The sequence below is a fragment of the Bos indicus x Bos taurus genome, chromosome 24 (genome assembly GCF_003369695.1).
Source record: "Bos indicus x Bos taurus breed Angus x Brahman F1 hybrid chromosome 24, Bos_hybrid_MaternalHap_v2.0, whole genome shotgun sequence".
Classification (NCBI taxonomy): Eukaryota; Metazoa; Chordata; class Mammalia; order Artiodactyla; family Bovidae; genus Bos; species Bos indicus x Bos taurus.
In genome coordinates, this window is record NC_040099.1 from 61,755,316 (window position 1) to 61,899,494 (window position 144,179).

The 144,179-nt window shown below is 45.7% G+C and overlaps 3 protein-coding genes, 1 long non-coding RNA gene and 1 other non-coding gene across 8 annotated transcripts in view; 2 read left to right on the plus strand and 3 right to left on the minus strand.

Moving 5' to 3' along the window:
• Positions 1–832: 832 nt before the first annotated feature.
• KDSR (3-ketodihydrosphingosine reductase) lies at positions 833–42,182 on the minus strand. Its single transcript, XM_027525502.1, has 10 exons — positions 42,022–42,182; positions 36,065–36,154; positions 33,899–33,955; positions 30,480–30,545; positions 30,193–30,288; positions 25,043–25,234; positions 15,549–15,632; positions 12,558–12,641; positions 8,768–8,869; positions 833–4,972 (listed from the first exon to the last, which is right to left on the minus strand). Exons 1-10 carry the CDS (start codon positions 42,127–42,129, stop codon positions 4,853–4,855), a joined length of 999 nt encoding a protein of 332 aa, XP_027381303.1. The 5' UTR covers positions 42,130–42,182; the 3' UTR covers positions 833–4,852.
• Positions 42,183–51,482: 9,300 nt separating this feature from the next.
• LOC113883058 lies at positions 51,483–51,589 on the minus strand. The gene has a single exon (XR_003508544.1). It is a non-coding gene; the product is annotated as a U6 spliceosomal RNA (small nuclear RNA).
• Positions 51,590–58,542: 6,953 nt separating this feature from the next.
• VPS4B (vacuolar protein sorting 4 homolog B) lies at positions 58,543–96,294 on the minus strand. 3 transcript variants are annotated; one of them, XM_027525544.1, is made up of 11 exons: positions 96,259–96,294; positions 78,921–79,032; positions 77,548–77,704; positions 74,978–75,045; positions 70,273–70,392; positions 67,781–67,937; positions 67,203–67,351; positions 66,742–66,823; positions 66,173–66,392; positions 63,509–63,649; positions 58,543–62,023 (listed from the first exon to the last, which is right to left on the minus strand). In XM_027525544.1, exons 1-11 carry the CDS (start codon positions 96,277–96,279, stop codon positions 61,922–61,924), a joined length of 1,329 nt encoding a protein of 442 aa, XP_027381345.1. In that variant the 5' UTR covers positions 96,280–96,294; the 3' UTR covers positions 58,543–61,921. The 3 variants fall into 3 exon arrangements, with proteins under 3 accessions (XP_027381345.1, XP_027381347.1, XP_027381346.1); XM_027525546.1 differs by lacking the exon at positions 96,259–96,294 and adding an exon at positions 89,602–89,885; XM_027525545.1 differs by lacking the exon at positions 96,259–96,294 and adding an exon at positions 79,629–79,745.
• Positions 96,295–96,381: 87 nt separating this feature from the next.
• Positions 96,382–98,863, plus strand: LOC113882613. The gene is made up of 3 exons (XR_003508399.1): positions 96,382–96,775; positions 97,367–97,480; positions 98,434–98,863. It is a non-coding gene; the product is annotated as an uncharacterized LOC113882613 (long non-coding RNA).
• A 34,961-nt stretch (positions 98,864–133,824) lies between these two features.
• SERPINB5 (serpin family B member 5) overlaps positions 133,825–144,179 on the plus strand; it is a 25,628-nt gene continuing 15,273 nt past the window's right edge. For both annotated transcript variants that reach the window (XM_027526059.1, XM_027526060.1), the window contains exons 1-3: positions 133,825–133,921; positions 141,876–142,050; positions 143,932–144,069. In XM_027526059.1, coding sequence (XP_027381860.1) covers positions 141,883–142,050; positions 143,932–144,069 — 306 coding nt within the window. In that variant the 5' untranslated portion in view covers positions 133,825–133,921; positions 141,876–141,882. The remainder of the gene's footprint in view (positions 133,922–141,875; positions 142,051–143,931; positions 144,070–144,179) is intronic.

Consider the following 144,179-nt stretch of genomic DNA (forward strand, 5'->3'; position numbering starts at 1 on the left):
CAGCCTAGAATAGAGCTTGGCATTCAAATGATGGTGGCATAAGGGTCAGAAGCCTGAAGACAGGAATGGGGAGCAGTTCCTCTTTCTCCAGGAAGACTGGTCAGAGCCTTCAGAGGGATGAAGAGGTGAGCGGGGGACACACCAGAAATGGGATCCCCACGGGTGGGGCAGACTGTTTACACCAGTACTGTTTACACTGCCGGTGCCTGGATACCAAGCTCCTCACAGGCATTCGATAAATACAGGCCGAATGAGAATGGGGTGTATAAAATCAAGAGTGGGACAGAAGTCAAGAAATGATTTCCCTTTTAAACATCCAAACATAAAAACTACAGAGGGCATATCCTATGCCATTTATGTATACAAGTGGCTCAAACTGAAAGAAAGGTTCAATTTGCCAATCAAGCCATCCAAGGCATCTCTGGTCAATGTGACCACAATTTTTCTATTTAAGGATCGAGAAATATTAAGGCGTGTTCTTTCCCATCTCTCTCTTCTGTGCCCTTCAGAGTCTAGAAGATATTTCCTTGTTGGAATATGAAGCCTTAAAGCATAGAAAATCAATTTGTATATGAAACATAATTACCTAAGAAATTTTCTTAAATTCCATATTTCTTCCTTTTATTCATATATCCCACACTAGAGTCACACAAATCCAGAACATTATTTGAAACAAGGGCCGAAACATCTACTGTGAAAATAATACTTCCTAAAAAACGATAAAAATTAAGCCTTGTCAAGTGTTTAAGATGTAAGGTTAGGATAATATCACGAAAGAGACTGGTGTTTTGCTTAAATGTGTCTTTAAAAATGCACATTTCTAAGAAATACGTTTTCAAATCTGTAAAGCATGTTCCCCATTTATTTTTTGTCATGATTCAGAAATACAAGATATGAAAATTAGGTTACAATTCTGCCACAAAAGCTTCTAAAGTAGCAAACACAGGTTCTATTATATATCAAAATAGCCATATGCACTCATCAGTTTAAAAATGCCTTTAGAGTTGTCACCTCAAGCAAGTGTAAAATATAATAGCTAGTCTCTCCTCTTCAAAAAAACAAACCTGCCATCACTGCTCTGAACTAAACAAGATTTAGTCCAGAATATGGAAGATTATGGTTAGTAGGTATTTTTCAACGCTGAGTCACTAAGAAGTTAAGGAAATGAGAAAGATACAAAACATTTTAGGTCAAAAAGTATGAATAGCTTAAGTGTCCTCAAGTAAGTTAAGACATATTTAAATTGTAATATGATATAATAAAATTAAATATGTTGATACAATTCATTTTAAAAAAATTATTATGGGACTACCTTCTTCTGAAAAGACAAAGACATACAATTCTTTGAATCAAAGCAACTATTATGAAAAAGGTTTTGTCATTTAATATTAGAAATGGTCTGTCAAATTTTTACTTCTAAGAATCAAAAATAAATGGTTTACTGGATCCAAACAGAGACTTATAATGAAACAAATCCAATTTCATGTAAAGGGGCCATCACTAACAGCATTCTTAATTTCTTCTCCTTTCAGCTGTCAAAGTTAAATTTTAAATACATAGAAAAGAACAACACTCTTGACTTTGTTTTGGCAAAAATAAATGAGAATTTTCATACCTTTTTCAATGACATAGGGTCCTTGAGCATACTTTGCAATTTCAATGGCTGAATAACGTTAAACATTAAAATAAATATACTCACAAATACATTATAATAAAATAGTACAACCCAACCTAGTACAGGCAGGCACATCAGACCTGAAACTCACATAATAAGCTATTGTTGGTCACATACACAGAATCCACCTTTCAACAGAATTATGATTAAACTTCTTCTGTCACAAGTAAGACTTACCCACTTCTGAGCACAATAGAAAGTGTTGAATCAATGTGATCCTTAAAAAAAAAAAAAGCCAATAGTTTCCCTAACAATCTGCAGTCTGATTCAGTCTTTCTCTTCTTTCCGAGCAAAAAAGAAATCAGTGTAATAAAGGGTTTAATAAGAATTGAGCCAAAAAAGATAAAAAGTAGAATTTGCCTTGTAATAGTTTCACGATTTAGATGAAGCCAGGTCACTGTGTGATGCTCATTAAGTGTCTACAATCACCCATCCAAAAAAAATTTTTTTTCTTTAACATTTTGAAAAGGTAATACGGGGTCTACGCTGGATATGATAAAAAAAACATCTCCACAGAGTCTAGGGCAATCCCTGTCATCAAAACCGTTGGTACTTCTTCAGACAAGTGATCAGCCCATGGTGTGACATAAATAAAAACTACAGGAATCTCAAGTCAGGTTTTGCTATCAAGTGCCTTATGGCACCAAATGTAGGAAGAAAAAAAGGAACACCTCAGTTTTCAAACCTTTTTGTTTACAAAACTGTAGACCTCTGCCATCTCTGACAGATGCTCTATTTCCACGAATCTTGTGCTATAATTCCCTGATGCTATAATTTCCACGAATCTGCTCTCATGCTCGCGCTTCATCTCAGTTGGGGCCATCTCCCTGTTGTGGAACAGGGGCTCTTAGATTTGTTCAGGTAGTAGGTGACCTGGAATGACTGAAGTCTCTCTGAGAATACCTTGAGAAATGTATATTGAAATAACTACTGTAAAATAGTTAATTTAAGAATGCACCCTTTTGGACTAGACTTTAATATAGACCATCAGTAGAAGATACCCACATTCAAGAAACACTTATGAGAAAAGAATAAAATCGAGAAACACCCAGCTTTTACTTTGTATCTGTTTTCTGGGAATGAGGAAAATATAGTCATTACTCCCTTTTAGAAGCTGCCCGATATGACTCAACGGAGTTTGCAGACGATGGCTCCTGAAGGCTGAGAGATTCATGAAAACTTTATGGGTTCAACCCACCCCGATAGACTGCAATGAAGTCATCCCAAGCAACTTATATATTAAATAATAGTTTCTTCTATCTCTGTCAGTGTTTGAACATGTGTTATTCTCATGTCTTTTAAAAAGACACTGTGGATTAAAGCCATTAAACATCTTACTTTGTAAAAATTAAGTCATTTGAAAGTCAAGAGTTCAAAAACTCAAGAGTAAAAAAGGTTTGTCAGTGTTCAGATCTTTAATCTCTTGTACAGCTGCTGTTCTCTTCCAAAGCAGTGGTCTTTTCTCACTAAAAGGAACTGGAATGTGGAGATGCATAAGCTCACAGCGTGTGCGAGAGCGCGGGGCTCGGCACAACGAGGGCGCCGCCCTCGGGTCTCAGGTCTGCAGAGCGCATCCGCTGACGGAGCGGCTCACCGGCCTCGCCGCGGATCCGCCAGTGGACAGCGGGCCGCGTCCCAGGAGCAACAGCGCATCCAGGCCTGCGCTGTGCCAGCGACCACGGCTAGGCTTGCTTAACACGCGGTAGGAGATGTTCTCAAGGTCAGTGGAGTCATGGAAAGAATAGGGCGATCATTTCATTTCAGAAACAAGCGTCTTCAACACCGGGCAGCCCTGTCGTGCTAGTTTTTTCTTAATGAGTAAACTGAGGCTGCTGCCAGTGCCCGCCTCGAGGGCGCCTCCGCAGGAGCCCCCACCCCCACCCCCCAACACCGGCAGAAAACGGAAGGGGGTACATTTTCTAACTTATTTTATAAGGAGGTGGGTCCGTAAAAGTATTGCTTCAGCTGCATATTAAAATGATTATACACCTTGGCCAGATGGACTCTACCTCTGCAGTGCAAGGAAGGTTCAACACAAACATTTATCAGTGTAAGGCACCACACGGACACAGCAAAGGGGGAAAACCCACAGGCCCATCTCAGGAAAAACCCCAAGCTGAAATATGCTGTCAGCGTTGTTTTTGCTGTGCCACATGGCATGTGGGATCTTAGTTCCCCGACCAGGGATCGAACCTGTGCCCCTGCATTGAAAGGGCAGTCTTAACCGCTAGACCACTGGCGAAGTCCCCCTTCAGTCTTTTTTAAAAGCTACATACATGCTACGAGGAGAAAAAGGTCATACTTTCTAACTTTTTCATTTGCTTTAATAAATTCATTAATTAATTTTTAAAGTCAAGGGAAAAAACTGGTCTCTCTTTTCTTTTTTTTTTATAAAAATATTATAGCAGTCTAAGCAAAATTGGAAAGGAAGACATGGGAAGAATAAGAAACTACAATGGAATGGGTGAGCTTCAGGTCATTATGGCTACTGAAGAAATTGTAAACTTTTAAGCTTCTAAGGTTTTACTTCTCTTCAGAAAATATTTTAGGAGGCTCCCTTTCTCCATGAATGAAAAATGAGACATGCCCTAAGCATTCAAGTCTAAAGAAGACAAAAAACCATTGTTTTTCCTACTGGAATATATTTATCTCCTTCGTTCCTCGGTATGGTCCTCTCCCATCCCCCACGTAGTTTTATGGGATCAAAGAGAAAGAAATCACAAGTGACCACCAGCATCAGAGTGAGTCATGGACATTATTATGCATTCATACCCCACGGCAATGTGTAAAATGCATCTGGAATAAAACACACTAAGTTAAAAAAGAGAAAAAAAGAAAAGGTCCCAGAAGCCCATTTCTGGACATGATTTCTAACGGGAAAAAAAACAGAAGAAACATTTCAATGATCATTCCGGAATCCTGCTCACATGCTGTGAGTTCCCTGACCATCACCTCTCCACCTCGGAGAATCAAGTGGTCTCCTCCGTATTTGCATAGTATTAATAATAGTCTGGAGTTGAACGGCGATCCCCTTGCTTGCAGCCAGGTTTCTGAAGATCACTGGTCCAATCTCACAGATTAGAAAGCAAGACATAAATGTCTGCAAGCCCAAAACTGTGTCCCACTTAGCAGCAAGCTGGTAAATTATTCAGACAGTCTTTTTCCAAGGGGTAAGAATTAGGCAGTTTTGTCTACAGTTTCCAATTTCGCCTTCTGCATCATGCAGCGACGAACGATACTGTCGAAACTTCCAAGGTAAAACAGTGCGATCGTGCGGAAGAGGCCCATGGTGACCACCTGCGAGACAGAGGCCTGTGAGCTCACAGGGCGGGACGCACACCCTCCCATCCAGGGGCTTTCAGATACGGCTCTGATACACAGTCCCTAAGACGTATCTCCGATCTGCTCCAAGGATCAGGGTATATAGTGAGAGCCCTGTGATCTGCTCCAAGGATCAGGGTATATAGTGAGACTCTGTGATCTGCTCCAAGGATCAGGGTATATAGTGAGACTCTGTGATCTGCTCCAAGGATCAGGGTATATAGTGAGACTCTGTGATCTGCTCCAAGGATCAGGGTATATAGTGAAAGCTCTGCGATCTGCACCAAGGATCAGGGTATACAGTCAGAGCTCTGTGATGTGCTCCAAGATCAGGGTATATAGTCAGAGCTTCGTATGCACCAGCTCCAAGATCAGGATATATAGTGAGAGCTTTGTACGCACCAGCGGAACAGAGACAGCAGCAGCCATCTGCTCTGTGCCGCTGGACAGCACAGGGCCTGCAGACAGGCGACGACAAATCGTCGTCCAGTTACTGAAACATATGCAACTACACGGAGAACAAAATGGAGATTCTTAGTAGCCTTAGGGTTCTCTGAGCTAGGAAAGATTCAGAGAAGCATCTCCAATATCCAGACTACAATCGAGGCTTCTTGGTTTAAGGTTTATGTACTGATTGTAAAAGGCAGTCCCTATGCCAGGCACTGAGAATGACTAGTGCAAGCTGCCACCAGCTCGCTCCAGACCTGGGCAGACAACCAACTGAAAAAGAGCAATTACTGTCTCAGGGTTAAGAAAGCAATTAACCATACCCATTAATTTTTGCCCTTTCCAGTAAGGGACTCTCACTGTATCACCTGTAAATGCAACTTTTAAAAGGCAGGAAACTACAAAGAGAAACATTTTCAAAGATACAAAGCATCAAAAAATTTGCCTCCCAGGAATTCCCTGGTCCTCCAGTGGTTAGGACTCCGTGCTTTCACTGCTGAGGGCCTGGGTTCGATCCCTGGTCAGGGAACCAAGACCCCACAAGCCATGCAGAAACGCCACAAACACTGCCTCCCAAGCATCACCTGTTTTTCAAGAAGCTACTAGAAGAGGGAAACAGCCAAAGAGAAGGGCATCAACAGAGAAAGGCAACGCCCGGTGACACAAGGAAGCAGGGGGCCCGACACTGAGAAGAGGTGGAGGGTCCCTGGGGTGACTGCAAAGGGGGGCCGGGGTCCCCCAAGTGCCAGACTCGGGGGCAGCAGCCAGTCCTGACGGCAGGTCAGGAGGCTCCACAAGGAAGTCCTTCCAGAAGGTGAAGCTGACACAGTACCTGATATTTCTAAGAGGAGATGAACACAATCATTATGAATAATACCTAGTAAAAGGCCAGCTACCCTTTCATTTCAGGGAAGAATAAAAAAGACTGTACGAGAAAGGAGAATGGGTTGTGTGTATTACACAGCTCAGCTGTGAACAGCATTGAAAGAGCCCTAATGATGGCTACTTCAGTGCAGTCTAACCAAAATCACAGTATCACTAAAAAGGGAGAATAAGAGTTGGGGGAGGGGTAGGTGTGAGCAAGGAGAGAAAGATAAGAAAGGGGAGCTCCGTGTGCACCCTTCAGCAGGATATCAACCTGATCCAGAACCAAGAAATCAGCTAAAAGCCTCCATGGAAGTGTCTGCTCCAGAGATAAGGAGGTAAAGGTCAGAGCCCGACTGCTTCTGAGAAGGGTGAACGGGGGATATGGGATGAGGGTGTGCTGTTTTTCATATCAAGTCTCAAAAATGACCTCATTCTCTCAAGTAGGCAGAAGGATAATTTTGAAAAGTATAAAAACCAAAGTGAAGCTGGAAAAGGCAAACTCTGGAGGACAGTGAAACCCTCAGTGGTTGCCAGGGTTTCAGAAATAGGTGGACCCAAGGGAATATTCAGAGCTTCCAGTGGCCCTAGTGGTAAAGAGCCCACCTGCCAATGCAGAAGATGTAAGAGACGTGGGTTCAGTCCCTGGGTCAGGAGGATCCCCTGGAGGAGGGCATGGCAGCCCACTCCAGCATCCTTGCTGGGATAATCCCATGGACAGAGGAGCCTGGCAGGTGACAGTCCACAGGTTCAAAAAGAGTTGATCACGACTGAAGTGACTTAGCATGCACAGTGCACTATTCAGGGCAGTGAATTATCTGTAGGACACTTTAATGCTGGATATGGGTCACTCTATAGTCGTCAGAACTCACAGGATGGATGGATGACACCATGAATAAATCCCAAGGCAAACTGTGGACTTTGGGTAGTAATAATGTATCTATACTAGCTCATTAGTTGTAACAGAGAGCCAGCCACACCAGCCTGCAAGACATCCGGAGGGAGTGGAGAGCAGGTCTGTGGGAATTCACTGGGTTCTACTCACATTCTCTATAAACACCTAAAAGAAATTTAGTGACTGCTCTTTTTGTTGTTGGTGGCCAAACCCCGAGGCACGCGGGGTCTCGGTTCCCTGAGCAGGGGTTGACTCTGCACGCCCCTGGGCGACAGTGGACTCAACCACGGGACGCCCCGGGGCTTCCGAGGGTCTCCCCCTGGGAGAAGCAGAGCGAGAAGGAAGCCTCTCCCTACCCGACTCACCGGGACTTTCCAGGGTGAATGAGGCTACATCGCTCTGCCATAAACCGCACCCGAGGGGCTGCCCAGCCCCCATCTCCCCTCCATCACCCGCCTCGGTCTTTCCAGAGCGATCCCTCTGTGAAAACCCTCATCACGCGGCGCTGCACTCTCTCATCAGTCTCCTCAGTCTCTCCCACCAGACTGCAAGCCTCATGGCGTCCAGAGGCTGCAGCCTTACCTCTGATTCTCCAACAGCGGACACGGCAGCAGGCTCATCAAGGAGCAGCTAATTTTTATGTCTCTTCCGGATGAGCTGTAATTGCCGTGAGTGCAGGGACTGCATCGCACCCTTGACTTACCTCCCTGAGCTTCTGTGGTCTGACTCACTGGACAGTTTCTGGTCTGATATCCTGGGACTTTCAGGCAAGACCACCTCTAACCCCTAGAGACTCCCCAGGATTCCCAGGTGGCCCTAGTGGTAAAGAACCTGCTTCCCAGTGCAGGAGACTTAAGAGACCCATGTTTGAACCCTGGGTGGGGAAGATTCCCTGGAGAAGGAAATGGCAACCCACTCGAGTATTACTGCGTGGAGAATCCCATGGACATCCCATAGACAATCCCAGAGGAGCCTGGCTGGCTACGGCCCATAGGGACAAAGAGTTGGACATGATTGAAGCAACTTATCATGCACGCACCCCCTGAAGACAAAGATTTCCATTTTTCAATTCCAGAAGAGGAAGCATTCTCAGAGGAAAACCAGATTAACACCCTAATAGCAGAGCAGACGCTTTCTCTCTACACCTGCAGCCCCACGTGGAAGACTTCTTCCCAGTCTAAATTCCTCACGTTACATCTTTAACCTGGCTTCCCTGGTGGCTCAGACGGTAAAGAATCCGCCTGCCACCCAGGAGACGTGGGTTCCATCCCTGGGTCAGGAAGATCCCCTAGGGGAGGGCATGGCGACCCACTCTAGTGTTAATGGAGAAGCCCACAGACAAAGGGACCTGGCGGGCTGTGACTTAGTGACTAAACAACTTTAAAATATTTCCTGTTTACTTCTCCCGGGTAGAGGAAGAAAAAAGCTGATACTTCAGGAACAACTCTTCACACCCTCAGGTAAAGCTTCCATGTCTCCCTTCAGCCTTTGCCCACTGAGGTTCAGTGAAAGGCCCGGCTGTCTGTCTGGGTGTCCGTCTGTCCTGAGGCTCGGGCACGGCTCACCTGCTGGAGGCCTTCCATGATGGACGTTACTGGAGCCATTCCACAGGTCAGCGATGAGAGCATGTACCCGTCGGAACCGATGGAACTGTTGAAATTTCCTTGCTGAAACAGAAAGAAAGGAAAGAGGCAGTGGTAGCATCATGGAAAGCAATCAGCTCAGCACACCAGAAAGGATGACCCGTGTCCGTCCACGTCAGGGGGAGGAACGGTCACGGGCACACACGTGAGCTCGGGGATGAACGAGGCCGTGGCAGGCTGGGGTGGCTGGATGGAGGCTTCTCAAAATGTGGGCCACAGACTCTGAGTGTCGGGAGACCCTCCCCAAAGACAAAACCACAGTGATGCCAGCACTGAGACACTAATTGCCTATTTTCACCCGTGGCACGAGCACTGATGGGAAATGCCGCTGTCTGGTTAGCACGGACCACAGTGGGGGCGCCTCCCCACTGTCCCCAACACTTACAATGGTCAGTAAACACAGGAAGAAAACAAATTGTTCAATCTCCAATAAAAATTTTAAAGGTCAGTTTTGCTTAAAACTGCACTTGTTAAGCAGTAAAATGAATCGTTTTGTTCAATCTCGACCCTGGAGGACATCTTTTTTCTGATTTTTTTTTTAATTGGAGTAATGCACTGTGAAGAAGGCTGAGCGCCGAGGAATCGACGCTTCTGAACTGTGGTGTTGGAGGAGACTCTCGAGAGTCCCTTGGACTGCAAGGAGAGCCAACCAGTCCATTCTGAAGGAGATCAGCCCTGGGATTTCTTTGGAAGGAATGATGCTAAAGCTGAAACTCCAGTACTTTGGCCACCTTATGCAAAGAGTTGACTCATTGGAAAAGACTCTGATGCTGGGAGGGATTGGGGGCAGGAGGAGAAGGGGACGACAGAGGATGAGATGGTGGATGGCATCACCGACTCAATGGACCTGAGTCTGTCGGACACGACTGAGCTACTGAACTGAACTGAACTGATTAATAGTTGCTTCACGACGACAACTGCTGTGCAGCCAGCGGCTCAGTCACGCGCATGCACACCCCCTCCGCCACTGGGTCTCCTTCCCATTTAGGTCCCCACAGAAAACTCAGCCAGAAAGAGAAAAACAAGTATCGCATATTAACACATACATGTGGAATCTAGAGACATGGTACAGATGAACGTATTTACAAAGCAGAAATAGAGACAGGGGTAGGGAACAAACTATAGACAACCGCGGGAGAAAGGAGGCGTGGGACCTACCGGGACGTCAGGACTGACGTGCGCACCCTACGGTGAGTCAACAGACCACCAACGGGGGCCCACTGCACAGCACAGGAAGCGGCTCGACACTCGGGACGCGTCTTCCTACTGTTCTGCACGACGAAGAGCCTCACACGGGCGCCCCCTCGCGCTCTGCGCCGGCGGGAGGGCACGGACGCCTCGCGGGCGAGCCCTGCTCCCACTGCACGGGTCAGGCAGGGTCCCGCTGCTTCCGCGGACCGTGTCCACAGCAAGAACCAGGCCTGACCATCTGTGGTCATTCAGACGGGGGGATGGAAGATTCCTAGCAGGAAATGCATGGAACGACTGTCGCTTCAAGAAAAGCGGGCAGCTTTTGTAGTCCGTGTGCAAATCTGAGCCAGAATTGGGAAGAACGTGTGTCTGCCATTTTGAGGCTGTCACCTTCTCAGTTACAGAAAGACTTCTACCGTAAGATCAGCAGTGATATGAATGAATGCGATTTTTGGGGGTAACTCAGGGAATTCATATTTTCCCAAGGATGAATACATCAAGTTACAAAATCATGAATGGGTACAAAACAGTGCAAGGCAGACTGATGGGCTGTCACAGAACAGAGAACAAAGAGTTCACTGCTGCTGCTGCTGCTAAGTCGCTTCAGTCGCGTCCGACTCCGTGCGACCCCACAGACGGCAGCCCACCAGGCTCCCCTGTCCCTGGGATTCTCCAGGCAAGAGGACTGAAGTGGGGTGCCATCGCCTTCTCCGGAGTTCACTGCTAGAATTTCCAATTTCACATTGCGACTAACCTTTAAGAAACCACGATTCATCTAGTTTAGGTTTTTATATTAAAAAAAGAGGAATGTCCACAATGATCTGAAAAGCCCACAGAGTCTCCCTTCCTTTTCCAGTCTTTGCACGGCCAGCCTCGCTTCGCACCCTTCATGCAGAATGACTCGACACGGCATGCGGGAGCAGCTACGGGGCAGCTGCTCTCAGTCAGCAGACACTAAAGAGGCTGGGGGACGAGAAACAATGCCCCCCTTCCCCCTAAGTTTTGTTTTGAAAAATACTTTTTGTTATAAAAATGTTACAGTAAAATACACTGAATTTATCATTGTCATTTTAAATGAATAAATCCTTTTTAAATGATATAGTTTCACTTTCTGATGTAGCAAAGATTGATAAGGATAAGCCATGGAACCAACAGTTCTCTGGGGCTGTGGACAAGCTTAGGGTGGAAAGTGCTCAAGAGATGAAAGAAGCGTGAGAACCTCCAGATTAAAGGAATCCTGCCAAAATACAAAGAGCTGCTTCGAATCATTAAAAACATGGAGTGTGTTTGCTTTGACTTGAGATAAGCAGGAAAAACAAAGTCCACCCAATCCACTGGTGCCATCTTCCTACGCCTTTGAACACAATCAGGGCAAAGTCCTTCCCACGTCCGCAGATGTTTTAATAGCCTTCAAGGCTTCCTGTATTCTGCTGGGTTCGGCCTGAACATGCAACGGGTGTTCCTTCAAGGCCAAGGTCCAGCCAGCCGACACTTCTCATTCGGATCATCCCCAAGTTTCCTAAATCCAATGTGGGCCTAAGGATTACACGTATGTTTATATGTCCCCTGGACATGTGTATTTTTCTGCATGTGGGTTAACAGGAACGCTGCCAAAAAGCTTGTGGCCCACACGTCGTCCTACAGAACAGTACCTGGTTTCGAGAAAGACCGTTCTGGACTCTGAATAAACTCCGGAAAGTGGAGGGCCACTGGGACGATGGCCGAGGGGGCGGGCAGCACTTTCTTGTTAGTAAACATTTGGGGAAATTATACCAGGAAGCAGGAAAGGGAAAGGAAAATCCTTAAACCAGTGCGGCAGTAAGACACCTAAAAAAATATCTAGAACTGAAAATACTGTGGCAGAGGAGGAAGATGACAACACGCCAGACACAGTCTATAACCGCTTACGCATCACAGGCAAATCTCGGTTTCCTTTCAAAGAACTAAGGCTCTCAGCCTGCTCAACCTGCTCCTGAGATTAAGAGACACAACCATGCGACTTCCCTGGTGGTCTGGTAAGAACCCGCCTGCCAGTGCAAGGGCCACAGCTTCGATCTCTGGTCCGGGACGATCCCACATGCTGCAGAGCAACTAAGCCGGTGTGCCAACAACTGCTGAGCCCAGACTCCAGAGCCGGGAGCCACAGCGACAGAAGCCAGGGCGCCTGGAGCATCCACGCTCCTCAGCAGAGAAGCCGCCGCAGTGAGACGCCTCTGCAGCACGAGGAAGAGGAGCCTCCGCTTGCCACTACCAGGGAAAGCCCGCACGCACCAACTGAGACCCAGTGCAACCAAAAGTAAAATTCAAAAACAAAAAGAGATATAACGAGTTCCCAGAACTTATTAACATGGAATTAACCAGGGAAGAAAAGAACAGTCTATGATATTAGATATGATGAATTTAACGTACACACATACACACATGCTAGTAATTTTACATTTTGAAAAAAAACCCTGGGACAAATACCTTTTTGGAAATACAGCACTGTAACCATTCACAAGGGAACAAGGGTTTTACTTACTACAGCGTCTTTAACAATTTGTTTGGCCACTTGTTCTGGTTTGCAGACAGATGTGGTCTCTGAAATAAGACGTGTCTCTAAAGGCTAAAAAGGTGAAAAAAAAAATAGACATTATCAATACCATTACTACCCACTACATTAAAAAGTAAATAATTTTGACAGTCCTCCTCCCCTAATTTATACATAATTCTAGTTTTCTACCTTTGAACGGATTCCTATTTTTAGAACTAAGTCCATCTGGATTCCAGATCAGTTTCTACCTGGTTACTGTGTACAATTCAGCCCCTCAGTGCCCCAGTTACTCTGTGGGACAAGAGTCCTAATTCCAGTGAGAACCATCAGAGCTTCGTTTAAAATATGAAAAAAAAAAAAAAAGACCCTGCTTTGTCTTTTTTATTTTTAAATCTTTGGAGCAACATGCAACCCATGTGCTCAAAAATTCTTCAGAAGGGAGTTTCAGTTAGAAGTTTCAAAACTTAAGCCTTAAATGGTATGAAACGATTAATTTTATTTACCATGTGGGCTTGAAAAAATAAAATAAAAACCAGAACATATTTCCTTAAGATAGAAAAGCGGAGAGCTCATAAAAGCCAAGTGTTTCTTGATGAACCTGAATTAAGAGAAAAGCCCTTTGGAAGGTGCCGCCACTCTCCCGCGTCCCCAGGCCAGCACGACCGCGTGTGGCCAGGCCCCGGCAGAGGTAAAGGCTCTGTGCGCCCTCTACAGGGCTCACGGAGCAAGGCTGCAGCTCATCTGCCCACAGAATCAGCCCAACATCTTAGCCAAGGAAAAAGAAAAAGCAATTGAACATCAAAATCAAACCTTCACGGGGAAAGCACCACCCGTTGTCAGCTCTGGCCTCTACCTAGAAGCCCACTTATCAAATGTTGCAAATCTGCCTAGCAGATGCCCCTTATTTTAAAACAGGGCATTCACGTTAACTTTATTTCTTTGAAATAGTAGTCATTTTAGGAAGCAGAGTCAAAAAGAAATGAATAGGGGGAAAGGCTTCTAAACCATACACATCTTTCTGAAAACATACAGCCATGGGGCGTCAGTGCCAGTTTTGATGAGGTGCAGATTCACACTTAGTGAGAATCACTACAACAGAGAAGAAGACCAGAAACGACAAGTTCCAGAGGGGAAGTTCGGACTGATCCCTTCTTCCCCACTTTGCTTGCTCAGAGAGTGCCTACTACGTGTCAAGGCAGGTTCACACGAGCAAAGCACAGAGCCTGCTTTCGGCTCGGGATGACTGACAGTCACTGTATTACTGTTTAAGTCCAGAGGCGGGAAAACACAGCGGAGAATAAGGCCAGGGCGGAGGATGGTGAGCGTCCCGCGGGAGGGACGCTAAGACACAGCACGTCAGGGGAGTCCTCTCCAGGATGACAGCCACACGGAGATGAAAAGAAGCACAGGAGGAAGATCCACTCGGACACCCAGAGAGAGGGTGGCCAGAGTGCAGCCCACACGTGGGGTCGGCCGGCAGGCGCAGGGGGCGGACGGAGCCCCGGCGCGGGAGGCCTGGAAGAGGAGAAATCGCGGAGGGCGGGTGGCCGAGGCCTAGACGGGGCCCCAAACGGCTCAAGGCCCCTGGCTTCTTCTCCCAGCATGCTGGGAGCCCGGGGAGCCGCACACGCAGAGTGCCATCAACACCAACATACGGCATTTAATTCTAACTTCAAATTAAATAAAGTGAGACCTTCCGTGTCTCGGTCCCACTGGCTGCATGGCAAGTGTTTAACAGCCACGATGTGACTGCATTATAGAGCTGCGGACACAGATCATTTCCACCACTCCAGAACATTTTAGACCATGCTGCACAAGAGTTTTTGATCTTTTGTGGTTTTGGATTGTTTTTTTTTTTAAGTTTTGCTTTTTGGCTTTTTACTCACAAGAGGGGTTTGCACAGGGGAGTGACAAGAGCTGACCTGTCCTTTACAAGGATCACCAGCTATGCCACGAAAAAGACTCCAGCGGGGCAAGAGCCAGGAGCAGGCGGGCCAAGTTGAAGACCTTTACAACAGTTCAGGAGAAAATATCGGTGACTCACACTGCTGGGATGGTAGTGACATCTGCAGTTTAAAAAAAAAGTCAGACTGGGGATAGGTCCTGAGAGCAGAGCCCAGGGTGGTGTGAGAGGAGGCATCGAGGCTGGCTTCAGGGTTTCCAGCCTGAGCAGCTGTGGGAATGGTGGGCACCAGAAATGAGATGGAAAATCCTAAGCAGGAACGAGAGGGAATTAAAGTGCCGTTTTGAAATGTTACATCTGAGGCGCCCATTAGACCTCCAGGCAGAGACAATGGATTAGCAACCACTTCAAGTCCTTAAATGAAATTAAGTCCAGAGGAGAAAATATTATCAGTAAAGAGTATTATGTGTCATGCTAAGTCAGTAAGTCATGTCGGACTCTTGGTGACCCTGTGGACTGTAGCCCGCCAGGCTCCTCTGTCCGTGGAATTCTCCCCCACCCAGGGATCGAACCCGTGTCTCTTAGGTCTCCTGCATCGGCAGGCCAGTTCTTACCACTGGTGTCACCAGGGAAGCCGAAGACTATTAACTTGTTAGTTAAAACTACAAGCTACACTCTCCATCAGAAAGAAAGCGCTGTATTCATTACGTCAAGCCTGAAGACTTAGCAATAACGGCCTTTGAAAACAGGGTCAAACCAGGACTTTCCTCCTGGTCCAGTGGGTAGGACTCAACGCTTCCACGGCGGGGGCCTGGGTTCAATCCCTAGTTTGGGAACTAAGATTCCCACAAACTGTGTGGCATTGCCAAAAAGTAACAAAGAAAATAGGGCTATAGCCCCCAAGATTTCAAATCAAAGTTCCAGAAAGTTCTGAGGCCTCTTGCAAGCACGTAAGTTGAAAGAAGCTCAATTTTCTGACGAAAATGCCTGCAAGCTGAAAGGCGGAAAGACAGAAAACAGGAAAAGGGGTTTCCAACGTTCAAGACTAGAAACGGGGCACAGAGAGGCATACTCACCTTGGTTTGGTTTTCTTTTGCAAACCCAGGGGTGTCTGTGTCTGGTGGGTAGGCAACTGTGACATACACATTGTAAGGCTTCACCTGCGTTTCAGAGACAACATCAGGAACTTTAGTAAAACAAGACACACTTTCGCACCCTCCCTTATCAACCCACACTGGCTGCCAGGCAGACATTCCGCACGCGGCCCTGATTTTCTCAAAAGGTAGTGAGACCAACAGGCTGGTTCTGTAGAGGAGCGGTGTGTATGTGTGCAGTCATGCTGACCCCTTGCGACCCCGTGGACTGCAGTCCTGCCAGGCTCCTCTGTCCATGGGATTCTCCAGGCAAGAGTACGGGAGGGGGTTGCCATTTCCTTCTCCAGGGGATCTTTCTGACCCAGGGATAGAACCTGTATCTCTGGTGTCTCCTGCATTGTAGGCGGGTTCTTTCCCTGCTGAGACACCAGAGAAGCCCCTACCACTGGCTGAATCAGGAAACGCTTGGCCCTGAAGATCATTTAGAAATAAAATTAAAGAGCTCACCCGAGCCTCTATTCCAGAAATCAGCTGGCCCTGAGCTACAGAGGTTCGCTAGCCTCCTTCTAAGGCTCTTTCGCTCCCACTGACCAGGGCCTGGAAGCTGCCGTGAGGACAGCAAACGGTGCTAAAAGGAAGCCTGCTGGTCCCCAAACCCCGACCCCCACCCCGAGCACTCAGCACGGCAGCCACGGCCACGGGCAAGTCTGTCCCTCGGCCATCTGGCTGCAAAGCTGCTCTCCTTCACGGTGCTTCTCAAACTGCTGCTCTGCTCATCTCACCTACGATACAGGCTGAGACCATTCAAACCCCTCCCCTCTGCCCCAGACCCGGGTGGACAGTGACCCCACCCCGAGAGTCTGCTGGCCCAGGAGTCCCCAGCACCAGGGAGGGCTCAGGGCTCTCCTCTTCAGCAAACATGGTGCTCCTCGGGGCTTCCCCCAGGTCAGACCAGGACCACCTCACCCGCATCTAAACGCGGAAACTCCTTCCCAGCTCCTCTTCCGGCACCCCTGCCCGACCTTGAACAGGATCCCAGGCTTGGTTCCCTCTCTAACTCGTCTCCCCCCTGGAATCTCTCCACTCAGAACACACCGATGCCCCTAAGGTCGTCCTGCCGCCCGGCTGGGACACAGCGCCCCATGGACCCCTGCTGCACACCCCTGCGGCTCAGTGATGCTAAGGGGGGTGATTCAAACCTTCGGAACCTTGGCCACGACTCTGCTTGCTCCTGGCTCACTGCTGAGCCCCACGGGAACACCAAGGGGACCCAGACAGGCACTGGACCTGAGGGAGGCCCACAGGTGAGTCATGTGACACCTCGGAGCACTCTGGGGTCCTGTCTGACATCCAGCCTTTTCTCCCCCTGCTTCCCTTCGAGATGCACAGTCCTGGAGGCCGAGGAAGGAGCTGCAGGGGCAGGGGAGCTGAAGCCCTCAGCCTGGGAGGGGCAGTAGCAAGGGACGCGGTCCCCACCGGCTGGGCCCCGACCCCCAGGCGTGAGACACACTGGCGCGGCGTCACGGGGCGGGCAGCCCCAAGGCCCAGCTCATAACGGCTCTGGACTCGGGCCAGGCAGGGAGGCTGATGAGCAAGCAATTTCTCTTCCACTTGTTTTCATGATAGCGACTTTAGAAAGTGCCTCCCACGGCCTTGCCCTTCGCTGGGCACAGACAGGAGAAAACACCACTGCCATTAAAACACAAAAGTCAGTAAGCGGGAATCAGACAGCCCACCCGAAGCCTGAAGCTGGCGGCTCGGACATGGCCGCTGCAGAGACAGTGCTCCTGTCCCCCACGACGGGCCAGGACGGTGGGGCTGTAAGCTCCATGGCAGGATGTCAGAGCGGCGTTTCTCCAACTCAAGGTTATGGTTGAGCTGCCAGAAGAGCTTACTGCTTTTCAGAACAGCTTTTTCCCAGGGGTGGGGTTGGGAGAAACCAGTCCAACCCCTTTCTGAGTACTGGTATCCTCGGTATAATCCTGGAGCCAGATAATCCTCTCAGCCTATGGCTGGATACCTCCAGTGGCTACGAACTTAACCACTGTATTTATTTATTCTAATGTCTGTTTATTTATTTGGCTGTGCCAAATCTCAGGGCTTCCATGGGGACTCAGACAGTAAAGAATCCGCCTGCAATGCAGGAGCGGAGAAGGCAATGGCACCCCACTCCAGTACTCTTGCCTGGAAAATCCATGGATGGAGGAGTCTGGTAGGCTGCAGTCTGTGGGGTCGTTAAGAGTCAGACACGACTGAGTGACTTCACGTTCACTTTTCACTTTCATTCATTGGAGAAGGAAATGGCAACCCACTCCAGTGTTCTTGCCTGGAGAATCCCAGGGATGGGGGGAGCCTGGTGGGCTGCCGTCTATGGGGTCACACGGAGTTGGACACGACTGAAGCGACTTAGCAGCAGCAGCAATGCAGGAGACCTGGGTTTGATCACCTGGTTGGGAAGATCCCCTGGAGAAGGGAATGGCGACTCACTCTAGTGTTCTTGCCTGGAAAATCCCATGGGCAGAGGAGCCTGGCGGGCTAGGGTCCGTGGGGTTGCAAAGAGTCGGACCCGACTGAGAGACAAACACACTTTCCCCTACACTGGGAGCTCTGAGTCTTAGCCACTGGACCACCAGGGAAGTCCCCATTGTATTTATTTATCCAACAAATGAAAGTGAGACAGTTAGATAGCATCACTGACTCAATGGACGTGAGTCGGTGAGCAAACTCCAGGAGACCATGGAGGACAAGAGACCCTGGCGCATCGAGACAGTGGGGTCGCAAGAGCTGGACACAACTGAGCGACTGAACAACAGCAACAACCCAACAGATACTTGCTGCATTATTTCTATGCCCTCATGGAGCTTACAGGCACTGGAAACTCCTGGTTAAATAATCTGTTAAAATCTAAATAAACTAACTCTGGTTGTGGTTTAGTCACTCAGTCGTGTCCAACTCTTTGCGAACCCCTGGACTGTAGCCCACCAGGCTCTGCTGTCCATGGGATTCTCCAGGCAAGAACACTGGAGACGGTAGCCATCTCCTCCTCCAAGGGATCTTCCCGACCCAGGATCAAACCCAGGTCTCCTGTGCTGGAGGTGATGTCCTGCACTGCAGGCAGATTCTTTACCATCTGAGCCACCAGGGATCAGATCAGATCAGTCGCTCAGTCGTGTCCAACTCTTTGCCACCCCATGAATCACAGCACACCAGGCCTCCCTGTCCATCACCAACTCCCGGAATTCACTCAGACTCAACGTCCATCGAGTCAGTGATGCCATCCAGCCATCTCATCCTCTGTCGTCCCCTTCTCCTCCTGCCCCCAATCCCTCCCAGCATCAGAGTCTTTTCCAATGAGTCAACTCTTCGCATGAGGTGGCCAAAGTACTGGAGTTTCAGCTTTAGCATCATTCCTTCCAAAGAAATCCCAGGGCTGATCTCCTTCAGAATGGACTGGTTGGATCCACCAGGGAAGCCCCCCAAAATTAACACTGCACCTTGATTTAATTAACTACAGTAAGTCCCCTACATACGGATGAGCTGCGCTCTAAGCGAGTTCGCTTAAATGCAATTTGTTCCTAAGTCCCACGATGTTAGCCCAGGTACCCAACCAACACAATCGGCTATGCGGTGCTGTACTGTAATAGGTATATAATAGTTTTCAAAAATTATACATAAAAAAATAAAACACTTTAAATCTAACAGTACAGTACCTTGAAAAGTACTGAAGTGCAGTACAACAGCTGGCTTACAGGGGCTGGCACCGCGTGAACCGCAAGGAGTGTCTCTGACTGGATGGGGGAGAAGGGGCAGGAGACGGCAGAGCTGAAGGATCGTCAGCAGGAGGGGACAGAGGGCCAGGGACAGCCTCGCTCACGACGTGCGGACCAGACGCACCAAAGGCACGTTTGCGTCTCTGAAGTTCACGGCTTGAAGGTGCACGTGTAGGGACGCATCAACCCCCTGACCCCGGCAGAAAAGGAAACGAGGGTGCTGTGGCCTCACTGGTTCTTGCTAAGACAGTGCTGACCCCTCAGGACCTCTTCTGCGAAAAATTTAAGCCAGGACCGCACTGACTCTCTGTTGCAGACCGTTAGCCACTGTCTGTGTCTCCCTGGTCCTGCTGACCAACTCCTCTCTCCACCCCAGGTCTGCCTGGTCCCACCCTACCATCATTTCCTCCCTTCCACCTGGCCTCAGTCTCAGAGATGCCCGCTTACTCAGGACCCAATTCATTACCCAAACAATTTCACCTAAAGGCACGCTGTTTCTCATCCCATCAAAGCAAAGACAAGGGCAGAGAGCAGGGAGGAGCCTTCTGGGGTCCGGGGTGCAGACCCTGCCTCCAGTGCAAGGCCTCAGTCCCATCCCTGCTTGGGCAACTTCGATCCCTCAAGTCGCGGGGCAATGAGCCCGAGCTGCAGCCACTGAGCCTGTGGGCTGCAACCAGAGAGCCCTCCACGAAGCCTGAGCTGCAGCCACTGAGCCTGTGGGCTGCAACCAGAGAGCCCTCCACGAAGCCTGAGCTGCAGCCACTGAGCCTGTGGGCTGCAACCAGAGAGCCCTCGTGCCACAACTAAGAACCGACACAGCCAAACAAAGTAACAAACAACCATTAAAAAGAAAAGCGAAGACGGAGACCCGGGAGCTGGAAAAAGCACTAGAGCTGCTGACAGTGAAGCTCAGAACTTAAGCTTCAGCTTCTTTTTGAGCAGGAAAAGATGAGGGAGGGGGTGGGGGTGATCGGGAGCAGGGACGTGGAAAGCAGGGCACCTAGCTTTCTTTTATGTGGTCTTTGCTGCCGTATCTTTGGCTACTCCCACCTCAAAAGTCTGCTTTCCTAAAAGAACAACTTCTAAAATCTTTAAGTGATGTCTTTATACCTAAAAGACTGAGTTTAAAAAAGAAAGCAAAAAAATGCCAACAAAGCATTCTTCCAAATTTAGTCATTGCACATAAACCATTTCTAGATCCAACTCTAGTTTAGGGAGCAAGAGTGTGGTGGAGAAAGACTTAAAAAGTTTATTAAACCAGAAACAATAATCACAGGCACTTAGAGTCTGAAGTACAGAACGTTTCATTCACAAAAAGCACAAAACCACCTTGGCCAAACAGGCCAACAAGAACACGGCAGTGTAAGCTGGCAAGGAAACAACCGTGTTGGCGAAGTTCTGCTATGAACACACTAGATTTTGATGACTGAACTTACTTCCCCTCAACTCTATTTTCCACGGTACATGTTGATTTTAGTTTTTGCTTACATGAGGACATTTTATTTTAATAGAGTCCAAATATGGAGCAAAGTTAAGCCGCCTGGAAAGTCCAGACCGGCCACTTGCAGCCTGTGAATCACACATGTCACTGAGAGGCTTCAGGGACTCGCCCAAAAGGGCAGCTCCTGTCTCTTCCCTCTTATTTATTAGCATCTTCCTTCCACCCAAAAGGGAACCAGGCCACACAGATCAGACATGTGCCCTGAGTGACTCCTGGAGTCCTTCTGCGAGACAGACTTGGGGACAGAAAGCCCTCGTACACGCCTTTCAATCCCAAAACGTGTCTTCTCCTGCTGGGTTTCTGAGACCAAAGGGAAGAGCTGAGGCAACTCTGACCTAAATTACAGACACATCACAGAGCAGGCAGGGAGCGAGAAGGCAGGACCAAAAGGCACAGGCTTTGCTACAATTTCTGTTACAAAGTCATGATGTGGCTTTGAGCAACTGGACAGAGTTTTGGAAAACTCAGTTTTATTATCTAGAAGGCTACACAAGGACATCTGCCTCATGTATTTCAGGAAACTGTTATAAAAGAAGATGGTTATTCATAGAGGGATATATCAAAGTGAAAGCTACAAAAGAAATTACTTGTGTTCTTGTTGGAAGTTTCACAGCCATATGTGCCCCACTGGCTAAGCATATGTTACAGAGACCTCTTAACAGCTAAGCGTATCCAGGCCGTTGATGAAAACAGAATTTGTGGCTGATTCCTGTGGGATGAGATGGGCACAGCGTGCTGGTCCCAAAGAGGCTGGTGGGGACTCTCACTGACCCAGGACCTGTCTGTGTCACACGAGCTCATCCAGCGTCAGGGCAGCATGACACTCTGCTTGGCACCACCCAGGGCTCTCTGGGGGCTTTCTGAATCAGAGGTCGGCCAGCTATGGCCTGAGGACCAAATCTGGCCCTTTACCTGTTTCTATGAATAAAGATTTATTGGCACACATCCGTACCTGTTTATTTAAACCACCCACAAGGCTGCTTTCCTGCTACCATAAGAGATCTGAGTAGTTGCAACAGGCACCATCTAGCCCTCAAAGGCTAAAATATTCACTCTGGTGCTTTGGGCGGTTGGGGGGAGTACCCACTCTTAATCTAAATCATGAAATGAGATCCTCAAACCACACTCTTACTATAAGAGGACTGCTGCTGCTGTTTAGTCGCTGGGTCGTGTTCAACTCTCTGCGACCCCATGGACTGCAGCCCGCCAGGCTCCTCTGTCCATGGGATTTCCCAGGCAAGCATACTGGAGTGGGCTGCCATTTCCTTCTCCATTAAGAGAAACGGCCACAATTAATTTTCTTCTGGGCTTTTCACATCATGAGGTAGTGTTTCATTTCGGTACACAGTTGACCCCTGAACAACGGGGAGGTCAAAGGCACTGACTCCCTGCGTGACCCCATTTTAAAATCCACATTTAGCCTTCCAAGGGGCTCACCACACCCACGGGGCAGCATCTGAGGATTCAACCAACCTCAGATCAGGTAGCTCTAGCATCTTTACTGGAAGAAAGCCATGCACAAGTGGACCTGTGCAGTTCAAATCCATGATGTTCAAGGTCAACTACATACAGAATTAGAAAGAATTTCACCTTAGAGCACGTGGTTTTGGAAAGAGCCATGCAGTGCTCTCTAAGCACCCCCGGTGGCAGCAGCACAGAGGAGGGGGAGCTGCACACGCCTGACAGGCGCCGACTGGACGCTGACCCCAAACACCCTCCTTCCACGACACGCTCACTAACTATGAAGATACAAAGCACGCCCGTTCATCAATATTTCTTTAGGATATTAAAACGTAAGTATCAGGAGAGCCAAGTGCAATTGTTAGTCCAAGTCTTATTCTCAGTTTTACCAACAAGGATGATGAGATCAAGTCAAACGATTTGTCTAAATTTCCCTCACACACACACACTCATTCTATTAGTCAGGCCAGCTGGCTCAGTGGCAGAGAGTCTGCCTGCCAACGCAGGAGATGCAGGAGACGCAAGTTCAATCCCTGGGTCAGGCAGACCCCTGAAGGAGGAAATGGCAACCCACCCCAGTATTCTTGCCTGGGAAATCCCCATGGACAGCAGAGCCTGGCGGGCTATAGTCCACAGGGTCGCAAAGAGTTGGACACAACTGAACACCTGAATACGCATGCATAAAGGAAGGATCGTTTCATTAAAGGAATATCTTTAAAGAATGTTAAAGAACAATGACAAAAAAAGGAACAAAGTATCTGGTTACCCCTTTGCATACTCACACAGTATTAGGTTAATACAGTCACAGCTTACTGGGATTTTTAAAATTATTTATTATTATTATTTTCTAATCAAGGTGCATCTTCCTTGTTTTTATTCACTTTTCGGCCACCTGTGCAGCATGTGGAACTCCCCCAACCGTGCTGAATGGTTGTTGAACACATGTTGCCTGCAGTGGGAGCTTGGAGTCTTAACCACTGGAAAACCAGGGAAGTCTGACATAGTTATTTTACTGTATTTTACTTTATTGCACTTTATAGATACTGCATTTTTTACTAATTGAAGGTTTGAGCTTCCCAAGTGGTGAGAGTGGTAAGTAACCTACCTGCCAATGCAGGAGATATTAGAGACGAGGGTTCAATCCCTGAGTCAAGAAGATCCCCTGGAGGAGAGCAGGGGAACCCCCTCCAGTGTTCTTGCCTGGAGAATCCCATGGACAGAGGAGCCTGGTGAGCTAGTCTATGGAGTCCCACAGAGTCACACATGGCTGAAGTGACTTAGCACTCATGCATAGATACTGCATTTTTTACCAAATGAATGTCTGTGGCAACCTTGCATTGAGCAAGTCTACTGGCATCAGTTTTCCAACAGCAGCTGCTCACTTCATGACTCTGTGACACATTTTGGTAATTCTCCCAATATTTCAAACATTTCATCATGACTATATTTGTTATGGTGATCTGAGATCAGTGATCTTTGATATTACTACTAAGGATTCACTGAAAGCTCAGAAGATGGTTAACATTTTTGAGCAATATAGTATTTTTAAATTAAGAACGTATATGGTTCCTTCCAATGTTATTGCACACTTAATAGCACACTGCAGCGTAAACATAGCCTTTATGTGCACCGGGAAACCAAACATTCATGTGACTCGCTTTATTGTGATACTCACTTTATTGCAGATGTCTGAAGCACAAGAGCTCTGCCATCTGCCCACAATACTGTGAAGATGTTAGTACTGCTAAGTTAGGTTCAGTTGCTCAGTCACGTCTGACTCTTTGTGACCCCATGGACTCTAGCACGCCAGGCTTCCCTGTCCATCACCAACTCCCGTCAAACTCAGGTCCATTGAGTCGGTGATGCCATCCAATCATCTCATCCTCTGTCATCCCCTTCTCTTCCCACCTTCAATCTTGCCCAGCATCAGGGTCTTTTCAAGTGAGTTAGTTCTTCGCATCAGGTGGCCAAAGTATTGGAGTTTCAGCTTCAGCATCAGTCCTTCCAATGAATGTTCAGGACTGATTTCCTTTAGGATGGAAGAGCTGGAGCTCCTTGCAGTCCAAAAGACTTTCAAGAGTCTTCTCCAACACCACAGTTCAGAAGCAAAGTGCATATTAAATTAAGCAAGCCAAATACCTCACAGCCATCTTGGTTCTGTCAACATCTATCATCTTTTATGCAATGAAAACAGGGTAACTGCAAATTCAAGGGGTGGAGTCAATTCTCTTACACTGAAGACAGATTTACGAAGTTCTAGTTTCAAAGTATGGATGTGTGAGAGTTGGACTATAAAGAAAGCTGAGCGCCGAAGAATTGATGCTTTTGAACTGTGGTGTTGAAGACTCTTGAGAGTCCCTTAGACTGCAAGGAGATCCAACCAGTCCATCCTAAAGGAGAGCAGTCCTGGGCGTTCATTGGAGGGACTGATGTTGAGGCTGAAACTCCAATACTTTGGCCACCTGATGCGAAGAGCTGACTCGTTGGAAAAGACCCTGATGCTGGGAAAGATTGAGGGCAGGAGAAGGGGACGACAGAGGATGAGATGGTTGGATGGCATCATCGACTCAATGGACATGGGTCTGGGTGGATTCCAGGAGATGGTGATGGACAGGGAGGCCTGGCGTGCTGCGATTCATGGGGTTGCAAAGAGTCAGACACGACTGAGCGACTGAACTGAACTGAAAGGGGAACATGTCCCCCTGGGCTGAAAGGAATCAATGTAAAAGTGAAGACGCTCTTACCTCCATCTGCAAAGCCTCCGCAAGTCCCCTGAGGGCGAACTTGGATGAAGAGTATGCTGTGTAACCAAACAGGCCCAGCTGCCCGGCCTGGGAAGACACGAAGACGACCCTGCCCATGCGGCGTTCCTTCATGGTGGCGATCACCGCCCGGCTGGGGTACACGCTGCCCAGGTAGTTGATGCTCATCAGCCTCTGCAGGGAACAAAGAGGCCTGGAGCCTGAGCAGGGCGCACGCCACGGGCACCCGCCCCGGGTCACCAGTGCGCCCGCGTCCCTCAGGTACCCTGCCCCAAGTCACCAGCGCGCCCCTTGGGTACCCCACCCCAAGTCACCAGCACGCCCCTCGGGCACCTGCCCCGGGTCACCAGTGCGCCCGCGCCCCTTGGGTCCCAGCCCCAAGTCACCAGCGCGCCCCTCGGGCACCCGCCCCGGGTCACCAGTGCGCCCGCGCCCCTTGGGTACCCTGCCCCAAGTCACCGGCGCGCCCCTGGGGTACCCCACCCCAAGTCACCGGCGCGCCCCTCGTGTACCCCGCCCCGAGTCACCAGAGCACCCTTCGGGCACCTGCCCCGGGTCACCAGTGCGCCCCACAGGACCTGCCCCGGGTCACCGGCACGCCCCTCGGGCACCCGCCCCGAGCCGGAGCCCGGGTTACCGGGCGCTCAGCGGAGCTGCTGAACAAACAGGAACTAAAGGGTCCCGGAAGTGATCGTGACAAACAGGGCTCCCTGCCGGGGGCCTGTTTCTTTGCTTTCTCTCTCCCTCTTCTTTGCTGCCATACAGTTGCTTCACAATGTCGCTGTTTCTACTGTACAAGAGAGGGAATCAGCTCCGTGCAAAGGACATCCCGCCCCTCTGGGTCATCACCGAGCGCCGAGCTCACTCCCTGGCCTCCAGCCTCCCACTCCGCGTTTACACAGGGCGGTGCGCGCACACGTCAGTCTCAACCTCCCAGTTCACGCCCCTCCCTGTGTCCGCCCGTGGGAGCCTATTTCAATCTCCTGTTTCACTCTAACCTCACGTTCTCACGACAGCACTTAGGTCTTTGCTGAAGCCTGGACAAAATGAGTCTTCTCCTTAGAAAAGGACACTGCACGGTGCTGGTAATCCTTTTGAGAGACACTGTGAGCAAAGAGCTTCTAAATATTTCCTGCCCTGTTAGTTCTAAGTGACGGAGAGACCACAGAGGCCAGGACAGCGGTTAAGAGCGCCGACTGCGGGCCGGGCTCTACCAGTCGCGCCTGTTTGCTGATGAACAGCAAAGCTGGACACTCCGCTTAATTCCTCCGCGAAAACTGGGTTCACACGGTGTGATCTCACAGGCCTGCGCCAAGGACTGAAAGAGGAAGCAGAAGGCAGGCCCCCTCCCCGCCCCCCCGCAGTAACTACCCAGGGCCTGTGGGCTCTGGTGACCGGGGAGGACACGCACGGGTACCAAGGTCTCCTTTGCCCTCGTGCCGGGAACTCTGAAAAACTTTTACACTTTCAACCTGAAAGTCTCATGATGCTGTATTACAATGCTTCTACAGTAAAAGTCTTATAAAAAACTAGGTCTATCACCATGTGCAATATAAAGCAGAAAAAATAATAGAGGCTCCCAGGTGAAACCCCTGCCTCCTGCGTGTCCTGCTGAGCTATCAGGGAAGCCCTCCAGGTGGCGCTAGAGGCAAAGCACCCGCCGCAACGCAGGCGACTAGGAGACACGGTTGGATCCCTGGGCCGGGAAGATCCCCCTGGAGGAGGGCATGGGAACCCACTCCAGTATTCCTGCCTGGAGAATCCCGTGGACGGAGGAGCCTGGCGGGCTCTAGTCCGTGGGGTCGTGAAGAGTCAGATGTGACCGAAGCAACTTAGCAGGCACACACTACATCTATTAAAGAAATTAAAGTTAAAACCTTCCACAAAGAAAATCTCAGGCTTCACTGGTGAATTCTACCACGCATTTAAGGAAAAATTCTTCCAGAAAACTGAAAAGGAGGGACTATTCTTCTACTGATACTATGAGGCCAAAAAGTAACACAAAACCAAAAAGAAACATTACAAAACGCTACAGCTAATACCCCTCAAGAATACAGAAAGGATAACACATCCTGACCAAAGGAGGTTTATCCCAGGAACACAAGGCTGGAAACATCTGGAAATTAGTCAGTGTAATTCACCATATTAACACGCTATTTGACGATGAAAAGAACGCTATGGTCACCCAGCAGAGGCAGGAAAAGCACCTGAGAAAATTAAACACCCATTTCATACAAAAACTCTCGGCAAAGTAGGATAAACTGCTAAACTTGGTAAAGGGCATCTACCAAAAATAAACAAACAAAACCAAAGCTAACATCATACTTAGAGTACAAGACTAACTGCTTTCTCCCTAAAGTCAGGAAGAAGACAAAAATGTCCACTTTGGCCACTTCTAGTCAACACTGCACTGGAAGTTCCAGCCCATGGAATAACCGTATCTAGAGAGCAATGCAAGAGGGAAGGCTTGCAGATGACACGATCTTGGATGCAGAAAGTCCAGTGAACACTAGAATTAATAGTTGAGTTCAGCAACACTGCACAATCGATGCACAAAAATCAATTGTAGTTTTTTCTACATGAGCAATGAAAACTCAAGAAATTGAAATAAAAAAACCACTTACACTAACATCAAAAAATATAAAATACTGGAAAACAATATGCAAGCTCCACACACTGAAAATTACAAAACAAGACTGAGATAATTTTGCTAAAAAACTTAAATAAATGGAGATATATATTATATGGGTTAGAAGACCAAATATCGTTAAGATGTCAGTTTCCCTCACATGTATCTATAATGTCAGTGCAATCCCAGTCAAAACTAACTCCTACTGGGGCTTCCCTGGTGTTCCAATGGTTAAGAACCCGCCTTGCAATGCAGGGACGTGGGTTTGATCCCTGCTCAGGGAATTAAGATCCCATATGCTGTGAAGCGCCTGAGCCCACGCGCCTCAACTAGAGGGAAGCCCGAACGACACCACTGCTGGGATAGAGCAACGAGCAGTCCGTGCAGAGGTGCTGGTGTGGAGGTGATGTGGGGCGGGGCGGGGGGGTGCCAAAGAAATGGACTGTAACTGCTTTTTCAAACAAAGTGAGAGAGACAGAGGGAAGGAGACAGCGTGGTGGGAGACAGGCTGAGAATAAACGAGTTTTTTTAAAAGATTAGATTCACGCATTTTTTAAATATTGCAGCATACTTCATATTCTATACGTGTGTTTTATTTCTTCCTTCATCTCACCCATTTCGTGTTTTCTCCTCGTCACTGACACCCACCCGCAGCTGCATGAACTTTTTTTTTAATGCCACACCACAAGGCAGGCAGCATCTTAGTCCCCTGGCGGGCTTGAACCCGTGAGCCCCGCAGCAGAAGCACGGAGTCTTAACCAGGACTGCCAGGGCAGGCCCGCACAGTCACCCAGTCTTATGTGCTTAGCTCCTGCTGCTCTTGCTCAGTTATGACCCCCACAGATCTTTGACTCTGAGCTCCAGACCTCCGTTAGACACAGATGCGGGTACCCTCCCCCTCTGCCCTGGACAGACCCTGCTCCCCGGCGCCCGGCTGCACGGCTGTGTATTTACGTGCTGCAACCACACAGATCCTTGCACACCAGTCCTCTTCACCGTCCATGATCGACCGAGGAGTCCGCCGACCGCCCTTCATATCATCTTCCACACACAGGCACACACACTCACAGTCCTCTCACACCAGCCACCTCTGAACTCTTTCCCCTCATCCCTTCATGCCTAGACTACAGCTACTTCCTCCAAGCTGTTGAGATAATCTTCAAAATCTCCCTGTCAATACCTAGAGATAAAGGCATATAGGTCAAGACATCTATCTTTTGATTCCCCTCCCCTTTGGCTGTGCTGAGTGGCATGTAGAATGTTAAGATCCCAGACCAGGGATCGAACCCACAGCCCCTGCCTCAGAAGGCAGAGTCGTAACCACTGGACCACCAGGAAGTCCTGACCCAACAGCTATCTTTTCTGCTGAGCTGATAAAGAAGCCTTACAATACCAGAGTCCCAGCTAAGGCATCACTGCTTCTGCCTCTGCTGGACTTGCCCAGCTTGACGTGAAATCGCAGAGTTCACAGTGCTTTCCCCCAGCCTGCCAGAGCAGGACGTCTGAACTGCTACTCTGGGAATCTCCTCTTCAACAAAAGCGGGTGCGCTCTAACTTCACTGAGAACATCATCCAAAGCCCATCACCAGCACGAAGGATCTAGAGACCAGCAAGAGAGAGACAGCTGGCACGACATCAAACGAAGAAAACACTCGAACTTCACCAAGAAGATCATTCAAAGCCCATCACCACTGTGAAGGCTCTACAGACCAGCAAGAGACAGCTGGCGCAACATCAAACGAAGAAAAACACGCTATGTATACACTTAAGAAGGATTTCAAGTCTGTTGTGCACTTCTTTGGCTGACATTTTTAAAAAACAAACAAAAATATGATGCATTGTCTTTTTCTCTTGGCTTGAGAATGCCAGAGTCTGCTCTTCAACTTTTTTTGGTTTTCATTGTTAAAAACACTGATACTTGACAAGAAAATCCAGCATCTCTTGGCTTACAAAGAGCTCTGTTGATAAAATGACCTCAGTAAGTCAATACTAATCTGTGTCAGGTTGGGGGCTGCATTCCCATTTTACAGCTGAGGAAGCCAAGGTCCAGCGGCCTGAGTAAACTTCTAAGGCTGGATGATCACTGGGACTAAAACCCTGTCCAGCCTTCCTGTAGTTTGCTGAAGCTTCTGTTGAACTGGAATGCATTTCACCTACTTCATTCATAAAGTTTTAGCCATGAACTAGGTCCCCGTTCACCCCGATCCAGTAGTCTGGCCTGGACGGACGAGCCTGGTGGGCTGCAGCCCATGGGGTCCCGAAGAGTCGGACCCAACTGAGGGACTTCAGTTTCACTTTTCACTTTCATGCACTGGAGAAGGAAATGGCAGCCCACTCCAGTGTTCTTGCCTGGAGAATCCCAGGGACGGGGGAGCCTGGTGGGCTGCCATCTATGGGTCGCACAGAGTCAGACACGACTGAAGCGATTTAGCAGCAGCAGCAGCAGTTCTCCCTTTTAGTGTATGGGCCACCACAGTGAGAAAAGAAACAAATTTTTACTTACTTCAAAAGTACTAACTTCAAGATCTTCAAATTTCCCTGAAAGTGACATTCCTGCACAGTTTACAAGCATGTCCACCGGGCCCAGCTTCTCCTGCGCCTGGAAGTTTATCAAATTGGGCATCGAGGAAGAGAAATAAAGAAGCCGTGAGTAGCCCATCAAGCCAGTAAATAAAATCTATCAAACTATCAGACCTACAGGGAAGATATGCCAACTCCAAGCCACACGTCAAACCGGCAAGGACCAATCAAAAGGCGAGTGGATTAACTTCAACTGACCCAACCTCTTACTTGTTTTATGACGTTCTCTACTTGGCTATAGTCTTGAGATACATCAACTGATATACAAAGCACCACCTGTTAGAAAGAGAAAAAAATGATCAAAGCTATGCAGGGCTTTAAAAGAACTGTCTTTAAAAATTAAAGGCACATTTTTCCAGTAGATAAGGAGCGCAATTTGGATGTTCCAATTGCAGGGCTTGAAACCTGATGACAATGCAATCAGGAGAGGCAAATCAGGGATGGGAGGGCAGGTCTTCCAGTGGTTCAGCAGTAAAAGACTCCACCCACAATGCAGGGGATGCAGGAGACAGGGGTTCGATCCCTGGGTCTGGAAGATTCCCTGGAGGAGGGCACGGCAACCCATTCCCAGTGTTCTTGCTTGGAGAATCCCATGGACAGAGGAGCCTGGGGGGGCTACAGAGCGGGACATGACTGAAGCAACTCAGCCTGCACACATGGGCAATTTTTGGCAGGGGGAAAAAAAACTGTTAACAAACTACCACGGAAAAAATGTCGCCAGGGCCCTGCTTATGCTTCGCAGAGAAACAGACCAGCTCTGGGAAGGGAGGCCGCCCTGGGCCCCTCCTGCACGCCCTAACCCTGAGGACATTGCCCTTCCTGGACGTGCAAGTCAAGGACTTTCCACAGGACCTGAGGCTTCTGCCGGGTGAAGAGCGGGGCTAACGAGAGGGAGAGGGAGCGGACACGGCGTCAGCGAGACTGGCCTTCACCGGACGCTCCAGATCCGTGTTTCAGATGATGCCCCTTCTCTACTAGAGCTCACAGGGACAGGAAAACAAAACAACGAAACTGGGGGGACCCACCGAGCTGGCGGCTTTCCAATGTCTGTGGGCTTCAGAGAAGGGGGTACAGACGGAGGCCCCGGTACTAGAGAAAAAACCCCCCACACACAAAGAGAGGTGGATGAGGACATCTGCTTGCAGCACAGAATGCAAAGGAAGAAAAATGCAAACAGCCAATAAAAGAGAACTGATTCAATAAACTCTGGGGTACCCAGGATTATGCCACAGCTGTTTTAAGAGACAAGGCAGATTTATCTGACTGATGTGCAAAGTTCTCTTTGCTTCACCACCTTAGCATCTTAACATTACTGACTCAATGGACATGAGTTCGAGCAAACTCTGGAAGATGGTGAAGGACAGGGAAGCCTGGCATGCTGCAGTCCAGCAGTCCACGGGGTCACAAAGAGTTGGACGTGACTTAGCGACTTAACAACAAAAACAACCAAGTTCTCTAACGTATTTCTGGAGAGAAAAAATGAGGCAATTCAAACTGCAGTGAGACACCATTTAAAACCCATCAGAAAAGCGAAAATTACAAAGTCTTTTAATACCAAGTATTGGCAAGGAGTCACTAGGGGCAGGAGTGTAACCATTTTGGTGATGCATGCACTCAACTCAACAATTTCATTTCTAGGTGTATTCCATCCTTGTACAAAGTACACAGAGATAAACTTTAGCAACAGCAAGAAAGAAAGCAAACTGAAAAAAAAAATGGAGACAACCTAAATACCCACCCACAGTAGAGCTGATGGAGGACAGTCTACACAGACAAGACACTCTAGACAGAGAGCTGATGGATGGAGGAGAGTCTACACAGACAAGACACTCTAGACAGAGAGCTGATGGATGGAGGAGAGTCTACATATAGAAGAAAACTCTAGACGGCATTAAAAAAAAATGAACGATTACTTCATGCAGCAACTGAGGGATTTTACCAACAATATCAGGTGAAGAGATCAAGTTGCCTAAGAATACACAAAGAATGATGTTGTATAAACTTAGAGAAAATAGGCTAGTGATTGCCGAGGGTCAGGAGGGGCTGGAAGAGAACAAGGACTGACTGCTAAAGAACATGGACCTCCTTTACGGGAGGATGAGAGTGTTCCATGACTGAACGTGGCAATAACTGCAACTCTGTGGATATGCTAAAACCCACTGAACTGCACACCTTAAATCAGTGAGCTAAACGGTATGTGAAATTCTATCTCAACAAAGCTATCAAAATAAGAATGATGCCATAAAGTTCAAAAAGAAGCAGAAGTAAACACTCTTCTTAGGGTGACATGCACTTATGGTCAAATTACTAAAAAAAAAAACAATGGAAGGGAACTCCCTGGTGGTCCTGTGGTTAAGACTTTCAATGCAGGGGGTGAGGGGTTGATCCCTGGTCAGGGAACTAAAGTTCTACATGCTACATGGCACAGCCAAAAAACCAAAAAACAAAAGAAAAAAAACTATGAAAATCAAGGTGGGGGTTACCTCTAGGAATGAGACAGAAGGATAAGGCTGATGTGGGCAAACAGAGGAGATTTCAGGGGCCCCAACCTAGAAAATGCCATTTCTTAAGTTGGGTGATGAGTGTGTGGCTATTAATTTATCATTATGTTTTAGCCTAAAATATATATTGTATACATACACATGCCATTGCATTCATCAAAAAATTGCATAATCAAAAAATATTTTTAATACCTCCTTCCCCTTATGTTAATTTGAATAAATAACTGAAATGAGATCATTTTCTAGGAAAGCATTCTGTTATTGGATCACTTGAATTTGTGTATGTGTGTTAGAGGATATGCATTGCTTTGGTAATAACCTGAAATCCAAAATAATTCAAACAATTTCACCATTTTAAAAACAATGTAATTAGGAACAGTTGACATGTTTTCATGGGAAATAGATGGGGAAACAGTGGAAACAGTGTCAGACTTTATTTTTGGGGGCTCCAAAATCACTGCAGATGGTGACTGCAGCCATGAAATTAAAAGACGCTTACTCCTTGGAAGGAAAGTTATGACCAACCTAGACAGCATATCCAAAAGCAGAGACATTACTTTGCCAACAAAGGTTTATCTAGTCAAGGCTATGGTTTTTCCTGTGGTCATGTATGGATGTGAGAGTTGGACTGTGAAGAAGGCTGAGCGCAGAAGAATTGATGCTTTTGAACTGTGGTGTTGGAGAAGACTCTTGAGAGTCCCTTGGACTGCAAGGAGATCCAACCAGTCTATTCTGAAGGAGACCAGCCCTGGGATTTCTTTGGAAGGAATGATGCTAAAGCTCAAAGTCCAGTACTTTGGCCACCTCATGCAAAGAGTTGACTCATTGGAAAAGACTCTGATGCTGGGAGGGATTGGAGCAGGAGGAGAAGGGGACGACAGAGGCTGAGATGGCTGGATGGCATCACTGACTCGATGGATGTGAGTCTGAGTGAACTCCGGGAGTTGCTGATGGACAGGGAGGCCTGGCGTGCTGCGATTCACGGGGTCGCAAAGAGTCGGACACGACTGAGCGACTGAACTGAACTGAACTCTTTCAACAAACTATTCACAGATGAAGTCATGGTCTTTTCCTTTGCACACCTGTCCTGATTAGACAGAAAATACATCATGAGCACAGTGACTTTACCTGTTTATCATTAATAGAGTGTTTTTCGATTTCTTTCTTTGCCTGCAACAGCTTGTCCTGAAAGCAATAGAGAACAATTAGTTCTGGTGATGGTCTACTTGTCCTTTTGTTTGTTTAAAAGGAGAGAAAAAGCAATTTTTTTTTTAATCAAGGATTTGTTAAATGCCAGAAAGCACACGGGACAGCACCTGTGTGCAGAGCTGCGGACCACACGGCTATAAAGTAGGCTAAGCTGTGACTACGGGATGCGAGGTTTTACATTCACCGCAGAGAAAGATAATAAAAAAAATTAATGAATCTCAAGTCCCAATCATCAGTATTAATTGCTAAGGGTCTCCCATCAATTCTAATAAATGTTTTCATTTGTCATTACGGAGATATGAAACATATTCCCAAACTGAAGGGTATGTGTGATTTCATGGCATAATGATTTCCTGCAAGATCATCTAAAGAGTCCCTCCTCCACCAAAAAAGCAAATAAAGTAAAAATCACTTGTGAGATGGAAGAGGTAAACCTATGCTTGCCTATTTCCAAAAATACTCTGAGGACAAGCAAAACTATCCGGTAATTAAGTAATTCTCCCAAGGTCTCAATGGTGCTTGTTTTAGTCTTTTTCAAGAAGACGGAGATCCATTTACAGTGCCTCAATTTGCTATCATTTACAGTGCCTCAATTTGCTATCAGTGCTAGAATTTAAATACAGCATGACAGCAGAGAAGAACAAAAGGAGAAGGGAGTCCTTTCAAAAGACGTGGAGGTTTTCTATACAAGAATGTGCCTGGAATAAAACCATATTATTCTATTAATAGAGAGGGACAGCATCTGACTTTGCCAGCGTCGGAGTTTAAAATCACACTAGAGTAATGGCCTTGGTGCCAGAAGGCTCATTCACCCCCAGCAATGCCAGGGGCCACGGAAAGCCTGGGAGGCCCTGACATGCGGGCCTGCCCTGCCTCCCGTTTCCTGTGTCTTCTGTACAACCTCAGCACTGGACACATCTCACAGGATGCCGTTTCACCACAGCCGGGTTTTCCGTCGAGGAAGGTGGTTTTGATGCCACAGCAGATGCGCTGTTAGAGGAGTCCAGGGACAACTAAAAGGGAGCTAATTCTGCCTTTCTTCATTTTTAAAGAGATGATGGCTGCCCGAGCCTGATCTGCACGGTCCCCGGGGACCCCTGTGGCCGGCCATCCCCCAGGGGCACTGCCCAGCTGTGTGCCCCCCCTGCTCGGCCCCAGGGCAGCTACCACCCCGCCACCCTCCCTGTTCACCGGTGAATCAAACCCCATCAACGACGCTGCGCTGCACTTGCCCCTCGGTCCATCGTCCTCCCTTCATTTCTAAAGCCAACAGAGATGTCCCGAGCGCCCACTGTGACCGAGCTCAAGCCCAAGCCAGAAGGCCCACCGTGGTCCCCCCACCTGGGGAGCAGGAGGACGCAGGACCATCGGGGAGAACAGAGCGCCCTGCCCTGGGCCCTGGCAAGGAAAACAGACACTGAACAGAAAAGGAAAACAGATCTGGTGCTGACGTGGCACAGAAAAACCCGTGTTTTGTGGAACTGCTGGGGAGGAGGGAGATTTCCCCTGTGCAGTTTGGGTCTCACTACAGATGGAGATTACATCAGAAGCAAATTACAGAGAAACGCCTACAGTCATCCTTCAGGACTCAGATCGGCCCTCCAACGCTGCTGTCTGTGGCTCCAGGCAGGGGGCTGGCTGCCTACAGCCAGGGGTGCACCTAAGTCTCTGCTTCTCCGAGGTCTGCAGTCTCTGCAATGTTGCCTCAGAGTTTCTGGCCCTGAATAAATATCTGTGGAGCTAACCTGACTTCAACCAGGAAGTTTTTGCCTGGAACACAAATAACCAGTCAGATGGTAAAGAATCCACCTGCAATGCGGGAGACCTGGGTTCGATCCCTGGGTCGGGAAGATCCCCTGGAGGAGGGTATGGCAAGCCTCTCCTGTATTCCTACCTGGAGAATCCCATGGACAGAGGAGCCTGGCGGGCCACAGTCCACGGGGTTGCAAAGAGTTGGACACCACTGAGCACAGCACAGGAATCACAGCTCCAAGCAGAGACGAGGTTGAACACTGCGAGGCTCGCACGGCCTCTTGACTCACATCATGCTGACTCAGTACCTAAGAACCTAACTGGAAGACTTACCTCATTCCGTGCAACCAGAGTTATAAAGGCTCCTTGTTTATAGCACTCAATAGCAATGCACTTTCCGATGCCACTGGAGCCTCCTGTAACCTAAAAGCAGAAACGAAGAAATTTTAGCACTTGAAACTTCCCTTCTGTAGTAAATTTAAAAAACCTATGACCGGGGGCGGGCGGGGGAGCTTCCCTGGTGGTCCGAGGTGAAGAACCCGCCATATGTAAAATAAATAGCCTATGGGAATTTGCCGTCTGACGCAGGGAACTCAAACCCGGGCTCTGGAACGACCGAGAGGGGGCGGGGTCAAGAGGGCGGGGACGTGGGTTCCCTACGGCTGATTCACGCTGATGTTTGGCAGAAGCCAACACAATACTGTAAAGCAATTACACTTCCATTAAAAGTAAATAAATACTAACAATAAAGAAAGAATTTATTGTTTGCAAGGCAGGGGAGGCAGTTTGATCCCTGGTTGGGGAACTAAGATCCCAAACGCCCCGGGACAACGAAGCCTGCACCTCGCAACTAAGACCCAACGTAAACAAATAGAACAACTATGACGGGCTCCAAAATCTAACCTGCAGGAACTAAATCTTCAGCTGCTGTAGCATCGTCATCCCAGACAGAATGAATGGAGTTTAAGAACAAACTGTCAGCAGGGCATGTGGTTTTGGCTGTTTCCAGTACTGAACTGTCCACTGCACACCTGTATTTCTGAGACCACTGGGGGGAAAGAGCCCTATACATCTAGCTGATGAATCACATTTCAGTCTGATCATCCGAAAAGATCCGTGCACCCCTATGTTCACGGCAGCACCAGTCACAACAGCCGAGGCGCGCAAACAACCTAAACGCCCACGAACGGATAAGAAGACGTGTGGACGCACTGTATGGGTGCCTGCACGTATGGAATGGAGTGGACAACCACCCGGCTTTAAGAAAGAAAGAATGCTGTTTGCAGCAACACAGATGGGCCCAGAGATTGTCGTACTAAGTGAAGTAAGCGATATAGAGAAAGACAAATATTAGTATCACATGATATGGCTGTATGTAGAATCTGATGTATGACACAAGGGAACCTATGAAACAGACCCACAGAGAACAGGCGTGCGCTTCCAGGGTGGGGCGGGGCGGGGGAGGAATGGACTCGGAGTTCGGGCTTAACAGATGCAAACTGTTGCACACAAAATGAATAAGCAAGAAGGCCCTTTGTACAGCACAGGGAATTGCATTCAATCTGTGGTAAACCATTACAAAAAAGAACGTATATGTATATATTATATATAACTGAATCACTCTGCTATACCACAGAAGTTAACACATTGTAAATCAACCATACTTCAATAAATTAACAAATAAAAATAAACACATTACTTTGGCTTTGCGTCCAAATTCAAATGAACATTGTTTTTCTATATATCTTCTATGAGTGATCAGTTCTACAGGAGATGAAAGGAATAATTGCCAGCATATATCTTATGGTCTTTTAAACGACCGCTTATTATAAAGTAATACATGATCACGTGGAAACACTGAACAGTGACGCTTTTCTCCTGGCTCTATTCTCGTCTTCGCCGTCCACAGCTCAGCCATACTGGCTGGCTCCCAGTCATGCCTTCTCCAGCCACGGGACCTTTGCACATTCTATTTTCCCTGCCAGAAACGCTCTCCTCCCCTCTTTGCATCTAATTGGCATCTATTCACCCAGTAAATCTCAGCTCAAATGATCACGACCTCGGGAAAGCCTCACAGGCTGCTCTCGGCGCCGCTCCCCTCCCCCCGCCCTCGCCCCCGCCCCCGCCGCAGCCGGCTTTTCAGCACCGCAGCCTTTCCCCCTTGCTTTTACATCACTCCGCAGCCTTTTCCCCCTTGCTTTTACATCACTCCATAACCAACAGCCGTGCATTACCTGTGTGACTATCTGATTCACAATCATCTCTCCCATTACCACTCCAAAGACTCCCTAAAAATACCAATTCTATTTGGGCTCCCCACTATATCCTGGACTTCTCTGGTGGCTCAGATGGTAAAGACTCTGCCTACAATGCAGGAGACCTGGGGTCGATCCCTGTGTTGGGAAGATCCCCTGGAGAAGGAAATGGCAAAGCACGCCAGTCTTCCTGCCTGCAGAGGAGCCTGGCGGGCTACAGTCCATGGGGTTGCAAAGAGTTGGACACGATCGAGCAACTAACACACACACTATGTTCCCAGCCCTTAGTATAATGCCTGGCATATAGAAAGGGCTCAAAAATATATTTAACTTAATGACACAAATGTAACATTATCTTTCTATTCATTTTTCCTACGCACATTATATAACACAGGCCAGGGGAGCAGGTGAGGGAGAAGAGAAGAGTCAGACAGGCATCTGCCCTTACACAATTTTGTATCCTACCTTTAAAAAAAAAAAGTATAGTCAAAAAACTAAAAGGACACACAGTATTGCATTAGATAGCTATATCAAAACTTAGCTAAATTCCCCTAGAGTCAGGTATCTAGATTGTTTTGAGTATTTTATTGTTAGATATAAATCTTGCTGTAAAGAATATCTCTGATCCCATCTCATGACTTTAAAGATCATCAAGACTCCTTCCTACACAATGTACCTATCTCCATGGAACTCCCCTGTTTCTCCTGAGCCTCAGCTTCTCACTAATGAAGGGATTTCTTTGGGTTAATTAACCAATTATCTACCAGTTACTGTTAAGACACATCTGCTATCCCACCTAAGAGTCACCTCTGGAGAGCTCTTTGCTGTCAAAATACTTTATAGGGGGACTTCCCTGGTGGTCCAGTAGCTAAGACTCCCAGTGCAGGGAGGGGCCTGGGCTCTATCCCTGGTCAGAGAGCTGGATCCCACATGCTGCAACTAAGCGTTCACCTGCCACAACGAACGAATGTGGTTGCCGCAATTAAGATCCAGACTATCCATATAAATAAATGCAGTTCAGTTGCTCGGTTGTGTCCGACTCTTTGCGATCCCATGAACTGCAGCACGCCAGGCTTCCCTGTCCTTCACCATCTCCCTGAGTTTGCTTTAACTCATGTCCATTGAGTCAATGTAGATAAATATTCAAAATATATATATTTCATAGGTGGTTTTGGCTTATTATTTTTTATCAGACATTCCAATTAGCAAGATCATTTAAAATGTCCCCTGGCTGTTACTGCTGCCTACAGGTCCCTTCACCTAATATCTCCCACACACCTGCATTTCCAAATCCTATGGAACCTGCAGAGGCCGGTCCCAACATCTCCTCCTCCAAGAAGCCTGTCCGGACTCCGTCGCTCTGTCCTGTCTGTCACTTTTGCACCTTCTGCAGCTCCTTCTGTGCCTGCCTGAGCTTCCAGGTCAGGCTCAAGTTCGCTGAGGAGGAATATCAAGTCTGACCTACCATCCTCGTTCCTAGCACAGCACTCTGCATAAACGGTTACTAAATAAGTACCTGCCTACCATTAATTTGCAAAGTGGTGTATGATGCCATTTCCCTGAAAAAAAAAAAAAAAAAGCCAAAACTTGTAAGTAAAAATTCCCTGTTGTTCAATGAATACATGGAAGTTGAAGTGATGAGGTGACTGAGAAAATGTATATGCTCTCAAGTGCTCTGTAGGTGTGATTGTTACTGTCCTATTTCTAGACTGAAACAGGTAAGCAAGCTGTATCAAATTGCTGCACAACGAAGAACAAGGTGTAATTTTTTAAGATTTGTCCATGAAAAGAAGAATAAGACTTCCCACTTCTGAGTCATGGTTCATGGGAAACTGACCTTCCAGTCCAAGCCAGCTAATTCATAGAAGGTATCTAAGCCCATGCGTAAGTCAATCCAGGCTACATTACCCTTGAGTGGTATAAGAAAACATAAGAGATTTTCCTAGTGGCTGAGAAAACCGGAAATACGTACCGAGTTGCCTGACCACTGGTAACTTGAGACATGAGACCCTAAAGATAACAGTTTACTGCCTTTCTTTATCACTCGCTCTGACTATTCTTTGCCACTACTGTTTTAAAGGTTAATATCTCTTCAATTGCACCACACACCTCTTATCAAGGGCAAGAGAGGGCACTTTGCTGTCAGAACAGCTTCTCCATCTATCTCCCCAAAAGGGCCGGCTGATTTTCTAGTTCTCACCAAATCAGTTTAACAGTTTTGTTTAAAAAACAGCTGATTTAAATAAGTATATACTGTGTAAGAGGGGTTCCCTGGTGGCTCAGATGATAAAGAATATGCCTGCAATGCAGGAGATGTGGGTTCGATCTCTGGGTCGGGAAGATCCTCTGGAGATGGAAATGGCAACCCACTCCAGTATTCTTGCCTGGGAAATCCTGTGGACAGAGGAGCCTGGCGGGCTAAGGTCCATGGGGTCACAAAGAGTCGGACACAACTGAGTGACTAAGTGTGTGCACATGTGCGTGTACACACACACTGTGTAAGACTCGCTGTACAGCTTTACCACTGTAATTAGAGAGAGAACACTAGTCAATCAGAATTATTTTAAAAACAAAAGAATAACTAGTTTTGACCTAAGCCTGCTCATGCTGCCCCATCAGCAAGACATTCTAAACACTGGCCCCTTTCCTTACAAGACTGGGTCTAGTCCTAACAAATCTCAAGAAAAACAATTACACTTTTACTCTTTTTATGTCATTAAAAAAAGAAGACAGATGGTGACATCATGTGAATTATTCATGTCGTCCTCACATTATTTACAGTGGCACAGCCAAATGAGATGGTCAAAGTAAGAAATTCTGTGGGATCTACCCCAGCAGACGTGTTCATTATCTTATCCACTGCCTGCAGGAGCATGATGGGGTTGGTAGGACCAGAGTCGCCATTAAGTGAGAGTCCCTTATAAACACTTCAAGGTATGCTCTGCAAACATCACTGCTAAAAACCCAAGTTTCACAGCCACAGTTTTTGAGGCAGAAGTTCTCTTGCAGATGTGACCCTTTCAGTAGGTAACATGATTGTAAAATTTTGCTCCTCTCCCCCTTGCTAATGAACTAACAACTCACCTCCCTATCTATCTTCTGCATCAGGAATGGCAGGAGCTGGAAGTACACTAATAGTTTGACGAGAGAAATTAAACAAAATATATGTTTCCATTCACAAACTCTCCGCGGGACGTCAGACACACTAAAAGCAACGACCATCCCATTCCATCTCATCCCAGCGATGCTCGGATCTTAGCCAGGACACCCATATGTCACCTCCCACACCAGGAGGATTTGCGATAACTGCTTAGTAACTAACTTTTCTGATTCATAACCTCCCGTCTCTACGTGCCTCGGGCTTATAAAAAAATTCAAGTAAGAAAAGGGCCCAGAAAGCCACAGCAAATGGTGGCATACCGGGCGCAATAAAGAAGGCTTTCTGTTTAAGTGAGGTGGTCTACCTGCAGAAAAGGGATCGTCGAAGACAGGAGTTTCTGGTAAGAAACAAACCAACCCACAGACGTCCCCTTCATTCCCAACGCACAAGCCAGGTTCTCTGGCTGAACCGTCTGACTCTGCACCGGGGCGGCACCTGCCGACCCCAGGCCGAGTCCATCAGGGACAGGCCGTGCAGACGGGGCAGAAGGGCCCCAACGCCGCTCGCGAGGACTGCCGCTCCGCCGGAGAGATTCTGCCCGCTGTCAGTCGCGCAGGCCGCCTTCTGGGGGCCGCCCCGGCGGAGCCCCGGACCCCGGCCAGGGCCGCACGCCGCGGGGTCCCGGCGGAGTCCCGCAGCCCCTCTGGCCCTCGGCGGACTCATCGGGGAGCCCGAGCACAAAAACCCCCAAACGCTCGGACCCCGGAGACGCCCCGGGAGCGGACGCGCGCCCCCCGAGCCCGCACCGGCCCCGGGGGAGCAGAGGCCGCGGAGGAGACGGCGCGGGGCGGCGGGGCGGCGGGGCGGCGGGCCTGCCTGCGCTCCGGGGCCCGCGCTCCGGGGACGACGCCGCCGCGGCCTCAGGGGCCACTCACCACTACGTGCGCCCCGGGCAGGGCGAGGGGCTTGGGGCTGATGAGCGGGGACACCATGTAGAGCAGCAGCACGAAGGCCACGAGAGACGCGGCGGCCAGCAGCAGCATCGCGCGGCCGGCGGCCCGGGCGCAGCTCGGCGCAGGCTCGGCGGTCACGCGCAGCGGGGCAGGGCCGGGGCGGCGCAGGGCTCGGCGGCGCGCGGCTCGGCGGCGCGCGGGGCGGGGGCTGGGGGCGTGGTCGGAGGGCGTGGTGGGGCCGGGGCGTGGCCGGGGTTCGGCGGCGCGTGGGGCGGGGCCGGGGGCGGGGCCTAAGCCGGTGTTTGGCCCCGGGCGCGGCCGGTGGCGGAGGGGGGCGGGGTCGGCTCCGTGCGAGGGGCGGGGCGCGGAGGCGGGAGTACCCTGGGCTTCCCAAGTCTCCGGCGCCCGGACCGGACCAGCACCCTCCGCCGGGGAGGCGGGGCCTCCTTAGGGCTGCGGGGCCGGGCGCCGAGCCTCCCCGTGTCGGAGGCCGCGGCCCGGGGCTGTCTACGCGCCGGACCTGACCTCCGGGCTTCGCTCCACCGCGGGAGGCCCGGCATCAGGCCCGCGAATCCCGGGCTCCATTTCGTATTTTCTTTCGTGCTTAGAAAATGATCACAGCGCACTTTCGCTTGCCGAGGACCGGGAAGGCCTGGACAGGGAGTTCTAGAATCGCTCAGGTCACTCAGCTTCCTTGAATTCAAAGTTCACCTTTTACCAGGGCAGGGTTTAAAAAAGCCAAACGCTTTATAGAAATCTAATTCCCTCACCATACAATACACCCGTTTAAAGTGCGTTATATAGTCAGCGTTGTGCAAATATCACCATCGTCATTTAGCTGCGCCCCGAAAACACACACAAATAACTACGCGGTAACAGTCACTCCCCGTTTCCTCCTACCCCCTCGGGCTCTAAGTAATCACTAATCTTTCTGTCCATGAATTTACCCATTCTGGATATTTCATATACATGGAATTTTAGAATAGGTAGCCTTTTGTAGCTGCCTTATTTCAGTCAGCATAACGTTTTCAAGGTTCATCCATGTGGTGCAGTGTATCAGTATTTCGTGTTTTTTATGACCAAATTCCATTGTGTCGACAAACCATATTTCAGTTATCCATTCATCAATTGATGGACATTAGGTTGTTTCTACTTTGGGGCGATTACGAACAATGCTGCTGTGAATATTCATGCAGAAGTTTTTTGTTTATCTTGGGTGTATACCCACCCAAGAGAGTGGAATTGCTGGATCTTATAATAACTGTTTAACAAGAACTGCCAGACCATTTCCAAAGCAGCTGCCCAATTTTATAATCCCCACCAGCACTGTATAAGGGTACCAGTTTCTCCACATCTGCACCAACACTTGTTGTTATCTGTCTTTTTAATTACCGCCTCCACTGTGGGTGTGAAATGACATTTTGTTAAGGTTTTAGTTTGCAAAAGGCACATATTTTTTGTTCACTTATGTGCTTTACTATTTTGGAGTTATTCTTAGAAATACTAGAGAGCTCAGATACAAAGGAATTGATCTTGAGTTTTTCTTCTTAATTTGTTGCCCAGAATTAGCCAAATCTCAAGCTTTGAGTCCCCAAGACTTCTGACATCAACTGAATGTTTGGAGGAGGGGTTCCCAAGCCACCCTCAGGTTTAATTATTTGCTAGAAGGACTCAGAGAGCTCAGTGAGAGCTGTTACACTCATGATTATGGTTTATGAGGGTCAGCCAAGAGAAGTTGTACATAGGGCGAAGTCTGGGCTTCCCTGGTGTCTCAGTGGTAAAGAATATGCCTGCTAATGCAAGAGACGCTTAGCTGCAGGTTCAATCCCTGGGTCTGAAAGATCCTCTGGAGAAGTTTCCAGTATTCTTGCTGGGCAATTTCATGGACAGAGGAGCCTGGCAGGCCACAATCCATGGGGTCATAGAAAAAGAGTCAGACGTGACTTAGCGACTGAACAACAACAGGGCACAGTCTGGAAATCTCCAGGCATGGACCTCCCAACACCGGGTGTGACAGTTCCCATGGAGAGCTGCCAACTAGGGCAGGTCAACCAAGGAAGCTCCTCTGGTGTCCAGAGTTTATACCGGGGCTTCATTCATAACAGAATTGACTAATCGCCTTTGTGGCTGAGGGCAGTCTCCAGGTTAGCAGATAACAGGGAACTCCCACCTAAATCACATGATTGGTCTTTCTGGAGTGGGCAGGCCCCACCCTAAAGTCCAATTTCGCCAGCCCTCATCTGAACAAGGACGCTTCTATCAGGTCTGAGGGAGAACACCTCCAAGAAGCCAAAGGAAACGGCAAGAACGTCTCTGGGGTCCAGGCTGTCCAGTGCTCTTCTACCACAGAACAAACGTATGCCTAGTATTTGGAGGAGGCGATGTGAAGTAGGAGGCTCTTAATTCAATTTCCCAACAGATTTAACCACCAGTATCCATGTTGCAATCTTGCTGAGATGATGCCAGTGTTACATCATATCCAGCTGTGTTTCTTCTTGTTGTTTAGTTGATAAGGCCGCCTGCCTGGCTTCTCTGTCCATGGGATATTGCAGCAAGAATACTGGAGTGGGCTGCCATTTCCTTCTCCAGGGGATCTACCCGACCCAGGGAACGAACCTGTGTCTGCTGCATTGGCAGGTGGATTCTTTACTGGTGAGTCACCTGGGAAACCCTCTCGAGGTGTGAGTAGTAGATATAGCCTGAAAAAGAAGAATGAAATGGACTGAAGACCTAAACCGACGTTTCTCCAAGGAAAACATACAGATGACCAAGAGGCACATGAAAAGATGCTCAACATCACTAATTATTAGAGAAATGCAAATCAAAACACAGGTCAGAATGTCCGTCCTCAAAAAATCTACAAATAATAAATGCTGGAGAGGGTCTGGAGAGAAGGGCACCCTCTGTCACTGCTGGTGGGAATGTAAGCTGATACAGTGACTATGGAGAACAGTATGGAGGTTCTTTAAAAAACTAAAAATAAAACTACCATATGACCCAGAAACTCCACTATGGGCCATATACCCTGAGAAAACCATAATTCAAAAAACACATGCACCCCAATGTTCATTGCAGCACTGTTTACAACGGCCGGGACACAGAAGCAGCCTAGTGGTCCACTGACGTGTGACTGGATAAAGAAGATGTGGTACGTGTACACAGCCATTAAATTTATGAATATTTCATAAATTTATTTATATAAATTTATGAATATTTTAATGGCTGAATATTACTCAGCCATTAAAAGGAGTGGAACTGAATCATTTGTAGCGATGTGGACGGACCTAGAGACTGTCAGACACAGTGAAGTAAGTCAGAAAGAGAAAACCAAATATTGTATGTTAGTGCATATATGTGGACTCCAGAAGAATGGCCCAGATGAACCATTGCAGGCAGGAATAGGTATGCAGATATGGAGAACGGACGTGCGGGCCTGGAGGGGAAAGAAGAGTGATGGTTCAGAGCCTGGGGCTGCCACGCACACACTCCCTCGTGTGAAGCAGCCAGCCAGTGGGCACACAGCCCCCTGTATCAGACATGGGGCTCAGCTCGCTGCTCTGTGGTGGCCTAGCGGGGTGGGATGCGGCGTGGGTAGGAGGGAGGTCCGAGAGTGAAAGGCTGTATGTATGCACATCGCTGATTCATTTCACTGTCCAAGAGAAACGGACAACACCTTGTAAAGCAGCTCTGCCCCAATTTAAAAAAAGATAGCATCACATTTGCTAGACTTTCACTCAATTACCAACAGTTGGTCCAGCTTATCAACACATCATCTGACCAAAATGTCTCCCAAAGCATGCCGCTCGGGGTTGCAGGTTTCAGAGACTATCATCGGGTGCTCTGAGCTTCCCTCAAGGAATTCGTGTAACGTTGGTTTTTCCTTGTCACATAATCCATTGATTCATTCCTTTTTCTTTGGTTACCACTTCTCCTTCTATTTATGATTTGCTTTTACTCAAATCATTGTGTTTGAGGGACACTGTGTTCAACCTAGTACTGAACACATTGGAAGGGACATGGCGTTCAGCCTGGTATTCTGCTTTTCCAGATTGCTGGCGCAGATACTAATCTAGAAAAACCTCTCCTCTCCATCCACTCTGATTTGTATACGGTAGGATGACACAGCATACAACTAGTGGGCTTTTGGCAACCACTGGGCTTCCCTGGGGGCTCAGACAGTAAAGAATCTGCCTGCAATGCAGGAGACCCGAGTTTGATCCCTGGGTCTGGAAGATCCCCTGGATAAGAGAATGGCTACCCTCTCCAGTACTCTTGCCTGGAACACCCCGTGGACAGAGAAGCCTGGCGGGCTGCAGTCCATGGGGTCACACAGAGTTGGACATGACAGAGCGACCAAGCAGAGCACACAGCACAGCATAGGCCACATATCTGCATTCATGGTCAGTCAGGTGGATCCGTTCATGAGTTTGCCAGGCAAAGTGAAGGTGTTTTCCACCCATAAGCCTCTTAGGGATTCCGGTGTAAAGGTTTCAAAGGATAGTCACAGTCTCCTGCTTAGGGATGATCCCTGATTCGGCACCCACGCTTGAAGCACTGGTTCCTGGGAACACTGCGTCAGGTGGAAAAATGAGGAAGTTGAGGCACTGTGAAGAAAAAAGAGTAAACCATAGTGGTACCAGCATCTTCTTCCCACGAGAAGAGCCGTGTAATCATGTCACGTTCTCCCGCACCCTTCGCCTCCAGAACCCCCAGAAGAGGGGAGAAGTGTATCCGCCCCCTTCTCCTCCAGAACCCCCAGAAAAGGGGAGAAGTGCATCTAGCAGCCGCTTTCTTGGTTTTCCTCATGCTGACGTCTGCACGCACTCGGGACAGCGTGTGAGCCTGCCCCACTCCCCATCACAGCCGTCCCAATCCCCGTTCCAGCTCTCTGAGACCTTTCCTCTGAGGACGGCATGCCACGTGAGACACCCACCTGATGGGACAGCTCCTTGCCCATTGTTGGACGTCATGGGCTTAGTTTTACTTTTTTGCTGTTATTTTTTCAATGTTTAAAATTTATTTTATTATTTTATTATAAAGTGTGTTTTTCCAATCAAAATCTTAGCAAGACTTTTTTTGTAGCTATAGCCAAGATTATTCTAAAATTTATATGTAAAGGCAAAGGAACTAGAATATCTAAAACATGGGGGGAAAGAGGGAGTAATTAATCAGTCTACGTGATTTCAAGACTTATTACATGGCTACAGCAACAGAGACAGAGCGGTAGCCACAGAGAGAGCAGAATCCAGCGGAACCCAGAACCCATGACACATGCCCCAGGCTTTTGACAAGGCTGCGGAAGCAGTTTGATGGAGGAAAGGTAGCCTTTTCAAGAAACAATGCCAGGAAAATTGGACATCCATCGACAAAAAAAATGAAACTCAACCTCAACTTTACACCTTCTGCAAAAATTGACTCAGATAACATGATGGTTAATTTTATGTGTCAAGTTGACTGGGCCGCTTGGTACCCAGCTCTGTGGTCAAGCCTCACTCCGGGTACTTTTGTGAGCATGTATCTCATGAAGCAGACATTTCAATCAGGAGGCTGAGTAAAGCAGGTTAGCCTTCCCAGTGTGGGTGGGTCTCATCCAATCAGTTGAAAGCCTGGAAAGAACCAAAAGGCTGACCTTCCTCCAAGGAAGAGATCATTATTCCTGTCTGATGAACTTTTAACTGGAACACTGCCCATTTTTCTTGCCTTTGGACTTGAGTTGAAACATCAGCTCTTCTTACGTCTCCAGCTTGCCAACTCACCCTGCAGATCTTGGAATATGCCAGCCTCCATAATCATGGGAGCCAATATCTTATATTTCATACACATGTATATTCATATCTTCTATTAGTTCTGGTTTTCTGGAGAAATCTAACACAGAATGGATCATGGGCTAAAATGTAAAACTATAGGGAAAAAAAACCACATTGGGTTTAAAAGAAGGAAAACTTTGGCCAATCAGGCCAAAAAAAAAAAAAAAAAATCAGGTCACTTGTTTAAAAAAAAAAATCCAGCTAGTTTCAGATTTCTCCACAATGACATTCAGTGGGTGAGAACAATGATATGTCTATAAGATCCTCCAGGAAGGAAATGTTGAGCCAAAGTTTTCTATCCAGCTAATCTGTATTTCACCCTTGAACATGTAATGATCAATACTTTTCCCATGAGTGCCTCTTGAAAAAAGCATTAAGGTTATTATATTAGTCTGTCTGGGCAGCTGTAACAGAAGACCATAGACTGGGTGGCTTATAAACAACAGAAATCCATCTCTCTCCATTGTAGAGCCTGAAAGTCCAGAACCACGGGACTGATAGGCTGGGTGTAGGGTAAGAGTTCACTTCCTGGTCCCTGGAGGCCATGGTTTCACTGTGGCCTCACTTGGAAAGGGCAGGGAGCTCTCTGAGGTCTCTTTAACGAGGCTGCTGATCCCGTTCCTGAGGCCAAAACCACCTCTCTTGACTGCACCTTCCGATACCATCACCTTGGGTGTTAGGGTTTCACATGTGAGTTTGGGGCATGCAGACATTCAGTTTCTAGCAGAAACTTCAGCCAGTCACAAGATGACTGAGAAGAGTAGCGTGAAAGGACTGTCCTTTGAGAATTTGGCAAATGAAATAAGTTTAACTATATAACAAAGATTAAAACAAATGTAGCATCTAGGGTAAAGATGGTATATGAGTGTTATACCTTAACAAGGTAGAAATAATAGAACGTTTTGGGAGAGGAAGAAGGAAAACACTTGGAAGGTAGGATGACTTTATTAACTGCCTCATTTGCACCTGATGCCCAAAGATAATCGTTAAAGTTGACAAATTAAGTCACAGAAGTATAAATATTTACCACCGTAAAGGTAAACATTAAGAAATATATTTTTGGGGCTTCCTTGGTGGCCAGTGGTTAAGCATCTGCCTTGCAATGCAGGGGACACACGTGCGATCTCTGGTTTTGGAACTAAGATCCCACGGACCTCGGGGGAACCAAGCCAGCTCCACAGCCAGAGAGGCTGCAGAGTTCACACACCACAGAGAAGGATCCCACGTTCTGCAACTAAGACCCGACACAGCCAAATAAATAAAAACAGAAATATATTATCGACTCAAAAGAAGTATGCAAATTTTATCATTGTTTATGGTAAAGACTCACAGATTCCATCAAAGGAAGTGGATCCAGGGCTAAATAAGGTGTAATTATACAGGCAAACAACACTACTACAAACTATGCTAATGAAAGGTTATAAAAAGAAGGCAGAGAGGGGCTTCCCTGGTGGCTCAGAGGTAAATAATCCGCCTGCCAACGCAGGGAACACAGGTTCGATCCCTGATCAGGGAAGATTCCACATGCCTTGGAGCAACTAAGCCCTCGCGAGCCCACCCCGGAGCTGTAGCTTCTGAAGCCCATGAGCCTGGAGCCTGTGCCCCACAGCAGGGAAGCACCGCAGAGAGGAGCCCGTGGACTGCAACTGGAGAAGAGCCCAAGCAGCAGGGAAGACCCAGCACAGCCAAAAAAAAAGAAATCAGAAGGTGGAGGGAAGGCAGCACTACCGCCCTTCACAGCGTCCCTCTGCCGCTGCCTCTCCCAGCGCGTGCTGCCTCGAGTCCCCAGCGTCCCCCGCATTCTGCAGGACTCACGGGCGACCCCCAGGCAGTACTGCCCTTTTCACTCTTCAACGAGACCAGCGCTTCTCAAATCGCGTTGCATGTCCAGTTTCCTTTTTGATTTCCTTTCTGTGGCCAACCAATTAGAAAAATGAAACCAAACCAAAACAAAGACTCGCAAAATACAACCTTTAATGATTTATTATTAGAGTCCACAGACTTAAAAGTGCATTTTAATAAATGTAATCGGAACAGTCATAAAAAGGAGAAGGACACAATTGTACAGGCTGTTCATGGAAAGTAAGCATAAAAGTGGTGAATACAGAGAATTACTGTTGCAACAAACTATATTTTCCAAGGATGGGGCCACAATCTCTCCAATCCGTAAGTTCTTTCAATGTGACCAGCACTGACGGGGGGTCTATGAACGCGGGTGGACCTTTGTGACTGCCTTGACCAAAGGACTGTGGCCAAAGTGACACGGCGGGCCTTGTAGTAACAACCTGGAAAAGGCCCCACAGCTTCTCCCCGGTTTTCTTGGAGCACTCGCCCTTGCAGTGATCCTTTGAGTGAGCTCAGCCTGTCTATGGAGAGGTCCATTCAAAGAAGAGCTGAGGCCTCCAGCCCGCAGTCCCGCTGGACTCCCAGTCAGTAGCCGACACCAACTTGCCAGCTGTGTGAATAAGCCATTTTCAAAGAGCATCCTCTGGCCACAGTGACAGTGCATGGAGCCCATACATTTGGCAGTTTCGTGGGCAAAATAAATGGTCATCAAATAAATTGTTTCATAAGCAAAATAAATTGTTTCCAGCCATTGAATTTTGGAGTTATTATGAAGCAACAGTTCGTAATAACTGTTGGCCACCTGATGCGGAGAGCCAACTCATTAAAAAAGACCCCGATGTTGGAAAAGATTGAGGAGAGGAGGAGAAGGAGGCGACAGAGGATGAGATCGTTGGATGGCATCACCGACTCGATGGACATGAGTCTGGGTGGACTCCGGGAGTTGGTGACGGACAGTGAGGCCTGGCATGTTGCAGTCCGTGGGGTCACACAGAGCTGGACACGACTGAGCGACTGAACAACAGTAAATGAAACTCGATTACACTGATGGCTTTCTGTTATTTTGCTTTCATAACAAAATTATGAGTGAACTAGCAATGACTCATATTGTTATTCAGTCGCTCAGTCGTTTCCTACTCTTTGCGACTCCATGAACCGCAGCACGCCAGGCCTCCCCGTCCATCACCAACTCCCGGAGTTCACCCAAACTCATGTCCATCAAGTCGGTGATGCTATCCAACCATCTCATTCTCTGTCGTCCCCTTCTCCTCCTGCCTTTAATCTTTCATTCAGTTCAGTTCAGTTCAGTCACTCAGTCGTGTCTGACTCTCTGCGCCCCCATGAATCGCAGCATGCCAGGCCTCCCTGTCCATCACCAACTCCTGGAGTTCACTCAGACTCACATCCATCGAGCTGGTGATGCCATCCAGCCATCTCATCCTCTGTCATCCCCTTCTCCTCCTGCCCCCAATCCCTCCCAGCATCAGAGTCTTTTCCAATGAGTCAACTCTTCGCATGAGGTGGCCAAAGTACTGGAGTTTCAGCTTTAGCATCATTCCTTCCAAAGACATCCCAGGGCTGATCTCCTTCAGAATGGACTGGTTGGATCTCCTTGCAGTCCAAGGGACTCTCAAGAGCCTTCTCCAAGACCACAGTTCAAAAGCATCAATTCTTTGGTGCTCAGCTTTCTTCGCAGTCCAATTCTCACATCTATACTTGACCCCTGGAAAAAGCATAGCCTTGACTAGACGGACCTTTGTTGGCAAAGTAATGTCTCTGCTTTTCTTTTTTTTAAATATGGAACGCTTCACGAATTTGCGTGTAATCCTTGCGCAGGGGCCATGCTAATCTTCTCTGTATCGTTCCAATTTTAGTATATGTGCTGCCGAAGTGAGCACATGTCTCTGCTTTTCAATGTACTATCTAGGTTGGTCATAACTTTCCTTCCAAGGAATAAGTGTCTTTTAATTTCATGGCTGCAGTCACCACCTGCAGTGATTTTGGAGCCCCAAAAAATAAAGTCTGACACTGTTTCCACTGTTTCTCCATCTATTCCCCATGAAGTGGTGGGACCAGATGCCATGATCTTCGTTTTCTGAATGTTGAGTTTTAAGCCAACTTTTTCACTCTCCTCTTTCACTTTCATCAAGAGGCTTTTGAGTTCCTCTTCACTTTCTGCCATAAGGGTGGTGTCATCTGCATATCTGAGGTTATTGATATTTCTCCCAGCCATCTTGATTCCAGCTTGTGCTTCTTCCAGCCTAGCATTTCTCATCATGTACTCTGCATAGAAGTTAAATAAGCAGGGTGACAATATACAGCCTTGACGTACTCCTTTTCCTATTTGGAACCAGTCTGTTGTTCCATGTCCAGTTCTAACTGTTGCTTCCTGACCTGCATACAAATTTCTCAAGAGGCAGATCAGGTGGTCTGGTATTCCCATCTCTTTCAGAATTTTCCACAGTTTATTGTGATCCACACAGTCAGAGGCTTTGGCATAGTCAATAAAGCAGAAATAGATGTTTTTCTGGAATTCTCTTGCTTTTTCGATGATCCAGCGGATGTTGGCATTAGGTGCCTATAATTACACTATGTAGCATTTTTATTGTGAGGCATGAGCTGGATCCTTTCTCCTTAATTTATCTAGTGTAGGTTGAGTTATCAACAATGTAATTCATAAGGGATAATCTTCACTGAAACTATTTGAATGCTTTGTTTTAATACATGCCGCATTGCTAAAGCATACACAAGGGAAGGTGCTGTAGATTCCATTTATATGAGGAACCTAGAATAAGCACATTCACAGAGAAAGATGGCAGACAGTGGTTCTTGGGCTGGAGGGAAGGGAGAAAGGGGAGGTGGGGCTGAGAGTTTCTATTTGGGTCGAAAGTTCTGGTAATAGTGTTGATGGCTCCACAACACTGTGAATGTACTTCATGCCACTGAACTGTATTACACTCAAAAATATTAAAAATGGTAAATTTTATATTACGCATATTTTACCTCAATAAAAAAATGTCCCGTCATAAAACTTAGAAAATAAGAGCGTAAAGAAAAAATGTTTAATTAGCAATTCTACAACTCAAAGGGAGCTGTTTTTAGCTCCAGACTTTCCTGGAGACACCTTTCTGGGATGACCTAACCCTGTGTGGCAGGATTATTATTTTTTGTATTTTCTCCTCCCCTGTTGTCTGAAGATGACAGGCTTCCTTCGCATCGAGTAAACAGGCAGAAACACAGTCTCTTGTGCAATATTCTCCTTCCTTCTGGCTCCCCCACCAGATCCTAACCTCTCATGTCACTGAGGAGGTTAAGCTAAATACCCTGGAGGGCAGCAGGAGAAAGAGGAGATTTTGCAGGCTCTGGGCAGGCGGGAGAGGGGATTCCTCTGCCCAGAGAGCCGAGGGCTGGCCCACCTGCCGCCCCAGCGCGGACCTCACACCGGGCGGGGCAGGGTTCCCGCCTGAGCAGATTCTCGGCCTCCTGCTGCTGCGGAACCCAGAGCGGAGGGACATCAGCGAACCTGAAGAATGAAAACGGCCGCAGTGGTTCTGGACTCGAGATCTACCTCCTGCTCCAGAGAACTTCAGTGTGATCCTTGGAGGAAGAGGTCTAGTGAAGACCATCAGTGATTTTCCAGACAGCACAGCAGATTCGGGTTTGACTTACTGATAGTGTAGAAATATGATGCTTCTGTCTGGAGTCTGTGAACTGAAATTTAGACTTGCTGTTAGCGAGCTCCCATATTTTCAGCATCCCCTAAAGAAATAGAAAAAATTGTCAAAGGGTTTTCTCTACTCTGTAGTCAAACCTGTAGCAGAAGGAATCTGTGAGAACACAGGTTCTACCTCTTATTGGAAAGGTGTGTGTGTGTGTGTGTACTTTTATTAAGATTCTAGACCTGTCGCCTTGGAGACTGACAGGTGCTGAGAGCAGGCGGCCATTCTGATTGGCCAGCGCTGTGCCCACCGTATCCCTGATGTTAGACACTTTTAACATCATCCTTCCCACTTTCCTGTGAAGTGAAGTGAAGTGAAGTGAAAGTCGTTCATTCGTGTCTGACTCTGGGACCGCACGGTCTATATAGTCGATGGAATTCTCCAGGCCAGAATAGAGCCTTTCCCTTCTCCGGGGGATCTTCCAAACCCAGGGATCAAACCCAGGTCTCGCACTGCAGGCAGATTCTTTACTGTCTGAGCCACCAGGGAAAGTCTCACGTACCTGTGGCTGCCACCAATTCCTTCCATTTTCAAAGTTTTTATTTAATAACCTAGAACTCCTTTAATACTTTACTATTTTTAATATGGAATGTTTAAAGGTTTCTATAAAATTGTCAGTGAATTCTTAAAGGAATTATTTATGGCCTAAGACAGCATACCTTGCAATTAAATACAGGAAAGCCTTTTAATGCTGCAACACAGGATGTCTTAGGCCATAAGTCTTTCAAGAAGCCACTGGCAATGTTATAGAAGTCTGGAAAAGTAGGCTGTAAGTCTTAGAGTTTTGACAACATTCTAAGACACAACTATTCATTCCCGTATCAAGGAATACCTACGCTCGAGTACCTCACCATTTCAACCAGGATTGTGCTCAGCTGTATACAACAAGGACAGTCCCACGACTTTTTTATAGGGAAGTCCTGGGTCTGTGTTAAGTGCTTGGGAAATATGAAGATCACTTAGTTGGTGATGATTTTCTAAAAACCACTACATGTTTTTAAAGTTGACTCTTCAATTTCATCTCCTTCAGAAACGATCCTTCACCCTTCAGTACTGTTTATTTACTCTGTCACATTTGCTATGTGGGGATGTGAATGTGGGTGGGCACAGCTTTACAGTAGTTGCAGACATCATGGGCTTTCTCCCCCATCTCTGTATGCGCAGAATTCAGGGTGTGTCACCTGGAAACAAGGCCCCACAAACACTAACATAATCACAACATCATGATCACATCCAAGACAATAACAATTCCAAAGTATCTGGTATCTGGTTTGTAGTCAGATTTCTGCAATTACCTCCAGTGTCTAATAAAGCTGTTTTCCCCTCAAACCAGGATTCAAATCAATGTTCTTACCATGCATTAGGTTCTGGGTTGTCCTCAGTTTCTTTTAACCTGGGGCTTCCCTTGTGGCTCAGCTGGTAAAGAATCTGCCTGCAATGCAGGAGACCTGGGTTTGATCCCTGGCTTGGGAAGATCCCCTGGAGAAGGGAAAGGCCACCCACTCCAGTATTCTGGCCTGGAGGATCCTTTTAACCTAGGAAATCCCCTCAACCTTCCATTTGGTAGCGGCACTGTTTGGAGGCCAGGCCAGCTGTCTCACAGACGTCCTACAGGCTCTTTGGCCGGACTGGTTCCCCATGATGTGCTTTGTTTTGCTCTCCTGAATTTCCTGTAACCAGCAGTCAGGTCTATGGTTTGGCTGGATTCAGAATATACACTTCCGGTGGGAACAATTCCTGAGTGTGTTTGGTGTTGCGCCCATCGCTTGGAGAGAACCCGAGACTTGGAGAGAGGTGTCCGCTGTCCCAGACATGCTCCCAGCTCCAGCCACTGGCCCCAGCTGGGCAAGAGGCTCCTGGCCAGAGCTGCTCAGCCAAGCTCCCCTGAGCTCTTGACCCACCGAGAGAGAAAGTTGTGTTTCAAGCCATGAGGTTTTGGAATGCCTAATGCAGTAATAGAGAACTGAAGTCATTTTTGGGGTTATCACCGTATCTGCTTATTGTATTATATTCTGATTTGTTGACCTTAGACATCATTTCCTCTTTTGATAGATGCGACCTTAGCTCACTTACATTAACCTTTCTCTTCTCCCTCCCAATTTTTCATAGTAAATATCACCATTTAGAATTCTTGTTGGGTTACATTTGAAACTCTCACCATTGTAAAATCTCTATTTCTTTTTCCATCAATTTTTGAAACCTGGCATTACTACCCATTCTGTAAGATTAAGCTTATATAATACCTGACCCCTTTAAAGATTTTTATTTTTTGAATACTTTATTACTTTGTGGGGGCTGCATCGCGTTGTGGGATCTTGGCTCCCTGACCAGGACTGAACCTGTGCCCTCAGCAGTGAACGCACTGATCTTAACTACTGGACCACCAGGGAACATGTCTGTATTCTTTTTAACACACCTCTTTCAATTCTCAACCATCTCAGATACATCTTAATGATACATTAGGCAAACAGAAGAACATGTAAGTAGGTAGGCCCTGATATTCTATAAAACGCACTCCTTTTCTGCACTGTCCATCCTGAGGAGTTAAATGGGCCCCCGCTGGATACCACCACACCAGCGTGCTTCCTGCCTGAACGGTGGCATGAATTTGTGGGATTTCTCCTAGGGCTGTAAATACTACTTCACTGTTTTCTCAGGAGGGTGGAGCTCCCGGGGCCCTTCTTTTTCCATTAACCTTCACTCCCTGGACCAGCGAACAGCCAAATGACCCTGACCACGGCTGACTTGTTCAGAGTTCCCCTGGGCCTGCTATGGTGCAAAGTCCGGTCAAAACTCCACCGCACTCATCGCTTGCTCCCCATAAATTCTCTCCTGAACAGTGGACCCCAAGGGCTTCCTGATTCTCCAGTAAAGAGTATTAGCTCAGTCACGTTCCAGTAAGCCTGAAGCAGCCCCACACCCTTTGGGGAAGGCTGAAGGCAAAGCTCCCTCTGAACCTGGAATGTTCTGGCAGAAGCCTTTCTCAACAAGACAGTCTCCACTTCTTTCAAGCGGCACAGATTCCATGACCTGATTCAGGTCTGGAAATCACGACGGCCAGACCCCTGCTCGCCAGGCAGGCGTGTTTTGTTTGTACTACTGCTGCAGCGCCTTACTCACGGTCTTAAGGACCCTGCCACCACTGACCATGACCTCTGCAGGAAAGTCCACTCTGATTTATCACTCCAGCCCTGCTGCTTAATGCGGTGACCAAGTCCCCCCTGGCTCGTGCTAACTGCTACTACTTGACTTTTGCAGCTGAGACTGCTCCAGCTCCGATGAAAGTGAAGGCCCTGGAAAACACTCTGGAATGCACTCCTTCACCTGTCAGTGCCCCACTTAAGGGGCTGGGTTCTGGGTCTCTTCCAGGAACATGTGGTTTTGTGAGTGGTTCTCATGTGATAAAATCTACTCCAGCATTCCTATTTCCTAGATATGGGATTCTTTCTTTTCCACCACTTTTTTTTTTTTAAGTCACTCAGTCGTGTCCAACTCTTTGCGACCCCATGGACTTTTGCGACAGTCCATGGAATTCTCCAGGCCAGAATACTGGAGTGGGTAGCCTTCCCCTTCTCCAGGGGATCTTCCCAACTCAGGGGTCACTTTAGTGGAGTTCAGAGCAGTTGACGGTCAAGTTCAGATTCTTTAACCAGTCTAGCAAACAACTGAAATCACTCTCTGCTGCTCAAACCAAAATTCTAAATCCTGAATGTTTACTGAACCCATACTGATAAATTCAGTAATTAGCTACAAGCTCCCCAACCAGACTCTTGGCTCATCACCAACATCATCCATTCCCACACAGCCCTCCACATATTGCCTGGTACTCAGGATCTTCCAAATCCTCACAAGTGGAAGTATTTCAGTAGTATGGCTCCTACTCGACCAAAGTTCCTGACCGTCACATAAAGTCGATGAAATTTGTGTATTCCAGCATATAGTCTGGCAACCTGCAGGATCAAATGCCGACTTTTGCTTCTGGTAGCTTCAGTGCTGTGGCTGCCACTGTCTCTTGCAGCAAGTCCTGAGGGTCCAGGTTTCCAGTGAGCGTCCTCCACGTTCTCGTGCCTTCATCTCGTTTAGTACTATCGTTGTTTAGACGCTCTGTCGTGTCCGACTCTTTGCGACCCCATGGACTGTAGCCCCACCGGGCTCCTCTGTCCGTGGGATTCTCCAGGCGAGAGGACTTGAGTGGGGAGCCACTGCCTCCTCCAGAGGGTCTTCTTGATCCAGGGATGGAACCCCGGCTCCTGCTCAATGTCTTCCCCTCACTGGGCACTTCATTCCACGAGGCCACAATTAGCTACCAGAGTCCCATCCACCTACTTAAGATGCTGTTGATGCTGCTGTGACCTTGTTTTTAAAGTCCTGCCATCTTTGCGGTGCTCAAGACTGAAGGACTGCACAGCAGAGCCTGAAAAGCCAAAGCCGGTCAGGGGCCCGGGTGGGGTCCCCCACCTGAGGAGGAGAGGAGGGCCTCCCCACTGCGCTCCCTGGATCCGGAGGCGGGGCGTCCCCACAACCGTGTAGGCAATGGGGATGAACATGCCTCCAAAGTACGTTTGTTTGGTGAACATCCTTCCTGTCCTTTTTCCTTAAAACCTTTCCTTTTCTATTATTTCATCAGGTTCCAGAGGAGACAAAGTCCTGTCACTAGCTGACAAGTTGGCTGCAATTCTTTCTTAAAGACTTTTAATTCGGGGAAATTAACATAAAGATAAAAACAAAGAAAAAATTAATAAGTATCCATATTTCTATCACACAGATTTAGCCATTGTTCTTGATGTGGGCTTGCCTGGTGGCTCAGTTGGTAAAGAATCCACCTGCAATACAGGAGACCTGGGTTTGATCCCTGGGTTGGGAAGATCCCCTGGAGAAGGGAATGGCAACCCACTCCAGTATTCCTGCTTGGAGAATCCCATGGACAGAGGAGCCTGGTGGGCTACAGTCCATGAGGTCACAAGAGTTGGACACAACTTAGCAACTAAACCACCAAACTCTTGATGTGTTTTCATTCCTAATTTTCTTCTTTTACAAGTAAAATTTGTAGGGTTGACAGGGAGAGAAAGAGGGGCAAAAATTATACACATTCTTTGTAAAGTATTCAGACTTAGGAAAAATACAAAGATTCATTCACTCAATAAATATTTATTGACCACCCATCAGGCACTAGTACTGTTCCAGACACTGAAGGGACAGCAGAGGAAAAAGACAAGAAAACCCCAGCTTTCCCGGAACAAACGTGAGGTGAAATCACAAATAAGAAAAGCAGTCAAGTACACAGTATGTTAGATGATGGTAAGAACTACAGAGAAAAATAAAGCAGGGGCGGGGTTGTTTTCATTTCAGTTTCTAATTGTGGCTACAATATAGAAATACAATTTTTACTTACTAACCTGTATCTTCTAATCGTGTTAAACTCAGATTCTGTTTGTTACTTTGGATTTTCTACATAGAGAGTCATGTCACCTGAGGATGACAATTGAGTTTCTTCCTTTTAAACCCTGAACGTTTACTTTTCCTACAACTGTGTAGAATCTCCTGCACAGAACTGAAAGGCATGGTGGGAGCAGGCACCTTGGTCTTCTTCCCGATGTCTGGGGAGCCAAGTTTTCAATAACTCACAATAAAGTATGGTACTCGTTAGAGTTTTTGTTTCTTTGGTAGATGTTCTTTATTAAAATAAGATGTTCTCTTCAATCCCTAGTTTATAAAGTTAAAAAAAAAATCACAAATGGTGCTGGAATTTTATTAAATGCTTTTTATGACTCTTCAGAGACATAACTTTTCTCCTTTATTTCTGTAAACATAGGAAATACAAATTTTTTGATTTTAAACTACAGTTCTTGCTTTGTCCCGTGCCATGTAAATGGAAACTTACTGGATTCTATGGTGAAGATCACGGCTCCCGTGACAGGTTTCAAGCTGCCCAGGCAGTCAGGAATAAGAAAATCTGGATCTTGGGGCCAAGAGGAGCCAGCCAGCTCTGGTACACCTATGATTTCAGCTCCAAGAACCAAGACTGACATTTACCACCACAGCAGGAGACCAGCAGGAACAAAGCAACTTCAAATTATCTCTTTTATGAAAACTCTCAAAGATAATCTAGGAAGTTGATAAATATGGATATAACTCCAATTTTTTCAAGCCTTTATTAAGTAAAGGCTTGAAATAATAAACATAATAAACAGTGTCAAGCACCATGCTACTGCAAAGGAAAGTCAGCTTTACTTGTTGGCTTAGAAGAAGACTAAGAGTCCCTTGGACAGCAAGATCCAACCAGTCCATCCTAAAGGAAATCAACCCTCAATGTTCATTGGAAGGACTGATGCTGAAGCTGAAGCACCAATGCTTGGCCACCTGATGAGAAGAACTGACTCATTGGAAAAAACCCTGATGCTGGGAAAGACTGAGGCGGGAGGTGAAGGGGACGACAGAGGATGAGCTGGTTGGATGGCATCACCGACACGGTGGACATGAGTTTGAGCAAACTCTGGAAGATGGTGAAGGAGAAGGAAGCCCGGTGTGCTGCACTCCATGGGCTGCAAAGAGTTGGACAGGACCAAGCAACTCAACAGCAGCAAAAATCGTAATGGTCAACATCCAGGCAGAGAGAGCCTGAGCATTCAGCTTCCTCTTGAGTAGTTATCTGCCCATAAAGAGCACATGGAGATGGTCTATGCTCCACCATTCTAGAATAAGTTTAAAATTATTAGTAGATTCTAGAAACAGTTTTAAAAGCAGAAATGTGGAAAATGGCTAAAAGTGACATAGATACTGAGGCATGGTTTTCAGAGCACACAAAAGAATTAAGTGATAAAATATTCACTTGTCATTAATGCTGTACTTACACACTATTTGGTGAACTGAAGTGAAATACTTCCTCAAAACTAATTTTGGATTCACAAAGAATTCTGGATTCAATTATTATATAGTTTATACTAATAGAATTATATTAATTCTCTTAATGACAAGATTTTAATAGCAATACTGTATGATTCTGAGGAGCTAAAGTAGAATTTTCATGGATACATCTTTAATTAATAATTTTTAATGATCTCTTGTATCTCATCAATTTAGATATATTTTCTCCTATACAGAAGATCCCGAAATAAAGAAGCGTACACAGAATACAGCCAACAGTAGGTTATGTCAATTTACTTCACGTAAGAACAGCGTATTTTGGGCCTATGATTTCCATTTAGTATCAACAAAAACAATCTGTACAGAAAACCCCAAGGCAACCATATAGCATAATATGTAAAATGTGCAAATAGAATTTAAAATGCAAGTTATTCTATAGCATTTGCAAGGCAGAACTTCATAGTAAATTAAGGAAATCTACCTCATTCTAGCTGACTTAATAATACTTTGCATGGAGAGGCCAATGCAAATGTACAAGGCACAGCTTAGTGTTGGTGCTGAAGTGTGACACACCCCTCAGATTGGGGTATTAAAATAACATAAAATCATGTCTGCATTTTATTATTTAAGGAGACTATCAGCTCATTTCTAAAGCGTCATGAACCATTACACTGATAACATATGTGTGGTCAGGACAAACTGTTCCCTGAACTTAAAAGGTCAAAGACAAGACTCTAGCTATCTTATATTTAAAAAATTTATATGTATATATATACACACACCATACCCCGATATCACATACAAGAAACTTTCCATAATCCAAAGGGAGGCAGTGTGTTCCTTTAAGTAAAGGTTCCCATACAGTATTTCATGACAGAATTATTTAAAAAGTACATATTTATTCACCACCTGTTTTGGTCAATCTTACTACAAAAAGACACTGAAAGACACAATTTTCTTCTTCAAAACAAAGACAACGCCTAACTTAGAGAGTCTTTCTCTAAAGATTGCACAGTGAAAGGTATTACTTAGTTAAATATAAAAAAGCTTGCAGCTTTTATAGAAACTATTTAAATCTACATGGAGAAACAAGCCACCCTATCAAAAGTCAGCAAGCCCCTTGGCTACAACACAGTCCAGGGCCTTCTAAACCTGACCACAGTGCTCTCTGCTGTCTTACTGCCCATCCCTGAGAGTAAAGCATTTAAATTGTTTTTAGTAAAGCAAATGAATTATACTTTGATGAGAATGATGCTTAAGATTTTTTTTTTCAAAATATGAAATAAACCCCATTTCGTTTTAGTTGGAAAAAAAAAAGTATGCTCTTTGCGAAGACCACTATCCCTAACAATTTAAAATATTTGTATGTCAATTGATTTTAATTTTCTTTTCACTGGGCAATTTCTGTTTCTCTGCTATTTATATATCACTCATTTTCTTATGGCCCATTATTTATAATTTTTGTTAATGGGAGGATTTAATTGGTAATGGAGCAAAAGTACATATAAAACTTAAAGGAACGCTGAGGTGAGATCTGTTTCCCTATGGTAAGAGTTTTACTGGAAAGAATCTGACTGCCATACAGGAAAAGCAAACTGCCCACGCGAGAGAACACGCACGGTCAGCGTCGTCCTGGCCGTCTTTGGTCTAGCCTTCTTGGCCAAAATCTTCTGTAAACTTCTTTAGTTTTAACAGGTCGTGTTCATTGACCGTGGGCTTTGTGCTAGACAGTGACCGTAACATGTCCGACTGTCAGGAAAAAGAACGGGCGAGGATTAGTCATTGATTTAACTGAATAAAAAACATTTCATCAGCAGCATTATTACTACTAACTTTCGCCTAAGGTTAAATCTGAACATCTGCAGTGTGTCACGGACTACTGATGATAAACTCTCCTGTTTTCTTTCTTTGCAAAGAGCAACTTCGACTATGCTACTCCTTTGCTTTTAAACTTTCAGTTGCTTGCCCCGTCCTGATCATAACCTTCAAAGGCTCCTCGGCACCCAAGAAGTGCAGTCCTCTTCACCTGAGCACCAAGGCCTCCAGAATTAACCCGATCCTTTTTCTGGCTGTATGTTTACTTTTTAAGAAAGCAGCTGTCAAAATGCAACTCAGAAGGGATATATTCATTCACATATGTGGAACAGAATAATAGCATTTAATCAAAACCAATTTATCAAAAAGTTTAACTATCAGCTAAAGTCATAATCAAAATGGTAAGAAAATGTATCAATATAAAAAATTTATTAAAAAATTAACTTTTAGACCATGTCTCCTGTAAAATAGTATGGAAAAATGATCAAAAGAATGAAAGCTTTAAAAAATAAAGGATTTCTAAATAATTTCTCAGATAAGCAGTGGTGAATTAACACATAAATATTTCTAGATGTTTACAGATATATTATTATATACATATAGACACAAGCTTATGTACATGTCTATAAATCTAGATCTACATATCATGTAAAAGTTAGTTAATTTCGACATATAGATCTGAAAAATCTTTAACTAAGAGAAGATTTTAAAACTCAATGTTCATATTGGCTACACCTCAATACGAAACAAAAAGTTTAAAGTCTGGGGGAAAACACTGAACACTCATAATAAATAGGCATCTTTCCTCCCTCTTTCGGCGGCTGCTGGGTGGGGTTTTAGTTTCCTCACCAGGGATCACACCTGTGCCCTGCAGTCTCACAGGTTATTCACTTCCTCAATAGAAGCTATGGAAATGCAATGCTTTACGAATATTTTAATTCCTGCAATATAAACTGCAGAAATGTAACTTCTTATGATAAAAATTTTGTTTTCAGAGCTTTTAAAAAAGTACTGCATTATTTAAACTTTCTATGACGCCTTGAGACGTACAACAGAAAAACACTGCTATGAATACTGTGATTCACACAATAGCGTTTCTGCATGTTTTACTAAATCAGAGGTTCAAGGAAAAATATTCTCACAATATTACTGTAAGACCTATATCAGAAACCCGTATGTTTTAAAAAACAGCTTATTCACTTATAATTAAATTTTCCTTGAAGCTCAAAAAAAGTTTAAAGATAATTATTTGATACTTTAGATTCTATTAATCTCTATAACCTTTGAAGTATTACTATTAAACATGGCTGATCATACTAACATTTTTAAAGTAAATTTTATAAAACTGAAAATTTTATATGACAAATTATGAAATATAATGCTAAATACTTTTTTTTTAAAGCAAACAAAACGTCAAACCATGCAAACAACTGGCTCCAAAAGTTTATCCCCAGGGACATCCATCCATGTCATCTCAATGGCACCAGGGTCGCCTGGAGAGCAGGGCGTGAGCAGGTCATCTACTATGTTGTTAGGATCAGCCCGTGAAGGTCCGCGAACCTGCAATAAACAGTCATTTGAGATCTTTATTTGAACAAATTGAATAAATATTAAGATTTAAACCATTATCAGGAAATCTGAACATGTACTATTATCATGTTTTATTAAAATGCTTAGTTCTGAAAACAAACAGAATATACAACAAAAAGTGCAATTATCTCCGGGTGATGGCGTAGACTGTGTTTGATTTTAATGTTTTTCTTGATGATTTTCTATATTTGAAATTTCCTACAGTAGATTACTTACATGATCATAGGGAGAAAATAAGTTAAAAAAAAAAATTCCCTGTGCCTAAAAATACCTTTTTTCTTTTCTAATGGCTATTAAGTGGTAATAATCCTAGACACCAAGAACAGACCTGCATAACACGCTGCTATATTTAAAACAGATAATCAACAAGGACATATCGTATAACACAGGGAACTCTGTTCAGTATTCTGTAATAACCGAAACAGGAAAAGCATTGGCAAAAGAATGGATCTGTGTGTGCGTGTAACTGAATTACTTTGCTGTACATCTGAAACTAACACAACATTGTTAAGCAACTATACCCCAATGTAGCGATAAAAATCAATAAAAAACAGACCTACTTAAAAATTCCTTTAAGTTACTCTATTTTCCATAGTAAGAAATTTGTGATCTTTGGGAGGTTTATTATTGTGAAATTACTGTCTCTCCAACAAAAACTCCTTCAAATATAAGTACAAAATTAAATGCTGAGTGTAATTTAAGTGCTAGCTGAACTTATAACTCATAACTGATTTAAAGTAAAGAATTTTCATAATATCCAGAAAAAGAACCTCTGTGATAGTGACATACAATTTTCAGCTTGCACCACACTCGTATCAAGTCGGGGGCTGCTTCGTCCTTCGCACTTGTTTTAAACGATCAGTCTCAAATACTGTCTTAGGATCAGGGTAGGGGCAGAGAAATAAACATTTTCACTTTACTTGTTACGTATTTTATTGTTTGTCTTCTCTCACAAAAATTTCAGTGGCAGGGATTTTTGTTTTTCGACCACTGTACTTTCTGACTTACCTCTGGGCCCAGATTAGCGCTGATACATTTAATAAATAAAATCACAGGCAAACTTGTTCTTACTAATCAAAACGCGGAAGAGAAGATGGAGCCATAGAGATCTATTGGACTGGGGATACAGAATGCCTGATGTTGAGAGATCTGGCTGCTCCACCTTTATCCTCCTAACGAGGGCCTGGCTCTGGGTTGTATAAGCTGCCCCCAACAGTAACACAGAAAACTGGCTGGAAAGTTCTTAGCAGGGGAGGACTGGGCTCCTTCTAAACGGCAAAGAGAATGTTAAGGAGAAACCCAACGGCTGTGGCATAAACCTTGGTCCCAAGCTAACTGTGCTTCTCTTGTACTGAAATGGCGGAGGAAGAGGCGAGTAACATCTACTGGACTGTTCAGGTACCATGACCGCTGTGTTATCAATCTTCCTCTTTTCATTCTCATAAAAGCATTTCAGAGCAGTGTTACCATCCTTACTTAAGAGATGATAAAAAAAAAGAGAGACTTAAAAGGTAACAACACAATTTGGTCAAGTAGATAAAATAAGTAAATTGTGGAGTCAGGCTTCAAATTCAGGTTTTAATTCAAGCTCCTCATTTTTAAAAGAAATTATTTACCATGGTAACACATGGCATACAATAGACAGCATATGCTTATCAGAGCCGTGACACATTAGTTTGTCATATACTGATGGATTAGGTTTGCTGACAGTGTTTTGGGATTTTCACATCTACGTCCATGAACATATTGGCGATTGCTATTCTCAGCAAGAGTGTAGGTCCAAATTACCTAGTCTACAGTTACTTAAATTGTCTCCCAAGACTGCACGGAGAAGGAAATGGCACCCCACTCCAGTACTCTTGCCTAGAGAACCCTGTGGATGGCGGAGCCTTGCGGGCTTCTGTCCATCGGGTTGTAGAGAGTCGGACACGATGGAGCGGAGCGACTTCACTTTCCCTTTTCACTTTCATGCACTGGAGAAGGAAATGGCAGCCCACTCCAGTGTTCTTGCCTGGAGAGTCCCAGGGCCGGGGGAGCCTGGTGGGCTGCCGTCTGTGGGGTCGCACAGAGTCGGACACGACTGAAGCGACTTAGCAGCAGCAGCAGCGGCAGGACTGCACAAACTCCGTCTCACACCACATGCGCTCACGTCCCTCGTGAGGCCAAGCGGCGCACGGGAGGGGCTCGAGAGGAGGGTGGCTGCGACCCCAGTGCCAAGTACGTGAGTTTGTTAAACGACAGTTAGCTATCATTGTTTTCACTTTGATAGGGAGGTATAAATGTATGGGTAACATGCTTCCAAAGCACTCATACAAAGTAGTTTTAAAACACGTTGGGAGAATTTATTTCAGTGGAATGGACACGTCTATTATGTAAATCCACTTATTTATTACACAAAACTGAAATCTTCCTAAAATTCTTCAAAGACAAGTCAACAGTGGTCTCAAAACGTGATTTTAGAAATATATGAAAAGACAGATAAACGTTCCTTACCTTTTTAAAATGGGTAGCTGACTGCACTTTCCTCACTGGCTGCATAAGTGCGTCCCGTACAATGATGCTTATGTCCGCCCCTGAGTAGCCCTCAGTCTTCTTTCCGAGGTCCCGGAAGTCTGCTTCCGTCAGACTGTTCTGAGTGGTGCCCAAGTGCAGTTTAAACATCGCTGCTCGGGCATGCGCCTCAGGCAAAGGAATGTAAATTCGTTTCTCAAACCTTAGAATCAAAGAAAAATTACATCAAGATTATCATATGATAATATTTAATTTCTATTAAAAATTACTTTTCCAAGAACTAAGCAAGATATTTAGATATTCTCTTTTATACAGAGCTAAGCTGAACACATTAAATGGGCCCATATCCACCATAATTAAACATATATATTTAGGGTAATAAAGGAAAAATACCCAGAACACATTAACAACAAATGCCTGCCTCCCCTGGCCAAGTCAGGGGTCAGCAGGGCTTACGTACACTGAAAAACATTCTAGAGTTATCAGAATGGGAATTGACACTCACTTACTACACTGTAATTAGAAATACAGTGTTCCCTGTATTGTCATACCTTCGCCTAATGGCAGAATCCAGAACCCAGGGTATATTTGTAGCTCCCAGAACCAAAATTCCATCATTGTCCACGCCAACCCCTACAGCAAAATAGATATAGTTTCAGGTAATTTGTCATTTCAGTGTTCTTTAAACCTCATCTGTATCTTCTCTTATGAATGTGGTATTTCTTTGTTAAAAATGCTTCCCCTTGAGAGTCTCTCTCTGAAAACACTGTATTTAATCATATTTCATACTACCAGAATATGATATAAATATTCCCAACAGTAGAATCTCCTAAACTGTGGGAAAATACTATTAATATTCTTTTCAAAATATTTCTCAAAAGATTTAAATTTGAAGTCTACTTTTTCCTTCTATTGATATTGTTTCTGGTATAAGTGAACATATAAATAAGTCTCTTTACTACTATACCAAGATGATTACAACTGGGCAGAAATTAAATCAGTTGAGCACTACCTTGCATCTGAACTAGGAATTCTGTCTTAATTCTTCTTGCAGCTTCACTTTCATTTTCACTTCTTGAACCACACAGAGAATCGATTTCATCAATGAAGATAATCGAAGGTTTATTCTCTCTGGCAAGCTGGAATAAGTTCTTAACTAGCCTAAAAATAAATTAAAAGTTTCAATTTCTAAAAATTAGCCAATAACACATGACAATGAAAACATTAAAATAAAACAATGTATCAATAGGAACTCTAAGAGTGCTCAGCTGTGCCCAACTCTTTGCCACCCCATGGACTGTAGCCCATCAGGCTCCTCTGTCCCTGGGATTTTTCAGGCAAGAGTGCCGGAGGGGCTGTCATCTCCTTCTCCACACGTGTGTCACGTGCTAAACCATACGTGTGCCACGTATGCTCTCTTCTCCCACTGAAACGAATTTTGAACTAGGGAACAGTTTGACAGAGAAATCAATACCGCCTGTACCACAGCACTTTTTGGAACGCCTATTAATGATGTAAGAAACCTACGACTTTACAGATAGAATGACCACCAAGCAAAGAAAACTTAAAAAAAATCAATTTACTACTTACTTTTCACTTTCACCTAGCCACTTAGAAACAAGGTCAGAGGAAGATATTGAGAAAAATGTTGAGTTATTTGCTTCTGTGGCTACAGCTTTGGCTAAATAGGACTTTCCTGTTCCAGGTGGCCCAAATAACAGGATTCCCCTCCAGGGCGTTCTCTTGCCTAAAATGTGTATTAAAAAACAACATGAGAACTTCAAGACCATTAACTTCGTCATCCACCGTGAAGCATACCATGAAGAGGTTCCACTCTAAAGCTGGCAGGAGGATGAAACACAATTTAAATCAATCAATCTAAGGTGAATATGTCTTAAATGTACTTTATTTCCTTTTTAGAGACCACTTTGTCAAAACCGTGTTTGTACACTATAATCCTCCCAACAGGCAGTCATCCGCATGCCCACCATCCGACCACTATGTACGGAAGCCACAGTGGCAGACAGAGCTACGGCGCAAGGGTCTCTGACCTCCAAGGCCCTCCAGTCTATTAGGCGGAAAAGCACTCAGTTAAAAGGCAGTTGCTGATCATCCACTATGTGCACTGCTCAAATTCAGAATATTGTAGGAGAAACTACACCCACAGGGGGAAGGCAGCTGCAAGTATTTCCTTTAATATTCATGACATTTGCAGGGGTGAGACTAACAGTTTTGATGACTCGTGACGTTACACTCAATTCCTGATTTCACAGGAAGCACATATTATTATTTTAGGTGGCAGATTTCCATTCTGATGATTGGAGAACAATAGGGGGACTCCACCTTAAATTCCAGTTTTGCCAAAATATAGTTAACAAGTGAACAAAATCAGATCTTTGAACCTCAGTTCTACTAATGAGAAATTATAATGTTGCCTTACATAAACCAGGCTGGGTTACAACTGGCAATAAAATATCACACATTTAAAAAAGCCAAACAGCTACTAGGTGTGCACTGCGGGTGACACAGGGTGTCTGTGAAGAGTGACACGCAGACGGCGGACGCGACGCCAAGCGCTGCCCGTTGTGAGGGAAGCCGCAGCCTCTACTTGAATTCTCTTTCGGGTTAAATGTCTGCAATCGTCAGTCAGCGTGCCCTTAAGCGTGGTCCACATACCAGTGCTGGCAGAGGAAATGCTTTTAGGTGGTATACAAACACTTTCCATTTGAATAATTTTTACAACGCATTCTATGAAAACACTCCTCACCCATAGAGACACAAAGACGTCTTTTATTACTTAAAAAAAATGTTGTGGCCACATCGCACAGCGTATGGGATCTCAGTTCCCCAAACAGTGACCAAAGCTGCCACCCCTGCACTGGAAGCGTGGAATCTTAACCACTGGACCGCCAGGGAAGACCCCCAAGTAATTATTCTATAGTAGAGTTATTAAGTAAAAACAAAGGAGATGACTTAAAAGTTCAAATGTGGGCAAGACAAGCTGTGATGTTAGAAGTCAAGATAGAGGTCCCTCTCTTGAGGGAAGACACGGGGATGGATTTCTAAGTTCCTCACATGGATTTCTTATCTGGGAGATTATTACCGTCGGTAATAATTTATGGGGCTGAACGCACATGGGTTCCTCCATGTCCCTGTACATTTATACTCCAATTTAGTAAGTTTCTCTAAAAGTGATTTAAAGAAGAAGATTAAAAAAATAATAGTACACGTATATGGCAAAATTCACGAAGATGACACACAGGACTCATGTTTGGGAAACACTGGGATAAGCAACGTAAGTTCAACTGCATTTTTGTGCCTTTATAGGATTCTGATGACAACTTCTACACCGTTAGTTTCGTATTCCTGAAGCGAGGTTCTGAGTCGCAGCTCGAAGCTGGGTGGACAGCGGGCTCTTGCTCGTCATCATTGCTCTACAGGACACTGCTGTTTGGACCTGTTCAGTTTGAACCCAGATTTGCTCTCTATATAAACCAGCTTGTTTTTAAAAGGAAAAACCTCTGTTTCACTGTTAAGACTGTGAGTATAGCCGTATCACGAACACAGGCCATGGGTCACGAAGGGGACAACGTGAAGGATGGTTCAGCATGGACAAACCACCTCCGGCGGAGCTGGAACTCCAGCTCGATCCAGAAGGCAGTTAGCAACCTTCTCCCTGCAGTGATCGTGAGCTACCAGAGGATACACGCTTCATCTGAAACTGTTAAATATGGATATAAACGGTATAACTTGCTGTTTGAGCTTTACAATACAGGTAGATATTCTTTCACGTCCATTATAATGGTACATACATTCTAGCGAGTGCGCTGTACTCCACCCTGTCTCCCTGACTTACCTTACGTGCTGCTGCCTGACATTTAGGTTGTTCTGAAATATATGTATATATTACAAATACGTATATGCATACGAAGTCAGTATCTGTGTAAGGGTATACCACTGCCTTGTAAGAGGATTTAAAGTAACACTTTACGATACAGTGACCAGAGTTCACAATACTTTACCTCAGTCATCAGTGTGCTTTTTAAAAAATCATAAAAAAAATTATTTACAAGCCATCTCACCTGTAAAGAGATGAGGAAATTTGATGGGCAATATCACGGCCTCTTTCAGAGCTTCTTTAGCTCCTTCCAGACCAGCAACATCGCTCCACTTCACGTTGGGTCGCTCTATGACAATGGCACCTACAGAAAATTAAATCATCTTTCAATCAAAGAGGGCTATCTCATTAAATTTAGATAACAACATGAAATAATGAAATGAAAGAAATGCCTTATAAATTTGTCTGGAAAAGTTTTATGTATTAAAGACAGTTCTAGAAGGGTGTGACAACAAAGTGGTTGTTGGGGGGCAGTGAGGAGGAGTCGGGACCTGGGGTGGGTACCTGGATAATCCAGCATAAAGCCATTCAACTGTTCTATCTCCACTACCTCGCTGTGAAACAGAAATAGCATCATCTGGCCAGACTACTAAAGACAGGTGAGTGTAAAGGTCAAATGAAGCACTAAACCCCAGAGAGCCCGGAACAGCACCGAACAGTACGCACACACTCACGGTGTCTGACCACTGGTTCTGGAGTAGCTCCTATTTCTCCTTTTAACCAAAAGAATCAGTGATCCAATGCTCCCCTTACCCACAGAAATAAAGCACATTTAACCACTTTACCTGAAGACAGACGGGCAGAGAGACGGACGGACAGAGAGAGCGGAAGGGGAGGGTGAGAAGGGGATGATGGAGAGAGGAGGTGTGCTCTTACAGACCTGCACATTTCCCAAGATCTGCCAGTTTCCATTCGACTTCTAAATAGATCTATTTACACTTTCTGTGCATTAACAAAGTTATTTAAATGATTTAGTTTTTGAACATAATATATTCAGAAGTCATAGCAAACTGTTACAGTAAGAACAAGTAAAAATCAGTAACAGTCCACAAAACATTTCTTTTACTGTAGCTTACTGCTGCTCTTTCTACAAATCTTTTATCAAAAGCTTTCCCAATCTTCTCGTCTATAGAAACGGCTCAACCATGAAGGAGCCTGTTCTAAGATGATGTGTAACTGTTTTAAGTATAACATCACCACTTACACAGTCTATTCATTACCTATGATATTACTTTATGGGTATTTTTCTTGCTTTGAAAGGTCATCTGTTAAAGAATGCGTATACTTGGCAATTTCCCTAAATTACGGAACTCTTTAGCTATACATTAACATGAAATAAAACTATGAACTCTTTTTGCATTCTGAAAGTTCAGACTAAGTATAAATTAAGGGAAAAATGTACCTGCCTCCTGAGAAATCTGTATACAGGTCAAGAAACAACATAATATGTCCAGTTAGAACTGGACATGGAACAACAGACTGATTAAAAATCAGGAAAGGAGTACGTCAAGACTGTATATTGTCACCCTGCTTATTTAACTTATATGCAGAGTAAATCACAAGAAATGCTGGGCTGGAGGAAGCACAAGCTGGAATCAAGATTGCTGGGAGAAATATCAATAACCTCAGATATGCAGATGACACCACTCTTATGTTAGAAAGTGAAGAAGAACTAAAGAGCGTCTTGATAGAAAGACAAGAGTGAAAAAGTTGGCTTAAAGCTCAACATTCAGAAAACTAAGATCATGGCATCCAGTCACATCACTTCATGGCAAACAGATGGGAAGACAGGGGAAACAGTGGGAGACTATGTTTTTGGCTCCAAAATCACTGCAGATGGTGACTGCATCCATGAAATTAGAAGATGCTTGCTCCTTGGAAGAAAAGCTATGACCAACCTAGACAGCATATCAAAAAGCAGAGACATTACTTTACCAAAAAAGGTCCATCTGGTCAAAGCTATGGTTTTTCCAGGAGTCCTGTATGGATGTGAGAGTTGGACTATAAAGAAAGCTGAGTGCCAAAGAACTGATGCTTTTGAACTGTGGTGTTAGAGAAGACTCTTGAGAGTCTCTTGGACTGCAAGGAGATCCAACCAGTCCATACTAAAGGAGATCAGTCCTGAATATTCACTGGAAGGACTGATGCTGAGGGTGAAGCACCAATACTCTGGCCACCTGATGTGAAGAACTGACTCACTGGAAAAGACCCTGATGTGGGGAAAGATTGAAGGCGGGAGGAGAAGGGGACGACAGAGGATGAGAGGGTTGGATGGCATCACTGACTCGATGGACATGAGTCTGAGCAGGCTCCGGGAGTTGGTGATGGACAGGAAGGCTTGGTGTGCTGGAGTCCATGGAGCTCCAAATAAGTCAGACGTGACTGAGGGACTCAACTGAAGTGAAGGGAAAACCCAATTCACTTTTTCTTTCCTATGTTCCATTCTGATTAGTAACCCTACATGAGAAAAACATTATGTCATCTGACAAGATTTTGTGTCTATTAAACAAAAGTAGATTTATACATAAGCATTATCTCGTCAACTGAAAGGTTTTGCTATGAATTTTCTAAGTATGACATAATTTATCTTCACATTTAATTAATACTTTTCTCCTTAAAGTTTAAACTAGGTGACTTTGGAATGTTCAGTGATAAAAGAACATCTAGATGAAAGTAATATTAATTACTAGACATGGAGTCATGATTTTTAAAATTAAAAAGGAAGGATTATTAGAAAATAAAAGCCAAACAATTTGATTATTCCCAATCTAATAAATCCATCCAGCCTTTGGCATTACTTATTACACTAACACGCCCTGTGTGTGTGTGCTCAATTGTTCAGTCATGTCGAAATGTTTGTAAGCTCACGGACTGTAGCCCACCAGGCTCCTCTGTTCATGGAATTTTCCAGGTAAGAATACTGGAGTGGGTTGCCATTTCCTACTCCAGATATTAATATGTTATTTAACCTCAAAGTCACTGAATATTAAAATTAACAGAAGACTCAAATCATTAATTTTAATAATTAAATATTACACTTAATATCATAACCTAAAACAGAAGTAAAAGATTTGGAAAACTATTTCAGGAAAAGTGAGAAAAGATTCAAAAAAGGATTATTTTACAATGAAATCCATCAGCAAACCATGAAACTAAAAGATGTGGAAAAAAGGATTCTCAAATAAGAAAAGCTAGGACTCTCTCCATATTCTATTTCATCCTGAAATTCCAAATAAATTTCCTCATTTAAATGTTTTAAGCACCTGCATTTTTATACATCCTTGGGCCTTATCGTCACTGACAGGAAATGTAGAAAAGTATTCCTTATTAAAAACTGGGTTGTATCTTTTCCAAAATTAAAGATATTAAAAATTCCAATTTTTCCTTCAGTGGGGCAGAGCCGGAGAGATGGCGAACCAAACCAAAAGAATGGAGAGAAAAAGGCTTTCTGCCTTATCAGTAAAATAAAGCCACCTGGCATGGCCCAGGGGTGGCCCTAAAAAGCTAACCGAGGAGGAAGCAGGCCCACCATGCTCGAGGCAGTGGGAACTGCAGTTACCGGCCTTGGACTACACCCACCACTGATGTTCTCGGCACATAAAAACATCCTCGATAACTGTAGGGTTTCTGAAGTATTATCCTTATAGGATTCCCCTATCCATCCCCGTGGGGTCGGTAAGACAGAAATACGAACAAAATGAAGAGACTCGAACAGCAAGGATAAAGGTCTGTCCAAACTAGGAACGTCCACCAGTCCCTGAGGCTGGCCCTGTGGGATGGCTATCGTTCCCAGACACAACGCGTTCTGCCTGGCAAGATTTAAATGAATAAAATCCAGTGACTAAGCATAAAATTCAACTTGAAAAACCATTTGCTAATATATCAAAGAACAATCAAATATCAGGAATTAAAGAAGTCAGTAATTAATGAGATGCCTTTTTAGATACAGAGCTACTATTTCCTCTGCGTGCTAAGTCGCTTTAGTTGAGTCCGACTCTAACGACCCCATGAACTGTAGCCCACCAGGCTCCTCCATCCATGGGACTGTCCAGGCAGGCACACTGGAGCGGGCAGCATTCCCTCCTCCAGGGACTACGTACTGAATCCCTACGTACTGAATCCCTAGCATTTGTCAGATGGAACACTAGGTAGTTTTACACTGTTGCTAACCTTTTCAGAGCCCCGAAAGCATTTTTAACTTGCATTTTAGAGCGGGGGCGGGGGGGGGGGGGGTGTCTCAGGCTCTGAGACATCAGGCTCCTTGCCCCAGATCAGAAAGACTTAAGCCCAGCACAGCCTGCAGTGGAATCCAGATGTGAACGGAGCCACAGTCTAGACCCTCCCCATCATCCCATTCCCTACAGCAGAGAGAAAGGGCTTTTACAGTGTGGAAGGTGTGAAAATTAAAGGGGAAAGAGCAGTGTAAACAGGAGCACTGAAACAGGGTAAGAAAGCATGAGAAGAGCAGGCAGGACCATGAAACAGACAGCGCCAGTGGCGTAGTGGCAGCGACTGTGGTGACGGCCAAGCGCGAGCCTGAGCCATCCTGCTCCTGACAGGAGACGCCAACACCGTCAGACTGCATAGTACGTGAACAGTGTAACTGCTACGCTCTCTAAAACGGGGCAAATAAGGCAAAGTGAAAGAGTACACTTTTTAAGGCAGATATAACGTGAAACAGCAGCCTAGGAAAAACCAACCAATCTGAGAACCTAGACAGGAAATCTTACAAAAACGGTTTCAAACAAAGCCAGCACGCAATCACTGGGACCAAAGCCAGTTCTTGGGCCTCATTTAAGTACAGGTGGGAAAGAAAAACCAACTCAAACAGACAATTCACTACGAGTTTTTAAAAAATAAGTAAATTTAAAAGTGAAATCTAAAGCGACCTTGAAGTTGATTCTGCAGTTTCTTTTTTTCGGGATCATCAGATTCTCCTTCCCCATCACTGTCATTCCTAATAAAAAGAATTTAATACATTCAAATGATCACTCATTGCTATCAAAATACGGCAAAAAATAAAGGAAAAGAAGTATCTGTAATGAAAGTAGCAAAATAAGACAGTCACTAAAAGCTTAGCTCATTTTATTACTTTGAAGAACATACTAAACAAAACAGGAAGCAGGCATTTGTTGTTTAGCCGTGATGTCGTGTCTGACTTTGCAACCCCGTGGACTGCAGCCCACCAGGCCCTCTGTCCATGGGCTTCTCCAGGCAAGGACGCTGCAGGGGGTTGCCATCCCCTTCTCCAGGGGATCTTCCCCACCCAGGGATGAACATGCACTGGTGGGAAGCCGGCCTATTACCTATCAAAATGGAACTGTGAACAGAAAATGGAGAAAAAGACCAGAATGAAGTCAGGAACTAGCTCCAAATTCCCGTGACATACCTATGCATGTATTAACTCATAAATGCATGACCAATACTTTATTCCACAGAAGATTTAAGATGAATTACAAGAATGTTGTAAACAACAACAATTAAAAAAATCAGGACCAGGCAAACTATATATTAGACCAAGAAGCCATAACTAGGAGGGAAAAAACCCAGAATACTATTTAAGGTACAAAGATCGGTAACCTTAGTCTGGGGGTTCCAAAAGACAGATTAAACTTCTGATGAAAATGAACTGACCCCAAAGAATAAGGAGCTAAATCCAGACATTTCCTATCTAGGGATTTATTCTGAGGACGTAATTTAAAATGAGTTCAGGGATTTGACTGCAAGGATAATCATGCCCATGTTGTTGACAATAGAGAAAAAATCAGTAATAATGTGCATTCAACTATAAGGATTAGCATATAGAACATGCTGCAATCTTTAAAGCAAAAAAATATGCCTTTAAGACACATTTTTTACAATATTTAAAAAATGTCATTACATAAAAACTTGGCAGGTTTCATCTCAAAACAGGACTGTGTGGTTCTCACAGGATGGTGGGGTTATTTATGGGTGAGGGAGAGACTCCAAACTGACTCACCTTGACTTTAGACTTGGGGGTCTACCAACTCTCTAACCTCTTTCTACCACGCTTTCTTGTACAACGGACAGTACTTGGTTAAAGAAAACCTGCCATTCCTAGGCCCCTAGCCATATGGAGTCCAAACTTGTCTCCCTGGCCCTCGGATTCTGGAAGGGAAAGCGCTACAGGTCTCCAAAAGGTGCTTTACGACACTGTGCTTCTACAAAAGACCTGTATCAGTACCCATTTTCACTAACTGCAAGACGGCCAAAGAGGATTACCGCTTTTCCAAGGAAAGGCAAACAACAAGAACAGCCTTCAGCACCGGTTTTGCAGCGAGCTCTTCCAGAGGCAGCGCGACCCGCGCAGTGCGCTCTCCCTCCGGGAAGCACACCAGCCTCTCAGCCCGAGACGCCGCAGCGGGGACTGGGGGTCGTGAGCCTCTGTGCTCGCTCTCCGTGCATTCTGCACCTCTACTACCAGGAAGTAATGGCTTCTCTGCTTTACTCCGTCTCAGTTTAAAGCTGGTCCTGCCGTCCACTACAGAAGCAGGGCGTCACCTCAGCAGGGACACCACAGGCTCTCCAAGCGTGACCAAGAGGGCCTCAGCCCGCAGGGGAGGGGGTGCTTCTGCTGCCAAGGGGGCCTCAGTGAGATCTGAGGGCCCGAGGACCCAAGGTCAACTGATCCTTCCCAGTAGTTTCATTTCAACTTAAGAGAAATGTCCCGATTTTCACATAAGAAAACCAGTGAAGTTCAACTGATTTTGAAATTCGGTAAGCTATGAGGTCAGCGAGGGTCTCATTTTTGTCCTGCCAATGCTAGAGCTGTGAGAAGATAAAATATTCTTAGGATGTCACAGGAGCTCCTGGTTCTCTGACCACGTCATGAACAGAGAATATAAAACTCCTGAGCCTACTAAAAGTTTCTTCCAACTCTTCCACGTAGTCCGAAGGAGCCTGTCAACTCTTAGATCTTACAGCTGCCCATGCGAGTAGCCACAGGCCCCCAAGCACTGCCTTCGAGGGACCCTGTGCCTGGTGACCACAGGGATGATCTCAGGAGCCTGCGCTCCACTCCTACAATTTTAAACCTCATTACACGATGGTCAGAGGGAAAGAACTGGGCAGCATTCCTGCCAAGCGTTTCTTCTGCTACCAGCCAGTCAAGGAGGCGATTTGATGGCTATCACCTCCTGAGCTTGGCAAACTAGGGGTTCGAAAACTTTTTTCTGTAAAGAATCAGACCGTCGACATTTCAGGCTTTGTGGGCCACACAGTCCTTTGTCACAACCACTCAGCTTTGCAGGTCTGATGCAAAAGGAGCCGCAGACAACAGGGAACTGAAGGGAGGAGGCTGTACCCCCACACAGCATCACAAAGCAGGCCGTGGGTCAGATCTGCCCAGGAGCCACCCTTTTCTAAAGCCTATAGTTTCAACAAAAGAAATTTCCTTCACAAACTCCTGCACTCTTGTGATTCACTCTGAGACGCATACCCCTTCTCGTCAGCGGGGGCCGGCTGCCCCTCCTTCACCGGCTTCTGGGGCTTCTTCTCTCTCTTCTTCAGGTACTCCTTCAGCTTCTCCGCTCTATCAAGATACTCCGTACACTTCGCCCTGATACTCTGCTTGGCTTTATCACCTTGTGCTTCATCTAGTGAAGGGAAATGCAAGAGATTTTTTCCTTCAGTGTTCTTTACAGACAGGTTTAAACTCTTAAGACACACTTTTCAAACAAGGAAAATCTATTTTGGAGGAGAGAGAAAAGATCATCTCTGGTTCATCATAATCAAATGATGATCCATCTTTTCTGATCCTTCATCCGGCAGGGTTCAACACTGAGTGCGAGTCAGAAAGAGCTCTGAGCAAGACACTGGTATACTTTAGGTTCACACTAAAGAGTGAGCAGAAATCCGTAACATCCTGTGGGACTCATACTCTTCCCTTACATTCTCTGCAGATAGTTGAAAGCTGCTTATCTCACACAAAACCAATTATAAGACAAACAAAAATAAAGCAATATTAACCATTCCCACTAATGCCTATGTAAGCTTTACTTCAGAATATAAAAAGTGACAGAAATCCCAGATATTATGTGTACCACCAATACAGTAATTTTATTACATAAAGGCCCCAGTGAGGGCTGTTTGAAAGGAGACTTCAGCAATATATGCAGTTCATGAGATGAGCCCTATCCATCTCATCAGGTTATGACTCATTCTTAGTTTCACTTTAATTTGACAGAAAAACCTCAGAATTAAAGAGGGAAGCTCAGAAGAAAATCCTTAATTACCCAACTGCTAAAATTTTTATTTAAAACAGTAACAGACAGAAAGACACTTTTTTAACATCTTATTTCACATGCATTCAGCATTAGGTTTAAAAGGTTTTTCTTTATCCGTTTCTCCCTTACTGCTGTATCCCACTGTCTAGAACAGTGCTGGGGATTGGGCAGGGGGCGATGTTAACACTGAACACAAATTTGGACATACACAAATGAAACGTCTCCCAACCTCTTTTTAAAACATTATTTTCAAAGAGACGTTTACAAAATGAGTAAGTCCAGATTACAGATCTGGGTACATTACCAGTAAAATAAAAACCCTCCTTTTCCTTGGCTAGACGGCATTTGAGTGTTTGGGTGCACAGAGCAGTAAGCGCGGCAGCTGCACGCACTCGCTGGCTGAGGACTCAGGAACCACCAAGAAGCTGGTGGGGCTTCTTTGCAAAGTGATATTTTATAATCTTCTAGGATTGTATTTCAATGTTTATAAATGAAATAGGATAATCTTTTCTATTTCTCGGAACAGAAATGAATAATCTTTTCTATTTTATTGTTTTTAAAATAACAAAACAAACGATGACCTTACATTTAACCACGTGGAGAAAATACTGCACAGCATGTTGGTAGAGTTGAAGGGCCTCCTCGTAGTTTCCGGCTTTATCTTCCTGGGCTGCTTTGCTAGCAAGATCTATGGCTTTCTGTTTGAAGGGAGACAAAAACCATACCATCAAAATCAAAGCACAGGATAACTCTGAAGTCAATAACCATATTGAAAGCTTTCTTTAAAAATAAAAGCAACTTTAAAACAAATCTTTTTTTCTCTAAATCACAACTGCATGACGTTATAAATGGTGACTATTTATAAATGCAAATTACGTTTGCTACATAGGTAAACGCTATCTGAACACCACTTTACCTAGTACCAATCACTAAGTCTCACATAATTTTTCACCCAACAAAAGTCAAGCTCAGGGCTAGTAGGGAATAATAGAGTAAGATGAAAATTCAACTTAAAAACACTGATGGAAATTCTCAAAAACCAAATGCTGTTATGTCTAAAGCGTATGACAGCAGTAAAATTTAAATGGGGGAAAAGCCCTTCAGAAGCAACAGAGCAATGAAACCATAGTGTGAAAAGTACCCAAATCTTTTAACTCTGTAATTAACTAAAAGATTCAGTGAGCAAAGAGTAACCAGAGAAGTCTTAACAAATAAAACAAGACCTGGAAACTTCAAAAATTCTATAATGAAACGGGCAATTTTGGGTAGCATTAAAAAAACAAAAAACAACTACCAGAATTAGATCCATACAAACACCTCTAACTGAACTCTGACAAAGACACAGAAAGGCAGGTAAGGGCAGAGAGACAGGCCTCAGAACCAGCTCCAGAGCAACTGAACATCCATGAGCCAAAATAAAATAGAGAGAGAAGGAGAAATCGCAAACCAAACTCTGTACTTGTACAAAAACTAACTCAAAATGGATCATGGACTTAAACCATAACATCTTTAGACAAAACAAAGCCATCTTCAGCATCAAGGGCAAAGGGTTCTCAGACTCGACACCAAAACAGAACGCATGAGAAGGAAAAATAAAGCAGGCGCGTAGATCGTGGGCCAGAAGAAAGAGGCCAGGGGTAAGCCAATACAGACACCGTCAATTAACTCACCGCAAAGGGGCAAGACGGGTATGGGAGGGAAGGAATAGGCTCTCCAATAAGTGGTGCTGGGGAAACTGGACAGTCATTTGCAAAAAATGAAAATAAGCATTATCTTACACCTTATACAGGTATTAACTTAAAAATGGATTAAAGATCTGAACATGAGACCTAAAACCGTAAAACTCCCAGAAGAAAACACAAGTGAGAAGCTCCCTGACACTGGTCTTGGTGACAATATTTTGGCTTTGACACCATAAAGGCAACAAAAGCAAAAATAAGTAAGTGTGACTACATCAAACAAAAAAAGCTCTGAACAGCAAAGGAAACAATCAACAGAACCAACAGGTAACCAACTGAAAGGGAGAAAATACTTACAAATCACAGTATGTCTGACAAGGGGTTAGTGTCAGGAAAACAAATCAATAGCAAAAATCAAAACAATTTGATCAAAAAAACGGGCAGAGGATCTGAACAAACATTCTTCCAAAGAAGACATACAGATGGCCAACAGGTACGTGAAAAGGGGCACAGGAGTGCCAATCGTCAGGGAAACGCAGATCAAGACAACGAGATGCCACCCCACACCCATCCGAATGGCTATTACCAGAGAGCTCTCACCACAAGGAAACCGTGCGTGGTGACCGACGTTAACTAGACTCACCGTGGGGATCCTCTCGCAGCGTACACAGCGCACCAGGCTGCACGTCTGACTCTATGTGTCAATTACACCTCAAAGGTGGGGGGACAAACGACGAACTGGGCCTCGTCAAAAACCCTTGCTTTACAAAACATCCCATTAAAAGGATGAAAAGACAACTTACAGACTGGGAGATGTTTGCAAACCACACATTAGGGAAAGGACCAGTACTTAGAATACAGAAAGAACTCTCAGAAATCAACAGTTTAAAAACAACTGAAGTAGAAAACAAGCTAAAGACATAAATAGACATCTCACCAAAGAGGATACACAGACGGCGAGTAAGCGCATGAGACGCGCTCAACACCGCCAGCCGCGAGCGGGATGCAGACTGAACGCCACGCGCAGCACGGAACACGGTCAGAACGGCTAAAAGAAAACGCGGCAACACCAAAGGGCAATGAGCACGCAGAGAAGGGAGTCGCTTCTACACTGCTGGGACGGAAACGGTGCAGTGATTCTGGGAATTAGGTTTTTTTATTTTTTACAAATCTAAACAGGTAACTACCATATGAACCAGCAACTGCACTCTGGGGCGGTTATCCCAGAGAAAGGAAGACTATGTTTGCACAAAAAATTGTACTTGAACGTCCTGGATGTCCTTCAAAGGCTGCATGGCTAAGCTCTGGTACGCCCACAGCAGGGATAAGTACTGTTCAGTAACAAAAAGGAATGGACTACTGATATACACAGCTTGGAAGAAGTATGCTAAGTGAGGAGAACCGATCCTGAAAGGGCACGAGTCCATTCATATAACCTCAAATGACAAAACCAGCTAGGCATCGTCAGGAGATAGGGATGCAGGGGGGAGAGAAAGAGAAGGGACTGCGGCTAGAAAAGAGCAGCAAGAGAGATCCCTGTGGATAGAACTCTTCTGTATCACGACTGTGGGAAGGGATTCAAGAGTGAACGCGTGTGTCAGAACTCTGACAGACACACAAAGTAGAACGGGAAATCTGAGGAACACAGCGGAAGGTACCAAGGCCAACACCTGGGCTGTGACACTGCTACACGAGACGCTGCCCCTGGGGACGCAGGGCGAGCCACACAGGGCTACGGCTCCTCACAGCTGCATGCGGGTCTGATCACCTCAGAGTGAGGTTTCCACTGAGAAAGCCGTCTTTAAGATTCTACAATACGCACACACATACAAATAAGGAACAAGCATGCTTACCGAAACATTCCGCCTGGATTAATTTAGGCAGTAAAACTGTGTTTAACAGAAATAAGAGCCAGTAGAAAAAGTGATCACGGTCATACTATACCAAAAATAAGCATACAATTAGACATTATTCATACAATGCAAAAACGAATCATACGCTATAAAAAGTATATCTGGAAGCAGTTGCTCATGGACTGCATATAAATGGGATAAACGGGAGGAACAGGCCTTCCAGCTGCAGTAGCAAGAGGGAAGAAAAATAAATGGTGTGTTTTAGAGTTGATCAAACGTAGCAGTACATGTAGCGGAAAAGGTGATGGCACCCCACTCCAGTACTCTTGCCTGGAGGATCCCATGGACGGAGGAGCCTGGTGGGCTGCAGTCCATGGGGTCACTAACAGTTGGACACGACTGAGCGACTTCACTTTCATGCATTGGAGAAAGAAATGGCAACCCACTCCAGTGTTCTTGCCTGGAGAATCCCAGGGATGGGGGAGCCTGGTGGGCTGCCGTCTATGAGGTCGCAGAGAGTCGGACACGACTGAAGGGACTTAGCAGCAGCAGTACAAGCTTCATAGTTCAGATTGTTGAACTCGAAGCTTAATTTGCAAGTCTGGTCAGCCCAGCAGGATATAAAGGGTGGGCGCATCAGTCAGCCCTCTTTTTGGAACCAAAATGACACCAGCTGAAACCAGTATAGTCAGTACTTAATAATCTAGTTCCGTATATGGTAACTTTTTCTGATGAAGTACGCCTCTGTATTTGCATCGTCCAGCACAGGAAAACATAGCTCTTGAAACTTTCGGCTAATGTGACTGAAAAGTGAGTTTTAAATTTCATTTAAGTGACATGTGAATTGCCACACGCAGCAGCCACATTGGACAGCAAGGGTCTCACCTTCACTCAGAGCTGAGGATTTGAGGACGAGCCTCTGCTGTTCCTGCTGAGCGCCTCACTGCATCCTCATCCCTGTTAGCACTTTGCGTTTGAGACAAAGTTAAAATCGCTGCCAGCTCCGTGCTCTAACGCTTTTGTCAGACTTAGTGCCCAGCCTCCTCTTAGCGGTCAGCCTGCTGCACACGTGATGCTGAAGCCCGCACAGCACCAGGGAGGGGCACCCTGGGCGGCTTCCCCCTGCAGACAATCAGCCCCCAGTGCTGGGTTGTGGTCTGTGTCGGCCTGGCTCTGTCTGGGTCTCAGCTGAAACCCTGTGGTCCCTGTGCACTCGCGTCCATCTGCTGAGGACGCTCTTCCCTCAGATTGTAGTTCAAATACCAGTTCCCAGAGAAAGTGAAAGTCTCTCAGTCGTGTCCAACTCTTTGTGAGACTGTATAGTCCATGGAATTCTCCAGGCCAGAATACTGGAGCGGGGAGCCTGTCCCTTCTCCAGGGCATCTTCCCAACCCAGGGATCAAACCCAGGTCTCATGCACTGCAGTTGGATTCTTTACCAGCTGAGCCACCAGGGAAGCCCGTCCTCAGGGAGGCTCCCTTCAAAGGCCGATTCCCTGTTTAAAAGGCTGCGCCCCATCCTCATGCTTAGCTCTCCGCCTGCCCTGCGCTTATTCCATCACACCCCAGCACACTCACTCACTGACCATCTCCTTCCATACGGAGAACCTCCACCAGGACGGGGGCTTCCATCTGTCATCTCTGACAATTTCTCTCCACCAGATGTTTCCCTGTGCCTGCAAACAACCCTCCTTCAGAGAGCCCTGACACTAACACCCCCTTCAGCTTGGTTGTTTCTCTGCTACTGTTGAGAACCCAAACTTCACCAAAGCAGCCTCTATTCTCTCCAGTTCCTTCTTTCTGCATACCCTTCAGCTATCGACCTGGGCTCCTGTCCCTTATCTTATTAATAAAACTGCTCATATCAAGGTTCTCTGTGAAGCCAGATCCAAAGGCCAGCTCTGTCTTCATTGTGATCCCTCGACAATGTTCTACAAAAGAATATTACACTGTCCTCCTACCTCTCTGACAGATCCTGCTCAGTTTCCTTTGCTGATTCTTCTTCTTGACACTGAAAGATATTAAGGTTCCTCTGGGCTTGGGTGGGGCTTCTGCTTACTACCTCCCTAGGTGAGCTGTTCTCAATGATCAAAACTGATTATCTTTAGGCTGATGATTCCCAAATTAATTCAATTTGCAAACACATCACTCTTCTGTTTAAAATGCTCCCAGCAGCTTCTTTCTGTGCAGGTCGTTTTGGTTTTGGCCTGTCCTCTCCTACCAGAATATAAGCTTCATGAGGACAGGAGTCATGTCTGTCATAACGGCTCTTTTATATTCCGGAGTCTAGCATGAGACTGACTGGACACTGGGATCAGCCAGGATCCAATCATCGACGTGGAGTTACAAAGGCCGGGGACTCCTGGGACTGTCCTTTTCAAGTTAGGAGACCATAACACGTGCATGCGAGAAAACCCTGGGAAAATTCCAGAACCACCTGTCTCAAGAGGAAAGATGGTAATTTTTCCCCAGTGCTCTGGAACCTACCCCAGCTTCGTCCTCTGACAGTTACTCCCCTCAATTATACCAGCGCAACTGTTCTCCCCAACCTAACTTTCCCCTTTTTCAAGGGAGCAATCCTTAGCATACAAATGTATGTAAATCCTATCTTAGACTCACAGCTACAAAACACCAACAAAACACACCACCTCTCCCTAATTCTAAGATTCCATGTAACTAACAACTTACCTATCTCTTCACCTCCACAGCCAAGTCCCAAGGAGAACCCTGCGTGCATCTCGGTTTCCCGGCTCCGCCCAGAGTTGTCTTCCTGCTCCGACGGCCCGAGCCCTCACTCGCGGGGCTCCGGTGACCAGGTGAGCCCTCATCAGCCAGAGCCGTGACGCGGCCTCCTCTGCCCTCCCAGGCGTTACTCCTGGCTGCGGCACCACTCTTCTCAGGCTCCCTTCTCTCTCCTAACGCTGCTATTCCACTCGGTCTGTGCCTTGGTCCCTGTTCCCCTCATTCCATAAACTCCAGGACGCCCCAACCTCTGCTACCATCTGTGTGCTGCTGCTGCTGCTGCTAAGTCACTTCAGTCGTGTCCGACTCTGTGCGACCCCATAGACGGCAGCCCACCAGGCTCCCCGGTCCCTGGGATTCTCCAGGCAAGAACACTGGAGTGGGTTGCTCTGTGTGCCAGGAACCCCCAAATCCTTATCCCCACCCAGTCTAAGTTCTACATACAGGAACCCAACTGCTCAGTGGACACTTCCACCTGACTGTCCCCACAAGCACTTCAAGCCCCAAAAGCTCAGGACCCCTCCGGCCCCAAAGATGCTCCCTGTCTTCCTGTAATCCCAGAACCAACCCACTCAGACACTCAACAAAGAATCTGGGAGAAAACTCACTTTTTGAGTGGAGAGCCAGGCCCAGCTCCCCTTCCTCTTAGGTCCGTCTCTCACCAGCCCTGCCTCAATTCTCACAGCTACCGCACCACTCTGGCCTTCGCCTCCTCCCACCAGAGACAGAACCTGCCTCCTAACTGGTTTCAGTGCTTCCAGGCCTGCCACCTGTCAAGCTGTCCCTGTACACACACAATAGTTTTGTTCTAGAACAAAAACTGGAGCTTCCTGCTCCTCTTGACTCCCCACATGGAGCAGGATGGGGTCAATCACCTGCGCGCGCACTGCTGCTCGGGACGTGGCCAACCTAGGCTCAACCTCTCCCCGCACACTCCGTTCCCGTCACGCCAAGCTACTGGGCCAACCCGGATGGCTCAGACTCTGCACCTCCGCGTGCAGCCTGCAGCCCACCCGGAACACTGCCCAGCGCCTCCCTGTAAAACTCCAGCTTCTTGAGGACTCAGCACAGGCACTGTGGTCCTCCTGCTGGAAGCCCTCCCCAGCAAGCCGAGGAGACCTAACCATGTGTCCTCTGAATCTCCACTGCCCCCTGCACATCCTTCCAAAGGTCACAAAATACCCCAACAGTCACTCTGTATGTCTGTTTTCACATCAGCATATAAGCCCTTGGCAATCAAGGATGATATATTTCTTTTATGATGCCCCACCATGTAGACACTCTTAAAAACAAACAAACATTCCGGACTGAGGAAATGTGAGTTCCATGCATAATGAACGCGCAGTTTCTCCCGACTCTCTCCGAGGCCTGTTACACTTCTAGACTGAGGCCTCAGTTCATTTTCTCTACCTGGAATGCCTCCTACTCTCCTGTCCAAGTAGGCATGATTTTATCATGAAAAGCACCAACATATAAGCAGATAGGCCTGGATTCAAAACTACCTTCAACAAATTAACTGTATGTCTCTGGGTAAATCATAACCTTCATAAGCCCTGGATTCTTATACTGAGAAACTGAAGCAATACTCTCCTTGAAGAGCTGTTCTGAGGACTAAATGAGATCACACCCAACAACCTAGTTAGTTAGTGTCCATATCTCGCTTTATCTAAGCTCACCATCACCTCCTCTGTGGGACCGTTCTCATTTCTCCTAGAAGAGTTACACAAGCCCTTCCTTTCTGCCCTCCCTCACTAGAGCATCATTACATTATTTTATTTGATTTTTAGTTATCTGCTTTCCTCCATTTGATTATAAGCATCTGGCTATGGGGACTTTTGCCTTGTTTGGTTGGAAAGTTATTTGTCAGTTAAATATTCTTCACCCAAATTTCCTACGTTAGAAGGTTGAAAAGGTTGAACGAGAAAGTGCACCTGACCCAACCACTGATAAAAATACAACTCATTCTCTCTTCCTGTTTAACACTAGCAACTATGCCTTTAAGACAGGTCAATCTCAAACTGATTCACTGAAGAACATGCATAGTCCAATTCCAATATAATGCAAACCATTATAGAATGAAACTGTAATCTTGCAAAAGAAAAAACATGGATAAGTAGATGAAGATTATATTGTAGGAAGCCCAAATCACATGCAGATTTTTGACAAATGAAACGCTGGCGGACTATGCGGAAGGCGGACAGCAACAAGGCAACAGACGGGCGCAGGGATCACGGGCGCAGGGGATCACGGGCGCAGGGGAATCACGGGCGCAGGGATCACGGGCGCAGGGAATCACGGGCGCAGGGATCACGGGCGCAGGGATCACGGGCGCAGGGGATCACGGGCGCAGGGATCACGGGCGCAGGGGATCACGGGCGCAGGGATCACGGGCGCAGGGGATCACGGGCGCAGGGGATCACGGGCGCAGGGGATCACGGGCGCAGGGGAATCACGGGCGCAGGGATCACGGGCGCAGGGATCACGGGCGCAGGGAATCACGGGCGCAGGGATCACGGGCGCAGGGATCACGGGCGCAGGGGATCACGGGCGCAGGGGATCACGGGCGCAGGGGATCACGGGCGCAGGGATCACGGGCGCAGGGGATCACGGGCGCAGGGGATCACGGGCGCAGGGGATCACGGGCGCAGGGGATCACGGCCATCGTCTCGTGAACACTCTCAGTGGCGCGTAAGCTGTAGAAGAACGGAATCACTACGCTGTACAACTGAAACCAGTATACAACTGTAAATCAATGAAACTTCAATAAAAACACGTTTTACAGACAGTGGAATAAAACTACGCAGGTAACTGACATACCCACAGGGACGAAGACAAGACGGGCGCTTCAGAAGAAGCCACCTCTGATACCCAAGGGACAATCCTCTTATCAAGTGACCAACACTTTCCCAAGGACATTTGCCAAAAAGACCCCTTCTGAATGGGGTTACATTATTGCTGCATCTTAGTTTAGGAAAATCTTGTTGACAAAGATACACATATAAAAATTAACACACGACATTCTCTAAGAAATAAGTCACAGTTGCAATTATATTTTGTGAAACAAAACATTTTCATAATCTTTTTGGTCGATTTTCTATATAAAAGTCCCAAGCAAGCACTTCACCCCCTTTCCGGTGAAAATCTGATTTCGATTTAAGTCGGTCCACTTTCAGTGATCCCTCTTCAGGACCAACCGCTCTGGGCCGAGCAGACCCTCCGCGGACTGTCCTAGGTGCCTGTGCGCGTAAACGCCTTTTCAATCATTAAACCGAGAGGAGGGCTCAATACGGGCACTCACACCACCTTTCGTCCCAAACTCACCTAGTGGACTGCTGCCCTCGACACTAAGTCACATTCTAAACCCCACTTAGACTGGACAGGGAACAACGGACTGGTTCCAAATTGGGAAAGGAGTATGTCAAAGCTGTATACTGTCTCCCTGCTTATTCAACTTACATTCAGAGTACATCATGCAAAATGCCAGGCTGGAATCAAGATTGCCAGGAGAAATATCAATAACCTCAGATATGCAGATGACACCACCCTTATGGCAGAAAGTGAAGAGGAACTAAAGAGCCTCTTGATGAAAGTGAAAGAGGAGAGTGAAAAAAGTTGGCTTAAAGCTCAACATTCAGAAAACGAAGATCATGGCACCCAGTCCCATCACTTCATGGCAACTAGATGGGGAAACAGTAGGAACAGGGAGAGACTTTATTTTTGGGGCTCCAAATCACTGCAGATGGTGACTGCATCCATAAAATTAAAAGATGCTTGATCCATGGAAGAAAAGCTATGACCAACCTAGACAGCATATTAAAAAGCAGAGACATTACTTTGCCAACAAAGGTCTGTCTAGTCAAAACTATGATTTTTCCAATAGTCATGTATGGATGTGAGAGGTGGACTATAAAGAAAGCTGAGCGCTGAAGAATTGATGCTTCTCAACTGTGGTGTTAGAGAAGACTCTTGAGAGTCCCTTGGACTGCAAGGAGATCCAACCAGTCCATCCTAAGGAAATCAGTCCTGAATATTCATTGGAAGGACTGATGTTGAAGCTGAAACTCCAATACTTTGGCCACCTGATACGAAGAGCCAACTCACTGCAAAAGACCCTAATGCTGGGAAAGACTGAAGGAGAGAGAAGAGGATGACAGAGGATAAGATGGTTGGATGGCATCATTGACTGAATGGACATGACTTTGAGTAAACTCAGATAGTTGGTGATGGACAGGGAGGCCTGGCGTGCTGCAGTCCATAGGGTCTACACAGAGTCGGACACGACTGAGCGACTGAACTGAAACCCCACTTAAGTCCTAGATCCGTTCGAGGGATGGGAGGCACTGTTTAAAAAATGTCTCATCTCAAAGAATTTCATTCCACAGAGGGTGAACAACTGTCTAAAATATTAGGATCACGTGCTTTACGAATAAAACACGGAACTCACTGCGGTAGGAAAGGTGAAGTAACAAAGGAGCTAAAGCCTACTCCATGGTCTTATTTACGTGCCACACTTGGGGAGCCATCGCGGCGCACCTGAACGCACAGTCCAGGAATTCACGGATTCCTCAGATTCTACGCTCACGATTCTACTCATCTGACAGCTCGAAAGAAAGGCTTTGCTACAGCAGCTTGAGGAACCAGGAGAGGACTCCAATCTTCCTATTTTCGTCGGATCCAGAACAGTGCATTGCATGCATTCCGTTCTTTCCTCTCTCCCTTACACCTACTGGGGTCTATGCCTCTCCCTCAAGCTTCAACCAGTTCAGTTCAAACCACGCTGGTTTGAAAGGGAAAAACACCACACATACGCACGGCAGAAAAGCCTCAACAAAAGTCAGGAGTCCTACAGAGCCGGGAGCTCCGGCGAGCCCAGGAGCAGACGCAAAGTCGGCCTTCTCTCCCGGGGTCGGGGCGCGGGCACCGCCCTCCCCGCCCCGCGAGGGGCGCGGCCGCGGCCGCCCTCCCCGCCCCCCACCCTCTCGCGCCGGGGATACCTGCAGGTTGGTAGGGGTGGACGCCATGGTGGAGACCCGAGGCGGCTCCCCGGGGAGGGCCTGGGGCGGAGGCAGGCAACAGGGCGACGTCGACTCACACCTGGAGCGGCCCGAACGCACGCGGGCCAGCGGCTTGGAACCTCGCGGCTGCCTCCCTCTGGAACCTGTTCGGAAACCGCCCGGCACTCAGACAGCGCCCGACCCTCCCCACGGAGCTTCCGCGATCCCAGCCCCCCGCGCCGGGCTCGCGTCCCGCCTCTGCCGCAGAACTTCCGCTTTCGCCATCAGCACGCGCCCCACCCCGTACCCGGCTGTCGCGGTCTCGCCTTCGCCCTGGGCCTCGCGAGGCCGGGACGCGGCTCCCGGAACCCCGCTGAGGCCTGGCGGAAGTCAGCCTGCGCGTAGGCGCACTACGGCTCCGCTGAGCCAGTGGGGTCGCCGCGGGTGCAGGGCTGTTCCTGCTTCTTCCTTTTGCGGCTGTGGTGTACTTTGAGATGAGTTACTGGTTCTGGCGCCTCTCGCGCGACTGAGCGTGGGGCGTGCTCTGTCGCTCTGTCATCCGAGCTCCGAGAGCCACTGGTGGAGGCTTTGGGCCGGTTACCAGTTCAGTCGCTCAGTTGGGTCCGGCTCTGTGCGACCCCATGGACTGCAGGACGCCAGGCCTCCCTGTCCATCGCCAGCTCCCGGAGTTCACTCAAACTCGTGTTCATCGAGTAGGTGATACCATCCAACCATCTCATCCTCTGTCGTCCCCTTCTCCTCTCTCCTTCAATCTTTCCCAGCATCTGGGTCTTTTCCAGTGAGTCAGCTCTTCGCATCAGGTGGCCAAAGTATTGGAGTTTCAGCTTCAACATCAGTCCTTCCATTGAACACTCAGGACTGATTCCTTTTAGGATGGACTGGTTGGATCTCCTTGCACTCCAAGGGACTCTCAAGAGTCTCTCCAACACCACAGTTGAGAAGCATCAATTCTTCGGTGCTCAGCTTTCTTTATAGTCCATCTCTCACCCATACATGACTACTGGAAAAACCGTAGCTTTGACTAGACGGATCTTTTTTGGCAAAGTAATGTCTCTGCTTTTTAATATGCTGTCTAGGTTGGTCATAGCTTTTCTTCCAAAGAGCAAGCGTCTTTTAATTACATGGCTGTGGTCACCATCTGCAGTGATTTTGGAGCCCTCCAAAAATAAAGTCTGTCATTGTTTCCACTGTTTCCCCATTTAGTTGCCATGAAGTGAAGGGACCAGATCCCATGATCTTAGTTTTGTGAATATTGAGTTTAAAGCCAGATTTTTCACTCTAATTTCACTTTCATCAGGAGGCTCTTTAGTTCTTGTTTGCTTTTTGTTATAAGGTGGTGTCATGGTTACCATTTGCTCCTCTGCAAAACGGGATCATTATGGTACCTATCTCAGGATTGTGGACAATGCTAGGGGTGTGTGCCTAGGCACATTGCGCAGTGATGAGTGAACAGGAAGATCTCAGGATGTGTTAGAGCTGATTATTGCTCACACTTTACATTTCATCCAACAAACATTTTCCCAAATGGTTACTGTCATGGCTCGACGAAGCCCTGAGAATTTGAATGAAAATTGTGTCAGGCCCTCCTTTCAAGAAGTTTCCAGTAGATTGGTGGGGATGTGGCAGCTGAACAAATCCTGTGAAATTGTTTGCTGCTGCAGAGTCACTTCAGTCATGTCTGACTCTTTGTGACCTTATAAACTGTAGCCCACCAGGCTCCTGTGTCCATGGGATTCTCCAGGCAAGAACACTGGAGTGGGTTGCTGTGCCCTCCTCCAGGGGCTCTTCCTAACCCAGAGATCGAACCCACATCTCTTATGTCTCCTGCATTGGGAGTCATGCTCTTTACCTCTAGTGCCACCTGGGAAGCCCTGAAACTGTCAGATCAGATATTATTTATTCCAGTTATTGTGACAGGGAAAGTTAATGGCTTGAGCAGCTAAGTGCTTTCTGTGGGACGATGGAAGTCAGAGATTAGTGGCAGAACTAAAATAAGACCTTTCCCCAGCATTCTGTTGTTTGCAGTCACGATTCTTTCTTTTTTCCCCCTTCCTTTTCTAGCTTCTCAAAGGAAAGCAAAATAGATGTTTAATCACTCCAACGTTTTCTTTCCCACTCCTTCCCTAATTCTTTCTGAACATCTGGCGTCTCCTAAATAAAGATCTTCCCTCCTGCATCATATTTACTGTTGGCAACTACCCAGTTCTTGAAATCTCTTCTGGGTAGCGTGCTGATGTCCTTTATCCTCTCCACTTTCTCCCCTCCTCACTCTTAGGGGCGGAATTCCCTCAGAGTCTGATACCCTCTTCTCTTTCACTACTCAAGCTTTGCCCATCTTATCTCCCTGCTGGGTTCTAGATGCAATAGAATAGAAATGGCTTCAAATTTAAATCTCTAGGCCTTCCCTGTCCTCTGCCCATCATTGACAGCTGCCTCCCAGAGAGCTCCAAAAGCCATGGGATTTTCCCACAGGAAAAATCCAATGCAGTAAAAGTCAACTTAATTATCGTGTACTCCAAACTTCCATCTCTTTGCTCCTCAAAATAAATATCACCAGCTCTCCATCATCCAGGCTCAAAGTTGAAGACCCCTCTCTGCCTGTGTCTACCAGTTCTTCCCACCCTTCTGTCCCCTTCCAGTTACTGATAAAATACTATAGCGAATCCAGTCCTTAGAATGGCAGCACATACTAGACATTTAGTAAATATTAAACTATTTAACTGAGCTGCGTAGAACAGCCTCTGGTTCCTTAATGCCTTTCAAGCTTGATTTTGCCTGAAGATACAACCAGACTCCGATTTACCTTTCAATTCAATCCCTAAAGGTTTACCGAACTCCCACTAAAGACAAGCCTACTGCGCATTAGGAGCCTATGAATATGAATAAGATGCGGTCTTTGCCATTTAGGATCTTACAATTTAGTGGAAGGCACAGACATGTGATAATGAAAAGAGAATTTATTTGAGTACCACAGTTGAGTACCACTATGTGCCAGGCTGATTTAGGTGCTGGATGTGAAGCAAAGAGTCAGTAATTTCTCTTTTATAACCTATACAGTTGATACCATGTACTCCCTAATGTGCAATGAGAAAAGTGTCACCTATGAGATTTTAAAACTTCAGTCTCATCATGAGAAAGTACCATAAAAACACAAAGTTTTGTTTTTTTTTTTAAAAGAAAACTACAAAATACCTGACTGTGTGCTTCAAAAATGTGAAAGTCTTAAAAAATAAGGAAAGACTGAGAAACTCATCACAGATTTTAGGATTGCGTCTGTGCGTGCATGCTCAGCTGTTCAGTCATGTCTGAATCTTTGCAACCTCAAGGACAGTAGTCCGCCAGGCTCCTCTGTCCATGGGATTTTCCAAGCAAGAATGCTGGAGTGGGTTTCCACTTCCTCCTCCAGGAGATCTCCACAACCCACGGATCAAATCCAAGTCTCCTGTGGCTCCTGCATTGGTAGGTGGGTTCTTTACGTCTGAACCACCCTCGAAGTGAGACTCCGGAGACTGGCAACTAAATGCAGTATGGGGTTCTGGATTGAATTATAAAACAGAAAAAGACAGGGGAAAAATGGATAAAAATACGTCTTTTAGCTAATAGTATTATAATGATGCTAATTTCTTAGTTTTGATAAATATACCATGGTTGTTTAAGACGTTAACAGTAGGAGATATATAGTGAAGCATATATGGGAATTCTCTTTATTTTTGAAACTCTCTTGTAAATATTATTTTAAGATAAAATGTTTCCTTAAAAAGTCCTGCTCTTTGGAGCTTACCTTCTAGTGGAATAGAAACTTTTTTCCTTTTACATGTGTGAGATAAACAGAAAATACATATTGAACTGCGCCCTTAGTTCCTGACACAGAGCTCCTGAACCCTTGGGCTTTTCTGGGTGATTGAAATGTCTTTTGTTCCAATGAGGTGACCCTGGGTAGGCTCCTGGATGAGGATTTGTCACCAGGAAGTACAAGCTATGATTCAAAGCTTGGGATTTTTAGCCCCACCCGCCATTCCCTTAAGAAGGCAGAAGGGCTGAAGGTGGAGTTAATGATTGCTCATGCCCGTGCCATGTGGGGAATCATCCGTAAAAATCCCCAAAGTACGGGCTTCAGAGAGCTTCTGGGCTGGTGAGCATGTGGAGGTGCTGGGAGGGTGGTGGGCTACGACGGGCTCGGGACCTCCACCCCGTTCCCGCACACCCAGCCCCGTGTTCCCTGCACACCCGGCCCTGTGTTCCCACACACCCGGCCCTGTGCACCTCGTCTGTCTGGATGTTCACCTGTATCCTTTATCCAAACTTTTTATAGTAAACTGATGAAAATGAGTTAAATGTTTTTCTGAGTCCTGTGAGCTGCTTTGCAAATTAATCGAATCTGTGAAGGAGGGTCACTGTAAACTCTGATCTACAGCCAGAAGCACAGGTAACATACCAGGCTTGTGACTGGCATCTGAGGAGGGTGTGTGTTGGGGGCTGGGGGCAGGAAGGCAGTCTTGTGGGACTTGGCCCTCCATGTGTGGGATCTGACGCTGTCTCCAGTGTCAGAATTGAATTAAATTTTAAGACACTCAGCTCATGTCGAAAGTTGCTGGGTATGAGGAAAAGTCTACACATATTTGATGACCAGAAGTACATAAGAAATGTCTTTAAGAAATGACTTAAAACTCTACATTCAGAAAACAAAGATCATGGCATCTGGTCCTATCACTTCATGGCAAATAGATGGGAAAAGAGTGGAAACAGTGAGAGACTTTATTTTGGGGGGCTCTAAAATCACTGCAGATGGTGACTGCAGTCATGAAATTAAAAGACACCTGCTCTTTGGAAGAAAGAGCAACCTAGATAGCATATTAAAAAGCAGAGACATTACTTTGCCAACAAAGGTCTGTCTAGTCAAGGCTATGGTTTTTCCAGTAGTCATGTATGGATGTGAGAGCTGGACTAGAAAGAAAGCTGAGCTCTGAAGAATTGATGCTTTTGAACTGTGGTGTTGGAGAAGACTCTTGGATGACAAGGAGATCCAACCAGTCCATCCTAAAGGAAATCAGTCTTGAATATTCATTGGAAGGTCTGATGCTGAAACTGAAACCCCAGTACTTTGGCCACCTGATGCAAAGAACGGACTCATTTGAAAAGACCCTGATGCTGGGAAAGATTGAGGGCAGGAGAAGGGGACGACAGAGGATGAGATGGTTGGATGGCATCACCTACTCAAGGACATGAGTTTGAGTAAGCTCTGGGAGTTGGTGGTGGACAGGGAGGCCTGGCGTGCTGCAGTCCATGGGGTTGCAAAGAGTCGGACATGACTGAGAGACTGAACTGAACTGAACTGAGTACTTGAGAGAAGTATGGTATATGCTGTGCTGCTGTGCTAAGTCGCTTCAGTTGTGTCCAGCTCTTTACGACCCCATGGGCTGTAGCCCGCCAGACCTCTTTGTCCCTGGAATCTCCAGGCAAGAATACTGGAGTGGATTGCGATGCCCTTCTCCATGGGGATCTTCCCGACACAAGGATTGGACCCTGGGTCTCCTGCATGGAGGCAGAGTCTTTACCATTTGAGCCACAGGAGAAGCCTGCTTACCTCTACAATTCATTGCAAAACAAACTGTAAATGATATTTTTTTCCCCTGACTTTTTCATGAAAGTAAAACTCCTCTTCAGATTTCTTTCAGTTAGCAAAAACAGGTACCGATGCAGATCTTTTATGAAAGCAAAGTGGTGCAGAGCAACTTTTCAAAAAGCAAGGGAGACCTGTATTGGTTTTATGAAAATGTATTTGTAGGAGGGACCAGGGAGAGAGAGGAGCCAGGAAGGTCAAGCAAGAGGCTACTTCAACAGCCTGACGTTTCAGGGAGGAGGATCTCCTGAGCCAAATGGCGATTCCACATTCCTGAAGCACAGCTCTAATTTGGACTTTGAGTAGTACACCCTCCATCCCTCGATTGCGTTCACCCATTCAGCCTGTTGAAATCGTACCTATTCAAAGGACCTGTTTCAGTGTCTCTTGCTCAGGACACCTTCAAAAACTCTTTAAACTTTCATAACTTTGGGACCTTAAATTGTCCTCAGGTAATGAAGCTAAGTGCCGAATACAGTGTCTGGAACATAATAGATACTCAAAAATTGTTGTCCACGAGACGACTTCACAGTGTTCCTCCTTTCTAGACTGTAAGGTCAGTATGGGCTAAGATGTCACCTTATTCATTTTATAACCTCCTCCTCTGACAAAGAGTCGGACACGACTGAGCGACTGAACTGAGCCGGCCCTGTGCCCTTGTTCCCCACGCACACACACGGTTTTGCTCACATGCTGTGCATGCACTCTAAGTCACTTTAGTCGTGTCCGACTCTTTTCGACCCTATGGGCTGTAGCCCGCCAGGCTCCTCTGTCCATGGGATTCTCCAGGCAAGGATACTGGAGTGGGTTGCCATGCCCTCCTCCAGGGGATCTTCCTCACCCAGGGATGGAACACCTGTCTTTACATCTCCTTCACTGGCTGGCGGGTTCTTTATCACTAGCACCCCTTGGGAAGCCCATAGCCAGGGTTTGTTAAATGAAGTGAAGTCTCCTTGTGAATGATCTTTAGCGATTTGGGAGGTTGGTTGGTTGGCAGATGGCATCTGCGGACTCACCCTTCTGCAGGGTCTCACCATCAATCCGTCCAGGAACAATCTGTTTCCCTCAGGCTCCCTAAAGGAAGTGCACAGTCTGAAGCCCTTACAGCATGAGCAGGGCAGCTCTTCACGTCCACCCGGGATCAGGTTTCTGCTTGCTGAGTCACCCGCTCCCTCCCTGACCCGGACACAGCAATAAGGCAGACAAAGCATCGCCAGCTGACCACGTGAAGGGAGTGACTCATCGGGGTTCTCAGGCTGGAAACCTGCTCTCCGCTTCAGGCAGCATACCTTTCTGAACATGCTGGTCACCTGGAGGCCCAACCCCTGCCCACTTACTGTTGTTCATTTTATTCATATGAAGCTACAGAGGGTTCTGGACTGTTAGTGGGTTTAGGAACCAGCCCATCAACGTCAGTCAGCCCTCTGAGGATGGGCGTATGGCCGGAAGTGTCCATTCTTCACTGTGGCTGGTCTGCGGTGAAGTGGCTGGTCTACGGTGAACGTGCTCTAAGGCATCTGCTCAGGAGGAAAGGTGAGGGGCCCGCCTTCAACAGTTTTGCAAGCTGGGTGATCATTCTCCAGACGGTGGGCACTTAGATGGGCTTCCCAGGTGGCGTTTGTGGTAAAGAACCCAGCTGCTAATGTAGGAGATGTAAGAGATGTGGGTTCAATCCTTGGTCAGGAAGATCCCCTGGAGGAGAAGATGGCAACCCACTCCAGTGTTCTTGCCTGGAGACTCTCAAGGACAGAGCAGCCTGGTGGGCTGCCGTCCATGGGATTGAAAAGAGTCAGACACAACTGAGCAGCTAAGCACGCATGCACACTACTTTTAAGCTCCCTGAAGTTGTTGGCCAAATTCATGGTAGCTTAGTTTATCAAAGCCAAGAAAACACACACACACACACACACACACACACTCACCCACACACAGGATCTTGGCTGCTTCAAGTCTCTGGCTTCAGGGAAGACTCAGACTCTCTCTTAAAGGGTTTTCCTGATTAGGTCAGACCCATCCAGGATAACCTTGATTAACTCCAGGCCAAATTATTAGGGACCTTCATCACATCCACAAAATCCCTTCACCTTTACCATATTCTATTGGTTCTCTATTTATGTTTTGCAGGGCTCTGATCAGTATCACATTAATTAAGATAATTAGAAAAATGGAGTAACTGGCAGAGAAAGAGGAAAGCGGTAATTTATTACTATATATGGGATCTAAAAACAGACCCAACAGGTGAGTATAGCAAAACAGGAGCAGAATAACAGATACAGAGAACAAATCAGCGGTTCCCAAAGTATAAATTGCTATACGTAAAATAAACTACAAAGATATACTGCACAGCACAGGGGGTATGGCCAATATTTTATAATGACTTTAAATGGAGTATAATCTACAAAAACTTCGAATCACTATGTTGTACATCTGAAACTAGTACAATATTGTAAATCAACTATGCCTCACCAAAAAGGAAAAAAAGTGGAATGAATAACAACAGATGCTTAGAAAGAAAGACTTCATGAACTATCACTGCCTTGGAAAATTGTGTGGAGTGGAAGCATCTGGTTTAGAAAGAGGAACAGCTTCTCTGTATCTTAGAAATATGCAGATCGATACATATTCTAGCAGCAAAATTGGTTTACACATAGAAGCCTTTGCTGTCCACTGAGAGCTCCTTCTCCAGAATGACATCCGAGTCGTCTTTAGAGCAGGTAAAATCTCTCACGTTTGCTATTGCCAAACAAACGCACAGATCCGGGGTGAGATTTGTTGGGGTGGAATCATTTTTAGTTCAAAAATAAACTTCCATTTATTTCTCATGGACTAGTTTTAGGAGAAGAATTTAGCTACTATCTTGACTAACACCCAGCACAGGATGGCACCAACTTCCAGATAGCAAGAATGCTGTCATCCAGTAATGACTGTCTAGAATAGCAAAGGAATTTTGGATTTTGTTATCTACACCAATATTTTCCCAAGAATTATAGTCTAATTTAGTTGTTCATTGTCCGACATGATTGCTAAATTAAATCAACTCTACCACAAGATTAAGCAGAAAGAAAATGAGCACATTCTTAGAGTAGCAATTATGTGTTTTACAGGCGAGGGTTCCAATATGATATCCGTTTAGTGGTGTTTTTTTTCCTTCTGCTGCTGAAAATAGTGTCATTCTCTCTTCACTCTTTTAGAAGTTCATTATTTGCCAGGAGCCAGTGTGAGGAGCTCCGTCCGTGGCAAAGGTCATGAGGAAGGAGGCTCGGCACACGCAAAGGCGGGATCAAGCCTCAGGAGTCCCCCTGGAAATTCTCGAGCTTCTACCCCCAAACCAGAGTCTGCCTACTTTCTGCTTTCTGCTCTCACCTACACCTCTGACTTTACGGGGGGCTGTCCCCTACCACCTCTCTCTGAAAAAGAGTTAAATTACAGCTCCAGTTAATAAAGTTCCTGGACGTGACAAGGGTGTTTTAGTTCACAACCGTGAGAGGTATGAGATGCTCTAAACTGTCTGAATACAGATTCCTCTGAGCTGTTAGAAGATTGGTTAGAAACTGTATTGGTGAAGGGTTTTTCACTTGTTGGGCCAATGTTTGCTGCTAAGTTTCCACATCCCCTGCCCTTATACACATTAATGAATATATAGAAGAAATAAGTATTAACCTTTGATATTAATCACGTTAGACCTTAGGCTAAGCAAATTCTTTCCTTAATTAAAACCCACTACACCCTCACCCTATAGGAATGTAACTTTATCTGGTACCTTTGGAAGGTGGCGTCTGTTTTAAGAATAATCACCCCTGGAGAAATAAGTGTTCTGGTTGACTGACCGCTGTCACAAGAAGAGGGTCATAAATTGTCAGCAGGCCCCCTGGCCAGAAGATGATGTAACACCCCTAAGACCTCTGTATACATTTGTATGAAGCACCTGACTTTAATAAAAGTCAGGACTGCCGACCCCGCGTGACTTTTGTATAACATCTCAGTGTATAAAAACAGACCCTGGAAAAATAAAAAATGGGATAAGTTCCTCGAAAGACTGGTCTCCCCATGTCGTTCTTTCTCTCATCTTCTGGCTGAATCCCCATCTGGAACGTGGAGGCTCGTCAAGCCTACTAATTATGCCTGGGCTTCTAAGATCTGACCAGGGAGGCCTTAGTGTCTCCTCTCCTTCCAGAGAACGGGAGGACGCCTGCGGCCTACATAGGTGACGTAAATTCCTTGCCCTGGAATTTTATTAGCTTTCCATGTAAACCAAGTTATTCAGCCTCTTTCCTCCACTGAATTTTCCTACTGAGCTATCCTCATTCTACTACTCTTTATATCTCTAATTAATATTTAATTAAAGCTATCGTATCCTGATCGCCGAAGCCGTCTCCCCTTCGAATTTCCCTGGATCCACCGTGGCTGGACCCTGGCAATTATTATCAATTTTAGCAAATCTGTTGAGAACTTAAACTTTGTTTCCATTTTCCTTTTCAAAGTGCATATACTTGCACCTGCATACGTTTTTGAAGAGATATCATTATGTCAGAAAATAAGAATTGGCTGTGGCTTTGTGTATGTGTCATGACTTAATTACCAGCTGAACGACACGGGGCACTGTGGTGAATGTCTGAACGCTGAGTGAGGGTGATATTCTGGGTGGAGAGGGATCTTGAGGCAGGACTGGGGAGCCCTGAAGAAACTGTGGAAAATTCTGAAAGAGATGGGAATACCAGACCACCTGATCTGCCTCTTGAGAAATTCGTATGCAGGTCAGGAAGCAACAGTTAGAACTGGACATGGAACAACAGACTGGTTCCAAATAGGAAAAGGAGTACGTCAAGGCTGTATATTGTCACCCTGTTTATTTAACTTATATGCAGAGTACATCATGAGAAATGCTGGACTGGAAGAAGCACAAGCTGGAATCAAGATTGCCGGGAGAAATATCAATAACCTCAGACATGCAGATGACACCACCCTTATGGCAGAAAAGTGAAGAGGAACTCAAAAGCCTCTTGATGAAAGTGAAAGTGGAGAGTGAAAAAGTTGGCTTAAAGCTCAACATTCAGAAAACTAAGATCATGGCATCCCGTCCCATCACTTCATGGGAAATAGATGGGGAAACAGTGGAAACAGTGTCAGACTTTATTTTTCTGGGCTCCAAAATCACTGCAGATGGTGACTGCAGCCATGAAATTAAAAGACGCTAACTCCTTGGAAGGAAAGTTATGACCAACCTAGATAGCATATTCAAAAGCAGAGACATTACTTTGCCAACAAAGGTTCGTCTAGTCAAGGCTATGGTTTTTCCTGTGGTCATGTACGGATGTGAGAGTTGGACTGTGAAGAAAGCTGAGCGCCAAAAAATTGATGCTTTTGAACTGTGGTGTTGAAGAAGACTCTTGAGAGTCCCTTGGACTGCAAGGAGATCCAACCAGTCCATTCTGAAGGAGATCAGCCCTGGGATTTCTTTGGAAGGAATGATGCTAAAGCTGAAACTCCAGTACTTTGGCCACCTCATGCGAAGAGTTGACTCACTGGAAAAGACTCTGATGCTGGGAGGGATTGGGGGCAGGAGGAGAAGGGGATGACAGAGGATGAGATGGCTGGATGGCATCACTGACTCGATGGACGTGAGTCTGGGTGAACTCTGGGAGTTGGTGATGGACAGGGAGGCCTGGTGTGCTGCGATTCATGGGGTCGCAAAGAGTTGGACACAACTGAGCGACTGAACTGAACTGAGTAAAGGTCAACTTGACCTGGACCACCATAAGATTGAAAATTAGCTTCTTTGTGATTTATCCATTTTAAAGAAGGGCTTCAAAAAGGATACATTTCAATGGTGAGATGAAAAACTAAGAATTGTCAAACCTAAAAAATTCTTTATTGGGAGCTGCTGTATCAATGCATCTTGAGGTCAACACCTTAACTTGTTAAGATATTTCACACTTGTATTAAATTCCACTTGTAATTGTGCTGGTATTTGGAATCAAAGCATGTGGGATGGAATGCTTATTTACACGTGTGGGACATAGTTCAACACGTGGTATGCCCAGGTGTGTCCGACTCTTTGTGGCCCCAGGGACCATAGTCCACCAGGCTCCTCTGCCCATGGGATTTCCCGGGCAAGAATACTGGAGTCGGGTGCCATTTCCTACTCCAGGGGATATTCCCGACCCAGGGATGGAACTGAGTCTCCTGCACTGGCAGGCCGGTTCTTTACCACTGGTGCCATCTGGGAAGACCCAACAGAGGTGACCCCTGGGACTTTAAAGCCTTCCCTGGTGGCTCAGACAGTAAAGGGTAAGCTTGCAATGCAGGAGACCCAGGTTCTATCCCTGGGTCTGGAAGATCCTTGGAGAAGGGAATGGCTGCTCAGCTCAGTATTCTTGCCTGGAGAACTCCATAGTGGGTCCGTGGGTCCACAAAGAGTTGGATACAACTGAGTGACTAACACTTTCACTGCACTTTTCACGGAGACTTAACGAGGAGGCAGTCGAGTTGGTGACATACCTAACCCTGACCCTCACGCTTTCCAGCCCCCGACCAACCGCTACTGGCTGTGCTCCCGTTGTGCAGGCAGGCCTGAACTTGATGTTGAAATACACCCAAAGGAAAAGTCAAATCTGGCCCTTTCTCCCCAAAACTTCTGGTATAGTTTGAAAAACAGCAGTTAACAAGCAGAGAGCAATCTTCACAGGGAAAAATGGATACTAAATATAATGTAGGCGTTATGAGTTAAAAACAAGTGGTGAGAAATGTTGACCGTCTGCAACGACCATTCCTGGTCTGATTTGTGCCAGGAGAGGGGACTTTAGAAGTGACAAAGGAATTTACATTTGTTCATAAAATACACTCTGTGCTACTGAGGGGAGTTGTCCTTTAACATTATTCAAATTATAATTACAAAATGGGAGTTTTGACAGCTCAAGCATTTATTCATAATATTGGCCAGATTCCACCTTGGAAGAGTAAGGATAGGTTAAAAACCACAGCCAATTCAATTATTTAATTTCACTGTATTAAAGCTCAAGGTTGCCAGATGATCTCATTACCGAATAACATCCTAAGGTCATGCTGAGAAAATGAAGGATTCTATGCTAGACAAACTACTCCCAAGGGAAACTGCTGGCCAATGATGCTTTTGAAGTTGCAAAATGGCTGTGTTTTTCATTGGAAAATTCCATCCTTCACCCCTGGTATCCTTGAAGGGTTCCTAGGCTTACCCAATCTAGTGCAATGGAGCCTTGTCTTTATCAATGTAAAAGACACTCAGTAACACACAAAGGACAACTAATAGCAATCTTTCCCATTGGCTCACCCGGGAAAAAATCTGCCTGCAGTGCAGGAGGTGTAAAGAGGCGTGAGTTCAATCCCTGGGTCAGGAAGATCCCCTGGAGAAGGGAATGGCGGCCCACTCCAGTATGCGTGCCTGAAAAGGCCCATGGCCAGAGGAGCCTGGTGGCCTACCGTCCACGGGGCCACAAGAGCTGGACTCGACTGAGTGACTAAGCAGCAGCAGCAGCCTGAGAAGCAGTTTTGTGATCGATTTTGCAATGAGACCACTTAGGTCTATGAGAGTCACAGGAGAGAGCGGAAGGTTGGGTGTTAATGACAAGTGCCTTCCACATAGTGGGATGATCAGTATTTGCTGGTTGTTACAGACACTATCGTAGAGACGTCGAGCTAGTGTGCGTGCTAAAACAAGTGACTGTGCGGAAAGACCGACAAGCCCAGCTTCCCCTCCTCATCTTTTAGGACCTGTTTTATGGTGGGACTTTGCAGAAGTGAAAAGTTCAGGTTCTCTCTTAAAAGAGAAAGTATATACTTCTATTGAGGCAAGGAATACGCCCCAAAGAAAGTGGCTTCAGTGTGCCAGTGAGAATTCCAGAAGAGGGATATTGTAAAAGCCCCTACCGAGTAGATTCAGGTCAGGGAAAATATATACCTTGGAGAGGGATGGAGACATGAACTTGTTTAGAAGTTGGCTCTCTTCAAAGACCCTAGAGTGTAAAGTATCATGTAATTGATCCAAGTGGACAATATGTCAATCAACAAATCTAAACTGAGCTGACTGTTACGTGAAAGGCATCTCACCCTCCAAGCTCCTTCTAAATTTTCCCAACGAAAAAGGTGAGCATTGTGCACTGATGTCTAAGTAATGGGTATTACAACACAAATATGTTTGAGAAATGCCAAAAGAGATGCTGTAATTTTTCTGTGTGGTCTCGGCACACCGCTGTGTGGTAGGAAGAGCTCCCTCTGGGCATTAAGCTTTGACTATCGGGGTTCTAATCCCAACTCTCCCGCTCAACAGCTTCCTAGCATTTCTCAGCATTAGGAGAGGAGCTGGAATGAGACTCGGTGTGGTTTCATCAGAAGATCCAGGTGTGTGCTCAGCTATGCCCTTCCATTGCTTTCTGACTCTAGGAGAGTCATTATTTGTTTCTGTTCTTTTTAGTTTGTTTAATTGTGATGACGATGAGCTAGATCATCTCTGAAATTTCTTATTGCCTTAAACCAATCCCTCAAAGCGTAGCATAAATATACTGTCCCTGAAATGACTGTGGATTACAGATGTACCTTTGTTTCTTGCCAGATTGTTGAGGCATTGTGGAGTAACATTAAGTATTAGAGCTTTTGAGGTGAGACCCAAGGACAGGCACTTAACTGCTCTGAAACCTGGTTTTCTTACCTTTAAGTGAAAGTGAAAGTGAAGTTGCTTAGTCATATCCAACTCTTTGCGATCCCATGGACTGTAGCCTACCAGGCTCCTCAGTCCCTGGAATTTTCCAGGCAAGAGTCCTGGAGTGGGTTGCCATTTCCTTCTCCAGGGGATCTTCCCAATCTAGGGATTGAACCTGGGTCTCCTGCACTGCAGGCAGATGCTTTACCGTCTGAGCCACCAGGGAAGCCCAAGTTGGCCTTTTCTTGCCTTTCAGACTGGACTAACATTCCTGCTTTACAAGGTTTCTGCAAAGGTAAGAGATGAGGAACGATAATGTCTAAGGCCCACTGCGGGCATTCAATAGATGGCGGTGTTTTGACCTTTACCTCCGTGAACCACGTGATGCCAAAGTGTAGCATTATTCCTTGGGGAAAATAAAATAGACTTCATAACAGTCTACAGTTTCTGTGGTAGACAGCATAATGCTCTTTTGTAATAGAGATGGTGATCAGGTATGAAATTTTAGGAAAGTGTGTTACTGGACTTCAGTAGGAGCCCACTACTTTACAAAGGTATTGGATGTTACCTCTGTAATATCTTTACTCAGATCTTACGGTTACTTCTGACACCTGATCTCATTAGATTGGCTCCAGCAGGCCCCAAAATTAACCTGAAGGACTACAGTATGGACTGGATGAATCTTCTCCAGTGGCACTGTTCTCCATCTTTCCTTCCTGCTCCTCTTTTCGCCTCCGCCCTGGCACAGTGCCACCCCTTTGCGCTGTGCTTCTGCATTTTCGCCCCCCCCTGGGTGCTGCTGGATGCTGCTTCCTCTTTCTCGGACACAGAACAGCAGGCAGCTTTCCTGCAACCTCACCTCTTTGCTTCATCTTGTTTGGAGCAATAGTGATCTCGTGAGGTGCAAAATTAGAAACCCTTTACTTTTTACACAGTGATGTTGGATTTAGGAGTCAACTCCGAATGAGTTCATTTATTCCACTTTCAAGCATCTGTCATTCTCTGTTCTTGAACCTGGGACTTCCTGTTGATTCTCACTGATTTGTATTTGCTGCGATGCCTTTCCCAGCCTCTCCTTGTATAAAGCACGATTCCTATTCTCAGAGTTTATCGTCCATTCCTCTCATGAGGGAGCGGGGTAGACAGTCCCTGGAGACAAGTGTGAGCTGAGTGTTACCAGCAGCAGATGCTGTAGGAGGAAGAAGAGGTCGCTTCCGGCTGGACCAGGCTGCCTCCTGACGGGCAGGGGCTCTCGAGCTGACCTTCGGCAGCAAAGGAGGGGAAACTCAGGCCAGGCGTGGGACTGGATGGTGCTGACCACGTGGTTTGTGCACAGAAATTACACAGAGGATTCTTCTTGCACAATCAGTTCATCAGCTCATTTCTGCCATGGACGTTTCTTAGCCTAACACAGGGAAGAAAAGCGGGTGTCGTACACTGGATGTGTGAGCCTGGCCGGATAATGTGTCCACATAAAGTTCGGTTTTCTCGACAGTCACAGCCAGCTGGGTTGGTGCTAGATGGAACATGTTCGTGGCAGAAGGCAGCCCCTGGGGACCGTGGGGTGTCACCTCTCCCTCTGCCCCACGTCCATTACGTTTGGGACCAGTGGCGTCGCATTATCTTTATCTCCAGAGTTTATTCATTGTACATAAGAGTTTATTCACAAATTAATTCACGTATTTCCGTGAATAAATCCAAATACAGTCAGTCTGTAGACTTCCTGGTTCTTTGTTATGTCTGGAATATTTCTGTGATGGATGGAAAGACATTAATCAATAATTCAAAAGAAACCTTATCAAAAGTCTAAGCACATAAAGTAGAAGATTGTGACTGGGGCTTTTGGTGGTTCAGCTCCAAAGTCACCCTTTATTTTTAAGTGTTTTCCTGTCCTAGTGCTGCTGTGATAAAACAGGACAGACTTTGTGGCTTCAAGCAACAGATTTTATTCTCGCACCAGGAAGGCTGCCGGGGGCGGGGTGGGGGGGTGCTTCCCTGGTGGCTCAGATGGTAAAAAATCTGCCTGCAATGCAGGAGACCTGGGTTAAATCCATGGAAGATCTCCTGGAGAAGGGAGTGGCCACCCACTCCAGTATTCTTGCATGGAGAAGCCCATGGACAGAGGAACCCGGTGGGCTACAGTCCCAGGGATGGAAAAGAGTTGGACACGACTGAATGACTAACACAGTGCTGGAAGGCTGGAGGTCCCAGTCAAGGTATTGGCAGATGGGACTTCCCTGGTGGTCCAGTGGTTAAGACTTTATCTTCCAGTGCAGGGGGCGCAGGTTAGATCCCTGGGCAGAGGGCTAAGATCCCACATGCCTTGCAGGCAAAATCTCAAAGCGTAAAATAGAAGCAACATTGCAACAAATTCAATAAAGACTTAAAAAATGGTCCACATCAAAAAGAAAAAATATCTTAAGTGCTGGCAGGGCCACGCTGCCTCTGAAGGCTCCCGGGGCAGGTCCTTTCTCTTCTCTCCTGGTATCTGGGTGTCCATGCCCCTGGGCGCTCCTCAGTTGTTGGACAAACTGCTCCAGTCTCTGCCTCTGTTACCACATCGTGGTCTCTTCATGTCCGAACCTCTGTCCCCAGATTTTCCTTTCCTTCTAAAGACACCACCCACCTTGGATTTAGGGGCCCGCTAATCCAGTATGACTTTTTCTGAATTTTTAAAAAACTGAGATATATTGACATATAACATTATATTAGTATCTGGCACACAAGATGTGTGTGTGTCTGTGTGTGTGTGTGCGCGCGCTAAGTTGCTTCAGTCGTGTTCCCATGGACTGTGTGACCCCATGGACTGTAGCCTGCCGGGTTCCTCTGCCTGTGGAATTTTCCAGCCAGGAGTACTGAAGTGGAATGCCATTTCCTCCTGCAGTGGATCTTCCCCGCCCAGGGATCTTGCATCCCCAGCATTGGCAGACAGGCTCTTTGCCTCCAGTGCTTCCTGGGAAGCCCATGTATGCTAGTCACTCAGTCGTGTTCGCCTCTGCGACCCCACAAACTGTAGCCCACCAGGATCCTCTGTCCATGGAATTCTTCAGCCAAGAATACTGGAGTGGGTTGCCATTCTCTTCTCCAGAGGATCTTCCCCACGCAGGGATCATTCTTTATCATTTGAGCTACAGGGAAGTCCTGGGAAGCCCCTGATGATTTGATATTTGTATACACTGTGAAACGATCATCGCAGTAAATACGGTTAACATCTATCACCACACAGAGTGACCACTTCTTTTTCCCCTTGTGTACTTCATCTTAATTTGATTGTATCCGTAAAGATCCTATGTCTAAGCAAGGTCACCTTCATGGGTGCTGAAGGTTAGGACTTGAACATACCTATCTTTGGAGGACACAATTCCACCTACAACACGCAGATGGCCCAAGCAGAGGCAGAAATTCCTCCTTGCGGAGGGGCTGGGGCACAGCCAGGTGGACAGAGCATGTGAACTTACAAACTCAGCTTGGGTATTCTTGTTTAAGCTTTTGAATCCAGAGCAGGTGGCCCAAAGTAGTGAAGTCAGACTCCACAACCCACCAGCAGTGGGGCGAATGGCTTTGTGTGTGGCTGTGGCCCTGGGTGGGTGAGAGGGGACGTTTCTGACCTCCTCTGTCAGTCACTCAGTCGTGTCCGGCTCTTTGTGACCCCAGGGACTGTAGCCCACCAGGCTCCTCTGTCCATGGGATTCTCCAGGCGAGAAAACGAGTGCGCACCCCTTCTCCAGGGGATCTTCCGGATCCAGGGATCGAACCCCGGTCTCCTGCACTGCAGGCAGGTTCTTTACCATCCGAGCCGCCAGGGAAGCCCTGGTCTCCTTTGGTTCCTGCTTAATTCCTGAGCTGGATCCTCTGGGCTTCCCTTCAGTTCCCTCCTGGTCCAGATGTCCTTTCACCTAATTCCTTCTCCTTTGTTTCAAACACAAAAAGTCTGATTTTTGTTGTTGTTGTTGCTGTTGTTCTCAAGCAAGAACTCTGAGTAATGGCAATACCATATTAAAGTAATTTATTATCCAAACATTTCCAGAAGGTTCTGAGGGGCAGCAGAACCCGAGCACAATTAGCTTCAGGAGAGTAACTTCCATTAAGAACATTAATTATGGCAGGACATTAAATATTGACTACCAAGTTACCCTTTTGTTGTAAATATTTTATACAAATGACAAAGGATAAAGCTACTTCATAAATAAAGTAGTTACGTCAGGAAATTTCAGATTTTATTCTTCAGTATCTTAGAGGTCTGAAAGGGAAATTCAAATTATTTTTAAAATTGAAATTCAAAGTTTTACGAAAAGAAGAAAAGGAGTTCAACTAGTATTATTCCTTTTAATAATTTTTCTGGCTGTTGAAGCAGTCCCCAAATGCAGGACCATCTTCAAATTTAAGGAAATTCTCCCATTCGGTATGAATTAATCAATTTTCTTGGTTAAACCAATGTGTCTGTAAAGCAATTAACCAGCCGTTGAAGTAACTGGCTGTGCGGAGGGCCCAATTTGTCAGTCTAAGTGTGGCAAGGGCTCCCTCTACTGGCGCCCCACAGAAACTAAAGCTCTCTGCTCTCGTGGCTGTAAAGGAAAAAAAAAAGGTAGTCACTTGGTCTTCCCTGGTGGCTCAGATGGTAAAGAATCCACCCACAACGCAGGAGACGCAGGTTTGATCCCTGGGTCAGGAAGATCCCCTGGAGAAGGAAATGGCAACCGACTCCAGTACCCTTGCCTGGGAAATCCCATGGATGAGCCTGTGGGCTACAGTCCAGGGGGTCCCAAAGAGTCAGACACGACCAAGCAACTGCACTTTCTTTCTTTCTCTAGTCACTTAGTCTCTTTGGGACCCCCCGGACCGTAACCCACCAGGCTCGTCCATGGGATTTTCTAGGCAGGACTACTGGAGTGTCTTGCTATTTCCTTCTCCATGAACTGTAAAACAGGGCTTCAAAAACAAGAAGCAGTTTTACTGTAACCCCCTTGAAAATTGTCTGAGGTAGCCTCAGGGTAGGAACAAGAAAAGGCACAGATTAAGAAATCAGCTGTGAAGGAATCTTGGCCTACCGCTCTCTGGATTCAAATGAAAAATGGATCCCAGTAGAATGTTTGTTCAGTAGAAAAATTGCAAAAGCCACAAGTGTGAGCCAAGTATTAATTTTAAATTTCCTAGTGGCCATATTTTTAAAAAAGTAAAGCCAAACAAGTAAAATTTATTTTAATTATGTATTTCCTATTCAACCCAATATATCTAAAACATTATCACTTCAGCATGCAATCCATATAAGAAATTAATTAGCTATCCTTTATTGAGCTTAAGCCTTTGACATCTGGATTGTATTTCCCACTAGCGGTACATCCGAGTTTGGATTAGCCACATTTCAGGGGATCGGTAGCCCCGTGGGGCTAAAGGTTGTTAATTAGACACTGTGGGAGCAGAGAAACTCCAACAGCAAGGACAGGAACACGAGAGACGTGATATTAGCTGTTTCATAATTTATAATTCATAGCTCAGGGTGGCATCTCACAATTTGTCCAAAGCCTGTTTAGAAAAGGACCGTCAAAGATGAATAAATTGGCTGTCAAGAACTGTGAGATTTGTTTCCTTTGCATGATTGTTGATGATACTCTGTACAAGGCTCTGGAGAGTGATTTGACATCATGCATCCAGAGCTTTCAAACGTTCCGAGCTTACACTGTGGGAATGGGAGCAGCGGGGTCTGAGCACAGGCTGGCTCTGGGTATTGAGAAATGGAGTATCTCCCGCCGTATCGGTGAACAAGGATGTCACAACACCGGTACTGCAGCCCTCCACTGTGAGCCTGCAAGCCCTAAGGGCACTCAGGAAGGACAGGAACGCCTACCGTCCAGCGGTCCTCAGGCTGCAGCCAGCCCTCCAGAGCGCCCCACGGGAGCTCGGGATGTGGAAAAACACAGGAACTGCCTCCACAGAGGAGGTGCACACGGAAGGAATGACTTCAGGGAGCCCAGACTCCTGCATCCTCCCACACACGCAAGAGCGCTCAATTCCTCAACTTGGGATATCTGGTTTTAATTAATGATGCTCTTTTGACGTTCAGACTACCTGCCTTTTGTTGCAAAACCTCCATATAACCTGGCTCCGCCCCTCACCTCCTGGAGCCTTTCTCTCAGGCTTACTTGAGATGCTGCCTCCTGGATTTGTTGTTGGTCAGTCGCTCAGTCGTGTCTGACTCTGGCGACCCCATGAACTGTCCATCACCAACTCCCGGAGTTTACCCAAACTCATGTCCATTGAGTTGGTGATGCCATCCATTCATCTCATCCTGTTGTCCCCTCCTCCTCCTGCCCCTAATCCCTCCCAGCATCAGGGTTTTTTCAAATGAGTCAGCTCTTCGCATCAGGTGGCCAAAGTATTGTAGTTTCAGCTTCAAGCATCAGTCCTTCCAATGAATATTCAGGACTGATTTCCTTTAGAATGGACTGGTTGGATCTCCTTGCAGTCCAAAGGACTCTCAAGAGTCTTCTCCAACACCACAGTTCAAAAGCATCAATTCTTTGGCGCTCAGCTTTCTTTATAGTCCAACCCTCACATCCATACATGACCACTGGAAAAACCATAGCCTTGACTAGATGGACCAGTCTTAAAAATTTCCACTGAGTAAAGCATAACGCTCAGCTTCTAGGCTGTGGCTGTGTTTTAAGTGGGTAGTATCAAGCTCCTGTTTGACAGTAGCATGGCTCTCTCTCTTTCCACCTGGTGCGTCTCTGTGGGCTCTCAGGGCGATGCAGTTCTCAGTGGCACATGTCTAGCCCGGACCCATGGGAAGAGCCTTGAGACTGCTCATCAGCACTTTCTTGGCAGGCTTTCCTTACTCTTCTTGTGGGATCTGAGCCTGGGTGGCTAGTTAAATGTAAGATGCATGTATAAAATTAGTGAATTAATGAATATAAGGTAACTAATTAAAATAAGCATATAATTAAGCTCATGAAATGTACTATTGATTATAAAAGTCTTTGTCCTCAGAGGCATCTTTGGTGGGTCTAATTAGAAGCAGCCACAGCTTGCGGGGGAAGAGCATGACTTTCCCAACAGGGCCCACTTCCTCTGCCCCAGAACAGGCTTTTGCCCCAGGAAAGGGTCCGAGTCGCAGACCAGGAGCTTGGATGAAGCTGTTCAACCGCCTGATGCTATTAGGAAAAAAGGGAGGCAATTTATTCAACAGTATGCGATTACTTAACACTAGTTCCACATGGTGGACACCGTGCAGCTTTCCGAGTGAGGCTTCAGTGAACGCTTTTCCACTTTGTGTTGGGTTTTGCTTTACTCACTGATACCCAAGTTTTGAATGGTTATGAAAAGCTTCAGCCCCGCCTTCCCTTCTATCTCCCTTCTTCCCAAAAGGCAGACTAGGCGAAATTCACCTTCCACTAGAGAAGATTATAAGGGATGGGGTGTCGGGGCAGCAGGGAGTAAAATTCCAGGTAATTTAATGTGTGGAGCTGGAACAGGCATACCAAGAAATCGTTGAAGATATGGGGTTAAGTAGTCACGTAACTCGATGAATTTTCAAAAATCAGGCATTAAAACTGTAACTGTTTTGACAACTGAATTTAGTTCTAACACAGAGAAAAGAAAATAGTCTGGCATCTTATTAACCAATTCAGTTATTAATACATTCAATACTCTGGAGGAAGCATTACTGATTTAAAACTTTGTCATATTCAGAACAAACTCAGTTGCATGAAGGAGAATCTTTGCAAGCACACTGTCTTACCCCAGGATGGATATTAGGATGTGATGGTTTTGAATGGTTCAGATGGTAAAGAATCTGCCTGCAATGCAGAAGACCCGGGTTCGATCCCTGGCTCGGAAAGATCCCCTTGAGAAGAAGGAGATCTCTACTAGAGAAGATCTACTGGAGAAGGCAACCCGCTCCAGGACTCTGCCTGGAGAATCCCATGGACAGAGGAGCCTGGCGGGTACAGTCCATGGGGTCTCACAGAGTCGGACACGACTGAGAGACTAACCCTTCCACCTTCCTTCCCCTGGATGGACGTTAGGACGCGGTGGCTTTGTATCCCAGCTGCATGGGGCCCCGGAGAGGGTGATCACTTCAGAGGCCCTCCTGTGCCCACAGACACTCTCAGCCTGCCCCTTCCTCTCTCGGGCCTGGTGACCTCAGGGAGAGCCTCTCTGTGGAGCTTGCTGTTCCCCGGGCCTCCTCCTGGTTTGAGGCCCAGGCCCCGCCTGACCCTGGATTCAAACTTCACAGGAGGTGTCAGCTCCCTCCACCTCCAAAGGACCTGCCAAGGGAGAGACGGCTTGTGGGCTCCCACACTGAGCACTTCCTGCCCGCTTCCTTTCCAGGCCCCCTTCCTCCTCCATCCCAAAGGAGAGGGACTTTCCTTTTATTGGAGTGGTGTGCGTAAGTCACTCAGTCATGTCTGACTCCTAACTCTTTGCGACCATGTGGACTGTTGCCCGCCAGGCCCCTCTGTCCATGGGATTCTTCAGCAAGAATCCTGGAGTGTGTTGCCATTTCCTCCTCCAGGTGACTTCTCGACCCCAGGGATGGACCGTGTCTCCTGCATTGGCAGGGGATTCTTTACCACTGAGCCCCTGGGAAGCCCTTATTGGAGGTGGGTGGGGCCTAAGGGAGCTAGGCCTGCCCTGTGAGTCCTCTTTTCACATCTTTTCTGCCTTACTCCTTTCAACACCCTTGTGTGCTAATTCTGGTGGCTGGGGCTGGTGGGAGGGCCTGAGAGCGCACAGGAAAGATGCATATGAGGGTGGGTGGCTGTTGTCGTAATTTAGCTGCTAAGTTGTGTCCAACTCTTTTGAGACCCCACTAGGACCATAGCCTGCCAGGCTCCTCTGTCCTGGGATTTCCCAGGCAAGAATACTGGAGTGGGTTGCCATGCCCTCCTCCAGGGGATCTTCTCAACCCAGGGACATCCTGCTTTGGCAGGCGGGTTCTTTACCACTGAGCCGCCTGGGAAGCATGAAGGTGGGAGCCCCAAGCAGTAACATCTCACAAAGCGCCCTCTATGCTCACCAAGAGCAGAGATTCCGAAGGGGCCTGTGTAGCAGGGGCTGGGTAGGGTGACGCGGGTCTCAGGGGAGCACTAGAGCTAGGCCGGACAGAGAGGCGAGTCCGGGAAGAAGTGGGCAGAGGTTTGCACCATCAGCGGTGGCAGATAGTGGAATTGAGGGGAATTTTAAGGGATGTGTCTGGTATGGAGGTGCAGGAACTCACAGTGGACAGAACTTATCCTATGTTTCTGGGCCATTTGTATCACGGCTCTTAAGGTTTCTTTCTTCATTTTTTCCCCATTCATTTATTTTAAACGTGTTGTGGTTGGAAACAGATTGCTTATTATTTCTTGGGCATTAAGGCGTATTTTCCTTTAACCCTGAGTAATTGCCTAGATATTTGAAAAGGCAATAAATTAAATGCATTAGTAGCTTATAAAATTATTCTCTCTCTCACACACACACACCACACGTGTGCACACACCCCCTGGAAGTCCGAGCAGGTCACGCTGACGGAAGGTCTCTTCAAAACGTGCTGTCCAACCGCCGCGGCGATGATGTCACTCATTGGCAGTGAGCTCTCGGGCGCCATCATTGAGTCTGACAGGAAGTTAGAAAAACGAGTCCCCAGGGAAACACGCTGTCTGCTTCTAGTTCCTGATGTAAATGTGTCTCTGGAAATGAATACCGACGTGCGTTATTCCTTATCACCACGTAGAGAAGAACCCCTGAGGCAGAGCGGATGTCCTGACGGCTCTGCACTCAGCTCGCCTTCCTCGAAGGTGCAGTGTGGGGTCTTCACTCCTCGGGGCTGGGGACCTGAGATGTTACCATTTAAAAAATCTATCCCCTAACTCCTTCCCTGCCCTTATTCAAAGTGTGAGTTCATTGTGTTGAGCCAAGATTCAATAAAGGCAGGGCTTGCCCCACGCCCTGATGAAACGTGCTTTTTGAATGTGTAACAGAAATGCATTCATACCTAGAAACTGGAATCGGGCAATTCTCTTGCAGGGGCTTGTTGGGGCAATCCTTTATTGGAGCAAACCTCCCTGGGAACTGTGCCCGGTCCCGGGCAAAAGAACCTGCTTGGTCACATTTGCATCCAAAAGCTGAATATCCTGTCTCATCGGGAAATGAATGAGCTGTCCTAGACTCTTTATGGGAGCCTAAGACGGGGTGGTTTGCCTGGGGTAAGACAGACGAAGGAAGACTTGGAGAAAGAGAGAAGCAGATCCTCATAGGTTTAGAATTATTAAGAAAAAATTGACTTTGGAAAGGGAAAATTCTGAATTATAGAATACTTGAAACATAATTTAATGTTTTGAAATATTTTATATATATATATATATAAACTAAAATGCCTATGGTTATTAGTCAACCAAATGAAGATATGAACTTTTTTTAGTCCTGTATGATATATTAATATGTCACAAATTAAAAAAAATATTTGAACTTTTCAGTTCAGTCACTCAGTCGTGTCCGACTCTTTGTGACCCCATGAATTGCAGCACACCAGGCCTCCCTGTCCATCACCAACTCCCAGAGTTCACTCAGACTCACGTCCATCAAGTCAGTGATGCCATCCAGCCATCTCATCCTCTGTCATCCCCTTCTCCTCCTGCCCCCAATCCCTCCCAGCATCAGTCTTTTCCAGTGAGTCAACTCTTCTCATGAGGTGGCCAAAGTACTGGAGTTTCAGCTTCAGCATCATTCCTTCTAAAGAAATCCCAGGGCTGATCTCCTTCAGAATGGACTGGTTGGATCTCCTTGCAGTCCAAGGGACTCTCAAGAGTCTCTCCAACACCACAGTTCAAAAGCATCAATTCTTCGGCACTCAGCCTTCTTCACAGTCCAACTCTCACATCCATACATGACCACAGGAAAAACCATAGCCTTGATTAGACGGACCTTTGTTGGCAAAGTAATGTCTCTGCTTTTGAATATGCTATCTAGGTTGGTCATAACTTTCCTTCCAAGGAGTAAGCGTCTTTTAATTTCATGGCTGCAGTCACCATCTGCAGTGATTTTGGAGCCCAGAAAAATAAAGTCTGACACTGTTTCCACTGTTTCCCTATCTATTTCCCATGAAGTGATGGGACGGGATGCCATGATCTTCGTTTTCTGAATGTTGAGCTTTAAGCCAACTTTTAAGCAAATGCAAATCACAATACAATATACACATGAGAATAACTTTCAAAGGAGTGAAGTCAAAATCAATGGAGCTGTTGTCTCATTACTAATATTAAGGTAACTATTGCTGAATAATTAAAATGACAACTTCTCAAAGTTCTTGGAAAAGACATTTGAAGGGGTGTTCCCCTTTCCAATGAAACAATTTGAATGCAAAGATCTGTAAGAACATACATTATTGGGAACAGACTCTGGTACCAAGAGTGCCGACTCATATGGTAAGCGTAATTTTAGTGTTTAAGGAAACTACCGAACTATCCTCCAGAGAGGCTGTGCCATGTCACTTTCCTGCGAGCAGTGTCTGAGACCTGCTTTTCCCTCATCAGCATTTGGAGTTGTCACTATTTTTCTTACAGTTGTTCTAATGTGTGCAGTTCCACTAAATTTTTAATGATGAAACAAAAGCATTATCCTACTGAAAATACAGTTGTCCTCAAGACCGAATGTCAAGTACGGGGAAACTTGACAAACTCAGGAAAAACTATCCATAAGAGTGAAATGGGCTTCCCTGGTGACTCAGTGAAAAGAATCAATGCAGGAGACACAAAAGTAATGTGTACACACACACACACACACACACGTACATGCTATGCACACACACATACATGTACATGCATGTGCATTCATGTGGGTAACTTGGTGACTATATTCTTTTTGAATAAACATATTACTTCTGTGTCTTTTCTCTTCTTGAGCTGGAGAGGCAGACGTTCAAAAGAGGAGTGGGAAGGTGGGGATCTCAACACATGAGGAGCCACGTCCCCTCCCCCTGAGTCGGCACCATCTCCTGCCTGGTCTCACACATGGAAATGTGACAGGTAAATTGGGCTTGGAAGGTCTTCCTCCTGAATAGAGATTTTGGATCAGCTATCACTCAGTTGGTCTTTTCTGTCTGAATGATAGAAGTGGTGAAAGTCTAGATGAGTGATCCCCAAACCTCAGAACACTTGAGAAAATATAATAAAATTCATCTTTTTAGGAGTGAGGCTCAGAGAGCTGTTTTTTATTCAACCAGATTTGGGAAACTCTGGTTCCATCCCAATCTTTCTGGTCTTGAATTTCAGACATTCTAATTAACTGGGGAAGTTGTTAAAGATGGAGATTTGGGGACTCCTCTCAAAATTCTGACTCAGTAGGCATAGGGTGGGGCCCCACCCTAGAAACCTCATTTTACAGTCAAACCTGGTGATTCTGTTAACACTGGCTTCTAGTTCACAATCTGAGATGTAATTCTGGGAACTTTTAAAACGTAGACATCAGGGCCCCACCCCCAGACCAATTACATCAGATTTTCAGGGAGTATAACTAGGAAACTGACTTTGTTAAATGGTAATTCTAACATGTAGCTTGAATGAGGAGGATACTATTCAAGGATGTCTATAACAAGGGATGTCTATGGTGAGGCTGGCATTTGATTGTGTACTTGGAGAGATTCTCCAACACCACAGTTCCAAAGCATCAATTCTTTGGCACTCAGTTTTTTTAAAATCCAACTATCACATCCATACATGACTACTGGAAAAACCACAGCTTTGACTAGATGGACCTTTGTCAGCAAAGTAATGTCTGCTTTTTAATGTGTTGTCTAGGTTGGTCATAGCTTTTCTTCCAAGGAGCAAGTGCCTTTTAATTTCATGGCTACAGTGATTTTGGAGCCAAAAAAATAAAGTTTCTCACTGTTTCTATTGTTTCTTCATCTATTTACTATGAAGTGATGGGACCGATGCCATGATCTTCGTTTTTTGAATGTTGAGTTTTAAGCCAGCTTTTTTACTTTCCTCTTTCACTTTCATCAAGAGGCTCTTTAGTTCCTCTTCACTTTCTGCCATAAGTGTGATGTCATCTTCATATCCGAGGTTATTGATATTTCTCCTGGCATCTTGATTTCAGCTTTCACTTCATGGAGCCAGCAGTTCTCATGATGTACTTTGCATATAAATTAAATAATCAGGGTGACAATATACAGCCTTGACATACTCCTTTCCCAATTTGGAACCAGTCCGTTGTTCTATGTCCAGTTCTAACTGTTGCTTGCTGACCTGCATACAGATTTCTCAGGAGGCAGTAAGGTGGTCTGGTATTCCCATCTCTTGAAGAATTTTCCGCAGCTTGTTGTGATCCACACATTCAAGGGATCTTGACTTTAGCCTAGTCAATGAAGCAGAAGTAGATGTTTTTCTGGAATATTCTTGCTTTTTCTATGATCCAGCAGATGTTGGCAATTTGATCTCTGGTTCCTCTGCCTTTTCTAAATCCAGCTTGAACATCTGGAAGTTCTCGGTTCACATACTCAGTTCTCAGTTCAAGGTTCAGAAATGCTGTATAATTAATGCAAGATCGTACATCTCACGAGTTTTGGAACCAGCACTGGATTCTGAGCTCAAAGATGTCTTGTAATACATCTTACTGTCTCCTTCCATTGAGAGGTGCTGTGGAAAAATGAAAACAAGTTTGTTTAATTCATTTTGGAATTAAAATGAACTGATGACCCCAATTCTTTACATAAGGTATGTTGTTCAGTCGCTTAGTTGTGTCCAACTCTTTGTGAACCCATGGACTGCAGCCAGGGCTTCCCCATCCTTCACCAACTCCCAGAGTTGGCTCAAGTTGTCCATTGAGTCGGTGATGTCATCCAACCATCTCATTCTCTGTCATCTCCTTCTCTTACCTTCAATCTTTCCCAGCATCAGGGTCTTTTCCAATGAGTCAGCTCTTTGCATCAGCCGTGTCCAACTCTTTGTGACCGCATGGACTATAGCCCGCCAGGCTCCTCCGTCCATGGGACTCTCCAGGCAAGAATACCGGAGTGCTTTGCCATTTCCTTCTCCAGGGGATCTTCCTGACCCAGGGATCTGACCCAGGTCTCCTGCATTGCAGGCAGACACTTTTCCATCTGAGCCACCAGGGAAGCCCAGAAGCACTATATAGTGTTCAAAGTATTAGAGCTTCAGCTTCAGCATCAGTCCTTCCAAATAAGATGTATAATGTATTACAAGCTTAAGTGGGTCATGTGCATGTACTGTGATGAGTGACTAACCAGTGGGACAGTTTTGTCAGCTGCTGACTTATAGGCATCTTGACCATGTGGAGTGAGGTATGGATGCCCCACAGACATACTAGTGACTTTTGCTGGAGACCCCCTTCTGAGAATGCCAGTTAGCTCATCTCAGGCAGGGGCCGTCTGGAACAGATACTGCTTGCTTTCTCTGGTCCAGAGTTGCTCTGAATCTCAGCGGAACATTAATTTGTGTATAAAAATTGAGGGAGAATACTTAATCTCTTGTCCCCTTCTTCGTGGTGTTCCACAGCTTCTCGGGCACAACCTTTGAGGGGTGTGACCACAGCTGTCATCCAGCCCTCTGCCTGGCCTGTGATGTCACTGGCTGCCTGGCCTGTGATGTCACTGGCTGCCTGGCCTGTGATGTCACTGGCTGCTGCACTCATGGGACTTGGCCTTGCTTTGGGGCAGATTCATGCTGACTCACCAAGAGCTCCCTGTAGCCTGAAGCTTTTTGGACACTGTCATTAACTGCCCCACCCATGGTTCCCTGGACTCACCTGTGAGGGGAGGGATACTATATAGTGCTTCTGGGCTTCCCTGGTGGCTCAGATGGAAAAGTGTCTGCCTGCAATGCAGGAGACCTGGGTCAGATCCCTGGGTCAGGAAGATCCCCTGGAGAAGGAAATGGCAAAGCACTCCAGTATTCTTGCCTGGAGACTCCCATGGACGGAGGAGCCTGGCGGGCTATAGTCCATGGGGTCACAGAGAATTGGACACGGCTGAGTGACTTCACTGCCTCTCTTTCAGTTAAATGTAGGACTTGTATATTTTCTGCAGTCACATATGTTTTGAACAGGTACATTTTTCTTAGCGGATCACAACACAAAAACTTTGGTTTTGAATGTAGACTTTGAGTTTGAAAGAGGGATGAGGGTTATTCCAAAAACTGGGAATGTTCCAGGTTCTAAGTTGTTCAGTCAAGCTCTGAATGATCACTAGAATGCTACTGAGTAGTGCTACTTTTGTACGATGCATAATTGCAACCCAGGTCACCCACCGATGTCTATATGCCCTGTGTGAATTTCTCTCTCTCCCTTCCCATGGTCTGAAGCGACAACTTCAACCTGCAGGTGAATGGCAGCTCCTTCTGCCCACCCGCTTCTCTGTGTGGCAGACAATTCTGACTATATATTAGTATATGTATATATACATCATATGGGCCACCCTATATACATAATATGCGCGGCGCTGGAGGGTGAGCGGCCGAGAGGAATACCCCACGTCCAAGGTCAGGAGCGGCAGCCGAGAGGAGATACCCCATGTCCAAGGTCAGGAGCAGCAGCCAAGAGGAGATACCCCACGTCCAAGGTAAGAGAAATCCCAGTAAGACAGTAGGTGCTGAGAGAGAGCACCAGAGGGCAGACAGACTGAAACCACAGTCATAGAAAACTAACCAATCTGATCACATGGACCACAGCCTTGTCTAACTCAGTGAAACTAAGCCATGCCCTGTAGGGACACCCAAGATGGACGGGTCGTGGTGGAGAGTTCCGACAGAATGTGGTCCTCTGGAGAAGGGAATGGCAAACCACTTCAGTATTTTTGCCTTGAGAACCCCATGAACAGTGTGAAAAGGCAAAAAGATAGAACACTGAAAGATGAACTCCCCAGGTCAGTAGGTGCCCAATATGCTACTGGAGATCAGTGGAGAAATAACTTCAGAGAGAATGAAGAGATGGAGATAGAAGCAAGATCCGATGCTGTAAAGAGCAATACTGCATAAGAACTTGGAATGTTAGGTCCACGAATCAAGGCAAACTGGAAGTGATCAAAAAGGAGATGGCAAGAGTGAATGTCAACATTTTAGGAATCAGTGAACTAAAATGGACTGCAATGGGTGAATTTAACTTAGATGACCATTATTTCTACTACTGTGGGCAAGAACGCCTTAGAAGAAATGGAATAGCCATCATAATCAACAAAAGAGTCTGAAATGCAGTACTTGGATGCAATCTCAAAAACGACAGAATGAGCTCTGTTCGTTTCCAAAGCAAACCATTCAATATCACAGTAATCCAAGTCTATGCCCCAACCAGTAACACTGAAGAAGCTGAAGTTGAACGGTTCTATGAAGAACTACAAGACCTTTTAGAACTAACACCCAAAACAGATGTCCTTTTCATTATAGGGGACTGGAATGCAAAAGTAGGAAGTCTAGAAACACCTGGAATAACAGGCAAATTTGGCCTTGAAGTACAGAATGAAGCAGGGCAAAGGCTAATAGAGTTTTGCCATGAGAACACACTGGTAAAACACCCTCTTCCAACACACAAGAGAAGACTCTACACATGGACATCACCAGATGGCCAACACCAAAATCAGATTGATTATGTTCTTTGCAGCCAAAGATGGAGAAGCTCTATTCACTCAGCAAAAACAAGACAAGCAGCCGACTGTGGCTCAGATCATGAATTCCTTATTGCCAAATTCAGACTTAAATTGAAGAAAGTAGGGAGAACCACTAGACCATTCAGTTCAGTTCAGTTCAGTTCAGTCACTCAGTTGTGACTAACACCCAACTCTCTGAGACCCCATGAACCACAGCACGCCAGGCCTCCCTGTCCATCACCAACTCCTGGAGTCCACCCAAACCCATGTCCATTGAGTCAGTGATGCCGTCCAACCATCTCATCCTCTGTTGTCCCCTTCTCCTCCTGCCCTCAATCTTTCCCAGCATCAAGGTCTTTTCAAATGAGTCAGCTCTTTGAATCAGGTGGCCAAAGTATTGGAGTTTCAGCTTCAACATCAGTCCTTCCAATGAACACTCAGGACTGATCTCCTTTAGGATGGACTGGTTGGATCTCCTTGCAGTCCAAGGGGCTCTCAAGAGTCTTCTCCAACACCACAGTTCAAAAGCATCAATTCTTCAGTGCTCGGCTTTCTTTATGGTCCAACTCTCACATCCATACAGACCATTCAGGTATGACCTAAATCAAATCCCTTATGATTATACAGTGAAAGTGACAAATAGATTTGAGGGACTAGATCTGATAGACAGAGTGCCTGATTAACTGTGGATAGAGGTTCATGACATTGTACAGGAGGCAGGGATCAAGACCATCCTTAAGAAAAAGAAATGCAAAAAAGCAAAATGTCTGTCTGAGGAGGCCTTACAAATAGCTGTGAAAAGAAGAGAAGCGAAAAGCAAAGGAGAAAAGGAAAGATACACCCATTTGAATGCAGAGTTCCAAAGAATAGCAAGGAGAGATAAGAAAGCCTTCCTCAGGGATCAATGCAAAGAAATAGAGGAAAACAATGGAATGGGAAAGACTAGAGATCTCTTCAAGAAAATTAGAGATACCAAAGGAACATTTCATGCGAAGATGGGCTCGATAAAGGACAGAAATGGTATGGACCTAACAGAAGCAGAAGATATTAAGAAGAGGTGGAAAGAATACACAGAACTGTACAAAAAAGATCTTCACGACCCAGGTAATCATGATGGTGTGATCACTCACCTAGAGCCAGACATCCTGGAATGTGAAGTCGACTAAGTGAGCCTTAGGAAGCATCACTACAAACAAAGCAAGAGGAGGTGGTGGAATTCCAGTTGAGCTATTTCAAATCCTAAAAGATGATGCTGTGAAAGTGCTGCACTCAATATGTCAGCAAATTTGGAAAACTCAGCAGTGGCCACAGGACTGGAAAAGGTCAGTTTTCATTTCAATCCCAAAGAAAGGAAACGTCAAAGAATGTTCAAACTACTGCACAATTGCACTCATCTCACACGCTAGTAAAGTAATGCTCAAAATTCTCCAAGCCAGACTTCAGCAATACGTGAACCATGAACTTCCAGATGTTCAAGCTGGTTTTAGAAAAGGCAGAGAAACCAGAGATCAAATTGCCAACATCCACTGGATCATCAAAAAAGCAAGAGAGTTCCAGAAACACATCTATTTCTGCTTTATTGACTATGCCAAAGCCTTTGACTGTGTGGATCACAATAAACTGTGGAAAATTCTGAAAGAGATGGGAATACCAGACCACCTGATCTGCCTCTTGAGAAATTTGTATGCAGGTCAGGAAGCAACAGTTAGAACTGGACATGGACCAACAGACTGGTTCCAAATAGGAAGAGAAGTGTGTCAAGGCTGTATATTGTCACCCTGCTTATTTAACTTATATTCAGAGTACATCATGAGAAACACTGGGCTGGATGAAGCACAAGCTGGAATCAAGATTGCCGGGAAAAATATTCAATAACCTCAGATATGCAGATGACACCACCCTTATGGCAGAAAGTGAAGAGGAACTCAAAAGCCTCTTGATGAAAGTGAAAGTGGAGAGTGAAAAATTTGGCTTAAAGCTCAACATTCAGAAAACTAAGATCATGGCATCCGGTCACACCACTTCACGGGAAATAGATGGGGAAACAGTGGCAGACTTTATTTTTTTCGGCTGTAAAATCACTGCAGATGGTGATTGCAGCCATGAAATTAAAAGATGCTTACTCCTTGGAAGGAAAGTTATGACCAACCTAGACAGCATATTAAAAAACAGAGACATTACTTTGCCAACAAAGGTCCGTCTAGTCCAGGCTACGGTTTTTCCAGTGGTCATGTATGGATGTGAGAGTTGGCCTATAAAGAAAGCTGAGTGCCGAAGAATTGATGCTTTTGAACTGTGGTGTTGGAGAAGACTCTTGAGAGCCCCTTGGACTGCAAGGAGATCCAACCAGTCCATGTTTAAGAGATCAGTCCTGAGTGTTCATTGGAAGGACTGATGTTGAAGCTGAAACTCCAGTACTTTGGCCACCTGATTCGAAGAGCTGACTCATTTGAAAAGACACCAGTGGTAGGAAAGATTGAAGGCAGGAGGAGAAGGGGACGACAGAGGATGAAATGGTTGGATAGCATCACCGACTCAATGGACATGAGTTTGGGTAAACTCCAGGAGTTGGTGATGGACAGGGAGGCCTGGTGTGCTGCGGTCCATGGGTTCACAAAGACTTGGACATGACTGAGCGACTGAACTGTAGTGAACTGAACTGAATTGATGGGCCTCCTTGGTGACTCGGTGGTAGAGACTGAGCAACTAAGCCACCACCACCATCACCATATATAATATATATAATGTTTATAAATCTATGGAATGCTTTTCTTCATCATCCTAAAGTTTTCTTTCACACTCGAACATTTTCTAATACGATGAATTACTGAACATGTTGACTACAGGTAGGATTATCCAAAGGTACGACATACCTTAGGTGAAAATCACAGCTTATACAGATAGAACTTTAAGAGGTTGACAAACGTACTCTAGATCAGAAGAGATACTGAGGATTCACGAGTAATCATGGGCCTACATCTTTCCATACATATGTTTATAATACGATTAATAGATTTATGGCATGAATTGCTCTATCATAACTGGTAAACATTGTAACTATAGCATCGTCAAGATGAGACCTAGGTTTTGTTTCCCCTATGTGTTCATCATCGTATATAATCTTTTGTCTCAGAGAATTCTAGAAAACTCTTTTATATGCATAAAGGACTCCTGTAAGTTTGTGTTCTATCTTCACGTGACTTTTCCCATTATTATAACACAACCAGATACAATTTTGACTAAAATCACAATTAGCAATTATAACATGTAAGTTTTTATCTAGAATATCTGCTTGAAAGGGAAGGGTATTGGTTTCTCTTATCACTTGTGCTGATCACTCTGATGCTACTTGATCTGAAATCTTGGCAAAGTGGCCTGTCTTCAAAATTACCTCATTCTATCTAGTAGTTTCCTGGGCTTCTTGTGTCCAGAGGCTGTATATTTCTTAAACTCTTCCTCTCTCTTTCTTTTTAAAACTTTAGTAAGGAATGCTGCTGCTGCTGCTAAGTCACTTCAGTCGTATCTGACTCCGTGCGACCCCATAGACGTCAGCCCACCAGGCTCCCCTGTCCCTGGGATTCTCCAGGCAAGAACACTGGAGTGGGTTGCCATTTCCTTCTCCATTAGTAAGGAATACTGTGTTTCAAATGTATTCACAAGTAGAGAAAATACTATACTGAGCCTTCATTTCATCTGTAAAAATATGAGAAGGTATCTCTGATTGAGAAGAATTTTAAAAAGTTGTAACCCTGCTATAACAATCACACCTGAAGAAATTATATTGGTTTTGAAATAACATCTTTGGTATCCGACTAGTATTCAAATCTCCATTTTCTCATATTTTCATTATTTACAATGTGTGTGAAGCATGTTTCAAATAATTGTGATTATTTGACACCTTACAAATTTCCTCATATTACAGATTCCCCTTTGAACTCTTTTTGTGCTTGCAGTTTAATTGCTGAAATGCTTGTAGAATTTCTTAGAGCCTGGATTTTGCTGGTGGAATTTCTAGGGCACAGAACTCTCCTTTATTTCTTATATTTCCTGAAATTTGTAGTTACATTTAGATGCTCGATCATATTCAAGTTCTACTTGTTTTGGTTAGACTACTTCAAAGGCAATGCTGTAAACGTCCATCCAGAAACACACACTGCCTGATTAAATCTCTTTCGTGATGGAGTCAATCACGGACGCTCATAGCCTAGATGTATTCGTTTATTAGAGGCTATAAAATTGTGTTCTAGTCTCATAATCTCTTTATTCACTAGCTGGAATACGTCTATAAAGAGAAAATGACCAACTATTTGGTTAACTGAGATTTGCATAGAAAAAGCAAAAATGAATGTTGAGTTCCTTCTCCTTCCATCTGTTTTCAAAGCAGTTGCTTAGGAGAGTGTATTCTTTTAGAAGCAGAAGAATGCAACTGTAGAGTGTATTTGTTCCATGTTGAGAGTTAACCACACAGATTTGAAGTTCAGTCTCATCTTTGGTTTTCCTAAAAACATGCCAATGCAAATGGAAAATTCAGCATCTGCCAGACCACAAGCACAAAGAATAACGTGGTAATTTTCATCTTCAAAGCATTTCAGCACTAATTATTTCTCCCACCTCCCCAAGAAGTAGGTGTTATTAACTTCATTTTAAAGATAAGAAAATGAAAACTTAAAGAAGCGATGAGACCAATTTGCTCGCAGCTAAGATGGCATCACCATGAAAGATGTGAATATAATTTATGTATGCTTTAATTAAAAAATTTTATACCAAGAAAGAGAGATACATGGAGAGCCATAGGAAAGGGGAACTGAGATTACTGACTCAGTTCTGACACGATAAGTTGTGCAGTGTGTAGAGAACTGAAAACTGTCTGGGCCATGGTGATTATCAATGAAACATTTGATATTTTAGTCTGATGAATAGTAGGTGATGAGCAATAGTTGTCAGATGACTGAGAACAAATAATTTGCCACACTTTGCTCCTATGGATATCCCTATAGTATGACAAGAACAAAACCTTTCCACTAGATTCTGACCCTCAGTGATGTACACCCGGTGGCTGGGATATGTGAGTCTTTTTTTCCCCTCTGTCCTGTGCTCAGTCACTCAGTGGTGTTAAACTCTTTGTGACACCCTGGGTTTTAGCCTGCTAGGCTCCTCTGTCCATGGAATTTTCCAGGCAAGAATCCTGGAGTGCGTTGTCATTCCCTCCTCCAGGGGATCTTCCCAACCCAGGGGTCGAACCAGAGGCTTCTGCATTGCACGCAGATTCTTTAGCACTGAACCACCTAGGGAGCCTCTTTTTTCCCCTCTAACTTAGAAGTATTTAGTGTGCATGATTACTTCTCGTATAAAGCAAAGATAGTATTTTCATTAGACTTGAATATGCTCTATTCATGCTGACAGATCACATGTAATTGTGAGACTCCATTAAGCAAGAGATGATGTAATTTAGTTCTCCAGAATAGTCTTCTTTATGCCGGGGTTGGTGCTTAGATTTTTCATGGTAGAGATGTTGAAGTTAAAATAATAATCCCCATACTTACGGGCTCCCCTGATGGCTCAGACAGTAAAGCGTTTGCCTGCAGTGCGGGAGACCTGGATTCGATCCCTGGGTTGGGAAGATCTCCTGGAGAAGGAAATGGCAACCCACTCCAGTACTCTTGCCTGGAAAATTCCATGGACTGAGGAGCCTGGTAGGCTACAGTCCACGGGGTCGCAAAGAGTCGGACAGGACTGAGCAACTTCACTTGGAGGCGGAACACACAAAATTTGTGTTCTCCGCCCAGATGGTCTCAACAGACTATATACTTGCTTAGACCTTAGGTTAGACAGCCTCATTAATGCAAACACAGCTGTCTATGGTGGAAGAGCATGAAGAAAAGAACGTAAGATGTTTTTCAAAAGGGAGAAACCCAGAAGTTTCTTTCTGACATTAGACATGTCGTATTAGTCTCCTAAGCTAAAACGCATCTAATGAGCTTTATGATGACTTGGTAATTTAGCTCCTCCCTGAAAGGAACCACTAATACCTTTTGTTTTTCTTAGAAGCCTTTATTGACTTTGTTACAATATTGCTTCTCTTTTATGTTTTGTTTTTTGCCGGGAGGCGTGTGGGATCTTAGGCCCCCAACCAGGCTTCGAACCTGCACCCCCTGAATTGGAAGGCAGATTCTTAACCACTGGGCCACCAGGGAAGGCCCGACTTTTATTTCAGGAAACAGATGCTACAGATTTCATTTATCGGGTAAGAAATCTCAGTTTAATTCACACCCCGTGTTTCTTCTATTTAATTCTCAACTCATATGCCAATAGGCTTCCTTGGTGGCTCAGATGGTAAAGAATCCGCCTGCAATGCAGGATACCTGGGTTCGATCCCTGAGTTGGGAAGATCCCCTAGAGAAGGGAATGGCTACTCACTCCAGTATTCTTTCCTGGGGAATTTATTGATTTTTTTTTGTAAAAGGAACTGTATTCCTTTTTAGCTTTTCTATTTCCTAACTGAAAGCTAGTCTTGCTGTTATGGCTCCTCATCTCTGACAGCCATGCTTTGGGCAGGTAATGAGGAAGGATCTTGCCATTCATACTGCAAATCTACTCCTCAAAGGCTCGCTCCATTTTCTTCAGGCTCCGCCTTCCCTTCCTGTGACGTCATGACTGGTAACAGTAGGTAAAAGCTAAGACCTGCATCCAATCCCGGAATACTAACAGCTTGAAAAGAGTAGATGTAAGACTCCTAGTAAGGACGCATTATGTCCTGCAAGGAGAGTGAATGCAGCACAGAGGCAGCCGCGACCCTCCGCCAGTGACTGGCACTGAGCAGAGAGGGGCGGGATGGGGCTTGACGGCGCTAATACCCAGGTGAGTCAGGAGGGCGGTTCAGCCTGCGGGGAATCTTTGGGCTTCCCCTTCAAAATCTCCTTTGAAAAGAAAGCTGATAATAAATGTATAAGGTGTTTTCTTTGTTTCATTCATTCCGTCCCCCCCACCCCAGTCTATTAAAAAAATTGTTTTTAGTAGTGGAGGGTGGCTTTGATCAAGTATTTGATCAAGCTCACATCCTGGAGTCTATGTGGGTGTGAGGTACACTCCATTTCTAATTAGCATTTACTTATATTTGTAGTATCACTTTCCTCACTTGTAAAATTGGAATCATAGTACATGATTGACTTTGAGAGAGATAATATACATGAAATTTCTGTGGGGAAAAGGCTGGATATGCAATAAAAGCCTATGAACTGCAAAGCATCAAAATATAAGGGAAGTCCTTACACCACTTCTTTTTTTTTTTTTTTAATGTTTTGGCTGAGCAGCGCGCAGGGATCTTAGTTCCTTAGTCCACAGACCTAACTGGCGCCCCTGCCTGGGGAGCTTGGACTCTCAGCCACTGGCCCACCAGGGAAGTCTCCAATCGCTTTGAACACTGTGCACATGTAACACTGTGGGCCTCGTTTTTGCCGTGTGGAGACAAGAGATTTGGACCTGAGCACGGCCACACTTCCTTCGGAGCACCCCTTCTCCTTGAAGGCTCTGTTGCCTCTGGCAGCGAGGCGGCTGAGTCAGCGCGGGCGGTGCTGCCCGGGAGGAGGGAGAAGAAGGAGAAAGAGGATCAGGCGTGTCCCCACGTGTGCTCCCTTCTGGGGCGGGGGTCCCGTGGGAGGAGCCCCAGTGCTGCCGCTCCTCGGGCTCCCGCCCTGCCCCGCCGGGCTCATCTCAAGGCTCAGGGCAGCCTGCTGGTCTCTGATGTGACCCCAGCTTCTGCTGGGCCCCTGAGCGGTCCTAGGTGTCATCAAGGGAAACTCCTGAATTTCTAACTTCTTAAGAAGCACAGCTTCTTCTTTTTTTAAAAAACCTGGGTGTCCCTTTATTAATTAAAATAGACACTATCTGTTTCTACAACAGAGTAATGATTGATGGGAGATTTATTATGCAAAGGCCCTGTTATGACAGTTTTTGGAAAGTAACTTGTCAAGAAACATAACTCTTTAATCGTAAGAAGTGGTATAGAATGACTATAGGAAATTTGGAAGATGTGGGAAACTGTGCCAAAGCCTCTGACTGTGGATCACAACAAACTGTGGACAATTCTGAAAGAGATGGGAATACCAGACCACCTGATCTGCCTCCTGAGAAATTTGTATGCAGGTCAGGAAGCAACAGTTAGAACTGGACATGGAACAACAGACTGGTTCCAAATAGGAAAAGGAGTACGTCAAGGCTGTATATTGTCACCCTGCTTATTTAACTTATATGCAGAGTACATCATGAGAAACGCTGGACTGGAAGAAACACAAGCTGGAATCAAGATTGCCGGGAGAAATATCAATAACCTCAGACATGCAGATGACACCACCCTTATGGCAGAAAAGTGAAGAGGAACTCAAAAGCCTCTTGATGAAAGTGAAAGTGGAGAGTGAAAAAGTTGGCTTAAAGCTCAACATTCAGAAAACTAAGATCATGGCATCCCGTCCCATCACTTCATGGCAGATGGATGGGGAAACAGTGGAAACAGTGTCAGACTTTATTTTTCTGGGCTCCAAAATCACTGCAGATGGTGACTGCAGCCATGAAATTAAAAGACGCTTACTCCTTGGAAGGAAAGTTATGACCAACCTAGATAGCATATTCAAAAGCAGAGACATTACCTTGCCAACAAAGGTTCGTCTAGTCAAAGCTATGGTTTTTCCTGTGGTCATGTATGGATGTGAGAGTTGGACTGTGAAGAAGGCTGAGTGCCGAAGAATTGATGCTTTTGAACTGTGGTGTGGAGAAGACTCTTGAGAGTCCTTTGGACTGCAAGGAGATCCAACCAGTCCATTCTGAAGGAGATCAGCCCTGGGATTTCTTTGGAAGGAATGATGCTAAAGCTGAAACTCCAGTATTTTGGCCACCTCATGCGAAGAGTTGACTCACTGGAAAAGACTCTGATGCTGGGAGGGATTGGGGGCAGGAGGAGAAGGGGATGACAGAGGATGAGATGGCTGGATGGCATCACTGACTCGATGGACGTGAGTCTGAGTGAACTCTGGGAGTTGGTGATGGACAGGGAGGCCTGGTGTGCTGCGATTCATGGGGTCGCAAAGAGTCGGATACGACTGAACGACTGATCCGATCTGATACAAAGAAAAGTCCTCTTTAATTTCATTAAACTATTGCTAAAATTATTTTATGCATTTTCTTTGTCTTCTAAGAACACACATATACACACTCATGTAATCTCTTAATACAAATCATATAACCTTAAGTGCATTACAGCACAAAGCAGAAATTTCCAAATATATAAATACATATGTATATTTTTTACCTACTCTTAGACAACTTAAGCGTTTCCCTGGTGGCATAGTCATAAAGAATCTGCCTGACAAGTAGGAGATTCAAGTTTGATCTCTGGGTAGAGAAGTTCCCCTGGAGAAGGAAATGGCAACCCACTCCAGTATTCCAGCCTGCTAAATTGCACAGACAGAGGAAAGTGGTGGGCAAAGAGTCAGACAGGACCTTGTTACTAAACAACAACAACAGGGTAACTTAATCTTGTGTTACTCTTAGAAAAAATTTAGTTACTTCCTTATTGATGGACATTCAGGTAGTTTCTAGTTTTTCTGTTATAAATAATACTACCATAGACATTTCTGTATACTAATCACTGACCTTATCTGTAATTATTTCCTTAAGAAAGATTTCTAAAAGCTATACTACTGGGTGGAATGAGATGAATATTAAAAAAGTAACATATTGCTAAATTATTTCCCAGAAGAGTTGGCCTATTTACACTCCTATCAGTTGTGTTGAAATTCTAGTTTTTACTAGATATCTTGGAAAAGTTGCATTCTGATTCTTATATTTGCTTCTTTTGTCCTATAAGAATTATATAAGAAAAGAAAATGTAAACTTTTATATACACAGATATTTGAACTACTGGATGTGAAGTCAACAGATCACATAGCTCTGTTAGCTGAAGAATTCAAATCCAGTCACTAATGAATTAATATGATTAATTTTTTTTTTCACTTTTGTGTCACATCCAAATGTATTCCATACCACCCATTTTCAAGAGTAATTGCGCTCTTTTCAGTTGGGTAAAGGGAGGCTTTTACTCTGACCTTTATATGCAAAAGGAGCACAGTGACGCTGGTTCAAGCCCTCTCTCCACTACACTGCAAAGGATTCTGAGGCCCAGGGAAGGTAAATTTTTTGCTAGTGATTAATACCCGGTGAGCAGCGGGAGTGTTGCTCAGAATCAACTCCAAGGTGGATTTTTTCCCACACTGTCTCCTCTTGTTTTCTCGAATCCATCAACCAAATCTAGGTGGTCTGTGTTGAATTTTCTGCTTGGATTATGCCTTCTCACATAATATTATGGATTTCAAAGGCAAATCTGCCACTTATGCCACCTGGTTATCTGTGATTTATCTCTGGAGTCCTGATCTTTTTTCACTTAGTTTTTTTCCCCCCTCCCTTATGTTTGCCTCTTAGGAGAATTTCACTCAAATTTGTATCAATTAGAATTCATGGACATTATTTTCCAAAATAGGTTATCATTTCATATAAAATTTCTCCTAGATGGAATTTTAGGTTTCTCAAACACTAGAAAATGATAAGACAAAGAGCATGAAGCCATATTAAGCTATTCAATTCTTGAAATGGACATAGGATTAGGGACTGTATATCTGGCATTTTGGAAACTTTTTTTCTGTTCCAGTTAAAAACTCTGAGGTAAAGTTGCCTTATCTTCCTTGACTCAGTTTCTCCTTGTGCGAAAAGGTGGTAACAGTCCTCAGTGGCTAGGGAAGGCTTTTGTGAGATTTCTTTATTTTTGGCAGCACGTAAGGTTCAAGTTATTCCTCTATTGTACAGGGGAGCTGTCATAGGCATTGGTGAAAATCACACTGATAGGTTTGAAAAAACAACACTTGATGATTTGTAGGTATTTGGGGAGAGTGTTCAAGAATTTGTGACTGAAATTCATCTTCTTGGAAGAGAAGCGAAAGAGGGAGAAAGAGATTCTAAGCGTGCTGTAACAAAAGCGTGCTGTAACAAAACTCCTTTAGCTGTTCTGGGAGTGGCTGGGTGTGGCAGGCTTTCCCCAGTCAGAATGCTGAGTAATCAACTCATAATATTTGCAATGATTCAACCTACAGGTTAGAAAAAGCACCAACAAAACAATCTCCTAGGTTATTAAATATTTGAGCTGATGACTATTTTTGCTGAGCTAGAGGAAACTATTGCTCGATAAAATTGTACAATGAATGGGCGCTGTATTTCTTTAAGCTGTATTTCTTCCCTCCACCCCCCACTAACATCTACTCTTTTAAATACAAAGTCAACAACAAGGTTTTTGTGGCAAAACAAAGAGAGTAAAGAAAGTTATAGATTAAATTATTGGGACGTCTCTGGTGGTCCAGTGGTTAAGCCTCTGTTCTTCCGCTGCAGGGGGCACAGGTTTGATCCCTGGTAGGGGAAGTTCCACATGCCGTATGGTATGGCTAGAAAAAAGAAAATTATAGATTCTTTTTGGAGTTATAAAACAAACACTTTCCCCCACAAACAGTGGTATATAATTTCCCACTAAATATTTTTAAAGAAACATTTATTTCCAAGAATTAGAGTTATATTTGGGCTTCCCTAGGTATTGCTGAATTCCTGTCTCTGGAAGTGTTTCTGCCGAGGTTAGACAAGACCCGAACAGGAGTGTCGTAGAGATAATTTAGACTTAAAAAGAGAGAGTGGACAAAGATTTCTGATTTAAATGCAAATCTCTTCAAACCTTTGGGTCACAGTAGCAAGCAGGGGGGTTTCCCTGGTGGTTCAGTGATAAAGAACATGCCTGCCAATGAAGGAGACATGGGTTTGATCTGTGAGTTGGGAAGATCCCTTGGAGAAGGGAATGGCAACTCACTCCAGTATTCTTGCCTGGGAAATCCCATGGACAGAGGAACCTGGTGGGCTACAGTTCATGGGGTCACAAACGGCCGGACGTGACTGAAGCAAGTAAACAACAGCAACAGAGCAGACAGGCTGCAGGCACTGGTAAGTTTCCGTGGTAGCCTAAATGTGGATGCCCTGCACCAGCCTGTGGTCATTATGATTATTCCCCGAGACCGCGCCTGCCTAATAGGCCAAGTGCTGATCACCACCACGTGCTCTGCGCCAGACACTTCTTATTTACCGTCTGTTCATGTGCCGTGTGTCTCATTTTACAGGTGAGGAAACTGAGGCTAGCGAGATTAAGCACTTTGCCTAGGGTTTCTCAGACGATGAATGGTAAGATAGAGTCATTTTCCAAATTTATGATTTGACTCTTAAACCCACATTTCCCCACTACAGCTGAATGGTGTCATTTTCCAGGGGTAGCTGGCCAGCATCACTCTCTGATGACCTTCTTGCCTCTACTAGTTCCCCTGATGCCTGAAATTCTACTTTCAGAGTTCAACTCATTTAGTTTATGACTTTGACCTGGTTCATAATAAAACGCCCAGGGCGTGGGGAGAAGGGAAGCTATTAGTCACTCTTCGTCACTCTCATTCATATAGCCAACGAGCATTAGTTGGCTGCACGTCTATCAAGACCATACCAAGTGTTGGCATTACAAAAATGAATGAGGCTTGGTCCTTACTTCAAGATTCTCATAGTGAGATAGAGGAGATTGTACAATAAAATAGATGATCATGAGATAACGTGGCAAATGAACAGCAGAGCATCAAATGAGCATAGCAGATAAGTAATTGGCTCAGATTTAGGTCCTTTCCTGAGAACAGATTCAGTTAGGAAGGGAGTAGCTCCCAGCAAAAAAAGGAGCTGCCTGAAAGCAAGAAAACTCTGGAAAACACAAAGCGATTTTCTAGCAAAGATGGGTAATCCTAATTGCCATATTTCATCGGGAGGCCCGTCAACAGTTTCTCCCAATCTGGTATTACATATTTTGCTGAGTAGAATGTATTCATAGATTCTTTTTTGTGTGTAATCACTTTTCTCTTTTCTGGCATCTAGCAGAATGAGCTATGGAGGTGAGAGTACTTTCTGTGGCATCACCATATTTGAAGAGTATGAATTGTCAGAACCATCACATACTCCTTCTATTTTATGTAATATGTCACCTTCCGGCCCCACGTGGCCTACTAGGGGAGCCCTTCTGTGTGTATGCATGTTTTCAGCCTCAGGGAGGATCCACCGACAGTCTCGTCCTGCCTGAGCACGTTGGAGGCCTTCAGAAGCTGTGCAGACAACAGCAACTTCAGTCTGAATTATTCTTTTCAATCGTGGACAAGCTGCCAAGAGGCGGGAGCCAGAAGAGCAGGCGCAGAAGTGGGCGGGGCGGGGCCCGGTGGGCGTGGCCGCGGGCGAGTTCAGGTGAGTCGCTCCTGCCCAGCAGAGCTGCTCTCACGTCCAGGTCTGTCTGCATCTGGCTTTCCTTTTCCCTGGACCGCTGTAACTTCAGGTAAGCAAAGCGCAGGTAGCAGGGCTTGGTGGTGTCCCTGTTTTGGGCAAGTCTTAAAAGAATATAGCTCTTTGAGATGATTTGCGATGGTACAGAGTGGGCAGAACCGAGTCTTTCGCGGCTGGGCTGTCAGCTGCGCGTGGCCATCAGCCCTGCAAGAGCAGCGTTTGCCGCGCCCGGTCCTTTGGGAGCCAGGCATGCCACGTACAAGGTCAGAATATGCAGGACTGGCACGGCCGGGAGGTTTTGGTGTAAATGGGGAGGGGAGCGGGCGGGAAAGAGTGATCTACGGGGGATTCTGAGGACGTTTTCAGCCCTGCTTTGGAGCTCAGTGTTTTGCGGAGTTGGTTCCAGAGAGGGTGTGGCGACCTAACCTGAGGACGCGGGGAAGCACAGGAGCGTCTGGCCGCCTTCCTGGCTGGCGCTGAGCGGTGAGGTTCAGACCTCGGAATCGCTTTTCTGCGCATTTTAAAGCATCCAGTTGCTGTTTGTTTATTTGCACCTGCGTTCTTCAGGGCTGGAAGTAGTCTCTCTTCCTGTCTGGGTTTCAAGATACTTGAAGCGAATCACACATTTCCAGCGTGTGTTCTTGGGCGACTTTTCGAACAGGTTGGCTCATAGTTTCTTCCTCAGGGAAGCTACTGTGTTGATGGTTTTCTTTAAGCCTGTCACACTAAAGAGCGGTTAACAGGCCAGGCTGTTCAGGCTCAGATGAACAGAACTGGGGGCTCTGACACATCCTTAAGGTCCCCATCCCCTGTCTTGTGAGTCCCTCAGCGGATACAGGGCAGGACGAAGTGGAATCCAAGCCGTCAAACTCACAGCTCGTGGTCGTTTCCAGGTCACCATGAATTTTCTTTTCATTTTTTTGGCCACGCCCTTTGGCGTGTGGGATTTTCGTTTTCAGAGCAGGGATTGAACCCATGGCCCTTGTATTTGAAGTGCAGAGTCTTAACCACTGGACAGCCAGGGAAGTCCCACCAGGAATTTTCTTAACACCTCTGTCACCCCTACATCACGGAAGAGGATTTGAACGGAACTGGGTGCATCCAAACCTTAGTCCCTTAGGTTTATGTAAGTGTCCTTAGGTATATGTAAGTATCCTTAGGTTTATGTAAGTATCCTTAGGTATATGTAAGTGTCCTTAGGTTTATGTAAGTGTCCTTAGGTTTATGTAAGTATCCTTAGGTACATGTAAGTGTCCTTAGGTACATGTAAGTATCCTTAGGTACATGTAAGTATCCTTAGGTATATGTAAGTGTCCTTAGGTTTATGTAAGTGTCCTTAGGTACATGTAAGTGTCCTTAGGTTTATGTAAGTATCGTTAGGTACATGTAAGTGTCCTTAGGTACATGTAAGTGTCCTCAGGTCCATGTAAGTGTCCTCAGGTATATGTAAGTATCCTTAGGTTTATGTAAGTATCCTTAGGTACATGTAAGTGTCCTTAGGTATATGTAAGTGTCCTTAGGTACATGTAAGTGTCCTTAGGTTTATGTAAGTGTCCTTAGGTTTATGTAAGTATCCTTAGGTACATGTAAGTGTCCTTAGGTATATGTAAGTGTCCTTAGGTACATGTAAGTGTCCTTAGGTTTATGTAAGTATCCTTAGGTATATGTAAGTGTCCTTAGGTTTATGTAAGTATCCTTAGGTTTATGTAAGTATCCTTAGGTACATGTAAGTGTCCTTAGGTATATGTAAGTGTCCTTAGGTACATGTAAGTGTCCTTAGGTTTATGTAAGTATCCTTAGGTACATGTAAGTGTCCTTAGGTATATGTAAGTGTCCTCAGGTCCATGTAAGTGTCCTCAGGTCCATGTAAGTGTCCTCAGGTACATGTAAGTGTTTGATGGCTCCTGGGTGGGCGTGGAGATGGAAGCTTGTCCGAGGAAAGGATTCTCCATATGAGTTGGCAGGTTTATACGTTTGCTTCCTAGCACCTGAGTTCCGCACACCAGTCCCTCTGGTTTGCGGGTTCAGCTTGAGGGTGTGAAGTCTCGGCAGTCTTGGTCATCCCGATGTGGCGAGTCTGGCTCTAGTTCATGGTTAGGCAGCAGACAGATGGCTCGGCGGTAAAGATCAGGCTTCTAAATAGGTGAGAGCAAATGTGATGGTTCAGGATATCTGCGAGAAGCAGAGGCTCCTCTCCATCGGAAATCAAGCGTTCGACCTCACCACTGAGAGTCACGTTGTTCTTTCCTGCTAACAAAGCGCTTTTCAGGTTACTTACTCATTTCATTCAGACTCACACTATTCTTTCACATGGAAGAAGCTGTGAGATCTCCTATTTTCTTAATCTGGCTCTGACTTTTTTCCTTGTGAGGTTGGAAAGCCAACAGCAGAGACCATGTTTTTATTTTTTATGTACTTTTTAGCCACACTGTGTGGCATATGGGATCTTAGTTCCCTGCCCAGGGATTGAACCTGTGTCCCTGCCTTGGGAGCTTGGAGTCTTAACCACTGGACCACCAGGGAAGTCCTGATACTGTGTTTCTAGACGTTCCATTATAGTTGTTGCAATAGGCAAAACTTCTCAAGGCGTTGCCTAAGGACTGTCTCCCCGAAAGAACCTTTATCTCACCCAGATGGTCTACAGATGAAAAGTCTGGGGGAATATTGGCTTAGATGCATTAGAAGTGTTAGAAATCGTGCAAGGGCCGATGAGCAGCTGTGAGTCTGGAGAAGCGAGTTCCCTGCCTGGCCTCACACCCCAGTGCGCCAGTCTCTGTTCGTTCAGGACTCCTTTCACTGCCATCTCTGATGTGAGTCTGAAGAAGCTAGTTCCCTGCCTGGCCTCACACCCCAGTGCGCCAGTCTCTGTTCGTTCAGGACTCCTTTCACTGCCATCTCTGATGTGAGTCTGGAGAAGCGAGTTCCCTGCCTGGCCTCACACCCAGTGCGTGCGTCTCCATTCGTTCAGGACTCCTTTCACTGCGGTCTCTGAACTCTCACTTCTCTCTGGTCCGCCTGGGTGCATGGCTCATCCTCCTTGTTCTTCGGGAGCCCCCCTTTAGTGTGCCTTATCAGATGTCACTGTCTCTGAGGAGGCCTCGCTGAGATTTCCACTAGGAGTGCACTGTCTCGCCTAAGAGCTGCATGGTAACTTGTGCCCCCGGTCAAAACACCCGTCACGCCTACAGACCTATCATGCCATTAGGCGTCAGCTCTTCGGAGGCGGACACCTGATTTGTTCATGTCTAGCGCGGTGCTGACACACCCTGTTAGGTGCTCAGTTGATACTTATTAAATGAAAGCAGTGTAGTGTTGATAGTTTGCAACACTAACGGTAGAGAACAAGAGTTTCTTCCAGTAGGAAAATCAGGGGGGAAGTTTTGTTTTGATTAAAAAGAAAGAAATCATGTAAGTAAAAAAAAAAAAGAAGAAGAAGAAAACATGTAAGGTATCTTGATGGCTCTAAAAGGGGAGTCCAAGACACGGAGGGTTTTCGGAACTCTAAAGGCTCCTGAGTAAGCAAATGTCAGCAAAGACACAGTTACTGAGAAGGAAGGTGATGGGCGTGGTTGGGAACCAGGAGCTCAGAAGTGAGTGCCGGGTCTGGTCTGACCACTCTCACTCCCTGCGTGGGAGGAGGCCAGGGAGAATCTCTGTATCTCTGTGCCCCTCCCTTCCCTCACCTTTAAAATGAAGAGGTGGGGCCAGATTAAGTCTAAACCGGGATCTTGTCTGCCTTTAAACGTTTATGACTTTAGGACGTATTGCAAATAATAAAAACAAAACAGCCACTTTACAATGAAATTCTTAGAACGTTTTGTTGTTTACTGTATTTGCATTACTATTTTAACTTCTCTCTCAGTTTCTCTGATTAAATACAAATGTCTTTTAAACTTTTAAGTGACTAAAGATGTAGTGTCTTCCATGTTGAAACTGTAAATGAAATTCTCCTTACTTGTTCTAATCATTAGGTTTTCAAGAAAATGAAAGACATTATCTCTGTAATAATGGAATAACAGAATGAAGACTCTGCGGAGACTTTAGCACTCTGACCAGGTCACTCAATGTATAAATTTACCATGTAGAAATTGCTAATCTCTATTCCTGTATCCATAATTTTCTTTTTGGTTTGATGTTTTAATTTTTTTTTTAACTGGAGTATAATTGCTTTACAAAGTTGTATAAGTTTCTGCTGTGCATATCGCCTCCCTCTTGGGCCTCCCTCCCATCCCTCTCCCCCAATTCCAGCCCTCTGGATCCCTCAGAGCCCCTGGCTGAGCTCCCAGTGTGATTCAGCAGGTTCTTACCCTATCTATTTTACCCATGGTAGTGTGTTTATGTTAAACTTAATCTCCCCGTTCATCCTGCCTGCCCCCCAATACCCTGCACCTTGTCCACACATTGGTTCTCTCTCTGTATCTCTATTCCCGCCTGGAACTAGATTGATTTGTACCAGATGAATCTAGATTTCATCATACATGATTTCACACACTTATGTTAATATACGATACTTGTTTTTCTCTTTCTGACTTACTTCACTCTGTATGACAGACTCTGGGTCCATCCACGTCTCTACAAATGATTCAGTTTTGTTCCTTTTTATGGCTGAGTAATATTCTATTGTATATATGTACCACATCTTCTTTACCCATTCATCTGTTGATAGACTTTTAAGTTGCTTCCATGTCCTGGCTATTGTATTAATAAATAGTGCTGCAACGGACATTGGCGTACACGTCTGTTTTTGAATTATGGTTTTCTCAGGGTATATGCCCAGTAATGTGATTGCTGGGCCATATGGTAGTTCTAATTTTTATAGCATTTGCTCTTGCAAAATGGTCTGCTTAGGAACCTGACGCATTTTCTTGTGCATACTTTGCTAAAGTTGCTGAGATTTGTTGAAATGCTTCAACTTGCAGCACAAGGAGGTAGCCATTGTCTGTGGTCAAACTCTTCCCTCGAGCCATCTCAGAACAGAAGGCTTCACAGTGCTTTTAGGCCACTTGGAGCTGATTACCAAGCAACTGATCAGATTTACCAGGCAACACTTGACTGATTACTTGTCTCCCTGGCCAACTTAGATGTTAAGTGAGTCCTGATTTACACTCTCCAACAGGGACTGAATCTAAGCCTTGGATCGCAACACAGTGCTAACTGTGTTGTGTAATTAACTGAGCTTAAAGCCACCAAGACCTTGTATCCGCTTGGAGCCATTTGGATGAAATAGATCCCGTAATGTTATAATGAGTGAATGAAAGATGCTTCAGTCCTCACCCTTTGGTCCACTCGTGGGATCCACATTTAGATGTTTGCAGTCAAACTTCCTCAGCAGATTACTCCAAGGCTTTAAACACACAAAAGACATCAAGCTTTAAAGTTTGTTATAAATGATGCAAAATTATTCAGATTTCTTCTCTTAGCTGGTTGGAAATACATGCCTGGAAGAACTACTTGCATAGTTGGTGTGTTTTCGTATTGTTATTTGTGTGGTTAGGGCTTCAGCTGTTTGAGAAGTTTGCAGGTATTTGGGTTTAGGTTTCTCTGCTGGGTGAAGAAATAGCTCATTTAGCCTTTTCCATTTGGCAGAGAAATAGCTCCTGTTGAATTTTAGTCACAGATAAGCTCAGTATTGTTGTTAAATCCGCTGTTGGAAGAAGCCGGGCTTCTTGTCCTGAAAGTTTGGGATTCCCCAGACCCTTTAATCTCCCTGTGAGGGACGCGTGCTTCTGTTTGTCTCACTGCCCTCTGCCCTCCTCCTGGGGGTCCCCTTTCCCCGAGAACTCACTCTCCTATCACGGCCCCCGCCTTCCCCAGAGGAGAGAGAGTAAGGTACTAGGCCTTAAAGAAATGTAAGGTCCCTGGCCTGACTTCAGGTTACTTTTTTTTTTTTTTTAATGTTTTTAATGTCTATTTTTATTTATTTATTTGGCTGCATTTGGTTTTACTTGCCACATGTGAGATCTAGATCCCTGACCAGAGACCAAACCTGGGCCCCCTGCATTGGGAGCTCGGAATCTTAGTCGCTGGATCACCAGGGAAGCCCCAGGTTACATTATCATAGGTTCATAATGGAAACGCTGAGGTCACTTGGCTGTACTTATCGGGCATGGGAGAAAGCAGTCACTGGAGAAGATCAGTGAGCATGAATGGGGCAACAGAAAAGTTTTTTTTTTTTGCTAGTAAACTTGTGACTGAGATTTATTATGATCTTTTAAAGTCTGTCCTACACACAAGCCACATGTCTCATAAAAGGGAGAATTCTGAAGAACTGTTTGAAGACCAGGGGCACGTTCCTTGATCTTAGTCTCTTGTCTTGGCATTTTGAAATTCTGTTCAGGGATGAGGTACAAAGTTGAGATCCTGTTTGTGCATTTGACTCTAATGCATTGGCTCCTGATTGACGGAAGCCCTCTGTCTCGAGTGGTGATGCTTCGTCTGAGGCCAGGGAGCACTTCCGACCCGAGGGCCTTCAGTGCCGCGTTCGCTCTTGCTGTCTGAATACACGACGGCACAGTGCTTGAGTGCCTTGGGGGAATGCTTCAAACCTTGATCCGTGGGATGGTCATCCACGGGTAATGATGCCCCTACATGCTATCCTGGGGTCAGGCAGAGCGGAGGGTTCATGCAGCTCAGCTTGGCTTCTAGAAGGGACTATGCCCTGACCGCTGGATTTACCCAGGAGCCTTCAGGCTTCATCAGTCAGTATCTGCTGCACTAGGGCTAGAGGATAGGCAGGCCTTTCATTAGCACAGCAGTTGTCAGGCTTTAGCCTCCAGATCCCTTTACACGCTTAAAAATAACTGAGAATCCCAAAGAGGTTTTTTTTCATGTTGCTTATATCTATTGATATTAAGTTAGAAATTAAAGCTGAAAAAATTCTGAAATATTTTAAAAACTCATTAACAATAATGGAACCATTACATAGTAACACGGATAACATACTTTTATGAAAAATAACTGTTTTCTAAAGTGAAGTCATACAAAGAGAAGAGTAACATCATTTTTCATTTCTGCAAATCTCTCTAACATTTGGCTTCATAGACAACTGAGCGACTAAACGACCACCACCACCACCATAGTCTCTGGAAAACTCCACCGTGTATTTGTAAGAAATTAAGAGTGAAAGGAAGATGATGTCTAAGTACTATTATGAAAGGAGTTTCAACCTCATGGACCCATTGAAAGGATCTTCGGGCTGCCAGGGGATCTGTAGGCTCCACCTGGAGAAGCTCTGCTTCAGAATAATGAGTTCTCAGGCAAGACCAGAGGAGACCCACTGCTGCTGTTTCCACTTTGGTTGTTATTTAGTCGCTCAGTCGTGTCCGACTCTTTCGGAGACCCCATGTAGCCCATCAGGCTCCTCTGTCCATGGGATTCTCCAGGCAAGAATACTGGAGTGGGTTGCCATTCCCCTCTACAAGGGATCTTCCCAACCCAGGAACTGAACCTGGGTCTGCTGCATTGCAGGGGGATTCTTTATGAGCCCTGGGCTCCATAGTTTTAGCTGAAGCTGCCCTCTCTCTCTTTAACTGGAATCACACAGAATTGCTGTGACTTGACTGTTTTTGAAATCTACAAAAAATTCAGTTTTATATGGTTTAACCTAAATCCTAATTGAAACAATATAGATAAATAAACTGATTTTCATCAGTGTTGACGACTGTCCTGACTCCATGCAGAGAAGAGGTGTCCCGACTGACCGTTAATCTAATTAGTCACACTAATCGCACTCCTGACAGTGGTCACTGTAGCCGAATGGGCCTGGATTCAGAGGTTCAGGGCAGAGCTGTCCAGAGAGAGGACCTCACATCTGGACACTCAGACCTCAGGACGTGCGGGCAGGAGTTGCATCACCACTGGCTTTAGATTTGCATTTACAGGAAGTTCTTGCCTCTCCTCTACCCTAGCCCGTGACTTTGACTAGGATTCTTACTGCGCTGCCGGATGCAGTTGAGGGCACTTGAAAGGTGCTTTAGAAATAACCTCTCCCTTGTCCTTTATTCCAGGCCCACAATGGAGGCCCTGCGACTGGCAAACTCGGCCTTTGCAGTTGACCTGTACAAACAGCTGTGTGAAAAGGAGCCGGCGGACAACATCCTCTTCTCTCCCATCTGTCTGTCCACCTCTCTGTCACTTGCTCAAGTCGGTGCCAAAGGGGACACAGCAGATGAAATTGGACAGGTAAGGCCCGCAGCTTGCCTCTGCTTTGAGTGGAAGAGAGTAATCAAGATGCACCAGTGGTGCCTGGGGAAAGGCAGTGAGGCTCTGTGGTCAGATTGGCTCAGGGCTGAGTATTTTGCCACTTCTAGCACTCTCTCAATTTACTTTTTAAATGTGAAAGCTCATTTATCTGGCCTGCCACCCACGTTTAGAACAGGCACTGTGTTGCGGGGGAGAACCCGGGGATTAACTAGACAATCAAAAGCATTTCCACTAACAAGTGGCCTTTGACAAGTCACATGACATCTTTCTACCTGTTAGAATGTAAGTGTCAATCAAAAGGATGTTCGTTAATGTTCCACTGCGAATACCCCAACCAGGAAGAGTGATATCTAAACCCTCTGTCTTATGCACAGAATTTATTAAAGCATCATGCTGTATATTAAGATGCAGACTCCACTATATTCTACTCTATAGTATATTCTGCCCTATTCTATATCCTTACTGGATAGATAGAATGTACCCATGCTTATTTCAATGGAGAATTTACACTTGAAATTGAGTGGGACTTGAAAAGGACACTTCCTTTGTGGGGAGAGGAGCTTCATCTTTTCATCCCTCTTTCTCCCACCGCACCATCCCTACCCCATCTCCCTTTCCTCACACCTCACCTACCATTAGAGAAAAGATGGAAAAGAGCATTTCTGGTACTGCGCCTGCTATTGTTCTCCTACAGTGGGTGCTTGGGTTCTTAACTTTCTGGTCTGTTTGCCTGTCAATAGGCGTAACAGTAATGTACCACTTTGGACCAGCCAGTTTGACCCTGCAGGACTGAGGCTGTGTGACTCACGGGTGCAGTGTGCCCATAAGTGATGTCACCCGAGGTGTGGCATCAGGGCTCGGTTATTATGGGTCAGGATGTGGAGAGAAGCACCTTATCCTGATGTCATGTTTTGGGCACCATGGAGGTGAAAAGAGGCTGGGTTATTGGTTGGAACAAAAAAGTTACGAATAAAATAAAAGGTTTTAAGACTTCCAGAAAATAGCATCCTGATTTTAAGTGGCTTATTACTATAAAAATAATTATTAACATTTTGAATCCATATAATATTCTAGGTGTTTTACAGATAGTGTCTGTAATCCTCACGGCAATTTAGACAACTAGGCGTTGTCAGTCCATTTTGCAGAGCAGAGAGTGAAGTTCTGAAAGCTGGGCAAGACGTTTCTAGTAGGTACAGGCTGGGGTGAAAGGGCGGACTACTAAACCGTAGGCCACAGTTGGCACGGAGCTGCCTACCTTAAATGACGCCATCAGCCCATTTGGCACTAGTTAGGACACCGAAGGAACTCTGGAGACTCCTGTATCCTGGAATCTGATACTTGCCTAGTGATTGTCTCTTGGCGTTAATTTCTCTCTTCTTGTCTCTGAATTGGGTAGAAATTTTAACCTACTTCCGTCTTTCCAAGTTTGGAAAAAAGCATAGAGGCATCATTCTGAAGAAGGGGCAAATTTTCTTTATAGTTAAATCGAGAGAAGAGTACCTTTATGCTGGTGTTTCTCAGCTGGGGACAGTCTGCCCCTTCCCTCTCTCACCCTCTCAGGGACATTCAGCAGTGACCGGGGACACTTCTGTTGCCACAAGTGGAAGAAGGCATGCTCTGGCATCCAGGGTTCCGGGGTGCCATAGCACTGCCCCCTGCGCCCCTCCCCCTGGAATTATCCTGTCTGAACTGCCAGCAGCGCTAAGGTTGAGCAGCCTTGCTCTCTGGGAACCACAGAGCACCGTGGTCTCTGTGTCAGATGGTCAGGCCCCGTCCCCAGGAGGCTGGCCATCGCCATGTGTCCTCCGCCACGGGAGCAGGCAGTGCTTCATGGGTGATGGGGACTTTTTTTCTTCACAGGTCCTTCATTTTGAAAATGTCAAAGATGTGCCCTTTGGATTTCAAACAGTAACATCGGATGTCAACAAGCTGAGTTCCTTTTACTCCCTGAAATTAATCAAACGGCTCTACGTAGAAAAATCTCTGAATCTTTCTACAGTAAGTGGCTCAGTGGAATTAGCAAGATTCAGCTGTTTACCAGGGGTGACGTTTTCTCATGGTTAGACCAACGACTTTTTCTAGATGCTCATTTATGGTTTATTTAAAAT

Excerpts from the sequence above, each read along its gene's own strand:
- KDSR (XM_027525502.1), bottom strand. The coding sequence starts at position 42,129 with ATGCTGCTGCTGGCCGCCGCGTCTCTCGTGGCCTTCGTGCTGCTGCTC. Across the intron at positions 33,956-36,064 it reads CTCTGGTTGCACGGAATGAG|GACAAGCTGTTGCAGGCAAA; the intron begins GTAAGTCTTCCA and ends TATTGCTTTCAG. Across the intron at positions 25,235-30,192 it reads TTGAAGTTAGTACTTTTGAA|AGGCTGATGAGCATCAACTA; the intron begins GTAAGTAAAAAT and ends TGTTCCCTGCAG.
- VPS4B (XM_027525546.1), bottom strand. The coding sequence starts at position 89,628 with ATGGCGTCCACCCCTACCAACCTGCAG. Across the intron at positions 67,352-67,780 it reads TGGCTAGGTGAAAGTGAAAA|GCTAGTTAAGAACTTATTCC; the intron begins GTAAGTAGTAAA and ends ATTTATTTTTAG. Across the intron at positions 66,393-66,741 it reads GATTCTGCCATTAGGCGAAG|GTTTGAGAAACGAATTTACA; the intron begins GTATGACAATAC and ends TTTGATTCTAAG.